The sequence below is a fragment of the Schistocerca gregaria genome, chromosome 3 (genome assembly GCF_023897955.1).
Source record: "Schistocerca gregaria isolate iqSchGreg1 chromosome 3, iqSchGreg1.2, whole genome shotgun sequence".
NCBI lineage: Eukaryota > Metazoa > Arthropoda > Insecta > Orthoptera > Acrididae > Schistocerca > Schistocerca gregaria.
In genome coordinates, this window is record NC_064922.1 from 298,031,730 (window position 1) to 298,175,908 (window position 144,179).

The window sequence follows — 144,179 nt, forward strand, 5'->3', positions numbered from 1 at the left end:
ACGCATTCTTCCTGCGGCCGCCGAGATGACCAAACGTGTACATCGGAGATAGTCGATTAAAGGATAGGTAAAACTGCTCCACTGCTCTATAAACTTCTGATTTCGTTTCCATGATCTTCATTTCAGTTTTGGTAGTATGTCGTGGTCACGAGAGTTGATTTTGTGTGTAAAATTTGTCGCTATACTGAGGGTCTGAAGAAGTGAGAAAACGCAAATCCAATGGACAAAATATGCCAGTCCTTACTTTATGGCGACATACAGTAAGTCAATTATAGCTATGATTTTTCTAAATTGTTTTCCCAATTAACTGACTTGCTATTAGTTGCAATATGCCATTATTCAGTTTATTCCCCAGAAGGTCCGATAACTCAAGTCCTTGACCCGTAATACTGTTAATTTATATGGAGAATGTATGTCATTATAGGTAGAATCTTGGAACGAATAAGATTTCTTTTAAGTGATTCGCAGGATGAGCATGTCTTTGCAATGGTGAAAATAAAGAAATGTGTAAGATCAAAACAACAATTTTACCTTAGGCATAACCCATAAATTATACTGTTTCTTCTTTGTGAGGATGAGAACCCATTGGTAACTGTGCAAGTTAGGAACAAGGGACTAATGGTCCTGGCTAAGAAGACTGCGATAGTACAATTATTTCATGGTTGGTTGCCTGATTTGCGGGAGGGGACCAAACAGACAGGTCATCGGTCCCATCGGATTAGGGAAGGATGAGGAAGGAAGTCGTCTGTGCCCTTTCAAAGGAATCATCCCAACATTTGCCTGCAGCGATTTAGGGAAATAATGAAAATCCTAAGTCAGGATGTCCGGGCGCGTGTTTGAACCGTCTTCCTCCCGAATGCGAGTCCAGTATTCTAGCCACTACGCCATCTCGGTCGGTATTATTTCACGATATGACAACCTGTGATACGGTTCAAACAAGTCATTTAACCCGGCTTGCGTTACCCGTTGGCGAGGCATAGATAGAGTAAATAGACAGATTGCACAAACGATTAAAAGGTCGATAACAACGATAAACAGGCTTCACTCTTAGCCGGATAGTTACAGAAAGACAGAAGGCTGAATTTCAACTTAACATACACAACGAGCTTGTTGTAAATGTTTGTAATTATAAGATCATGACATCAGTACGGAAACTGTGAACTCTCTTTATTAATAATCTTCAGACGGTACTGATAAGTTCCCTCCGTATAACTGATATTTGATCAGGCCAGAAGAAACGGAAATTGCGAACTCTCTTTATTAATAATCTTCAGACGGAACTGATAAGTTCCCTCCGTGTAATTGATATTTGATCAGGCCAGAGGAACCAATTCAGACCTATCTTATAAATAGAACAGCCAAATACGGTAATATCTTACGACAAGCGCCTTTTTACTAGCCTTGAAGTATACAGCGATCAGCCGGAACATTATGACCACCGACCCACTAACGATAGCCGGTCGGTGTGGCCGAACGGTACTAGGCGCTTCAGTCTGGAACCGCGCGGCGTCTACGGTCGCAGGTTCCAATTCTGCCTCGTGCATGGATGTGTGTGATGTCCTTAGGTTAGTTAGGTTCAAGTAGTTCTGTGTTCTAGGGGACTGATGACCTCAGACGTTAAGTCCCATAGTGCTCAGAGCCATTTGAACCACTATCGATATAAACCCGTGCTGGCGACAGCAGCGTCATTCGGCGAGGAACGACTGCTAGTGAGACACATGCACTGTGCATGAGCGAGCTCACACATGTGTGTGAATTCCTAAGGGACCAAACTTCTGAGGCCATCGGTCCCCAGACTTACACATTACTTAAACTAACTTACACTAACTTATGCCAAGAACAACACACACACACATGCCCGAGGGAGGACTCGAACCTCTGGCGGGAGGGGCCGCGCAATCCGTGACACGGCGCCTCAAATCACGCCGTCACTCAGCGCGGCGTGAGCGTGCTGCCCCTGTGTAGAATGGGGAAGAGGCAGATTGAGATGGTCCGGAGACTCGGCGCGAGCATTTCGGAAACTGCACGACTTGTTGGGCGTCGGAGGAATGCTGTTGTGAGTGTCTTCAACACGTGGCGAAAGCAAGGTTAAACCACATCCAGACGTTGTGGGGTTAGGCTGCCACCCCTCGTCACATATGTTGGGCGTCGCAGACTGGGCAGACTGGTAAAACAGAATAGGCAGCGAACTGTGGCGGAACTGACATCAGACTTTAATGCTGGCCAGAGTACAACTGTCATCATCATTGAACTCCTGCACTAGCTCCAGTTTGAATGATTTCATTGACACCTTCTGTAGCAGGACTTTCCACTATGTCATTGGAGCTACTTTGAGATCATGGGATGCATGACGCACAGATTTTCTCGGACTCCTTATAGATGTCTCTCGTATGCACTCCTCATTCACTTCACTCACACTTTGGTAGAAAATCCGAAGAAATTCTGGTCGTATGTAAAGTACACAAGCGGCAAGACGCAGTCAATACTTTCGCTGCGCAGTGCCGATGGTACTGTTATCGACGACTGTGCCCCTAAAGCGGAGTTATTGAACGCAGTTTTCCGAAATTCCTTCACCAGGGAAGACGAATGGAATATTCCAGAATTTGAAACACGAACATCTGCTAGCATGAGTTTCTTAGAAGTAGATACCTTAGGGGTTGCGAAGCAACTCAAATCGCTTGATACGGGCAAGTCTTCAGGTCCAGATTGTATACCGATTAGGTTCCTTTCAGATTACGCTGATACTATAGCTCCCTACTTAGCACTCATATACAACCGCTCGCTCACCGATAGATCTGTACCTACAGGTTGGAAAATTGCGCAGGTCGCACCAGTGTTCAAGAAGGGTAGTAGGAGTAATCCATTTAACTACAGACCTATATCATTGACGTCGGTTTGCAGAAGGGTTTTGGAGCATATACTGTATTCAAACATTACGAATCACCTCGAAGGGAACGATCTATTGACACGTAATCAGCATGGCTTCAGAAAACATCGCTCTTGTGCAACGCAGCTAGCTCTTTATTCGCACGAAGTAATGGCCGCTATCGACAGGGGATCTCAAGTTGATTCCGTATTTCTAGATTTCCGGAAAGCTTTTGACACCGTTCCTCACAAGCGACTTCTAATCAAGCTGCGGAGCTATGGGGTATCGTCTCAGTTGTGCGACTGGATTCGTGATTTCCTGTCAGGAAGGTCGCAGTTCGTAGTAATAGACGGCAAATCATCTAGTAAAACTGAAGTGATAACAGGTGTTCCCCAGGCAAGCGTCCTGGGACCTCTACTGTTCCTGATCTATATAAATGACCTGGGTGACAATCTGAGAAGTTCTCTTAGACTGTTCGCAGATGATGCTGTAATTTACCGTCTAGTAAGGTCATACGAAGACCAGTATCAGTTGCAAAGCGATTTAGAAAAGATTGCTGTATGGTGTGCCAGGTGGCAGTTGACGCTAAATAACGAAAATTGTGAGACGATCCACATGAGTTCCAAAAGAAATCCGTTTGAATTCGATTACTCGATAAATAGTACAATTCTCAAGGCTGTCAATTCAACTAAGTACCTGGGTGTTAAAATTACGAACAACTTCAGTTGGAAGGACCACATAGATAATATTGTCGGGAAGGCGAGCCAAAGGTTGCGTTTCATTGGCAGCACACTTAGCAGATGCAACAAGTCCACTAAAGGGACAGCTTACACTACACTCGTTCGTCCTCTGTTAGAATATAGCTGCGCGGTGTGGGATCCTTACCAGGTGGGATTGACGGAGGACATCGAAAGGGTGCAAAAAACGGCAGCTCGTTTTCATTGTCACGTTGTAGGGGAGAGAGTGTGGCAGGTATGATACACGAGTTGGGAAGGAAGTCATTACAACATAGACGTTTTTCGTCGCGGCGAGACCTTTTTACGAAATTTCAGTCACCAACTTTCTCTTCCGAATGCGAAAATATTTTGTTGAGCCCAACCTACATAGGTAGGAATGATCATCAAAATAAAATAAGAGAAATCAGAGCTCGAACAGAAAGGTTTAGGTGTTAGTTTTTCCCGCTCGCTGTTCGGGAGTGGAATAGTAGAGAAATAGTATGATTGTGGTTCGATGAACCCTCTGCCAAGCACTTAAATGTGAATTGCAGAGTAGTCATGTAGATGTCATGTAGATGTCTCTGAACAGACATTGCACCGAAAACTAACGACCGGCGCGCCGCAGCCGACGACCCACGCACCTGCCAATGTTAACACCTCAACATTCACGACTACGACTGAAATGGGCACACGATCATCGGAACTGGACTTTGGCGAAATGGCAGAGCGTTGCATGGACTGACGAAACCCGATACCTTCTTCAACATTCCGATGGGATGGACTGAATGTGTCCGTCTTCCAGGGGAAAAGCTCCTTGACGCCTGTACTGCGGAACGGAGACAGTGGCGGCGGCTCCATTATGCTCTGGTGAACATTCACATGAGCATCCATGCGTCCAGTGGAGCTCGTGCAAGGCACCATAACGACGAAGAGTGTCGTACACTGGTTGCAGACCACGTACAACCCTTCAAGATGATCGTGTTTCCCGGCGGCAGTGGCATTTTTGAAGAAGATAATGTGTCATTTCAAAAGGCCAGGAGCGTTCCCCACAGTCGTTCAATGAACAAAGTAAGAGCATATGGACTATCAGAGCAATGGTGTGATTGGATGGAAGAGTTCCCAGATAGCAGAACGGAGCATGTCGTTCTCAGTGGAGAGAAGTCTTCCGAAGTAAGAGTGATTTCAGGTCTGGCGAAGGCGAGTGTCGTAGGACCTATTCAAAATATATATAAATGACCTTGTGGATAACATCAGAAGCTCACTGAGGCTTTTTGCGGATGATGCTATAGTATGGGGTGACACACGGGAGACGGACGGCTTTTAATGAAATAACACTCAGCCAACTTTAAAATTAATGTATGTTTATTTACACAAAATCAAAGCTCATTATTCGCCACTTTACTTAACAAAGTTATTTGTGAAAAATAATGTCGTCAAGGTGATATACATCATTTCGAATGCAGGACTCAAGTCTCTTCTCAAAATCCTCCATCACATGGACTAAAATCTCTGCAGGGATGGCAGCAATTTCTTGAATGATTGCATTCTTCACCTCGTCCATATTTCGTAGTTTGTGGTTATAGACACAGTTCTTAAGATAACCCCACAGAAAAAGTCACATACTGACAAGTCGGGAGACCTGGGAGGCCAAGGAACATTGCCAAAGCGTGAGATAATCCGGCCAGGAAACATGCGTCCAAGAACTGTCATTGAAGTGTTTGTGGTCTGCGATGTTGCTACATCCTGCTGGAATCAAACGCGTTTTAAAGGGATTCGTCGTCTTCTTAGTTCTGGTTTCAAGAATGTTTCAAGAATACGAATGTAACGAAGCGAATTAACAGCAACTGTGGCCCCATTCTCTTCAACAAATAAGGTCCTATAATGCCATCAGAGCCAAGAGCACACCAGACTGTTACTTTTTCTGATTGTAGAGGACGCTGGTGGATAAGGTGTGGATGCTCTGGAGCCCAGTAACGTAGGTTTTGCTTATTCACGGCCCCGTTTAAATCAAAATGAGCTTCATCGCTCATAAATAAAACTTCATTTTCATTCGATCCAAAAATCACTTGCATTCTGTAAGCGAAGTCTTCTCGTACCGGAAAATAATTTTTCTTAAGTTGTTGGACAATGAGCACTTTGTAAGGAAGGAATTTTAATTCTTTATGCAAAAATTCGTCTAACCAATTCACGATTGATTCGTAACTCACTAGCATGACGTCTAGCTGACCGTCCTGTGCTTCTGACTGCCACTTGCCATACCCTTTCAACACTTTCTGATGTCGTTTGTGTCTCGGGACAGGATGCTTCTTATGCAGTATGTTTCCAGTTGATCTGAAGTTTTCTACCCATCTGAGGATTGTGTTACGGCTCGGAACAGCTACACGTCGACTGACATTAAACCGAGAACTAAACAACCGCTGCGTAGCAATAACAGACTCACCGCTTTTCACGAAACTGTCATTGACAAACACTCGACGTTGCAAGTCCCACAGCCCCATAGTGACTGAGTAAATGAAATGGCGTCTTGTGTGGGTCAGAACTATCGCTACCACGACCACCTCCCACCACCGCGCCCTCAGTACTACGCAGTTCAAAACCGTCCGTCTCTCGTGTGTCACCTAGTATTTCGAAAATTGGAAAATTCTACTGAAATGCTGGAGGATCTGCAACGAATTGACGCATGGTGCAGGGAATGGCAATTTAATCTTAATGTAGACAAGTGTAATGTGCTGCGAATACACAGAAAGAAAGATCGTTTATCATTTAGCTGTAATATGGCAAGTCAGCAACTGGAAGCAGTTAATTCCATAAATTATCTGTGAGTAGGCATTAGGAGTGATTTTAAATGGAATAACATATAAAATTAATCGTCGGTAAAGCAAATGCCAGACTGAGATTCATTGGAAGACTCCTAAGGAAATGCAGTCCGAAAATAAAGGAAGTAGGTTACAGTACACTTGTTCGCCCACTGCTTGAATACTGCTTACCGGTGTGGGATCCGTATCAGATAGGGTTGATAGAAGAGATAAAAAAAAGACCCTCAGTAACTAGGTAAGGGCTTTTGTTGAAGTTTCAAGAACATACCTTCACCGAGGAGTCAAGAAGTATATTGCTGCCTCCTATGTATATCTCGTGAAGAAACCATAAGGATAAAATCAGAGAGATTAGAACCCACACAGAGGCATACCGACAATGTCTCTTTCCACAAACAATACGAGACTGGAATAGAAGGGAGAACCGATAGAGGTACTCAAGGTACCCTCCGCCACACACCGTCAGGTGATTTGCGGAATATGGATGTAGATGTAGTGGCTCGAGGAACGCAGTGGCGATTTTCAGTTGATGTGGTGACACCATAACTCACCAGATCTAAATCCGGTCGAACACATCTGGGACGTGATTGGACGTGACATCAGATGTGATCGACCCCTCCTCAGAGTTTCCAATTATGTGACTCGTGTATCTGGATATGATGCCATCTCCCTCCACAGACCTACCAAGACCTCTTTGCTTCCATGCTACGACGCATCGCCATTGTTTTCCGCTCCAAATGTGGATATATGGGTTATTAGGTAGATTATCATAATATTTTTGCATGTCAGTGTATGTTCGTAACACATTGCGAGCGATAAGGGAATTAAGATTGTGGAACAGCAGCTGATTCGCAGCACCTTATGGCATCCTTTCAATATCGATTTTATGGTGAAAAGTCCAAATATAGAGACCTCCTCGATTTTACTGGAGAAAGAGCAAATATAGAGACAACCTGACAAATTACAAGTGCGTTACGGATCGGGAACGCAACCTAGGAACTTTGCTTTCCGCAGGTAACAATTATATCGACTGAGCTATCCGAAAGTGACTTACGACCTGCCCTTGTGACTTGGGACATTATCTCGTCTACTACCCTGCAAACTTGACAGAAGTCCTTTTGCATACCCTGCGACAGGGTCGCTTCTGGAAGAAAGAATACTACGGAATCGTAGCTTAGCCACAGCCTAGGGGATTGTTTCCAAAAAGAATTTTCATTCTTCATCAAAGTGTCACAGAGCTTTAATCTACAGGAAGTTTGAGAACGACACGCACTTCACTACAGGGTGAAAATTCAGTCTGGAATTAGAGACGCGTTCATAAAAATCAACTCTTGAAGGCGCGTGGGATTATCGTCTCGAGCAGCCATCCTCAAAGTCGGGGGTGCGTCCCAAAGGCAGCGGGGGGGGGGGGTGCAGAGAGTAATAGGCGAGGAAGCGGCTGCTACTTTCATTGAAAGATTTCCGGTGAACAAATATTACCAATGTCAGATTCTCATTTCCTGAGAAACTCGCCCATCATTAATGTCCTGTCTTATTTCACAATAACTGAGCAGGAACGTTGAGAAAAAGAAGTCGTGAGTAATATTTCATGACGTATTCCCTGTGACCAATCACTCACAGCGTTGTCTACTTACCAAACATTCAACAACCACTGGTTACAATAAACCACTCTAAAATGTGACCGCCTCTTCCTTGTGACTTTGTCTACCAGAATAGAATGTTAATAACAGCCATTGTGTCTCGATTTCCGCCAGGCTTCTGGAGTCAGTTGAACGTTAGTGAATTAGGTAGAAGTTGAATTAAAGTATGTGGTCAGTGGAAATAATTAAACGGATTTAAAATAAAGTGATCCAGGTTCTGCCATTCCCATGAATAACTACCTGATTAGCAGTGATAATAAGTGATCAAATGGAAGTGATTCGCCGAGTGTCTCTTCTCCTTCGAAGGTATACGATTTTAAAAAGAAGAAAATGAGATCCGAATTTTCGTATCTCCCTCTGTTCCTATCATCAATGTTAGTTCTAAACGCAGAACTGAAGTGTGTAAATACCAAGTTGATTATCTGACATCAGGCTTTACCAGCATTCTTTTGAATGGACCGACCACAATGTGTTCTTTGTTCTGAGATTTCCCCCAACGATAGTCTGAAGAGTATAAATACAGAGACAGCTGCAGACAAAACATCCAGACTGTGTAATTATTACGCATGGCATTTTTAGGCATGATCAGAAGTAACTAAAAGGAAATGCCAGATTCCTAAAAAAACTGATAGCTGTTTCCAAGAAAGCCCTAAGAGCGCAACTATAGGTATCTTATTTAAATTACAAAATCCACACACTATTAGTGGTGAGAAATAACTTCTTCCTCTCAAAATGGCGAAGTTGTATATGGAGAAAGATTTGTGACAGTCTGAAGTCGGTACCTCTCTCTGATGATATCGTGGTTCGTGGCACTGATGCAACAGCCGCTGATGTGAAAAATCAATTGCTACCACGTCTTCATGGTAATCCAAAATCCGCGCTGCGACTTGACACTATTTATATCCGAAATCTATTCGAGCTTCTTGTTTTTGTACACTACTGTTCTGAAAATAAATTCTGTGGAGGGGAGTATTGCAGGCGAAGTTATTTTCTTTCTTGCTAATTCCATTTTTCTTAACAACAAGCTGTCATGGACAAACTGTGTTAGTACCGGTTAGTTATTATTAAAGTGCAGCTATGACAGACGTTCAGCGCGGGCTGTAATTATCGTATGGTAGATATTCTAATGTGTAAATGTGGAGCCGATTTAAGCTGAAAAACATTAGTTCCAATTTTGGCCACCAGGTACATAACTAGTGTTGTGAATGCAAGAAAGACGTACAGAAATGTTTCTATTTCTAAGGGATTGAAAATGAAACATCGGCAGGAAAGCTCAGGCAATTGAAAAAGTCAAAACGTTGATTTTATAATTAACCACCGCTTATATATTTGTTCAGTATGAGTGCTGGAGACGTCGACGAGCCACATTTCCTCCTGATGGCCGAAATTGGAACTAATTTTTTTTCCAGTGTAAATCGGTTCCGCATTAACGCTTAAAGATACCTACCAAGTTTCGCTGCCATACTGGACCCCCGTGATTAGCTGCACATACATCATAAGTATCTGACATATGTAAATATTTGGGGTGGTAGCATTTACTGGTGCTAAAATCGGTTTCATGGGAACAGTGTGTGTTGTTTCTCCTTTTGCAAAATTTACACATTGCGTGGTACTGAGGGAGGTGTTCAATTACAAAGTAGTACACCTAGAAGCCAATAAACTGCTGAACGATGCAGTCAGTGCTGTAAATTTAGTGAAAACACGAGCATTAAACAGTAGACTATTTTCCGTTCTTTGCAAAGAGATTGGTACTCAAGATTTGTTTCTACTCCACGTGGAAGTACATTAGTTGCCTCGTGTTAAAGTTCTTTGTCGCACTGTTCAGCTGATTTCATATGTTGCTATTAAACGTCACTCCTACATTTGCGGCTCTGTTTCTGAATGATACTGGCTAGTAATATTGTGCTACATGGCCCACGTTTTTGAGAAACTGACTGATCTTAAAGTATAACTTCTAGGCCGAAAAAATGACACTGTATTTCTAAGAGAGAAAGTGCTTTTGTTTAAGAGAAAATTTAGGCCTTGAGAGCCCAAATAGAGAAGGGTAATTGCAAGATGTTTTCTTGCCTTAATTATTTCGTGAAGGAAGATGAGCTGGGTATAAGTAAAATTCGTAGAATTGGTGCAGTACATCTTGAAGACATTCGACAACAGTTACAGGGTAAATTTACAGAATCTTCATCTGAGCATGACTGCATCCACAAACTGTTCGATAAAGTCATAACGGACCACTTGTCAATAGTCGAGCAGAAGGAGCTAAAAGAACTAAATGATAGCCGGCCGCGGTGGCCGAGCGGTGCTAGGCGCTTCTGTCCGGAACCGCGCGACTGAACCGGTCGCAGGTTCGAATCCTGCCTCGGGCATGGATGTGTGTGATGTCCTTAGGATAGTTAGGTTTAAGTAGTTCTACGTTCTAGGCGACTAATGACCTCAGATGTTAAGTCCCATAGTGCTCAGAGCCAACTAAATGATAGTACATTTCCAAACGAATTTAAATCGATGTCTGTTAAAAACTATTAGATATAGATTAAGAATGAATACACCAATTTAACAAGAAGGGCTGTGGACGTTTTATTATCATTCGCTTCAACTTACGTGTATGAGTAAACACTTTCCGCAAAGACATTAATCAAGAGGAAATATCGACCTCGACTTTAGCTGGAAAAGACTCTGGGATTTGTTGTTTCAAAGATCCAGCCAAGACTGGATCCGTTTCTCCATAATTCAAGCATACACATCGCATTGAAGGTGCAAATGTATTGATTACTTCCCTTTTGGATGACCTGTTTGAATGTATCAGTTTTTTAAATGGGCATTGAAAGGTTGATTATCGTTTTGTCATCATTTGTATGTCGTGGTACTTGAAATATTACAACATTCTTAATGAATTATAAGCAATATAAATGGAAAAGGTTAGACCTTAACTAAAAAACTAATTCTTGAAGTAATTAAAAAAATGTAGCGACATAAACGTATTTGTTGAACCGTGGTTAAGTATGGACTGGTTGCAATTTATGAATGCATTGTCTCCCGGGGATATGAGTTAATAAAATGTTCTCGGGCTTCCAGCCGCGTCACGTGGTTGATTCTTAACCCTTTCTGCATCTGCGATTCCAAATGGCATCATTAAATATTCCTGCCTTTTTTAGGGTTCCCAGTGCTTCAATGATACCGTTTGGCATCGCTTGACGTAGTTCCAAGTTTGGCCAACAGATCACAGTGACGTTTGCTTTCATGATTCGCCGTTTGTTTGAAGGGCAGAACAGAGAAGTGTCGTGAGTTGTGCTACTGCATTTGTGAGTGAACAATAACTGTTGTGTTTAGTTTTCTTCTGTGCATACTGAAATTCTTGATTATGGAACCAACTTTACGTAGTTAATCAAGGGCAAGGGAAAGAAATACGGCAAGTTTACAATACAGTTATCTATGCATTTTTTTGAATAATTATTATGATGCCATTTGGAATCAATATATTATTTATTAAACAATAGCTTCAAAAGAACTCTTGCCATGGATATGGCATATGTGCAACATATACAGTAAATATTCATCACAAAAAAGTTTTACCCAATTTTTTTCTAAATGTGACGCACAGAAGGTTAACTTTCACCGCCTTTGAATAACACAAATGTATGATATACTTTTTAAAAATGTTTTGCTTTGATGTGGTCGAAGACAACTCTCTAATTATTATTAATTTATTGTTGTAACTGGAAGTTGCAACAATTAGACAGAAGTAGGTAGATATCGTGAGCCTTTTTTGTGCGAAATGCTTACGAGGAAAATAAAGATAAGGGCGGCGGAAGGGGGTGGCAACATAATTTATGTTTCAGAAGGGGGGCGCATCGGAAAAAAGTCTGAGAACCAGAGAGTTCGCCGACCGCTGGACTGAACCGCGTGGCGTGTGGTCCGCCGCCCATACAAAGGCGCCGCCCACCCACGCATTTCTCCCACATTAAGAAACTGCTTGCGGCCACGGGTGAGCGGTAATACTCGCCGTTCTGCGAAAAAGGTCCAGCTTCTCACCGAGAGGTGTTCCAAGGATAATTCTCAGCCTCTTCGAATTACCCCTGAGAACGCAACCTGATGTTACAAGCGTTTATAGGGGCCTCACGCAGCGCGTGCGTTCCTGTTTGAACTCCCAGCACACAACGAGACAATCTGCGGAACAAAGTTGCGTCCTGTCGGCAGATGCCCTTTTAATTCTGGGAACTGACGTAATGCAGTCAGAGGACTTGCGCAGTGCGACCGCTTGAGCTGACAAAGTTTTCTCTATTCCTGTGGCGGCCTCGTTATTTGCTGAGCGTCAAAAGCGAGGCGGTCAGTGCGAATAGGGGCGAAGCACAGTCTCAGGTGGAAACGGAATGCAACGGCAACCATTCTCACCTAACATAACAGTTTTCATTATATATATATATATTTCTCATCAGTCTACTGACTGGTTTGATGCGTCCCGCCACGAATTCCTTTCCTGTGCCAACCTCTTCATCTCAGAGTAGCACTTGCAACCTACGTCCTCAATCATTTGCTTGACGTATTCCAATATCTGTCTTCCTCTACAGTTTTTGCCCTCTACAGCTCCCTCTAGTACCATGGAAGTCATTCCCTCATGTCTTAGCAGATGTCCTATCATCCTGTCCCTTCTTCTTATCAGTGTGTTCCACATATTCCTTTCCTCTGCGATTCTGCGTAGAACCACCTCATCCCTTACCTTATCAGTCCACCTAATTTTCAACATTCGTCTGTAGCACCACATCTCAAATGCTTCGATTCTCTTCTGTTCCGGTTTTCCCACAGTCCATGTTTCACTACCATACAATGCTGTACTCCACACGTACATCCTCAGAAATATCTTCCTCAAATTAAGGCCGGTATTCGATATTAGTAGGCTTCTCTTGGCCAGAAATGCCTTTTTTGCCATAGCGAGTCTGCTTTTGATGTCTTCCTTGCTCCGTCCGTCATTGGTTATTTTACTGCCTAGGTAGCAGAATTCCTTAACTTCATTGACTTCGTATCCATCAATCCTGATGTTAAGTATCTCGCTGTTCTCATTTCTACTACTTCTCATTACCTTCGTCTTTCTTCGATTTACTCTCAAACCATACTGTGTACTCAATAGACTGTTCATTCCATTCAGCAGATCATTTAATTCTTCTTCACTTTCAATCAGGATAGCAATGTCATCAGCGAATCGTATCATTGATATCCTTTCACCTTGTATTTTAATTCCACTCCTGAACCTTTCTTTTACTTCCATCATTGCTACCTCGATGTACAGGTTGAAGTGTAGGGGCTGAAGGCTACAGCCTTGTCTTACACCCTTCTTAATACGAGCACTTCGTTCTTGATCGTCCACTCTTATTATTCCCTCTTGGTTGTTGTACATATTGTATATGACCCGTCTCTCCCTATAGCTTACCCCTACTTTTTTCAGAATCTCGAACAGCTTGCACCATTTTATATTGTCGAACGCTTTTTCCAGGTCGACAAATCCTATGAACGTGTCTTGATTTTTCTTTAGCCTTGCTTCCATTATTAGCCGTAACGTCTGAATTACCTCTCTCGTGCCTTTACTTTTCCTAAAGCCAAACTGATCGTCACCTAACGCATTCTCAATTTTCTTTTCCATTCTTCTGTATATTATTCTTGTAAGCAGCTTCGATGCATGAGCTGTTAAGCTGATTGTGCCATAATTCTCGCATTTGTCAGCTCTTGCCCCGTAATACTGCAATACAGGGTATTCCACAACGATCTCTACAACATCGACCGCATGAATTTCAGAAATCGGAATAGGTGCATAGGTGCAATTGGTGGCATAATGCTCACGCAGACGTATAGCCTGAGTATTCATTTAAGGGGCACCACCACTTTAACGGCGTAAAAAAAGCGTTTTGTTGCCAACTCATTTTTGGGTGGAAGGAAAGGATATGGAGAAATAATACTTGGAGCAGCTATTAGACATATATTTAAGTATATTATAAAAAATTGTGTAGAGAAATATTACAAAATTGCTATACTTCAGCAAAAATCATGAGTTATGTTGAATTTGAGGCGATCTGCAGCACGCACTGTTACTGGTATCAGTTTGAACCTGGAAAAAAAGAAAAAAAATCTGTGTAGTCTACATGAGAGTGGGGATTTTAGAATTTTTTTTGTGTAATTAAGCAGTTAAATTTTCACCATAAAAGGACCGTTATTTATTAGTAAATATTGTTTAAATTAGGTGTCTAACTATCGAATATCCCGTACGTGGCTCATTTTGAAATGGTATTTCAAAGTTGAGGTTAAATTTTCAAATAAAAACATTGAAAATAGTTGAACTTACGCTGCGTGCCATTTCGAAAAGTCATATTCCCAGACAAAAGCGTTTAGTTTTGAAATGTGCTACAGACATTAACAGTTGAAAAAATATACTGTTAGAAAACTCTTACAATTAATCTGCTACCCCAGGACTAGCCGTTGCGATCTAAATCATATCAAGTAGTTTATTATAGAACGATTGAAATATCGGTCTTAAAATTTCCATTAATGTATAAAACTTTACACTTCCTTTTAGCTCTACCGCAAGCAGGAGCACTGCTAGGATCATTCGACGGTTGATTTTATATGCATTCCATAAAGACTTACTAGTTGGTGTAACAACTTCTAGGAAGCAATAATTATTGTCAAACCTAAGCCTCGAGTATTTCGTTCTTGCGACGCGATATTTTACATTTCATGTGTTGAAAAAAAAATAGACAAAACGGCAAGAAAATTTATAATCCTTCAGTTCAATCCGTAAATCACATCAAAATCTTAGTCACTGTCTGTCAGTTTCTTAGCAGAGGTAGAGAGTCCGTTCACCTGCTCTCAGCGTCATACTCTGAATCGCCAAAGAAACTGGTACAGGCATGTGGATTCAAATACAGAGATATGTAAACAGGCAGAATACACTTGTTGTATAAGCCAAAAAGTGTCTGGTGCAGTTGCTAGATCGGTTACTGCTGCTACAATGGGAGGTTTTCAAGATTTAAGTGAGTTTGAACGCACGAGCGATAGAACACAGCATTTCCGAGGTAGCGATGAAGTGGGGGTTTTCCCGTATGACCATTTCACGAGTGTACCGTGAATATCAGGATCCCAGTAAAACATCGTATCTCCGACATCGCTGCAGTCGCAGGAACACACTGCAAGAACGGGACCGATGACGACTGAAGAGAATCATTCAATGTGACAGCAGTGGAATACTTTCGAAAATTTCAGATTTCAACGAAACATCATCGATATGGGCTTTCGGAGCCGAAGACCCACTCATGTACCCTTGGTGACTACACGACACAAAGCTTCACGCCTACCTGGAGCCGTCACACCGGCATTGGACTGTTGATGACTGGGAACATGTTGCCTGGTATGACGAATCTCGTTTCAAATTGTATAGAGCGGATGGACGTGTACGGCTATGGAGACAACCTCATGAATCCATGGACCCTGCATGTCAGCAGCGGACTGTTCAAACTGGTGGAGGCTCTGAAATGATGTGGGGTGTGTGCTCTTTGAGTGATATGGGACCGCTGATACGTCTAGATATGACTCGGACAGGTGATAAGGACGTAAGCCTCGTGTGTGATCATCTGCGACCATATATGTCCATTGTGCATTCCGACAGACTTGGGCATACTGGACATAAAAATCAAGACGCGAGCTCAAAGTTCCTGCAGATCTGGTAGACAACATCCTTCACAAAGCCCCAAAGAAAAAAAAGCTAGTGAGATTATGTCTGGAGATCTTCGGCTCCAGGAAATGTAGCATCCTTTCTCAGTCCATCGAACCGGGAATGTTATGTCCGAAGCCTTCCTAATGATCGAGGTTCAGTGAGGTGAGGTATCTACCTGCTGCACAGTGATGTCAGGTTGCAGTTCTCCGACAGCTTCATGTCAGGTTCCCGTTATTCGGCCAGAGGAAATGCAAACTGTTGCAACATGTCTAGATACAAAAAACGAGGTTATTGGCGCCACAGCACGGCCATGAAGCATACAACACCAGACTTTTACCTTTGGTCTGTCGCGCATAATTTCCATGCTGAAGTGGGTTTCTCAGAGCCCCAAATCCTTACATTGTGTCGTTCTAGCCGGCCGCGGTGGCCGAGCGGTTCTAGGAGCTTCACTCCCAGTCCCAGGTTCGGATCCTGTCTCGGGCATGGATTTGTGTGATGTCCTGAGGTTAGTTAGGTTTAAGTAGTTCTAAATATAGGGGACTGATGACCTCATATGTTAAGTCTCATAGTGCTTAGAGCCATTTTTTTTCATTTTACCTTCCATGTCACATGCGAGCATACTTCACCGGGAACAATATCCTTTTCAGATAGTCTGTGCCTTAGTCGATGCGCTCAAGGGTCTCAGTCGCATATGCTTTGAGTCTTGGCCTGCCATCAGGTTGAAGTGCATGCAGCTGCTGCTTCAGATTGTAGGTATAGAGCTTCAGTCTTTTGTGTACCATCCTGTGCACCATGGTTGCTGGTAGGTGCAACATTCGTAGCACTTGGCAGACTGATTTGGTTGGGCTCCGGATAAATGCCTGTTGCTCCTGTAACATATCTGCAGCACTCGTTCTCGGACGCCAATAACCGTCCTCTTCATGACATATCCGATTTCCTTGAAACACGTGTGTGACTGCCTGAGAATCGGACGGGATAGTGACGCACTTCTGTCACGTGTCAGACAGTTCTACTGGACTTGGGTGTTAGATTTGTCCTCTATCAACCATTCCATGTCATCAGCTGGAGAGGAGGCTATTTCCATCAATAACTAAGTTGAAAAAAAAAACTTAAGGTGCGTGTGTGAACATTACGCCACAGTCCGCAGCTTTCTACCTATCCTTATTTCTGAAATATATGAAGGCGTTCAATAAATAATGCAACACAGTTTTGTTTCTTACAGCAGGTTAGTTTTATTCAGGATTCCAAGGCGCCATATTATTCCCCACCATTTTGACTAGAAAACAGTATTTTTCAACATAATCTACGTTCAATGTGACATCCTTACGCCACTTTATTGAGAGCATTTATATGCCCGCATTGTACCACTGTACTGGTCGACGCCGGAGCCGCGTTGCTGCATCACTTCCCCATCATCCAAGTACTGCTTACCGTCGAGAGGACTGGGCGAAACAGATGGAAGTCGGAAATGTGAAATCGGGACTGCAGGGTGGATAAGGAGGAACAGTCCAATTAAGTTTTGTGATGAGCTCCTCTCGTGCGCGCAGACTTGTATGCGGCCTTGCGTTGTCATGGAGAAGCAGAAGTTCATTTGCTTTTATGTGGCGACGAACACGCTGTTTGTGGCCGGACGCCATGTGGGAGACAGGAGGTTCCCGCCACCCTGTTACGATGATGATAGCCGCCTCGTCCAATGACTCACCGTGCGTTTGTTCATTGACAGGTCTGAGTAGACGGTCTACAAGCGCCTGCAAATATTTGGAATGCTCTGGTTCTCCGCGATAAGAAACACAATGATAGCTCTCTGCTTGTAACGCACCTCTGTTACAGATGCAATTTTGAAGGTTACGTCTAGCACTAGAACCAATTGGATCTTCATGAAACTATTTGGTCTGAAGCAAGAAAATTTCACGCCGTCCCATAACAACTTCCACTTTTTTAAACTTCGTTGCATTAGTTATCGAACGCCCCTCGTACATGAACAAAGTTGTAATGATTTTAGAATACTCTGTACCACTGGAGAAAAAGAACGACGTTTTAGCCACGGATGCTGTGTCCTTGATCTAGGTCTATTGTTGTATAATGCTGCTGAGTGTGCAATAGCTAACACCTTGAGGCCCTAATGGCACTAGCGAGGATCTGCGCTGCGCTTCCAATCTCCTGCACTAAGAAAACAGCAATCTGCCACACGCCAGCGGATTATAGCGACAGGCCATATTTATGGCGGATTCTGCAAACCCCACATGTCTCTCCTGTTAGTGTAGCCACGATCTGCATGCTGTTACCTTCAATTCTCGGAATCCCTACTCTGGTGTCCTATAGCTGGGCACACATGAAGCAATTTCCGAGACGGGCCACTTTCAGAAAGTCCTTTCCCGCCTCCGCATCGACCATACTTGGCTGACTCAGGTCACCTTTGCGCCGCGAGGATCCACCTCAGTGTCGCTGTGGCTCACATTTGACAGCGGTCCACATCTTGTTGCACCGCACAGTTTTAGTCGCCCTGAGGTGGACTTTTAACGTTCCCATCACGCTGCTTACGGTGTTGGGGGACAATTCCTCAACTGCTGGTCTAGTTTTACGTTTTATTCGAGAGAGAGAGGGGGGGGGGGGGGGGAGGGCGGTTATCACTCAATCTTAGAGTAGTCGTCTAGCTTCCTCTCCTAGGCCTTCACCCTTCCTTCATTTTAAGACTTCCTTGCTCTTTCTTTACTGTTTGTTGAACTTGGTGTTCGTCTTTTCCCTATTTGAGTTTCTCTAGCCTTCTCTTTTTAGGCTGGAGATTTTAGTGTGCTTTTTTTCAATTCTTGCTACCACGCAGCCAAGGCCGCCTTCTATACTGATTTAATAACTTCAACTGTTTTTCCCCTGTTAGTGCTCTTTTACCCTTTTGGCTTGCTTCTTCCGCTTTTTCTGTCAGTGTGTGTCCCAGTTATTTTTACGCCTTTTTACTTTCCCCGTTTCCTCCTGGGAGTGGTTTTAAGCCAGGACTAGTTTGCTTGAGGACAAGGAGACAGATGATTCTACTGCAGAATGTCTTGCTTGTGGCCGGCCACTGTGGCCGAGCGGTTATAGGCGCTTGAGTCCGGAAAGGACTGCTTCTACGGTCTCAAGTTCGAATCCTGCCTCGGGCATGGATGTGTGTGATGTCCTTAGGTTAGTTAGAGTTAAGTAGTTCTAAGTTCTAGGGGACTGATGACCTCAGATGTTAAGTCCTATACTGCTTAGAGCCATTTCTCTTGCTTGTGAAAACTGACCCATGAACATTACAAGAGAAAGTATGCCAAAAATAGGCTGTACGAAGAGATGGCTGAACATGCTACATCCTACCTCTGGACTTAAGTGTAATAATATCTAAGTTACAAATTTTGAAATCGAGCTTCAGAAAAGAGCTTAGAAGGATGCGGGGTTCTGAAAGAAGCGAAAAATAGAGGAGAAAGAATTGTATAGTATACTATATTAATTACTGTATTACCCTTAACTTTTTACGTCCATTACTTTACAAGTATTATCAATTATTACCAATTACTGTAATTTAGAGACGCCGTCTTCCTAGCATGTCGAATCTTCAGTATTCTCAGAGCAATGCCCCTCGAGTCTAAATCGGATCTTTATGTCTAGAACGTTGCCTATTGCCAGTGTTTTTTGGTCCATTTAGTGTGATTTTTCTTCCGAGAAATATATGAATACATAGCCGCCCGTGGATCGAATGCGACCTGTCGGCCGGTGTGTTGGTCAGCCTGGGTTTGGTTTCTATGGCCGTTTCCAACATTCTACTAGATGAATACCGGGCTGGTACCCACGCGCGCCTCAGATAGACGATCCGCCAACATTTCCAAAATGTTGTCATACTTTCACCTCGATACCACGAAACGCAAACAGATTTGGGAAAGGGTGAGGGGGGGGCAGGTGTCGACAATAAGAGCAGTTGTCACCCTACACTGCTGAACTGCTAATTCCAAATCAGTCTGCAGCCCCCGTCAACATACGCGGGATAAAGACCGGGAAATAGAAAGTCCATACTAATTTGCTGCCCATTAGTTTCAAATTCCAAAAATGTTCTACAGTGCAACATTGTCTGAAAACGTTGAACTATACAACGTACTTCCTGCGAGTCACAGTTTCAACTACTGAAATCCGTCGCCTGTGGTCTTCATTTAAAAATTGGCAGAAATGAAATGCAACGTATAGATAATATGTATTAGTTCTTTCGAGCAGCGGAAGCCTGCCTGCTGAAGATCTGGACGTCTTTTGAGGAGGTCCATGAATTGATCCAATTTTCGTCTTGTTCATATGACCGGAAGTACTGGCCATCCAGGCCGTGCGCCATTGATCGAAAGAGATGGTAGTCAGGGGGAGCAATGTCTGAAGAACACAACGGATGGGATAGGCCTTCCAATTTCAAAGTTTCCGCGTTTCGACGGGTTTTTGCGACATGGGGTCGAGCTCTGTCAGCTTCAAAATCACTTTTCCATATACAAGGTGTTACAAAAAGGTACGGCCAAACTTCCAGGAAACATTCCTCACACACAAATAAAGAAAAGATGTTATGTGGACATGTGTCCGGAAACGCTTACTTTCCATGTTAGAGCTCATTTTATTACTTCTCTTCAAACCACATTAATCATGGAATGGAAACACACAGCAACAGAACGTACCAGCGTGACTTCAAACACTTTGTTACAGGAAATGTTCAAAATGTCCTCATTTAACGAGGATACATGCATCCACCCTCCGTCGCATGGAATCCCTGATGCGCTGATGCAGCTCTCGAGAATGGCGTATTGTATCACAGCCGTCCACAATACGAGCACGAAGAGTCTCTACATTTGGTACCGGGGTTGCGTAGACAAGAGCTTTCAAATGCCCCCATAAATGAAAGTCAAGAGGGTTGAGGTCAGGAGAGCGTGGAGGCCATGGAATTGGTCCGCCTCGACCAATCCATCGGTCACCGAATCTGTTGTTTAGAAGCGTACGAACACTTCGACTGAAATGTGCAGGAGCTCCATCGTGCATGAACCACATGTTGTGTCGTACGTGTAAAGGCACATGTTCTAGCAGCACAGGTAGAGTATCCTGTATGAAATCATGATAACGTGCTCCATTGAGCGTAGGTGGAAGAACATGGGGCCCAAACTAAAATGAGCTCTAACATGGAAATTAAGCGTTCCGGACACATGTTCACATAACATCTTTTCTTTATTTGTGTGTGAGGAATGTTTCCTGAAAGTTTGGCCGTACCTTTTTGTAACACCCTGTACATCGCTGTACTGTATCAGATTGTCTTTCACTTTTCACCTCAAACACTTCAGCTGCTTTCCATACCGATCTTCTGTGATTATTTCCGTCGGTTTCAGTTGCTTCGAAAATCTTCTCTCTTCCACCGCCATGCGGCTTTCGACGTCAAAATCAGCGTTCTTGAAGCATTGAAACCATTCTGTGCGCGTTCTTTCACTTACAGGTGCCTTACCCTAGGTGTTATCCAGCATTTTATGAGATTCAGCGGCAGACTTACTAATGTTAAACCAGAAATTAAAACGACCCGCAAAGGACGAAAACTGGGCTCATAAGTTGACGTACTCAGTGGAGAATATCTTTGTGATGCAATCACAAACGTTTTGTATCCCGCCTGGGAGGCGGCTCGTGGGTCTGCTCCCGCAATTTGGCACAGGTGAGCACGTAGGTGCGAAGCCTTAGACCCGTCGTAAGTAGTGGAAAATCTCTATACGAAGCGAAGCTGGAGTAACGTGCCCCGGCCGTATGCTCTTCATGAACTGGTGAGAAATTGGAGCGGCGCTCGTGGAGCTGCACAACGTCGGTTAGAGGGCGCTGTGGTCGGCGAAGATCTTCCGGTCGTAGTGCGAACCATAGAACGGACACCTACGCTGTGGCATCGTAGCTATCGATACCACACAAAACGAGTAAAGTTTTGGTGGTGCTATGTTTACAAATGCCTAAACACTTACGACCTACCATCTGCACTGCCAGTTGCAGCTGCTGCCACCTACTGCAAACGGTGGAAGCAAAGTTGGAGATCTAATAATTATGGGCTTTTGAATCGTAATAGCCAAAAGATGCTGTACATGAATGTGGAAAGGAATTCAGAAACGAAACACATTCCTTGAGATCTAAGACAACTGCTAGAGAAAAGTCACGGTACGGAAAGACATAAACAATTTACGAAACCGTTCAATGGAGTTGTTTTACCGTATGGCTGTGAAAGCCTTACGTTGGTAATGACAGACGCTTTGGAGGTGCAGCTCGGGAAAAAATGTAGACGAGCCGAACAGAGAGGAAATGCAACGAAGAAATTTAAGAAAAGGAGGAAGATGCATCATGGCCACTATAGTCAAGTAGAAAAAAAGTTTTTAGTGATTCTTACCACGCAATAATGTCAAGACATATACGTTTAAAGGAAATGCTTTAGGTAAGAAATTTTTTGGACTGCTGGGGAGAGGGAGGGACAAGATCGAAAATTACTCTGTATTGTTTCGAGAAAATAAAATGTCAAAGTTAAGAGAGAAATGAAAAGAGCGACACAAAACGATGAATATCGTATGCATCGACGTGGAATGGCTTTTAGAAGATGACGATTGCGTAACTTTAGAAGCAAAACACTTCCTGTGCTCCCTACGACACTCAAGGAAATAATGTCAGATACGCTCAACACAAGAGATGTTAGATGTTTAGTACACTGGTGCAATCTGTTTCGTGAGGTATCAACGGGGAAATCGACAGTTCGAATACGTACTGGGACACGCATGGCGGCAGAGCAACGTGATGCCGTCATTACTGGCGACCTATCACGACTGGGATGGCAACCGACACTTACCCTTCATGAACGGTGCAACGAGGAATGGACACCAGCCAGCACTGTCACCGTAATGGTACCTACGCAATTGGAAACTCTTGCCAAATAGTTATAGAGATTTATGCATTTATTTTATTTGACACGACGACGACGTTCAGACATTCTGTTACATCTAACCAGACATTATTACTGAGTTAATATTACAACTAGCGGAAAAATGCTTCTACAGGTGCACGAAAGAGGCGAGTAAGTTCCTGTAAGATTGACTGAAAAATGAGATATCAGTTGTCTCATTCTACCGTCCTCAGACTCTTCTAAAACTATCACAAAACGTTTGGCATGCGAACATATTCGCGTTCTTTTTTAGCATAGAGCTCACCTCTAACACCCACAATCTACCCTAACTCAGTCCATCACTGTAATCCGCTGATACCCACCCACTCACAATTGCCCTTACTTGCACACTCATCCAGTCCAACCCATTGTCATTATCTTTTTGTGTCTCTCTGTCATTGTCCCCTGTGTCAGAGACACAGTCTCTTTCTTTCCGTCCTAGTGCTATAGTCTGCTGTCACTGTCACTGTCTCCCTCTTCCTCTCTCTTGCTGCTAGTACGTCATTCCTTCCTTCATACAGCTGCTGCTGTCCCTTCTCACTTTCACTACCTCCCTCTTCCTCGTTCTCACTGTTATGTACTCTCTCTCATTGTCACTGGCTCTGACTGTCTTCCACTTTCTCCTTCTGTTTATTCCTCTCTCACTGACGCTTTCCTTCCTGTCCTAGCACTGTTCTGTTACTGATAGCTATGTTCCACTGTTTACTATCTACCAGTACTCATAACTCTACCGTATCTTTGCATCTGCCACGGTCTTTATGTCTCTCAGCACAAAAAAGCGCGAATACGTGAGCATTCCATAATTTTTGGGAAAGTTTTTGAAGGTACTGCGGAAGGTAGAATGAGTCAGCTGGTATCCCACTTTCTAGTCAAAGTCTTTTAAATAAACAGGAACTCTTTCTCATTTTTTGTGCTCCTATAGGAGCATTTTTCCTCTGGTTCCCTTCTTTCCCTTGATGAAGCAGCGCGTGTAACTCATATGAAAAGAAATGTGCTGGTCATCAAAATTTAGATAGTTTACTTGTGTGAAATTGAACTAACGCAGGATTAATTATACGCGCATAAATTTTGCATGTACTTCAGTACTACAATGTGGCCTTCCCAGAACCCTTCTGAAGATAATCGAGACTCTTTACATCATACTTCTCCGAGCTACTCAGTTTATAAACTACGTTTCCGTCTCACATCGGATTTTACGTGCGTATTTGAGGCGCACAAGTGGGGTGTATTCCGGGAACGGCTAAAGATATACAGAAAAATTTCAAGGCTGTTAGAGATAGGAATACATCGTAAAAGTTACATATATTTGCTGTGCATAGTCGTTTCCGCAGCTGGGTATGGGTCTGCTGGAGTCGGCGAAAATATAGTTAAAAACAGCCGTTTTTTGGTTTTCCGAGGAACAACGCATTAAATATGGTGCCTCCGTAAGTCACATCAAACGCACCGTAACCACATCAAATGCAAAAACAACCAACCGATTTGCTCCATTTGCCTAACCAGGAGGAAGCGTGTAATATTCATACCTTGACCCTGTACTGTGGGATAGTGACGCTATTGGGTATACAAATTCTCCCTTTCCCAAGGGCTATCCAAATCACTTGACCCATCGTCAATAGACCCAGAGGCATGAGATCCCGATTCTATGTCGCTTGCATACCGATATGCGTAGCACATGAGTACCACCTAACACTAAAAACAGTAACATTAATAATTAGAGTAATAAAACAATAATAATAATAATAATAATAATAATAGCAGGTGCCCTAACTTCTCAGTTCTCAAAGTAAAAGACCATTTTACAATAATATTATAAATAATAATGTTAATAATAGTGATAGTAATAACACTGCACTTGCTTGGATAGGCTCTCGCCTTATCTTACCGCTCCCAGGATTCGGGGAAGTGTGTCGTCCTCGGATCGACTACCCCGGAGGATTAACGACTAGGTCCGGCATGCCCGTCAGCTTGACTGTGGTTCTTAGGCGGTTTCCCACATCCTACTGCTTGAATATCGGGCTGGCATCCACGTCCAATCTCAGTTACACGATTCGCAAATATTTAGAAAACGTTCGCACGCATTTACATGGGCAAACAGTACATGCTGACAGCTGATGCTCACAGAAAGAGAGACTACGCCGTTGATGACTGCTAAAGCCTTAATTTTCTCTTGAATGCAGATTGCTTTTGGAAAAGAAGTAGGTTACCGCAGAGTAAGAAAGATTTTGTATTATGCATAGTCACTGCCAAGATGATGGACGTATTAGATTTGGTACTGTAGTTAATTAATGATAGTAGGGATTTGATATGTGAGGAGATGATACCATTGGCCAAGAACCCAATGAAGAAATCAGACTCTGAGAAAATCACGCGCAAGAATAACAGACATGACTGACCAGCCTTATGCTACACACGTGTCTTACGCAAGCGTTCATGGTTAGCTAGACTAGTGTAGTGTATTTTCGGTTTGGAACTAAGACGCTATGAGACACCAGCACTTTCAGCATTTTTCTTCTCATCGAGATTTTAGTTCATCTATTACGAATTCTCAGAATTTCACTAACAGTTTAATCAATGGATGAGCCCCAAACAAAGGACTAGTAAAGCAACTGACAGTTATCTTAACTTTGTGAGGATAAGATGAAAACTTAACGGTGTAACAGCGGCAGTGGTTTGCTTTTAAGTCAGCTCACGTTTTCCGATGTTTCAGCAGTGAGCACATACCCATCTATACCTCCCGTTGCTCCTTCATTGCACCCTACAGTTACACCTACGTCTGCGTATACACGCTACAAGCCAGTGTACTGTGCATGTAGAGGGTACTTTGAGCTGAGTTCGGCTATTTGCTGGCCTACTCCTTCCACGTAGTGAGTACGTGAAAAATGACTGAGTATAAATCTGAGCAGCTTTATCTTATTCTCATCATTCAGAATGTTTTCTATCTACAAGTTGTAACACCCCACCCGTCATTTATGTGGTTTTGGTGTGTGTTGACTCAAGGTACTTGACAAATAGATCAACATAGAGTGCAAAACTGCCGCAATGTCGGATAACTCCAAGAAAGTAATAAGGCCCTGTGACTCCTGATTGAACTGCGGTGACAGTGCTGACATTAATTGCTTAAGAATTGATCCCTTTTAATTAAAAAGAGGTGCACATTGATGTTATATTCAGCTATTGAACACCAGATGCAAATGTTGAACATAAAATTAGTTAAGAAAGTGAGTTGGGATTTCAACTACTTGATTGAAAACAGATGCAGTCGATTAGCACGAATTTATTTTAACTCATGACCTTCAATCATTACATTACATGACTCACCTAACAGGCAGTGCTAATAAGTTGCGTTTGCGTGGAGTAAAGCGCGATAAATCAAAAGTAATTGCTATCGATTGACCCAGGCGTAATGCGAAGTGCGACAAGAATTCTACAATACACGGCTCATGAAACCCTCGTGGAAACTTTGCCGCCATGATCCAACAAATTAATCAGTGGCCGGAGAGGGCGCGATATCACCGAATTCAGAGTGGCGGCGCGGCGTCGTTATGCGGACGTCGGCCGACCTCGTGGTGCTGCAAGGCTGCGCTCGTCTATTCACTATCTTGCTCAGTACATAGCTGAACCAAAACATTCTATCTCCAAGCTCAATCGTTCCGTTTGCTAAGTCCTAAACTGCAGAGATGCTCACTCTCTCTCAGGTAAGCTGAGTAAAGAACGCCACGTCCGCAATCTAGGCAAGCTGGGAACGGAAGAGCACCACAGAGACTTCTCCCAGTCCGCTCTTCGCCTCGGTTTCCCCTCCAGCAAAATCACTTACGCCAATTGCAGCGCAAGTCGCGTTAATTATGCGTCGCTTCCCAGCGCTGACCAATGCCTGCTCTGGGAAGTGAACAAATTCTCACAAAATTTCCCCTCTTCACAACTTCTGCTATTTAGCTCCTCCCAGGCCATCCATCAAGGTTAGTGTCTGCACGAAACACCAATTTTTCTGGAATTCGGACTCCCAGGAGAGTACTTCAGATTCCTTGGGCCTACATTCCCATCGGAGGTCGGCGTATTTCATTCTGTCGCTCTTCACCTGATTTACTTCAGACTCTGCGGCCCGTGAATTCAGCGTGAAGTTGCTATTGTCACGAACACGCATATTTTGGCCTCTGTTGACGGCTCCACCGTAGTTTTGCGTGGCTTTCTCACATGTTTCACTGAAAACTGGACGACAGACGTTTATCAATAGGCATATCAGTTCTTTGTCTGCTTCCTGGTACACCAGCATGGTGTCAACCACCCACTCACTGTCACTCATCTTAAGGCAGCTGGAGGACGCGCTCCGTTACCGCTTTCTCAGAGCTTGAGCTGCCCTAAGCTGCCTATTGTTGCTTCCCTACGCCGCTCCCCAGCTGGCCACGGTCAACTCGAATACTTCCCTAGGATAAACTAGCCTCCAGTAAATCGACGCGTTTCCACAAAGTTTTCATGTCGTGTGAATTACTTTAAAACCGTCACACGATATTAGTTATTCCAATACTTCCATACTATACCCTCTACAAGATGCATTGTGCCTTGTCAGTCATTTCTGTTCAGCCCTACTGTTCGCTCAACGTGAGTTTGGTGATCTTTAATGACTTCATGTAAGGGGCATAGTTCTTGCCATCTTACAGAATTACATACGTTTGCTGTGCACAGTCTTTTCCGCGGCTGGGTTTGGGTCTGCTGGTGACGGCGAAAATATAGTAAAAAAGCCTTTTTTTGGGTTTCCGAGGAATTATGGTGCCTCCATAATTCTGTCAATCGCATCGTAACCACATAAAATGCAAAAAGAACCAACCGATATGCTCCATTTGCCTAAGCAGGAGGAAGCGTATAATACTCATACTTTGGCCCTGTACTGTGGGATAGTGACACTAAGACGAACCTTCTATAGTGTATACAAATTCTCCCTTGCCCAAGGGCTATCCAAATCACTTGACCCGATCTTCCTATCGTCAACAGACCCCGAGGTATGAGCACCAGAAGGTCCCAATTCTATGTCTCTTGAATACCGATATGCATAGCACATGAATACCACCCAAAACTAAACACATTAAAATTAATAATTAGAGTAATAATAATAATAATAATAATAATAATAACAGATGCTCTAATTTTACAGTTCTCAAAGTAAATGTCCATTTTACAATTATATTATAAATAATGATATTAATATTAATAACAACAGTATTAATAATAATGATAATAATAACAATTAACCTCACTGTTATTTTTTAGCGTTGCTTAGCATTTGAACCAAATGTCTGAATTCTATTCGGTGGGAAGATTCTGGATCCTAGCAACGTTTCAAAGAAACAGATAGTGGAGCTTATCCTGCAGTAAAACTCAAATGGATGGCGTACTTATCGTATTAGACTAACAGAGGATTTTGACAAAAAGCGGTCTGTATAGTCACAGGCTTGGCTTACTGAGAAATCTGAGATGGTAAACACAAGAATAAAGTCAGTGTGCATACCACATACCTAACAGATGATTTCTGTTTTCAGGTTTGAACTGCCAATCATCATTAACCCTGTAGAAGCAGTTCCCTTTTGTTGAAGAAAGCTTTCTTCGCTCACAATACACTTCTCCTGACATCTTACTCCCTTCGGCCACCTTATGTTCCATGCTTTATAATCTTGCTACGAAGACAAAAGAAAACTTTCATCTGCTAGTAAATATTAACTTATTTTGGTATTTTTGAAGTCCCTACACACATTTATCCTACTCTTCACTCCGTTTGTAAGAACCTTGATATCAACTAAATGTTATTCCCTAGTCTTCTCCCTCTGTTTTCTTTTCTTTTCTGTTCTTTTCTTTTCTCTTCTTTTTTCTATTACTTTCATAACTTTCGTCTTAGGTCTTTATATCATACCGATCGCTATGCTACTGTCCGCCGGCCGTTGTGGCCGAGCGGTTCTAGACGCTTCAGCCCGGAACCGCGCGACCGCTACGGTCGCAGGTTCGAATCTAGCCTCGGGCATGGATGTGTGTGATGTCCTTAGGTTAGTTAGGTTTAAGTAGTTCTAAGTTCTAGGGGACTGATGACCTCAGCTGTTAAGTCCCATAGTGCTCAGAGCCATATGAACCATTTGATACTGTCCGTTCCACCCAATGTTTCATCCGAGTCTTTGTTACTTGCGGCCAAATAATCGTGCTGTCCGAGACACCGTCCTTGTCAGCTATTCCCCTTGCACTTTCACGTATCTTCTGTAATATTCTTTCGCGATCACAACGATTGTTACAGAAATTGGGACTACACGTGGAAGTTGTTTCAGACACTAGAGAAGACGCTCTAATTTCATAAGACGATTTCTATCCCGTTTCACTTCTACTGTTGACAGTTAATAATGATGTTATCGATGCTGTAATAAGCACAACAAACAAAAAATTAGTCTCACCCGTGGTGTAACTGCTTTGCTGAGACTAATAATTGTCGAAGAAACAAATAAATCAAAGTAAAAGTGTTTACGAATGTTAATCTGGAAGAAGGTAGTTGAAATAAAATATCTTGAAGATGAAAGGGTGTAGCTCATATTTTTGAAATAAAGAAAACAAGTTGACATGAACTTCTGTTCGTTCCTCCGGTGCACTTTATTCTTCGTGTAAATTTCTGAAGTGATGACGGGCCAGAGAAGAGCATGGTTTTCCAATAATATGAAAGGCCAAAAAGTGATTCAGGTGTACTCAGATTCGGAACTCTGAATGTGGTTAATTTCTTGGCTAGATGTTACGTCACACACGACAGCTCAGTATCTCCCATTGTTCTGGTCCCATCGCGCGATTTCTCGCGGGCCTTATGTACACTCGCCGATAGTCTGAACATTGTTACATATAGTAATTAGGTTAATTACACTCACAGAAGTTATTTAAAGTTACAGAAAATAGTATCACTCAGTGGTTATAACTCAAATACTTGAACAGGATACAAGATCAAATACGTATCTGCCTTTTTTATGTAAAAAATAGTGAAATGATTAAAATGAACAATGCCAGTCCCATTTTTGTCAAATGCACTGAAACTACGTTATCACAAGTATTCCTACCATGTTTCCTTCTTCAAATATGAGTACATTATTTTTTAGTGTTGACAGAAATTTAGTATATAGTCCCCTAACATAATTATGTTTATATTCTCAGTTTAGTTGTGTATTGTGAATTACAGTAAAAAAGAAGTAATTAGATGCCATTATGTTAAAGAATAAATTAGGAAGTTGACAGTATGATAAACAGAGTTCTAACATTATAAAATAAATATGTTTGGTTTTTCTTTGTTATCCAACTGTTCATAAACGAATAGTGCTAAGTGTTAATAAACGAATCGACAATACATATTTCTGCCAATGGCTAGGCGTACTACAGCTATTACCGAGTACCTTGACATGAAGCTCTTGAAAATCAAAGTTAAGAACACAAAAGGTGAAGTTACATGTATGGGCCCTACCTAAGGACGTAACGTTTAATCAAGCCATCCGAATTGGTTACGGAATCCTATGAAAAGTGGGCTGTTACGTTCCCCACACCAGGAGACATCGCGCTAATACCGTGCAACATCTCCTCTAGGCCTGATAATGGCTTGTATTCGAGGAAGAGAAGTCACGAAGTTCTTCAGGAAAGCCGTACCCGTTTCTCCAATGAATCCTAGAGTTCTTTGTCGACTAAAGATAGGGTGATAAAGAGGACCAGTTGAAGTGTCATAAGGTGTCCGTTCACCAGATCGGACTTGTGAACACGGCTAATATCATCGTGGAGGGTGGAAGTGTCCACAGCGCATAATCATCATAAAGATGTAGAAGGCAGTGCAACAGGTCACAGAGAATCTTGAAATTTTTGTGGATACCTGAATGAGTGGACTTAGATTACGGTACGAGAAATATCCCCGTATCACATTAAAACAACCCCCAGCCTGACCTACACGCTCCACACACTGTGGATTAAACACTTCAGTGGGCTGTCAGTACACTCGAAGGCTCGTGTCATTCGAAAAAGACGCAAAAGCGCGACTTGCCGGCATTGATGACGTGTAGCTTGGTACTGCTGTGAGCTGCTGCCTTTTGCAAGTAACCGACTCCAAATATCTATTTTATGCAGTTCCCTTCGCAATATTCGTTCGAAAATTGGTTGAGGTGGACCTGTACTCACTGGCTTCAGCAGTTCCTATTGGATTTGAAACATATTAACCTTGACAGGATGTGGCACTCTTCTTCTGATTCCACCATCGTATGCGTTCACTGGTAATAGGTTAGGTTAAATGCCTCCATGTAATATGCCACTCCTCATGTACGTATTTGACAGTCTGCATCATTACACTAAGAAACCGGACACCATCATCCACGGCGTGTTTATGGTCACACCCATTCTGACATTTCTCCATGTCGACGCATCTCGCTGCGTTGGTTACAGACGACCGACTGCCATGACTCACGCCAGAGATAACGTGTCATATGATCGCCTAGTACCAGGTCTGTACTACCTACGTCGCTTCAAAGCGACCAATGAGCTCTCACAAAATAATGAGTAATACAAGAGGCCCTCAATAAGTAACGCAACACATTTTTTTCTCGACCAATTTCGGTTGAAAAAATGAGGAATTTGTTATGGGGCACTGAGTAACATTCTCGCTTCAACCTCTATAGTTTCATGAAGTTCCAGTAGGTGGTGGCGCTATACGAGGTGCATTCAAGTTCTAAGGCCTCCGATTTTCTTTTCTAATTAACTACTCACCCGAAATCGATGAAACTGGCCTTACTTCTCGACGTAATCGCCCTGCAGACGTACACATTTTTTACAACGCTGACGCCACGACTCCATGGCAGCGGCGAAGCCTTCTTTAGGAGTCTGTTTTGTCCACTGGAAAATCGCTGAGGCAATAGCAGCACGGCTGGTGAATGTACGGCCACAGAGAGTGTCTTTTATTGTTGGAAAAAGCCAAAAGTCACTAGGAGCCAGGTCAGGTGAGTAGGGAGCATGAGGAATCACTTCAAAGTTGTTATCACGAAGAAACTGTTGCGTAATTCTCTCCACTTTCTCGATCATGTCGCCAGACCGGCTTGTGCGAGCCCGAGGTTGTTTCGGTTTGTTGTCACACGATGTTCTGCCTTCATTAAACTGTCGCACCCACGAACGCACTTTCGACACATCCATAACTCCATCACCACATGTCTCCTTCAACTGTCGATGAATTTCAATTGGTTTCACACCACGCAAATTTAGAAAACGAATAATTGCACGCTGTTCAAGTAAGGAAAACGTCGCCATTTTAAGTATTTAAAACAGTTCTCATTCTCGCCGCTGGCGGTAAAATTCCATCTGTCGTACTGTGCTGCCATCTCTGAGACGTATTGACAATGAACGCGGCCTCATTTTAAAACAATGCGCATGTTTCTATTTCTTTCCAGTCCGGAGAAAAAAAAAATCGGAGGCCTTAGAACTTGAATGCATCTCGTACACAGCCTTCAAAATGGCATCTGTAACGTAGGTGAGCTCCAAGCACAAAGCTGTCACTGAGTCTCTTGGGCGGAAAACTAGAGCACCTTACATATTCACAGGAGCTTGCAGAATGCCTACGCAGGCCGGATAGCGAATAGAAGCACTGTGAAGCGTTGGGCGAATCATCTGTCATCAGCGCAACAATGTATCGCAAACCTATCCGATCTCCCACGCGCACACCGGCCGCACAAGTCCTCGGGATATTGAAGAAACGACTCCAGAATGTTCGTCGCCACAAAAATTATAACGAACTTCTCGTTCTCCGAGACAGCACAAGTGAGTGCACCCCAGAGAAGCTCACAAAACGTCAGTGGACCGTTCTTCCTCACCCACTCTACAGCCCGGATCTCGCACATTCCGACTTCCATGTGCTGACCCTGATGAAGGAGGCACTCCATGGAATGCAGTACATGTATGATGGGGAGGTTATTGATGCAGCAAGACGTTGGCTCTGAAGTCGACCAGTGCAGTTCCTCCCAATAAGGTGGCGTAAGGCTCCCTCTCTGAGCGCAGATTATGTTCGAACATTGACTTCTGTAGCCAAAAGAGTGGGAAATAAAATGGTGTATTGAAATCCAGAGTAAAACGAAGCTACTTTCAGAAAAATTATTGCATTACTTATTCGACGCCCCTTGTGCTTCTATGTCTGGTGAGCTTACGGCATCTTCACACAACACCTTTTGTAACAGTGAACGTAGAGTCGACGTTAAACAAATGTTCACTGCATTAGCAAAGTAAAAAATAGCCACCAACAACGAAGAAAACAGAAGTTAAAAAATATTCAGTGCAAATATGAGACAACAAGTGGGTAACTCTATACTAACATTCTGTTCAAACGGCGCAATAAGGCGATCTATATCATCTTTACAGGAATGATTGTCTATTTTTAAAAAAAGCTATTCGCAATTGTTTGACGTGGGTTCGCTGGAGAGTATTTATTGATACTCTGTCAGGGAGTTAGTAATAGTGCATTGCGAGATTTTCCAGCACTCTTCTCAGATTTCCGAATACATATTTCATTTCCGGTTTTTGCATACATGATTACGGCATTGTTAACAGACTGACAAATTGTTTGACTTCGATGTATATTAAGTGCCCACGAAGACTGGATTTGTAACTTTCTGAAGTAGAACAAATTGTGACTGTCATCAACGCAGTGCCGGTGAGTGCAAAGGAACTTGTCGATACATTTCCTTCATTGGTTCTTCAAGAAAGTACTAAAAAAAAGCACTCCGTCTTCAGGCCACGAGTGGCCTACCGGGACCATCCGACCGCCGTGTCATCCTCAGTGTAGGATGTGGATAGGAGGGGCGTGGGGTCAGCACACCGCTCTCTCGGTCGTTTTGATGGTATTCTTTGCCCGAAGCCGCTATTATTCGGTCAAGTAGCTCCTCAATTGGCATCACGAGGCTGAGTGCACCCCGAAAAATGGCAACAGCGCATGGCTGCCTGGCTGGTCACCCACCAAAGCGCCGACCACACCCGACAGCGCTTAACTTCGGTGATCTCACGGGAACCGGTGTATAGACTGCGCCTAGGCAGTTGCCCTCTTCAACAAAATAATTAAATAAAAGCACAGAAAGGTGAATTCGTGTTAAAAGTCCCGTCGACGACAAGGTCACTACAGACAGTGCACAAGCTCCGAATGGCGAAGAATGTAGGAAATTTGCTGTTTCCATTTAGAGGGTTGGTTGGTTGGTTGGTTGGTTTGTGGGATTGAAGGGACCCGACTACTAGGGCTATCGGTCCCTTTTTCCACTACCTTGAAACACCTAGCAAAAGTAAGAACAAACAATGGAGGTGACAAGAGACGACACAGGACAAGAAAGACACAGACAGAGATCAGTAAAAAGGAATTAAAGTCACACCGAGTGTGACAGTGGTTGGTGGTCCACAGAAACAAAAAAGGAAAAGCCAACCACCAAGAAACGCACTAGAAACTCCAGTCTAGAGGGAACCACCCCAGGGTTTGATTGAAAGTCTTTAAGGAAACCGCGAAAAAAGTAAATCTTGACGTCCAGGTGGGGTATGATCCATCATCCTTCCCAGACGAAAGTCCAGTTTCGTACTACGGTGCTGCTTCGCTAGATGAAAGAAACAAGCAACGGTGCAAAAACATGCAGCCACGGCTTACACTGCTCTTTACTTGCACTTGCAAATATTTATTGCTTTCAATCGGTTATTGTATGTATTACTGGTAGTGTATGTGTTTCTGCACCTAAACGGCTAATATCGACGGATATTCTAGAAGAAAACTTACCCGCCGCATGCTATCTACAATCACAGCAGTTGCAGATTACAATAAATCTCAGAAATATGTTATCGTATGAGCAGTTTATTTATGTATCAAGTTTCATGGCAAAAAGCGCGCCAAAGCCTCGTGGTCATACTACGTGTCACTACGTTGTGTATAGAACATTTGTAAATAAGAGAACTGCAGACTTAAGAAAACACGGAAAAACTGTAAGAGAGTATATGATCGAATAAAGATTTACAGGAAAGTTCTCAACCACTGAGAGAAACTCCTGTACCACAAGGAAAGCTCATCACTCATTGTTTTCCAGATTTGCTGGAAACCCTCTGAATATGAAACTTTCTGAATAGTGCGCACCTTTCTGTACAGTGCTTGATGAAGATTTATCCAAGTGCATATCGTTTCTCCGTCTAGCGTTTTCTGAATGAGTGAAGCATTTTCTTTTGAATGAGTAAATAGTGTCAACAAAGAATCCTTACGAATGGAGGCTGGGTCTAAGCCACTTTCACATGGGCCACTTATTTTTGTTTAGAATAATTCCCCTTGTCTCACGGGATGAATCTTTCATAGTTAATCTGCCGACCCATAATAATTAGAATTGTCGATGTTGGAAGTATGGGTATTCTGAACTCCATCATTGGATTGCACCATTTTGTACCGGTTCGTCTCCATCATTGGATTGCACCATTTTGTACCGGCTCGACTTGCGGCGTGCAGAGGTGTACAACTCTCCTTCCAGCATACCTGCGCCTACCGCCGCCGCAACCATTAAAGCCACTCAAACTGTAGCAACGGAGACATAAGAATGCATGTGTGCTGAAGCACAGTGGTTACAACAGACTAATTTGGGTTCCCGCAAGCCTGGCAAGCTTCACGATACCCTTTCAGCTTGCTGCACATAACAGGCTGTGCTTTGAACCCAACGTGGCTAGCCAGTTATGCTTATGGTCGCGGAGATAGTTTCACTTGAACTCACGTATCATAACAGAGGGAGTAGAAAAGCCAGCCGGTGTGGCCGTGCGGTTCTAGGCGCTTCAGTCTGGAACCGCTTGACCGCTAAAGTCGCAGGTTCGAATCCTGCCTCGGGCAGGGATGTGTGTGATGTCCTTAGGTTAGTTAAGTTTGAGTAGTTCTAAGTTCTAGGGGACTGATGACCACAGACGTTAAGTCCTATAGTGCTCAGAGCAATTTTAACCATTTTTTGGAGTAGAAAAATGAGCAAAGTTAAGGGATACTGAGGAGAAATTAAGAATTGGGGAATATACACCAGTCGCAAAACAAAGCCTAGTTCAGCTGGGGAAAAGTTTTCGTGTTTTTGTGGGGCAGCTTCAAATTAATGTGTAAGTGTCTCGCAATGCAAATTGTGAAAAAAGTTACTAAACACTGATTCGGGAATCTCGAGTATGTTATGACACGTTTGTAAATTTGATCAGAAGTTTCCTCACTCCATAAATATTTTGAAAGGGGACTAAGCTTTTGTGGCAGATAAGTGTGTGGAAGTCTGTGCTAGACATTCTGCATTTAGGGCAAACATTGATTGAAACAGAAAGCAATTGTATATTAAAACCCTTAATCAGATAGATTAACATAATATGAAAAACGAACTCCGTGTTTGCTAAGATGCATTTTGGAATTTAAAATGAACTATTTCTGCCACTTAGAATGAATTCAGCGAATCCGTAATACGCATCCTGGAAAAGTAATTAAAATTGTTATAACTCTGGTCCCCTTTGGCCGAAACACGTTAAGGTTACAGAAACGAGACTTCCTAAACCTTACTTTACTTAGCGTTGCGGGATAATACACATCTGCAGGTTAATAAATGCAAAGGATCTCGACTTTCATACATGGTTCTGCTTACTATAGAAGACACGTATTAGTGGTGCGCTGATGATGGTTCAAATCGAGAATAGCCGAGAGAGGGTGATGTTGCAGAGACATTAGTTAATATCACAATAAACAAATAAACCCGAAAAACGTTGAAAAGGGAAGAAAATTACAAATATCATACACCCTTTCTGGCCTACAATGACCGTAAAGAATATATATTATATTTGGACTTGTATTGCGATAATCGGGTAAAAGATGATTTTTCATCAACTTTCGAATCCTACTCGTAACCCTACAATGGAAGCGTACAGTATAGACTGCTGCGTTGCGTAGCACATTGCGAAGACGGGAAAGGAAGCAAACAAGCAAGCAAGTCTCCTTTAGCCTGCTTGGGTTGGGCACAGCTTGGCTTAGATGGGAGTAGAGCAGTCTGCCCATTGTGCTGGTAGCGTGTGGCAGCTTGCCTGCCATGCTCACAGCCTAGCATGGGCAGGTTAAGAGCGGAATGTGTACACCTCTGGTACCGTGCTACGGTAGTGCACGCCAGGATTTCAGTGTGTACAACAACTGCAGACGTGTACATGCAAAATCAACACACAATTAATTACGCAACTTAATTTTTCAGAGCCTATAATTAAAGCATTAGAACTGCTCCTTGTACGTACAGGGATGGCAGACATTGAATTTAGAGATAGCTGAACGGAGGGCGGAATGCCAACGCAACTCTGTCAGACAGGCCTTTTCCGGGCTGTTAATATTCTTGGTGATGGTGAAGAGCTGCCCAAAAATGTGGTACCATGCCTTTTCTAGGTAATCACAGTGGCATTCATTTTGAGAGATTCTTAGAGTCAACATATGCATTTTTGGACATCAAATATAAAATGGTAAGAGCGGAAATGTAGGAAAGGACCATGCAACTACATCCCTTCATTCGGCCTCTAATAAATACATCTTTTTTAACATAGAAAACTTAAATCACACAAATGCAAAGGCTGCAAATTCAACCTCATGCTTAGGGATTAGAATCACTAATAACTTAAACTGAAGCGATCAGATAGATAATATAGTGAGTAAAGCAAACAAAAGACTGCGATTTATTGGCAGAACATCCAGAAAGTGCAACAGGTCTACTAAAGAGACTGCTTACGCCACGCTTGTCTGCTCTCTTCTGGAATACTCTGTGCGGTGTGAGATCCTCATGAGATGGGACAAACCGAGGACATAGAAAAAGTTCAAAGAAGGGCAGCTCGTTTTGTATTATAGTTATTTAGGGGAGAGACTGCCACGGACATGATACGTGAATTGGGGTGGCAACCATCAAATCTAAAGGGATTTTTCGTCGCATCAAGATCTTCTGTTGCAGTTGGAATCACCAACTTTCTCCAACGATTGGGAAAATATTCTGTTGGCACCTACCTACATAGGGAGAAATGATCATCATGATAAAACAAGGGAAATTAGAGCTCGCACAGAAAGATTTAAGCGCAATTTTTTCCCGCGCGCCGTTCGATAGTGGAACGGGAGAGAAATAGCTTGAAGGCCGTTCGCAGAGTAATGATCTAGGTGTAGATGTAGGTGTATCAAACATTATTTTATCCTTGTTGGATGTTAGAACTCCGTAACAGTCGATATAATGAGAAGTAATTTATGCAAAGTTGATGGTGTCCTTATAAATATATACATGCAACCGACATCTGGAGATGAGCAAACGAGCCTGAAACTGGTAGAAAGAGAGAGAGTGTCACAGGGATGTGGGGAGAGAGGGGCGGGGAGGGTGGGGGGAGGGTGGAGAGAGAGAGAGAGAGAGAGAGAGAGAGAGAGAGAGAGAGAGAGAGAGAGAGAGAGAGAGAGAGAGAGAGAGAGAGAGAGAGACAGAGAGAAACAAATCATAAAAAAATGACTGGCCGCATTTTTTCAACATTTCAACATATATTAAAACTAATTCCTGGTAATACGTATCGTCGACTAAAGCACACTGTGCAGCACTGCTAGACAGAGAGCAAATTCTTAATATGCCTGTATACTACCTGCTAAAGGCTTTTTATCCCAGCCAGATTCCCAGACTCCGCAGCAATGTCTCTCCGAATAATAGTCTATGTGTTCTGCATTGGAGCTCCGTTTTGGGCAATCTGCGGAGTGTGTGTTGGTGCAACTCCCTCGCTAATCTGTCGTACGGACACCTCTTGATGTCTGCACACTACTTCATCCGTACAAGCGTTTACTGCAGTCAGTACTTTGTTTCACTCTACAAATTTTAGTCCCCGCCCCCTACTCCCTCTCCGCGCCTCCCCCTCCACACTTCTTTCAATTTTCAACATGACGATTCTTTGGTGTTTAAGATAATTTGTCCAAAGGGTTGATCCCTTCTTTTAGTCAGGCAGTGCCATAATTTTATTTTCTCCATAGTACGGTTCAGTACCTCCTCTTCAGTATAAAATCTAGCCACCTATTCTTTAGCATTCTGTTGCGTTAGCACATTCCAAAACCTTCTATTCTCTTTATATCCACAATTCTTAACTTTCACTTTTTCTCTCCGCTAGGAGGGGACACTCGTGAGTAATACCTTCATAAAAATATTCCTAGCATTTAAATTTATGCACGATTTAACAAAAATTCTCTTTGAAAGAATGTTTTCCTTGCTATTGTCACTCTGTATGCTATAGCCTCCCTAATTCTGGTGGTGGCGGTGGTGGTTAGTGTTTAACGTCCCGTCGACAACGAGGTCATTTGAGACGGAGCGCAAGCCCGGGTTAGGGAAGGATTGGGAAGGAAATCAGCCGTGCCCTTTCAAAGGAACCATTCCGGCATTTGCCTGAAGTGATTTAGGGAAATCACGGAAAACCTAAATCGGGATGGTTGGAGACGGGATTGAACCGTTGTCCTCCCTAATTCTGCCTCCATCAGTTACAGACGTTGAACAATGACACAGAAGTACAGCGACAAATTCACGCTTTGACATAAATGCAGATCCTAGACAAGTCTGCAGCTTGCGCTGTTGTATTTTACACGAACTGTACCTGTGCAATGTGCTCGATGCGTTTAGACTGAACAGATTTCAAAAAGAAAAAAAAAAGCCTCCATATGTCATACTTATGTTTAGTCACTTACTAGTTACTTAAGTACAATTTGTTAATCCTAAAAACTAATAACTAATCCGATACAAACCGTACATTTCATACTAAAATTTAAGATTTCGGTTGACTGCAAGTTCTTAGGGCAAGCGTGCGTACATGCCAAACAATATTCAGTAACCATTCCCAAGACACGCAGCAACGTCAACATAATACACAATATTAACTTCCATATGGCTGCAGTCTCTTTAGGTGACATAGGTTAAATGATGCTCCTTTATACCTCATTTGAGTTTGGTATTAGTTCTCTCAAGGCCCATAATGTTGAAGGCCGGCAAGTGAAAGGTTGCGGTAGGTAATATCGGCTTTTCTTTTCAAAACATATCGTACTCTTACCTTACGCATAAGACGAGTTAAACCAAATGTGGGAGGCCTATAAACGCTATTGTGAAAATATATATTTCTATAACCTTCTACGTCTTTAAAACTAGTTTTTTAACAAATGAGAAATATCACTGCACGCAATTTGTTTCTCTATTAGAAGTTGGGACAATTAAGTGTCCCGAATGATTTTCTCGAAACAGTAGGACGTTTCCGTGAAAACCGGGACATCTGGTCAGCCTACAATACTTTGAAAGTGTCAGCCGTTGTCAGAATAGTGTAATTGTAATTATGTCGGAGCTAAGTGAATCTGAACGTGGAAATATTGTTTGTGTTTGTGTAGTGGCTCCTACAGTAACCAAAGTAAATGGTAACCGGAGTGTTTGGTGCTACATGAGGCACCGTATCGAAAATATCCGTCGCATGAGGGAATACGGAAAAATATAATCCACTAAGCCAGAGCTCGGACGAAAGTGTATGATGAGTGATCATGACGGACGGTCATTAAAGAGGATTATGACGAAAAACAAGGAGATAACAGCTGTGAGAGTCACTGGAGAACTGAGTGTCGCACTCGCGAAACCTGTCAGCACCAAAGCAACACGAAGGGAGCTCCAAAAGCAGCGAACTGCAGGGCGAGCTGGAATTTCAAAACCATACATCAGTGATGCAAACGCCAATAACAGGAAAACGTGGAGCCGAAGCCATAAAACGTGGGCTCTGGTGCAATGGAAGAAAGACATTTGATCAGGTGAGGCTCGTTTCACACGGTTCCCAACTTCGGACCGAGTTGACGACGTCCCATGGTGAAGCACGTGGGGAGTTTGGTCATGTTTTGAACAGCCATATCGTGGTATTCTATAGGCCGCATGATTACTCTGTAGGGTCACGTTATTGTCAAAGATAATTTGAACATTTTCCGGTTCGGTCCATCTAGTGGTACACTTTTTGTCCCCCAGTGGTAAAGCTGTGTTCCAAGACTACACGGTCCCGGTTCACACAGCTGGCATCCTCCAGGACCGGTTTCGTAAGCACCAGGATGAGGGCTGGCACCGTCGGTGGCCACCATACCCACCTGATCTCAACGCTATTGAGCCTTTGTTGTCTACTTTGGATAGAAGCGTGCATGATCGCTGTCCACCTCCACCATTGTTATCTAAACATGCCACTGTTTTGCAGCAAGAGTAGTATAAGATTCCCTTGAAAACCATACAGAGCCGATTGTAAGTTGGTTTAAATGCCAATGGCATTCCGGCACCGTGACAGGCATGGTAGTGTGTTGTGTTTGTGGTGTTCCGTTTTTTTATCCATCCTTTGAACTGTATTTTTCTGTCCAAATAACAAACCTCACCTAGTATTTTAATGTCTCATTTCCCTTAGCATAGCCTAATTTTATTCGACTAAATTACCTTTTTTTCACTTTTGTTGTTTCTTATCTTAAAATGGCTTTTCAGGATACTATACATTGCGTTCAGCTACTCTGATAAGTCACTTGCTGTGTATGACGGAATTAGTATGTCATAGGCGACCTTAACATATTTATTTATTAATTACTTTTGAATACATTATGGGAGTGGTAGTGATCAATGTGTTACAAATTTTTACTATTAAAAACAGTCTTGATCACTATTTACATTTATTAAGGTGACCGATTTCAACCACTGCTGTGGTCATCTTCAGACCATTGAGTATAACCTCAAGCTGGAGAATCTCCAGCTGAAAGAGGTTCTACTCAATGGCCTGAAGATGACCACAGCAGTGGTTAAAACCGGTCACCTTAATATAAATAGTGATCAAGACTGTTTTTAATAGTAAAAATTTATTTATTCTCCTTCACCTGTAATATTGTTTCCAAATTTCTCGTGGGATATCTGCACACCTTTCTTTAAGTACATATTGAATAACATTGAAGACAGGAATACGTCAGTGGAACGAGGTAAAAGAAGACGGCTGCTCTTCCGGCTCACACGAACTCTGTGACACCTGCTCAGTACCCCAATTCGGCAACTAACAGCAGACCTACTTTACTTGCCCAGCTCTTGCAAGATACCAGTAAACTGTATTGTAGAAGTACAAGAATGTTATGATAACGACTGCTATTAGATTTTGATTACTAATTTTAAAAAAAGAGTAAATTACTACCAAATGGCAAGCTTATGAAACGACGACGGAACGGAGTTTAAAGAAAAGCCTCAGCTGTGAGTGCTTTTAAGTATAACACATTTTTAAGCTAACGATAATGTTTGTGTTTGATACGAAGTACACTTCAGCAACCGCAGTTTGTCCATTCCAACATTTTACCAGTGCGCAAATTTATTCTCGATGAATACACGTTTTTTTTCTTTTCGCTTTCATGTCAGATTTTGCTACGAAACTAGATCCTACACTACTTAGCTGAATCTAAGAGACTGTTTGTACTCTTATGAATCCATCCACAAAAATGAAGGTGTTATGAAGAGGCAATTCAGAAATTTGGTTAAGACTGGAATGAAAACTCACATTCATTTATCGTTCTCTAAGATGCCAAAAAATTCATACATGCTCTGATTCGAAGCATTAGAAATGTTTTGTGAAAACCTACGACTGTAAAAACAATGGGTTTCTCTATAGATAACTTTTCTTCTACCACTTAATACTTTATTGTTTTAGGTTTGTGCGTAACTTCGTAGTATTTCTGTTTTGTTTGTTGGTATTCAGGTTGCTATGGGTTTATTTATCGAGTGTCTATTTTTGTTGTAATTCAGTGTTGCTACTTCAGTTTGCATATTGTCATTTTGTCATTTAGGGACAGTGGGTGGAGATGTGGACGCTAGAAAATGAAGTGCCAAGTGGAGAAATAGGACATTCCCGATGTATTCCTTTGTTTGAGTTCAATAGAGGGGTGACAGTAGCGAGGGCAGCCAAAAATTTTTGCGACATGTGTGGAGATAGTGCCACTAAGTGGAACCGTAATAATAGTAAAAATCAAACAAAATCCTTATGGCGACTGCCACTTTCAAACTACGAGAAATGTAAATAGGACACAAATCTTAACCACTTCAGGCGTTGACTTTCCGCGAACCTACTACTACTTAAATACTTAAACACATAAGTCGTTTTATATTTATACATTAGAGTGTCCTCGAAGAAATGATTCTTGCTTTGTCGTTCAGGGACCTTGTGAAAAGCTACTACATCGAGATCACGTATGCAGATCTTCGACAACTTCCGACTGGTTTTCATTACCACGTTAATTGCCAATATTCATTATAATAAACGACGCTCACGTTGCAGCCACAGAATACACTCTAACACAAAATCGCGAAGGTGCTATTCCTAAGTGCTTGTTGTGTATTGAACAACCATAATGGTTCAAATGGCCCTGAGCACTTTAGGACGTAACTTCTGAGGTCATCAGTCCCCTAGAACTTAGAACTACTTAGACCTAACTAACCTAAGGACATTACGCACATTCATGCCCGAGGCAGGATTCAAACCTGCTATCGTATCTGTCGCACAGTTCCAGAGTGTAGCGCCTAGAACCGCTCGGCCACTACGGCTGGCGTGCTATAATCGACTTTACATAAACAAATAATGATTTTTCGTGAGACCGTCTCTTCTTTTACACAAACCAAAAGAAAGTCTCCAACTAAATGGGACACGGCACGCCTACAAACGTTTGCCTGTCAAGTAACCCAACGTTCAGTCACTGCGTCCGCACAACATTAACATAAATTAATCGTTGCCTCAACTGCTACTACGAACAAATTTCTACGTTTCGTCACAAACTTAGTTCCTGATTTTCATCCACATGGTGAGTCTAAACCAAACCAAACCGGCGAAAAAATTACTTTCTCCAACAGATCGATAATATTTTCAGAGTATCTGCCTAAATGATTTAAAAGTTACTTTTAACTCTCTCGAGTTTAAGCCCCGCAACAGACTGACTTATTGCGACTCTCTCACTGCAACTAGTCGTCGAGACTAACTCTTGAGATCGTCTCTTTGAACTACCTCTTGAGAAACTAACTAAAATCCTTAACGGACGAGCCAAGAAGCCTTTACGGCGAACAAAAATATGATGCTAATTGTCTCTTTAGCAATACGTGCCTCTTCTTACCAGCCACTGAAGTGGTCTTGTAGAAGCCAGTTACTCCGTAGCTGTAAAATTTGGCGCTTGCCACGACTCTACAAACGGCTGGGTGTAGTAAACTAGCTGACTTGACTGGAATCTGCTTTTTGCATACATCAGACTACAAAATCCACAACATTTTAGCTCTTTTTATAAACTCATAAATAAACTCCCGATTCTTGAAAAAAAAATAAAAGCAACCAGCCAACATCAGTAAACAAGATGAGGCGATAACACCCGGTAATGCACTTTAATTTTGGCGCATTACAACCAGCAACGGTGTGCTGTACTGCGAATTGCTTCCCCGAGGTGTAATCATCACTGCTGACGTATATTGTCAAAAACTGAGACGTCTTGCAGACGCAATCCAAGAACAACGGCCAAGAAGACTGTGTGTGGTGATGCTATTGCACGTTAACGCTCGCCCGCATCTGCTATACTGACAAAAAACGTTATACAGCAGATTAGCATGGAAGTCATTCCGCACCCACCTTTCACCTACCCTTACGCCCTCAGATTTTCACCTTTCCCGATCTCTATCGAACAACCTTCAATGTGCTTCCTTTTAGGATGAAAATACGCCCCGAAAGTAGATTGACGAATTCTCGCGAAAAGTTACCCCAGTGTTGGCACATGGTTGTAAATAACGAAAGAGAAAATACACTGAACCGCCAAAGAAACTGGTATGACCATGCGCATTCAAATACAGAGATCTGTTAACAGGCTGAATATAAGACAGCAAGCATCTGTCGCAGTAGTTACATGGGTTACTACTTAAAATGTCAGGTTATCAAGATTTAAGTGATGTTGAAAGTGGTGTTACAGTCGGCGCATGAGCGATGGGAGGCAGCATCTCCGAGGTAGCGATGAAATGGGCATTTTCCCGTACGATCGTTTCGCGAGTATACCGTGAATATCAGGAATCCGGTAAAACTTCAAATGTAAAGATTCAAATGGTTCTCAGCACTATGGGACTTACCATCCGAGGTCATCAGTCCCCTAGAACTTAGAACTACTTGTACCTAACTAACCTAAAGACATCACATACACATCCATGCCCGAGGCAGGATTCGAACCTGCGACCGTAGCGGTCGCACGGTTTCAGACTGAAGCGCCTAGAACCGCTGGGGCCTCACGGGCGGTAAACTTCAAATATCCGAGATCGCTGCGGCCGAAAAAGATCCTGCAAGAAGAGGAACAACGAAGATTGAAGAGAATCGTTCAACGTGACAGAAGTGCAACTCTTCCGCAAATTTCTGCAGATTTCAACCCTGGGCCATCAACAAGAGTCAAATAATTCAGCGAATCATCACCGATATGGGCTTTCGAAGTCGAAGGCCCACTCGTTTACCCCTGATGACTGCAAGACACAAAGCTTTACGCTGGGCCCGTCAACACCGACATAGGACTGTTGATGACTGGAAACATGTTGCGCGGTCGGACGTGTCTCGTTTCAAATTGTAGCGTTGGATGGACGTGTACGGTTATGGAGACAACTTCATGAATCTATGGACCCTGCATGTCAGCAGGAGACTGTTGAAGGGGGTGGAGGCTCTGTAATGGTATAGGGCTTGTGAAGTTGGAGTGATATGGGCCTCCTGATACGTCTATATACTATTCTGACTGGTGACACGTACATAAGCATCCTGTCTGTTCACTTGCATCCATCCATGTCCATTGTGCATTCCGACAAACTTGGGGAATTCCAGCAGGACAATGCGACACCCTACTCGGCCAGAATTGCTACAGAGTGGCTCAAGGAACACTTTTCTGAATTTAAACACTTCCGCTGGCCACCATACTCCCGATACATGAATATTATTGAGCATATCTCGGATGCCTTGCAACGTGCTGGTCAGAAGTTCTCCATCCCTTCGTACTCTTACGGATTTATGGAGAGCTCTGCCGGATTCATAGTGTCAGTTCCCTCCAGCACTACTTCAGACATTAGTGGAGTCCATGCCACGAAGTGTTGCGGTACTTCTGCGTGCTCTCAGGGCCCTACATGATATTAGCCAGATGTACCAGTTTCCTTGGCTCTTCCGTGTATATTTTTCATTAATTTCTGTGAAACGTGAGAAGGCATCTCTTGATTTGGACCGCCACAAACAGAAGCGAGACTCATCGCAGAACACGACGGAATACCAATTAATAAGTCTGACTCTACATCATAGTAGCGCCTGTTGTCTGTGGCATGGAGGCAACGACAGCCGACGAACAGTATCTAGAAATGTCGAACCAGTTTCCAGTGATCCGCTCCTGACGGTTCGCTGTATCACTCTGCTTCATGTCATCGTCCGTCCGTCAGAGCCAATCGAACAGTCCTACGATATTATGGTGACGTAGTTCTTCTGGAAGCACCAATGCTTACCTTTCTCGGTGCTGTTTTTGTGAATCTATCTGTCACCTCTCATTATGCAGTCATTGCACTAGAGCCAGCTTTCTATGCAGTCTGTCAGTATAATGCTCCCATGTCTCTCATGGCAATGATCGAACTTTCTGAAAGCCTGAAATATGGCGACACGTTGTACGTGCGTGTTTCCTGGGCATGTTATGTTGCGACCTCCACCTGAGAAATTTCAGAAACGTTAGACACACTCAACAGCTGTCATGTACTCTCGCTCTCATTAATCGGTATTAATGATTTTTTTCTGAAGTGAAAATATTGAAAATGATCTCACATAAGGGCGAAATTTCAGTCAGCATATCGCAAAGACATGGGAATAATGGAGCATCCTTATGTTAGCGTTCGTTCAAGGTGTTCATAATGTAGTACAAGGGACCGTGAAATGAAAACGAGACAGGTGGAAAGAAGTAAATAAACTGTTCATTACCCCACACGTTCACAATTGCTATACAACGGCTCCAGGAACACTCTTCTAAGTTTAGACACTTCCACTGGGCACCATACTTCCCGACATGAACATTATTGAGCATATTTGGGATGCCTTGCATCGTGCTGTTCAGAAGAGATCTCCACGCCTTCGTGTTCTTACGGAATTATGGACAGCCCTACAGGGTTCATGGTGTCAGTCTCCTCCAGCGCTACTTCAGACTTTAGTCGCGACCATTCCACGTCTAGTTGCGGCACTTCTGCGTGCTCGCAGGGCCCCTTGTAATGCATCCATGCATTCGTTTCACGTGTTTATGCTAAATATTACGCACATGTATGCGACCGGGAATGCTCAGGACCAGCCAGGCTACATGTACATCTGACAATTATGCTTCAGGAAGGAGCTTTAACGATAATATCATAGGAGACAATGTCGTGCAACTTTAGTAGGGACAAGATCCGACTACACTCCTGGAAATGGAAAAAAGAACACATTGACACCGGTGTGTCAGACCCACCATACTTCCTCCGGACACTGCGAGAGGGCTGTACAAGCAATGATCACACGCACGGCACAGCGGACACACCAGGAACCGCGGTGTTGGCCGTCGAATGGCGCTAGCTGCGCACCATTTGTGCACCGCCGCCGTCAGTGTCAGCCAGTTTGCAGTCTTTAACACTGATAGCATGCCGCGACAGCGTGGACGTGAACCTTATGTGCAGTTGACGGACTTTGAGCGAGGGCGTATAGTGGGCATGCGGGAGGCCGGGTGGACGTACCGCCGAATTGCTCAACACGTGGGGCGTGAGGTCTCCACAGTACATCGATGTTATCGCCAGTGGTCTACGGAAGGTGCACGTGCCCGTCGACCTGGGACCGGACCGCAGCGACGCACGGATGCACGCCAAGACCGTAGGATCCTACGCAGTGCCGTAGGGGACCGCACCGCCACTTCCCAGCAAATTAGGGACACTGTTGCTCCTGGGGTATCGGCGAGGACCATTCGCAACCGTCTCCATGAAGCTGGGCTACGGTCCCGCACACCGTTAGGCCGTCTCCCGCTCACGCTCCAACATCGTGCAGCCCACCTCCAGTGGTGTCGCGACAGGCGTGAATGGATGGACGAATGGAGACGTGTCGTCTTCAGCGATGAGAGTCGCTTCTGCCTTGGTGCCAATGATGGTCGTATGCGTGTTTGGCGCCGTGCAGGTGAGCGCCACAATCAGGACTGCATACGACCGAGGCACACAGGGCCAACACCCTGCATCATGGTGTGGGGAGCGATCTCCTACGCTGGCCGTACACTTCTGGTGATCGTCGAGGGGACACTGAATAGTGCACGGTACATCCAAACCGTTATCGAACCTATCGTTCTACCATTCCTAGACCGGCAAGGGAACTTGCTGTTCCAACAGGACAATGCACGTCCGCATGTATCCCGTGCCACCCAACGTGCTCTAGAAGGTGTAAGTCAACTACCCTGGCCAGCAAGATCTCCGGATCTGTCCCCCATTGAGCATGATTGGGACTGGATGAAGCGTCGTCTCACGCGGTCTGCACGTCCAGCACGAACGCTGGTCCAACTAAGGCGCCAGGTGGAAATGGCATGGCAAGCCGTTCCACAGGACTACATCCAGCATCTCTACGATCGTCTCCATGGGAGAATAGCAGCCTGCATTGCTGCGAAAGGTGGATATACACTGTACTAGTGCCGACATTGTGCATGCTCTGTTGCCTGTGTCTATGTGCCTGTGGTTCTGTCAGTGTGATCATGTGATGTATCTGACCCCAGGAATGTGTCAATAAAGTTTTCCCTTCCTGGGACAATGAATTCACGGTGTTCTTATTTCAGTTTCCAGGAGTGTATTTGGGAGCAGGATCTTACAATCTCAGACAGTGTTCTGAGACAAACTTCCGTCATAATGTCCGCAAACGTGACGTCAGAGACACCTGACAAGAACGATCTAAACGTCCATTGGCTGAAAGTAATATATATACTGGGCGAGTGACCTAACATTACCGCTGGATATATTTCGTAAACCACATCAAATACTGACGAATCGATTCCACAAACCGAACGTGAGGAGAGGAGCTTGTGTAATTGGTTAATAGAAACCATAAAAAATGCACGGAAGTATGTTTTTTTAACACAAACCTTCGTTTTTTTAAATGGAACCCCGTTAGTTTTGTTAGCACACCTGAACATATAAACAAATACGTAATCAGTGCTGTTTGTTGCATTGTAAAATGTTAATTACATCCGGAGATATTGTAACCTAAAGTTGAAGCTTGAAACCTCCGATGTTCAGTTGCATGTTGTAACGAACACGGGCCACGGTCGGCGAGCAGCATCTGCAGGGACATGTTTACGATGATGACCGTGTTTACGAGTGTGGCTGTAGTGCACTGTTGTGGTTTGGTCTAGCTGTCGCAGTGTCCGCATGTAGCGCTTGCTGCTATTGTTATTCTGCATTCGTCTCCGCACGCAGACCAACTGTAGTACACCGTGTTACCAGACGTCTGTGATAGTGTAGTGTTGTAGGAACTGTGACCATGGTGTATTTGAACTCTGAAAAGGCGGAGATGATACTCATCTATATCGTCGACGAAATGCAGCTGAAGCCTGCAGGGTGTATGCAGGACGGTACCCGGACAGAGAGCATCCAACGTGCCGAACATTGCAAAACATCTACCGCCAACTGTATGCAACAGGTATGATGGTAGCACGCAAACGGGTCCGTAACAGGCCCGTCACAGGAGAAGCGGGTGCAGCTGGTGTGTTAGCTGCTGTTGCCATGAACCCACACATGAGTACACGGGACATTGCGAGAGCCGTGGACTGCGTCATAGTAGCGTCATGCGCATACTGCATCGTCACCGCTTTCACTTATTTAATGTGTCGCTACAACAGCAATTACATGGTGGTGACTTTAATCATCTAGTGCAATTCTGTCAATAGGCATTAACAGAGAATGCATTGCGGTTCTACCTGTTTACCGATGAAGCGGGTTTCACAAACCACGGGGCAGTGAATCTACGGAACACGCATTACTGGTCCGTAGACAATCCTCGCTGGCTCAGACAGGTAGAGCGACAACGACCGTGGACTGTAAATGTATGGTGCGGAATCATTGGCGACCACGTCATTGGTCCTCAATTCATTGTAGGGGCCCAAACAGCTGCAACATACATCGCGTTTCTACAGAATAATCTGCCAACGTTGCTCGAAAATGTCCCACTGGAAACGCGTCGGCGTATGTGGTGTCAGCATGATGGTGCACCTGCACATTCCGCAATTAACACTACGCTGACCCTTGACAGGATGTTCGACGGGCGTTTCATAGGACGTGGAGGACGCATAAATTGGCCAGCCCGTTCTCCTGATCTTACACCTCTGGACTTCTTTCTGTGGGGTACGTTAAAGGAGAATGTGTACCGTGATGTGCTTACAACCCCAGAGAATATGAAACAACGTATTGTGGCAGCCTGCGGTGACATTACACCAGATGTACTGCGGCGTCTACGACATTCACCACGCCAGAGATTGCAGTTGTGTCCACCACATTGAACATCTATTGGCATGACATGCCGGGACACACTCTATTCCACTCCGTAATTGAAAACGGAAACCAAGTGTGTACGTGTACCTCACCCTTCATGGTAATGCACATGTGCGTCAGAGAAAAAGACCAATAAAAAAGTGTTAGCATCTGGACGTAATGTGATGTTCCAGTCTCTTCTGTACCTAAGATCCATCACCGTTCCCTTTGGATCCCTACGTAATTCGGTGCTGTCCGATACTCACGATCGAACGTGGCTCCATTTAGAAAAACGTAGTTTTGTGTTAAAAAACATACTTCCGTGCATTTTTGTATGGTTTGTATTAAACAATTACACTAGCCCCTCTCCTCACGTTCGGTCTGTGGAATCGGTTCGTCAGTATTTGATGTGGTTTACGAAATACATCCAACGGTAACGTTAGGTGACTCACCCTGTATATACCTTTCTCCGTCAGGTTATAGGGACACTTCACTCGTCTCATACGCATATATATATATATATATATATATATATATATATATATATATATATATATATATATATATATATATATAAGGCTAGGTGAAAAGGTGGGTGCGGAATGACTTCCATACTAATCTGCTGTATAATTATTACAAATACATTTAGAATAAGGAATCATAAATTAATAAATTCTGTGTTACCTAACGGTTATATATATATGCGTAGGAGACGAGTAAAGTGTCCCTATAAGCTGAGGGAGAAAGGTGGGGTCTCTCTTGTGCTAGAGAAGACAGGGCGAGTTAGCAGCGAGTCGCCACTCAAAATGTACGGTCGAGTAACCGGGTGCGGCTCCAAAAGAACGGTCACGAGTAAATATTGCAGCTGTTAAACAAGATATAAAGTTAAAGTGAAGGTATTGGTTATCAGTGAACGGCACGCTTCGTGGGCAGTATCTGTCACGAGTGTGGAAAGTGATAAATGTGCTGAAAAGGTATTGAATATAACGGCCTAGCAAAGAGCCGCCATATTGGAAATTCTGTGACGTGTTTCAAAGTAGTCTTCATTAAAACGAGTAGATTGCAAGACCTTGTTGACATTTAACAACTGGCATCCCGACACACCCAACTTCAGCAGGATCAGAAACCCACATTGATCCTGGCGCCTGAGCGCTGCTACTGTGCGACGAGCAATTACCAAAACAGCAAGAGACCAGTTTATAATACAGAAACCAGAGAAGTAAGGCAGAGTCGCTTCTTTATCGCTACAGTGCCACAGAGGGCATTGTACCCTAAAGGATGTTAGGCAGGTGTACCAGTTTCTTTGGCTCTTCCGTGGATTATTCATGACTTAAGTCTCTGTTATGCATGTTGTTGACATTCTAATTCTGTCCGAGACAGCAAGGGACTTGGAAGAGCAGTTGAACAGAATAGACAGTGTCTTGAAAGGAGGGTATAAGATGAACATCAACAAAAGCAATCCGAGGGTAACGCAATATAGTAGAATTAAGTCGGGTGATGCTGAGAGAATTAGATTAGGAAATGAGACACTTAAAGTAGTAAAGGAGTTTTGCTATTTGGGGAGCAAAATAACTGATGATGGTCGAAGTAGAGAGGATATAAAATGTAGACTGGCAATGGCAAGGAAAGCGTTTCTGAAGAATAAAAATTTGTTAACATGGGGTATAGATTTAAATGTCAGGAAGTCATTTCTGAAAGTATTTGTATGGAGTGTAGCCATGTATGGAAGTGAAACGTGGACGATAAATAGTCTAGACTAGAAGAGAACAGAAGCTTTCGGAATGTGGTGCTACAGAAGAATGCTGAAGATTAGATGGGTAGATCACATAACTAATGAGGAGGTATTGAATAGAATTGGGGAGGAATTTGTGGCACAACTTGACTAGAAGAAGGGATCGGTTGGTAGGACATGTTCTGAGTCATCGAGGGATCACCAATTTAGTATTGGAGGACAGCGTGGAGGGTAAAAATCGTAGAGGGAGACCAAGAGATGAATACACTAAGCAGATTTAGAAGGATGTAGGTTGCAGTAGGTAGTGGGAGATGAAGAAGCTTGCACAGGATAGGGTAGCATGGAGAGCTGCATCAGACCAGTCTCAGGACTGAAGACCACAACAACGTGCATGTTCTGGAAAAACGCTACGACTTTTTGCACCGAGGTTACATTTATATTTTACCCGGCACGTTTCGGGAAATGGTTCCACTTTCAAGCGCATTTTTCTTTGTCTACTACACACCATTTTTCATACATGAAAAACGGTACGAGAAAATGGAATAGTGCACAGACAAAAATGCGCTTGAAAATGATATCATTTCCCGAAAGTAGCGCAAAATATAAATAAAAGGAAATCGTGACTAGTAGCAGAACCGTTATTTATAAACAAACCCATGCACATGCTCTGAAATCCGATAGTGGGATTAGTGAATCCTTCCTCTAAATTTCTGAGTTGCGGAGTTCCCGTCCGGCCCTGTCCTGAGCTTTTAGCCTCGGAACCGGAAGAACAGTTAGACAGCCACGACGGCACGTCCAGGTACGGAGGTGAGCGCACGGCGCCTTGTGACGGGCCGGATGTACCGCGGCCGTGGCGTGGCGTGGCGTGGCGTGGCGTGTGTGGTCCCTGCCTTCCTGCCCGTGGCTGTCCGCCCCCACTTGGCACGGGCTCCGAGCAGCGGCGGACAGCTTTTATTGCTCGCGGGGATCGGCCGGCTTTGAGGGAAACAGTGCTAATTGTTCTCTAAAGACGACACCGGGCCGGGCTGTTTGGGCGCTTCCCTGCCGGCTCTGCCCACCCGCTACCCTCCCGCCTCCGCCGTATTTTTTTCTTATTACGGCGGGGAATTGCCGGCGGCGCGCAGTATTTACGGGCGTAATGCGGCCGCCCGCAGACACCTGACGCCGGCCGGCGGCGCCTTTGAAGCTGGCTGCGCGTTCCCATACCGTGTACCCGGACGTGTCCGCCAGACCGCCGCCAGGTAGCTAGCTAGAGATAGCCAGCGCCAGCCGCCCGTACCTGCGCTGTCCAGCTAGCCGGCGCATTTCAGTCCGTGACGCGCGCCGTTTTGGCGCCTGCTGTCCGGATCTGTAACCGCCTACCCCCCCTCACCTTCCAGCACTTACTCGAAGTGGCATTTCCGCCTCCGGCCACTCCCAGAGGCGTTTCCTTCTTAAGCTTTGACTGAGACTTTGGGCAGGAAAAATGACGTCAACAACATGTTCCGACAGTTATCTCTCACGACTCTAAATCCACCGCTCCACTCTAGCGGCTCCTTCTTCTGTATCTGCTTTAAATACGACCAACAGTGGACAATATACACAGAATCGCCCAAACCCATGTACCTGTGCTGAATGAGATGTTATAGTGGTGTGCAAATAAGAATGCGGGTGTTCGGGCATTGCGCAGTGGCAAGCTATTACGTGACAATGCTATTTATACACTACTAGCCATTAAAATTGCTACACCACGAAGATGACGTGCTACAGACGCGCAATTTAACCGACAGGAAGAAGATGCTGTGAAATGCGAATGATTAGATTTTAGAGCATTCACATAAGGTTGCCGCCGGAGGCAACACCTACAACGTGCTGACGTGAGGAAAGTTTCCAACCGATTTCTCATACACAAACAGCAGTTGACAGGCGTTGCCTGGTGAAACGTTGTTGTGATGTTATCGTATCGCGACATTGCTGCTCGCGTTCGTTGAGATCCAATGCCTGTAAGCAGAATATGGGATCGGTGGGTTCAGGAGGGTAATACGGAACGCCCTGCTGGATCCCAATGGCCTCGTATCACTAGCAGTCGAGATGACAGGCATCTTACCCGCATGGCTGTAACGGATCGTGCAGACACGTCTCGATCCCTGAGTCAACAGATGGGGACGTTTGCAAGACAACAACCATCTGCACGAACAGTTCGACGACGTTTGCATCAACATGGACTATCAGCTCGGAGACCATGGCTGCGGTAACCTTTGACGGTGCATGACAGACAGGTGCGCCTGCGATGGTGTACTCAACGACGAACCTGGGTGCACGAATGGCAAAACGTCATTTTTTCCGATGAACCCAGGTTCTGTTTACAGCATCATGTTGTCGCATCCGTGTATGGCGACATCGCGGTAAACGCACATTGGAAGGGTGTATTCGTCATAGCCATACTGGCGTATCACCCGGCGTGATGGTATGGGGTGCCATTGGTTACACGTCTTGGTTACCTCTTGCTCGCACTGAGGCACTTTGAACAGTGGACGTTACGTTTCAGACGTGTTATGACCCGTGGCTCTACCCTTCATTCGATCCCTGCGAAACCCTACATTTTAGTAAGATAATGCACGACCACATGTTGGAAGTCCTGTACAGGCCTTTCTGGATACAGAAAATGTTCGACTGCTCCCCGGGCCAGCACATACTCCAGATCTCTCACCAACTGAAAACATCTGGTCAATGGTGGCTGGGCAACTGGCTCGTCACAATACGCCAGTCACTACTCTTGATGAACTTTGGTATCGTGTTGAAGCTGTACCTGTCCACGCCATCCAAGCTCTGTTTGACTCAATGCCCAGGCGTATGAAGGCCGTTATTACGGCCAGAGGTGGTTGTTCTGGGTACTGATTTCGCAGGATCTATGCACCCAAATTACGTGAAAATGTAATCACATGCCATTTCTAGCATAATATATTTGTCCAATGAATACGCGTTTATCATTTGCATTTCTTGTTGGTGTAGCAATTTCAATGGCCAGTAGTGTACACCGACTAATTATATAGCGCATGCTTAAATGTAATATATTTTCAAGGCGTCTGCTTTTGTAGACCAGAGGCGTTCAACGTGCAGCCCACGGGCTGCATATGGCCGAGAGCAAATATCAATACGTGCCAAAAAGTGAGCAAGCGCCACATGACTGGTAAAACAAAATATCCATAAAATTCCGTTTATGTAGAGTTATGATAAATTAAAACTTAATCCTAAAGACGGGGTGAAATATGCATCCATACTTCTTGATCATATACAAGAACTTGAATATCGATTTCAGGATTTTCTAAAAACAGACACATCTTTTGCATTCATACGATGCCTTTCACGAACAGTGCAATTATATTGCCAAACGATTATTAGATGGAATGAATAAAGTTGCACTCTGACATCCAACTGAAAGAAAAATTTGATCATGTTGTACTCTAACTAGGCAAACTCGCCAAGAGACAAATATTTCTTGCTGCACAGTCATGTTATACACTGAAGCCCCAAACAAACTGGTACAGGGGTGCGTATTCGAATACAAAGATTTGTCAACAGGCAGAATACGGTGGTGCAGCCGGCAACGCCTATATACGACAAGAAGTGTCTGGCGCAGTTGTTAAATCGGTTACTACTGCTACAACTGCGGGGTATCAAGATTTAAGTGAGTTTGAACATGGTGCTATAGTCACCGCACGAGCGATAGTACACAGCATCTCCGAGGCAGCGATGAAGTGCAGATTTTACCGTACGACCACTTCACGAGTGTGCCGTGAATATCAGGAATCCGGTAAAACATGAAATCTCCGACATCACTGCGGCCGGAAAAAGATCCTACAAGAATGGGACCAACGACGACTGCAGAGCATCGTTCGACATGACAGAAAGGCAACCCTTTCCGAGCCGAAGGTCCCCTCGTGTACTCTTGATGACTGCAAAACACAACGCTTTACGTCAACACCGGCTTGGACTGTTGATGACCGGAAACATATTGCCTGGTCGGACGAGACTCGTTCCAAATTTTATCTAGTGGATAGACTTGTACGGGTATGGAGACAACCTGATGAACCCATGGACCATGCATGAGCAGGGAACTATTCAAGCTGGTGGAGGCTCTGTAATGGTGTGGGGCGTGTGCAGTTGGAGTGATATGGGACCCCTGATCTGTCTAGATACGACTCTGACAAGTGACATGTACGTAAGGATTCTGTATGATCACCTGCATCCGTTCATGTCCATTGTGGACTCCAACGCACTTGGCAATCCCCGCAGGACTATGCGACTCCCCACATTTTCACAATTGCTACACAATGGCTCCAGGAACAATATTATAAGTTTAAACAGTTCCAATGGCCACCAAACTGCCCAGACACGATCATTATTGAACATATCTGGGATGCCTTAAGACGTGCTGTTCAGAGGAGACTTCCAACCCCTCGTACACTTACTAAATTGTGGACATCTCTGCAGGATTCATGTGTCAGTTCCCTCCAGCAGTATTTCAGACATTACTCGAGTCCATGCCACGTCGTGTTGCGGCAGTTCTGCGTGCCCGCGGGGGCCCTACATGATACTAGGATGTGTACCAGTTTCTTTGGCTCTTCAGTGTTTATGTCGTCTTTGTTCAAAAGTGCTTACGTTTGTCAACATTTATTTCAAGAGCGAAGTATACAGAGAATGAAAATACAATCAGAATCTCAGATGAACATCCTGAGAGTTGCAACCACTTCGATCCGAAGCATACAGACAATAAAAATACAATCACAGTCTCAGATGAACATCCTGAAAATTGCAACCACTTCTATCCAACCTGATATTGACAGCAATTGCTTCCCAAATTCAAAGTCAAATGCCACATCAATTCTTTGAGTTATGTACATATAAAATTCCTGAAGAAAACTCATGTATATAATCTCAAATTAAGACAAAATCATTTAGATTAAGGAATCATAAATTAATTAATTCTATATTACCTAACAGTGTGAACTACCCATTGTGCCTTCTTTTCTCAGCAGTTGATGTAAGTCGTAAGTATAGTGGGATATTAGGTACGGCCCAAAAAGAACTTGATCTCGCCGCCCACCATCCATATTCGTGGGTACCGTCCAGCCCACTTCTAGTTTTTTCATCACTATCCTAGTTGTTTCCCATTCTAATCCGTTCTCTAATCAATTTATTTACATCCTGTCTCTTCCAGTAATTTGTAACATGGACCCCCCATTAGTTGATGAGCAGCCTTGAAATTTTGAATGGTCTTGGTGTTAACAATTCACGTTCCACTGTCACGAGTCAAACCTGTTAACACGAACACTTTGTTAACGTCCAGTTTCATACTTATTAACAGCTTCCTTTCGAAAATTTATGTAGCTTGCCAGCAGCACATAGCACCAGCCAAGTTTTCTCACCTCCCGCCTAACTGTCATAGTACTTTTAGTGTATCCTGATGCCGTTTGGAATTCCTGTGTGATGGTCTGGATAGATGTCTGCCTATTACACATTACGACCCTCTTCAACCGTCGGCGGTCTCTGTCAGTCAACATACGAGGTCGGCCTGTACGCTTTTGTGCTGTAGTGTACCTTCATGTTTACACGTCATTATCACATCGCGAACAGTGGACCTAGGGATGTTTAGGAGTGTGGAAATCTCGCGTACAGACGTATGACTCAAGTGACACCCAGTCACCTGACCACGTTCGAAGTCCGTGAGTTTCGCGGAGCGCCCCATTCTACTCTCTCAGGATGTTCAACGACTATTGATGCCGCTTATATGGAGTACCTGGCAGTAGGTGGCAGCACAATGCACCTAATATGAAAAACACATGCTTTTGGGGGCGTCCAGATACTTTTGATTACATAGTGTACCTTTGGAGCACAGTATTGTGTGGTAGTGTAACGTGGACTGTGGGAAAACCTGAACAGAAGAGAATCGTACTATTTGAGATGTGGTGCTAAAGACGAATGTCGAAAATTAAGTGGACTGATAAGGTAAGGGATGAGGAGGATTTGCGCAGAAGGGATATATGTGTATAAATAAATAAACAAATATTATTTTCTGTTTACATGTTTTAACTTTTTATCTTTTTTTCCTCGCATATGGTTTGTGTATATACATGTGAACATAGTGCACACAAATAAATAAATATTTCCATCAGACACACACATACACACACACACACACACACACACACACACAAAATAACATACACTATGAAAAGATGGTCATTCTACTACTCTGCAGTCACTCGCGTCCACACACCACACACACACACACACACACACACACACACACACACATTCTCTCTCACTCATTCTCTCCCTCTTACTCAGAGTCCCCCACCAATTTTCTCACTGAAAGTGAGTAGTGTGAGCACAGGAGAGTTTCAGTTCCATCATCACAAATGACCCTTTTATCACCATGACGTGACAGGCTGATTTTAGACTGCAGCACAGTGTACACCTTGTGTTCTCTCGATCGAATACTGGTCTGCCGTGCCATTTGTGGCTGCTGTAGGCACCGCAAACAGTCTTCCATAGAGAGGGCTCTTGATGCCATATGACGCACACCCTTAGACCGCCTCTGGGTAGCACTTCGCAACGTGCGATATGCATACATTTTTGATCGCACACTTACAAACTCCACAATCAGTAATCCATTCGCCTCATCTTCCACAAGGCCAATAACCTTCTTGTCATGTGGAACAATACCATAAGGGTTATCGGCCGTGTATGAGGACGTGTCGAATACATTACTGTGTTTGTGGTACCTGATTACTTCATATGGATCATAGTTCTTAACGCAACAGACGAAGCTGTCTGTATCCTTATAAAGTAAATTAGGATCTGTGTAATGAGTTTTCGCAAACTTATAAAGAAAGGAGTACTCGTTGAGTTTGGATAGGTCTAGTGTGCAGATCCCCACATAAACAGGTTTCGTAAAATCTACTGCAGTCTACGCCATCTCCACAGGAACAAAGTTCTTATTGAATATGGTGATTCACTTAAAATTTGGTTTGGCAATGCATTTTCTTGCGCCATAACGCCTATCCCATTCGCTTCCAATCAAAATTTCACCTCGTTCCCTCAAATTCTCCATTTTTTTGCCGAAAATGCAGTTATTCATTCATTTACAAAAATCTTGGTCAAAGTCGCATGTCATTGAAGTTGACTGTCTCACATTCAAATCAATATTCTCCTTCAACCAGTGGAACTTCTTGAAGGAGACAGCCCAGTGATTCTAGCCATCCTCGGTGTCTGGTTCCCAATATTCTTGTGAGTCTGGAGAGGACTGTAGAAAGCACAGCAGCTAGCAAGCAGGATGAGGCCAGAAAAAGCATCTTAGCGGACGCCTTTGTTCCCAGCTGAGGCTTGCCCATCCTTTGTACAACATTTCAGAGAACCTGAGAAAGCTTCCGGTCTGCCACAACTTACGACAGCTTGTGGTTACCCCTGGACGGGTGAATTTCCGTTGAGTCGCTTTCGGGACTGCGTATGTCGCTTGTATACTACATGGAAATTTCAGAATAATCAATATAATGAGTGAAACTTCCTGACAGATTAAAACTGTGTGCACACAGTTCTGTCAGGAAGTTTCATATCAGCTGGGTAGCTCAGTTGGCAGAGCACTTACCCACGAAAGGCAAAGGTCCCGAGTTCGAGTCTCAGTCCGGCACACAGTTTTAATCTGCCAGGAAGTTTCATATCAGCGCACACTCCGCTGCAGAGTGAAAATCTCGTTCTGGAATATAATGAGTGTTTGCGCTTAGAGTATTGATAGCATTCAAACTTCTTCCACTCAGGTTTTCGTGGTTTCGGGACCCTCCAAAACCGGTAGGCCTCTCCCTGGCTGACATGCACTTCTGTAGCTGTGGCCATGTGCAGCGTATACAGTGGCAGTTTTCTCCGGTCCCTAAGCGTTGGTGATGTACTGTGGCGCGGTGCTCGTGTGTTTCCAGACAGTGACGATGTGGGGCGTAAGAGTGTTTTTAACGATCTCAGGCATTTAGCCGTGAATAGATCATGTTTCTCAATACATCGCAGCAGTATTTTTCGTCGTTACTATCCTATCATGCGGTGGACCCATCCCTCCCTCCTTCTTCATCCTGGTGTAGCTGAGAGAAACAGTGAATTTAGGAGTCCTGTTCTACTTCTAAAAAGAAAATACATTTGTGACATCTGCAAGATGTGATATTCCACACTCCGCACCATATTTAATAACTCCTGAAGCAGTTCTTGAAGAAAACTGCAAGAAATGTGAGCCAGAAATGCTGGAGCTGCTTAAAGCCCATGGCAGAATGAAATCTCAAATGCTAATTCCAATGTCACCTGCAAAGCAAACTACAGCTCCCTCTCCCTCTCTCTCCCTTTCCATCTCCCTCTTCCTATCCCTCTCTCTCTCTCTCTCTCTCTCTCTCTCTCTCTCTCTCTCTCTCTCTCTTTCTTTGTATGCAACAATCTTTTTTTGAAGTGTATTTTGGGTCAGCCTGCTACTAGCTATGTGACATCATCAATTTGTGTGTGTGAACTAGTTATCGCATCCGTCTAATATACCCTGCACCACTATCATGTGACCAGAAAGTTATTGTTTATTAACTTCAGCAGTATTTCTGGACTGATTCTCCGTCAGGTATTTGCGTTGGAAGCAACTTATGTTCACACCTCTTGGCACACAGAGAATTTGTTTATCACTAGCGAGACCCACAATAAGTATTTTGCTGCATTGTTCCAGGTTGGACTCACACATATGGCTGCTTGTACCTGTTAGACATCAGTCTTTCACAGGAAAATTCTGCACTGAGTTTTTCCTCGAAAATGCAGGGACAAAAACAGGGCACAACCACATCAAATCTGCACAGGACAGTGAACCTTTGTCAAATAGATGATAACTGCAGTAGACTAGTGTTGCACATACACTCCTGGAAATGGAAAAAAGAACACATTGACACCGGTGTGTCAGACCCACCATACTTGCTCCGGACACTGCGAGAGGGCTGTACAAGCAATGATCACACGCACGGCACAGCGGACACACCAGGACCCGCGGTGTTGGCCGTCGAATGGCGCTAGCTGCGCAGCATTTGTGCACCGCCGCCGTCAGTGTCAGCCAGTTTGCCGTGGCATACGGTGCTCCATCGCAGTCTTTAACACTGGTAGCATGCCGCGACAGCGTGGACGTGAACCGTATGTGCAGTTGACGTACTTTGAGAGAGGGCGTATAGTGGGCATGCGGGAGGCCGGGTGGACGTACCGCCGAATTGCTCAACACGTGGGGCGTGAGGAATCCACAGTACATCGATGTTGTCGCCAGTGGTCGGCGGAAGGTGCACGTGCCCGTCGACCTGGGACCGGACCGCAGCGACGTACGGATGCACACCAAGACCGTAGGATCCTACGCAGTGCCGTAGGGGACCGCACCGCCACTTCACAGCAAATTAGGGACACTGTTGCTCCTGGGGTATCGGCGAGGACCATTCGCAACCGTCTCCATGAAGCTGGGCTACGGTCCCGCACACCGCTAGGCCGTCTTCCGCTCACGCCCCAACATCGTGTAGCCCGCCTCCAGTGGTGTCGCGACAGGTGTGAATGGAGGGACGAATGGAGACGTGTCGTCTTCAGTGATGACAGTCACTTCTGCCTTGGTGCCAATGATGGTGGTATGCGTGTTTGGCGCCGTGCAGGTGAGCGCCACAATCAGGACTGCATACGACCGAGGCACACAGGGCCAACACCCGGAATCATGGTGTGGGGAGCGATCTCCTACACTGGCCGTACACCTCTGGTGATCGTCGAGGGGACACTGAAAAGTGCACGGTACATCCAAACCGTCATCGAACCCATCGTTCTACCATTCCTAGTCCGGCAAGGGAACTTGCTGTTCCAACAGGACAATGCACGTCCGCATGTATCCCGTGCCACCCAACGTGTTCTAGAAGGTGTAAGTCAACTACCCTGGCCAGCAAGATCTCCGGATCTGTCCCCCATTGAGCATGTTTGGGACTGGATGAAGCGTCGTCTCACGCGGTCTGCACGTCCAGCACGAACGCTGGTCCAACTGAGGCGCCAGGTGGAAATGGCATGGCAAGCCGTTCCACAGGACTACATCCAGCAACTCTACGATCGTCTCCATGGGAGAATAGCAGGTTTATTGCTGCGAAAGGTGGATATACACTGTACTAGTGCCGACATTGTGCATGCTCTGTTGCCTGTGTCTATGTGCCTGTGGTTCTGTCAGTGTGATCATGTGATTTATCCGACCCCAGGAATGTGTCAATAAAGTTTCGCCTTCCTGGGAAAATGAATTCACGGTGTTCTTATTTCAATTTCCAGGAGTGTATATAACAACTACAAGGAATGTAACTTGTCTCCCTGTGCCGTAATTCTACAGTACACGTTACCTACAAAAAAGAATGGTACAGTAAAACATGTGTATTCTGTAACTAGTATCATAAATCGTTCTCATTCTTACACATAGCATACCCGTTTCTTGTTGACACAACCTTGAAAAATAAAGCTATGCTGAACAATAAATTATATCACTACATATCATTGTGAAATATTTATTATAATACCAGACTCAACTTTCATCTCAATAGTTTGTTCACTTATAACACAGTTTCATATCGTGATATGGACACAACCCTTTTAATCTCCCTCAACCAGAAAAGTTGAGTTAACGTGATCATGGAAAGGATTTTCACTATTCCTTATCTTCTGTACTGTTGAACAGCAACTCACATGTTGTGTAATCTGTTGTTATCTTTGGCAGATCATTGCTATCTCTCGAATGGTTCCAAATATTCTAAGTGCTTTGTGTGTGCATGGTATCATGCTGTATACGTGCACATAAATTGATACAATCCACAGAAACATAATTTAACTGTATTACTTTCTGAATGGTATTGTTCTGGACAAAGTTTCTTCCCTTTGCACTTATGAGCTGAATTCCACTTCCTGAAAGCAATGACCGAGACTCGACATGTCTTGTAAAATAATCAGTTCATATGCAACTAATAAGAGACATATTCATCGCACTCCTGATTGCATATAGCTGCAAATATTTGCTGCCACATAACAAACTCCAGTCTTTGTTCATAGAAGAAGTTTATAAATGCATATAGTGACAGGCAGCAGTGGTTTGTTGGAATACTAGACCTTTTAAATGGTATAATGTGCAACATCTTGTTTATTTCTTTCGCTGGTAGGTTACAGCATGATTGCAGATTGAATAGTTGATGGGGTACAACTTCTAGTCTGCATTCATAACAGTTATTACTCAAAAACGTCACTGTCTTCGGTCAGACAACCGTGCAGATTGGCTTACTGATAGTCATTAACGTGACCTGCTTTGGATACTTTAGCCTCAGTTGTCATTTTGGTACCACTGAGATAGCAAGTTTTCCTCGGACATGTATGAGTTTGGTCCCTAAGATCTGTGGTCATACCAATGGACAGAACCAGCTATGGCCTTCAGTTGAAGGCCTCCTAATCATAAAATGAATGTTCCTCCTGAAAAGAAGATCACTGCATCCTTGTCTGCAAGGAAAGCAGCACCGAGTTTGCAATCAGTCACTAGGCTGTCGGCAAAAACAAAGGTATGAAATCATCAGTACGTTGGTGCTACGTTGCCTGGTGGGAATTAGTTCTCTAGTACAATGTGATCAGCGGCTTCATCCAAACCGTGGTTATGATTGCTAATCCTATTATTCTATCTAGGATGGTAACGTCCATTCCGTTTGTTTCTCCATCACTCATTATTTGATATATGTAAGTTTCATTCATCATCATTATTATTGTACATAATTATTATATTACTGTAGATGTTTTAATGCTGTAGTAGTGGCTTTCGTTGTCACGAATATCACATGATCACTGCCCATTCTGTTTATTTGTACACTTCCAATTTGCAAAACCTATTTCCATCCAGTAAATCGATTTATGATAGAAATTCGTTCATCTCGTGGTCATGAATGGTAAATAATTTTTTCTTGCTGATGTTCGGGAGTTTTCCTTTAATATTTTTAGTATAGCAATAGGTGCCAGTTCCTGATCCCAATACTTCGTTCTATTTAAATATTGTTTTAAGTAAGCATGCTGAGCCCCTTGCTTACTGTTGTATGTGGGAGAAGAGAAAACTACCTAACCGCTTTATGTAATCTGTCATGGTGTCCTTTTGATTAGTACTTGGTAAAAATGCTTTCTGGAAGAGTATTTCCCTCATGCCTTTGTAGCACATAATGCAGAGCCTTTCTGAATGTTTCCTGCTATGAATTTTATTCTTTGAATGTCGTTCAAGTTATTAGGAATGACATCTTGAAATGAATGTGTGAACACAACAGTTTGACTCTAATATCATCCCTATGAAAATTTCGTAAACAGCCGTTGTCAGGACATGATCTCCTCTATGAAGTATGCTGAAAAGATGCTACAGACTGTCCCAATTTTGCTTTGTTCGTTAGTGCTGCACGCTGTTATTTCTACGGACATTCGTCAAAAATAAATGCACAAGAATCCAACAATTACAAGTTACTTTTTAATTCTATTATCTCACGGCGCATGGGTTTCATTTCTTTACTAAGATTTTCTGTGTGATCGTTATGGGCATATCAGTTCTTCCTAACTTGTTTTCCATGTTCTCAGAAACAAATGTTTCGATATCTCTTAGAGGATTCTAAGCACTGTTCCAACATCACTGAGAATTTGTTTATTTTGACTACAGCACCAGTTGGACATAAGCTTTTTCTTTTCTTTGTGTTTTGTGTGGCCCAGTTCGATATTCATTCCCAGTTGGATATTCCTTCTTGTATCAAGCTTCTCTGCAACTTACTTTTCTGTCTGTCCAAAATGCCATCAGTTCGGTGAGACAGATTTTAAATGCTTTCATTAATTTTAGGTTAGTCACTAGCTAAGTGGCGCTGCTCAGTCATGAATAGGTCAGACTATTGTGTTTATTCACTTCGAAATGGAATCTGCTGTACTGACGTTTTATGCAGTGTGGGCTTGTCCAAGTGCAATTGAATCTATTGTATTGACATTTTCTACAATTGACTCTAAGGTATTTATTTTTTCTGATATTCGCTTTTGTTCTTTACTCATTCAGGACTGTTCGTTTCGAATGCTGGTAACAAGACCTACACTGTTTCTAATTTTGCTAACATATCTGGCATTTTCTTGGATAATTTGCACAGTTGTTCTTTCACGCCTGATTTTACGTTCTCTAGCTAATGATTCCTCATATCAGTATTTGCCTCAAATCACAAAAATTGAAAATGATCACTTTATCCTGCGTCACATAGTTAATTAGACTGAATAACTTACGTACGACTAAAATGCTAACTGCATATAACTATGACTGACTGCGTTACAGAAACAATCCTGAAGTGCTGTATCCAACAGGGGAACATGTACGTAACATACAGTATGAAATCTACCTAAATGTTCTAAAAAATAGAAATTACTACAGTTAACTGAATTATTGCACGTTACAGATATCGCTTATTGACAGTTTTACTGGAATAAAACTTCTACAGCTACGTCTCAACGCAGAATTTGCTAGGGCAAGAAAAAAATTTACAGTATGCTTTCTGAATCCTGCCCAGGTTATTTTTAATTTTTACGTGTGGATTTTGCCTCGTTTTCACATCATGAAACAAAGTGTACAAACTGGATTAGTTGTTTGAAAAATATTTCCATGATTCCCACTAGTTTGTACTCTCCCTTTCTGCCACGTTCTGTTTCATTTAACAGTTTCTTTAATATTTTATTTCCTTTGGTTGAATGTTCTTGACTTAAGTGCCAGCTGAAATTTTTTCTTACTTCATGTTACCAGGAATATTAAAAATATTTATTTGCTTCGTTGATGTTCTGTAGATGGGATTATGAGAACATAAAGATTCTTTTTGACTAATGAAGTGTAGAAGACACGAGTGCGTTAAATTTACCTTATTTTCTGGCGATTTATTTTAAACTGAGTTTTCATAAATGCTCCGAGTATGCACTCTTTTACATCTTCTTCATATACATTGTAGGTAAGTATGCCACACTCTTTTCATGCCGTTTACACTGTACATCACGGTGGATGTTAGTTAATGATGAAGTTAGATACAAAAGAGCATCTATTTCCTTGTACTTCTATAATATAACTGAATTTCTCTGGTTACATCTTCCGCTTCGAAAAGAGGGAGACAAAAGGACACGCAGAAAATAAATAAATTTTTACCATATTTCATTGTATGCGATAACATATATTTAATATTACTTATCGAAATGAATCTTGCTATGCTAGAGCAGTAAAATGAAACTGAGATACTAAAATTAGGGCAGCTTGCCAAAGTGTGTGCCAGACATGGTTTCAGCGAAAAGCTTTGCATTCAGTCCACTATCTCGAGAGACAGGGAGACGTGCCAGACTCGGGTCTAACCCGTGCGCCAGTTTTACGACTGTGGCTGGTACAACAGCAGTCTGAAGTACGATGTGACTTTCAGGTAATTTTCCACGTTCGTTTGGGAGAATCGGGGAATACTCTCCAATTTTTGCCTGAGAAAATAGATACACAAACACTTAAAATACGATAACACTCCGGACCAAATTTTCACGATTCATAGACAGATAGTGGTCATAGCTTCCCTCCCTTTAGGGTCCTCCCAACTTCAGCAGTATTGTCAAACACAAGAAATGTTTTAGCAGTTGCGAATATGAGCAACCAACGACTGTGAAACGACAGCGAAAATTTATGTCGTACAGGGACTCGAACCCAGATTTCTCGCTTGTCGCAAGCAGGCACCTCAAAATTCTTTTTTTTTTTTAATTTTGTGAGGGCATGGAGGGAAGGGTGGGGAGGGAACAGAGTGCAGGGGTCGAAACCTGAAGCCTGGCCACGGTATCCAACTCGCTGTCGAGGTATTAGGAGTGGTGAGGGGAAATCAATAGTGGAAATTTTTTCTAATTCTTTAATATAATTTTATTTTCTCTTTGTCATATCTAAAATAAGTGTAACTAATACCACATCGCGCACTGAATAAACAAAACCAATAGTCTCTGGTCTTTCCTACGCTGGGGAAACGGAAAATGTGCTTTGTACACGACGCAGAAGGGTGCGCCGCTACTCCCCTTATGCTTCATCATCCAGGTATGTCTTCACACATGTCGTAGGTTATTCCATCGATAATCGGACGTGTTCTCGTCAGCTCAGTCCATGGGTATCCTCTCCTACCTGTTGGTGATCCAGCTGCGTGGAGGGTCGCATAGGTCACTCCCTAAGTAATTAGAGAAATATTGCCTATACTTGGGGTTTGGTAGAATGTTACAATGACGTTCTTGTAAGTAGTTCCGAAAGTCCAATACATCTTTAGGTCCAATGTGAAATAAATACTGAACCTTGTTCCTACACGGACCGACGTGACTGTACTGGATTTGGTGCGTGGCAAATACAGTTCATCCGGAAAAAGTAGGAGCCGAGGTGATGTCTTCTGCCGTGCCACATCTGAGAGGGTGTTAATTCATGTCTGGTACTCCACATTCCACACACAGAGGCGAGTGCAACATACGTATCTTGCGGAGGCGTGATCTGTTTATCGTTGACTATGATGTACCATGTTGATCGGACGTCTGCATCCATTGTAGCCACGTGTATCATCCGGCATACTACATTCCAACTAACATGAGGATTCTTGGCCTCGACGACGTTTGGTGGATGCCTCTGTTGTAGGAGCGAAACATCTTCCGCGCTGTCTGCAGTTTCGTCGTTGGTACTGCGGTACAGACACAACTGAGTTCATTCTAAAAGTGACCAAAGTTGTAGAAATGTGGGAAAATGTCTTGCATCCTCAGCGGGGGCGTTAGGGAGGGCGGAGCTAAAGACTCCAGCAGCAAACCCGTCAACCCTTGTGGGCAGAGGCACCACAGCTTGATGTGCGAGCTGACAAACAGGGCCACTGCTCTGGGCTGGACGTGAAATAGGCCAAGACCTTGAAAGATTACAGTAGTTTCCGCTGTATAAGCAGCAGGTTTCGCTGTTCGCTCGCACCGAGAAATACAAACAGAGGCGGCTCAGCTGCCAATTTTATTGCACGACGCGGCCAGCCGCGGGTGCAACAGAACCCATGTGGACGGGTGCAAAGAGATGTGTCAGGCTTCATAATACGTATTTATATGTGACGTGTATTATGCATTTCTTGTACGTGAATGTGAATCTGCACATGAACTTTCATAATCCTCCTCACACCTTTCCGTAAAGCATGGCCAAAGCTTAGTTGGGAAGTAGTTCTGTAGAATAGTAGTGCCAACCTCACTCCTGGGTAGGCGATCAGAGAGACATCGCAGGCAGGTAAAAGTCAAAGACGTTCCAGTGTCACAAGATTTGGGGTGAAGAGGTAGGTCATGGCCAATTGGTTCGACCATCCCCTCCACCGGGGCCCAGGAAGACCTCCGGGTGCCCACCATATTTCGAGGAGTGTTACAGAAGACGGATAAGTGAGCAGACGTGCCCTCAGTGCGTCTGTCTCAATGTTCAAGCATGGAAATTAGGTATTTGAATATTTGAACTGTTTCTTTTATTTCCAGCTTCGGATTGCGTAAGGAAATGAATGTTCTCGTTTACTTTCGAAAATTTGACCCTTTGTGTCAATGTATCTGGTCCCCATTTTGCCCGTTATCCTCCTCACGTAGTGGATGTCCTATGTAAAATATTGGGAGACTTTGGTGGTATACATTTGGCCAACGCAATTCCGTCTTGCCCGTGCAGAAATGTGCGTGCAGATTAGTATATAATATATCCGAGCTATAAGTTGTAAAACTGTAATATCTGTAAACTGTAACAATTGCTGCAATCGCTGTAAAATCGAGTGATAATGTTTCAAATGAATAGATAATCAATTGTCATAAATCTTTAACATACCCTCAAAATCAGAAAGAAGTCAAGTTAAAGGAATTCATTTAAGCTAAAAGGTACAGAATGTAGGAAACCACACATCAGCGTGTGAGCCCTCCAGCCCCTGGCTCAGTATGATACAGAAAGGGTGAAACGTCCCCTTAGAAAAATTGTGCAAGACTGTGCTTAAACTGACACACAATATTTTTAGCGCAACGCAATCTGACTTCCAAAAATCCCTACAAGAGAATGGCCCTGACTAACATTAACCTATACGTTTCACAAATCACTTACCTCACAAAAATCTTCGTTACTCAAGCTACTGCAATACAGCGAGCGCCACTACTGCCAGCTAAATAAAAGATTCAAACTACGGAAGGCACTAACTACGCATAGGCATAGTTAGCGAATGAAAGATTTTAATAGAGAACAAAAACAATGTATTTACCTTAATAGTCATAATATATATATCAGTTCATGACATCCATTCTTACAAATTTCAAAACTCCGCCATATCTCTCCCCACGTCCACTGCTGCTTGCGGCTCACCTCCAACTGCGCAACGCTACACGCTGTTAACATCCAGCTGCCCAACACTACAATGGCGAGTATTACAACAATGCTAACCAGCCACTGACTGCACACAGCACAGCCAGTGATTTTTCATACAGAGCGCTATGTGGCGTCACCAATAAAAAAACCTAAACACCCTACTTACATAGCCCCCATGCTCCCCACAAAAAATTTTACAAATTGTTTTGGGCAGAGGCCAATACAGATTTGAAAAAAAAATTTTTCATGATTCAATAACAAATAAATGAAATGCATACACTTATCGATACAATGTTGGTCAAAAGCTAAAATTTTCTCACAGTCCATAAAGACAGTCCTGATGGTTCATCACAGTAAAATAACAGTGTTTTTGCTCAGTGTCTGAGCAGTAAAAGAAAATGCACACGGAAGTAGTGGATTTCCATGCAGTCTTGAAGAAGTAGTGCTGTCCTCCCAACGGAAAGACAGTGCTGACTCTTGACATGCAGACAGGTAATGGGCCACAACAGAGCAAACCCACAGCAGAGTCAGTCGAAGTTTTGAAGAATATTGGTAGGTAGATCAACACAGGGTAGACCCATTGTAGTCCTGGTAGAGATTATTTATGGTATTGGTGGGCCACCAGAGGTGCAGACCCACTGCAGTCCTTGTAGAAATAATGGTATTGGTGGGCCATCGAAGGTGCAGACCCACTTCAGTCCTTGTAGAGATGGCCAGCAGCCATCTGTTTGACTGTGCAGGGTCACAATCACCATTGAAGAGTCTTGCGGATAATATAGCAAGTCCATAACCCACCAATTGTCCACTCACAAAGTTTTTGGAATTGTCCTTAGAACCAGCAATGCTGTTAACCAGTCCCTTGCTGAATTATTAACACACGTGCAAACACTATCAGTCCCTACTTCTCACATATTGTCCATATACTATGACCAACAGAAATGTGTGTAGTGAAATGTAATTTAGAAGTTACTTAATTTGATGAACTGGTGTCAATTACAATTTGATAACATGAGAATACAATAACAAAGGTACAAAATACATCATTAAAGAACATAACAATACAAATAACATTTGCAGTAATACAGGGTTTAGAAAAGAATCGAAATAACAAATACATAAGTGTTACAAAAATTACGACATAAGTACATACATAAAAGATCAGAATAACTTTTGAAACATCAACTTCACACATGAGCATTAGAACAAAACAGAATAAATAACGTGTAAACATCTTTACAAAGTAAATAACATGTTATTAATGCAAATTATATTTGAGGATAACAGTATTCCTCATCATAGTGAATGTAGCTTAGTATTAGAAAAATTCTGCAACATAAGTCTTATCAGATAAACATACAAAGACCGGTAGAACATAAATACACAAGGGTACACAAACACATAGTGGGATAACAGAAGGAAAGGACAGGGTTTGTTTTCTGTGTAACATTTGGTACTGCAGTCCAACTCAAATCTTCATTCTTTCGTCATATCTCAACATTTGTTTCCACCAAAAATATCCTATCCAAGCATGCTTTCCATATTTTGTTCACATCCTCTTTCAAAAATAGTTTTTCTCCACTGTACACTACTTTTTTTTTGGCCAAACCATTTTCTTATAGCTTCTCAATGCTTTTCTTCCAATTCATTATATAGTCTACCCCCTCTTAAGCTAACTTAAATCTACTGAGCTCAGATGCTAAACTAAGGGACGACGCAGTGCAGCAGCACAAAACAATTAACACAAACAGCAATGACAAAAAAATGCAAGTAAGCAAAGCAAGCATCAATAATGTAATAACTTATACCTAAACATGACAAACCCACAAGCAGAAAAAATAGTACACTAAAGACAACAACGCAGATAAGGGAAATGTATATTCACATCTTAATGTCTATATAACTAAAGTGGTGCACCACAAAAAAAATTATTTTACAAAAGATATTACCAAGTAGTTGAAAAGAAAATTAAGTATGCATTAACTGTTATTAATCCCTTCTTATTGTTCTTTGCTTTCTAAGTGCTCCTTTTCCGAAGAACGTAGATCATAAAATGATTATTTAATAGATCTGTTGACAGAAAGTTTTCACATTAGCAAATGCATTTAATTTTATTTTGTAAACCAATGCTGTAACAGAGCTGGAAAATAGATATCAAATGAAATAAGCAATTATGCAAAGCAAAGAATAAAAACATCATTCAATAGCTATGTGGCATTTCATAAGTCAGTAGAAGTTCTCTCAACTCTCGTAGAAAGACACTTGTCATAATCAGGTGTGCAGATGTAAGAATGTTTCCAAGAAATGAGCGTCTCGTATTTGCGGTGCTTTCTACAAGGGAATGTCAATAGCGAGGATAATGGGCTCTTTTTTTTTCTCCACCTGTGCCTCTGAAAGGCACACACTAATGGCTTTTTCCCAGGCGGCTATCGCGCAGCTCGGTGCCCACGAAGCATTACGTGCAGGTGGTCACTTAACTGTCTTATCGAAATATTTACGACACCCGTTTCCGCTACAGTGGCAGTCTCATATAAAAAATTTCACAGGTCGAGAATTTGCGTTACACATCTGTAGAAACAAAATTCTATTAATATAACAGTATCCAAAAAGTTTTCGTCGGCATTGTAATACATTCAAGCATTTACATACATTTCATAACTCTTAAAGTACGATTCTTGGTTTTCAACAACCTTTTTCACAAACCAGAGTCCCTAACCGCTACTCATTATTCCTTATTTTATTCGTAGACACTTCTTCAATATTTCATCATAACAGATACGTAGCATAATCAAATAACTCATATAGCATCATGTTATTGATCATAAACATACCACAACAGCATAATACACATAGTCATCGTAATAATAACATCATAACACCTCAGTCAAATTCTCAAAATCGTCGTAGCTTCCTCCAATAATTTCAAAACCTAAAAAAATTCTCTGCTCATGTTAAAAGTGTCATCTACCTCAAACTTCTTTAAAATCATGATCCCATACCAAATATGTCATTCAAAGTTCTCATAGTATCACAATGGTTCCGAAAAAGTATGATCAGTTCATAAAGTACAGACAAATACAATTTCATAAGTGTGACGTTATCCAACGATGTAATTACGTAAACATGTGTCACTGACGTTGTAAAAGGATGTTTGTTCCTCTGTCAAATAACCAGATAGCTGTGTAATTTATGTGTTACAGAAATATGGTACCGATGTGTAAAATTGTATAAGCAAATACCATATTAGCTATGGCTCCTTGTGCTTGCCAAACACATGATACACAAAGTAAGCGTGTACCCCCCTGAGGATTAATGTAATTATATCCTCAGGTGCTACATATTACAGCAATGGAATGAAATGTATCACGGAAAACCTTTGTATCATTGTACTTCAAATATCTTTAAAAATAAATGTTTTAAGTACAAAATTAATCACTCAAATACGTGTACTGTAGCGCTTAACTGTGCGTCGTGTTGTAAGATAATCTCTGTGGAAGTGTCGTAGTTATCGTCCTCGGAAAGCTAAGTTTGCAGAAGTCAGTGTGCTTACCTCATGACAAACAAAAGTGAAATGCTTTGCGTATAGATATCGTAGTTATTACATACCTTATCGTGATCAAGAAAGTACTATAATGTAACGTATTGTTGTGCTACAGAAAAGACTGTCTCTTTGTAGCTGTACTACAAAAGTTACTACTACAACATGTTATACTTTCCAGAAGAATTCAGAAAAACTGTGCAGATATAAAACAGATACACCGCAAAAGCACAATGTAAATTGTGTCACACATTAGTAGCGTCGTGATATAATCGTGAAGCTGTCACATAAAATAACAACTGTGTCATTTGGTATCTCTCAGAAAGTACTTTAAATCCAGAACGTATTTTCAACTAAATCAAAATGTTGCATTAAAATCTCATTAACACTATATTTTCTAAGTATGTAAGCCTTATAGTCGTTGCGTAATCGTGCAACTAACAAGCAAGAATGTACAAATAACAACATTGTATCGTCTGTTCACTATAACAATGGATAGTTAACTTCAAAACATTGGTGCATGTTAAAAGTTCCTCAGTGTGACAAAGCATACTAGAAATGTGAAGTGACATGTTTTATGGCAAAGACAAAGTTAAAAATCAGATTGTATTTTAATAAACGGTTTTACATGTGAAATATGGTGCAATCTTTTACCCTTTGTAGTGCCCAGAGTTTCAACTTCGAAGCAATTACAATGTTGTATACGTCGGTAAAGAATACCGGAATTTGAGCAGACGTGACCTCAGTGCGTCTGTCTCAATGTTCAAGCATGGAAGAGAGATATTTGAATATTTGTACTAATTCTTTTATTTCCAGCTTCGGATTGTCTAAGGAAATGAATGTTCTCGTTTACATTCGGAAATTTGACCCTCTGTGTAAATGTATCTGGCCCCCAGTTTGCCCGTTATCCTCCTCACGTAGTGGATGTCCTATGTAAAATATTGGGAGACTTTGGTGATATACATTTGGCCAATGCAATTCCGTCTTGCCCGTGCAGAAATGTGCGTGCAGATTAGTATATAATATATCCGAGCTATAAGTTATAAAACTGTAATATCTGTAAACAGTAACAATTGTTGCAATCGCTGTAAAATCGAGTGATAATGTTTCAAATGAATAGGTAATCAGTTGTCATCAATCTTTAACATACCCTCAAAGTCACAAAGAAGTCAAGTTAAAGGAATTCATTTAAGCTAAAAGATACAGAATGTAGGAAACCACACATCAGCGTGTGAGCCCTCCAGCCCCTTGCCCAGTATGATACAGAAAGGGTGAAACGTCCCCTTAGAAAAATTATACAAGGCTGTGCTTAAACTGTCACACAATATTTTTAGCGCAACGCAATCTGACTTCCAAAAATCCCTACAAGAGAATGGCCCTGACTAACATTAACCTATACGTTTCACAAATCACTTACCTCACAAAAATCTTCGTTACTCAAGCTGCTGCAATACAGCGAGCGCCACTACTGCCAGCTAAATAAAAGATTCAAACTACGGAAGGCACTAACTACTGATAGGCATAGTTAGCGGATGAAAGATTTTAATAGAGAACAAACAATGTATTTACCTTAATAGTCATAGTATATATATCAGTTCATGACACCAATTCTTACAAATTTCAAAACTCCGCCATCTCTCTCCCCACGTCCACCGCTGCTGGCGGCTCACCTCCAAATGCGCAACGCTATGCGCTGTTAACATCCAGCTGCCCAACACTACAATGGCGAGTATTACAATAATGCCAACCAGCCACTGACTGCACACAGCACAGCCAGTGATTTTTCACACAGAGCGCTATGTATCGTTACCAATAAAAAACCTAAACAGCCTACGTACAAGGGCACGCTCTCTAGGTAGCGCCCTCAAGCTACCCTCCCCAGTTATCCGTTGCGCAATTTTCATTCAGGACTTGACATCAACTTTCATCTGGCGTTCTTAGGCTAGGAGGTTAGATGAGAAACTTTCAACATTTCCTGTCTGTTGGAAGAGTCAGTGATTCACAGCTGACTTTGAAGAGCATGCTTATACTTACGTAGGCTCCAAATGCCGCTAATAGACGTCAAACCATTAGTATCAGTATAGGAAGTACATGCGATATGTGTGGAATGGGCGATGCTGGGTAAACATTAACGAAGTGTGTCCTTTGGGGAGTATTGAGAATCCGCAGACGAAGGTTGGTGATTTGGACCCGAATTTGTTGTAACAAGCGGCGGTAGTTAAGGGCCGCAGTGTGATGACGTATGTCGTCGTGAAACGCTACCCCGAGGCATTTGATAGTACAACTAAGCTGTAGGGGGTGGACACAAGCTGGAGCGAACCTACCTCCTATGTTTATGGCGACCGATTTGGTGACATTGAGACAGCTGTCGGAAGACACAGTGTATATGTGGCAATCCATTCTGTTGCGTTGGTTACATGGTCAAAGTTGCGGAGCACGCAATCCAGGTCGTCTGCATATGCTGCACAGCGAAATGTGGCGCCACGTAACGTTAGTCCAGACAGGTGTTGTTGGGGGCCATGGTTGGAGGCCACAGTGGAGCGATTCCAGTGCCAGAGCATAGAGTAAGGTCGACAGAGGGCAGCCTTGACGCACCGCTGTGGAAATCGGGAGGGGCTGCGTGAGAAGCCCATTGAAAAGCATCTTAGTGGTCACCCCCAGGATAAGGCACATCAAGACGCCTCCGAATGTGTCGGGGAACGGACGTCAGGTACACGTGACACACCCGATCAAAAGCTTGGTTAAAATCTAATGATTGCAGCGCTCTCGGGATGCGGCGTGCCCTCGCTAGGGCTTTTATGTCGCAGTATCGACAGAGTGCTGTATGGATGTTATTAATATCCCCTAGGGAAGCCTGATGTGGTGAGATGATGTGAGGCAGTGTCGGTTGTCTACGGTTCGCTTCCCATCTGGTGAACATCTTCATGTCGTTGTTGAGGAGTTGCGGGCGGTAATCATGTACTCGAGCGCCACCTGTCGGTTTGTGAACCGCTAGTATCATTCCTTCGACAAAGGTTGCAGGGAGCGGCACCGCGAGGGGTATAAGTTGCCGACAGTTGTCCTTCAACTTGGGAGCCAGTAAATACTAAAAAGTTGTGTAGAGCTCCACAGAAGGTCCGTTGGGTCCTAGAGAATTGTCCGACGTTCCTTTACCTGTAGCGTGGATAACTTCAGTTTGTGAGTCCTGTGGAACAGTGCCATAAACCAGTCGTGAGACTCCCGTCACTGTCTTCGGATCGGAAGGTGGAGCAGAATGAAGCCGTGTGTAATGGTCCACGAAGGCTCCATCTAAACTGCAGTGCGTGTTGAGGCAATGGCCGTCTGCAGCGATGACGGCCCGTATGAGCGCCCTTCATCGTAGTTTATGTTCTAGAATGGCGTGGTACATTGTGGGTCGCTAAGTTGCTATTCTGTCATGTGTTCACGCACCGACTATCGCCCATTCGAGGTGTGGCAGCATGTGAGCTATGATCTCTGCTTTCGCATGGTATACTGTATGCGTTCTTTTGGCGTGGGTGGGAAGGTGGCACATTCACGAAGGGCAGTGAAATAAAAATGCATAATGCTCCGCATCCAAGCAGAGGTCTCCTGACTGTACGATACAAGGCTCCTCTTACGGTCCTCTTGGCACAATGTGACTACCAATTTATCAATGCAGAAAACATTGTATGTGGTGTCCTCGATGGCACGTCGACAATCCAGAGGAGCTACATGAACGAGGTTTAACTTCCAGGGATATCGAATGCGCCACACCCGTTGGCGACGGAAGGTGACGGCACATATATGGGCCTCGTGATCAAAAAGGCTACAACTCGCATCTCCGCGTCGCTCATTGTTGCTGCGAGAGAAGTGGAATGGTTCCAATGGCTCTGAGCACTATGGGACTTAACATCTGTGGTCATCAGTCCCCTAGAACTTAGAACTACTTAAACCTAACTAACCTAAGGACACCACACACATCCATGCCCGAGGCAGGATTCGAACCTGCGACCGTAGCGGTCACGCGGTTCCAGATTGAAGCGCCTAGAACCTCTCGAGCACCCCGGCCGACGAGAGGACTGGAGACTAAATCCTATTAACGCGAAATTAGTGAATCCTGACCGATATCCATGGATATGTTCCCATGTATCTACCAGATGGAGAACGCTGATGATTGCTCAAAGCCTGGAGCACGGTGAATGGCACAGTAGTTGATCCTTAGGTGCCTGGGCGCTATTGAAATTGCCCCTGAAGATCAAGTTCTCGCCCTACCTTCCGCAAAGAAGAGCCATCAGCCACAACAGCCATTCGTTCTGGAAGGGCTTTACACACTGATGAAATGGACGCCTAGCACCGGTATGGCCATTCATCTAGCATCTGGATGATATTGTACTTCGTCCATCTCGAAGCCCTTGCGAATCACTGTTAGTGGGACACTTGAACCGTGTAACCATATGCACTGAGGAAATCGTTGACGAAGACCTATCGGAGAAAGAAAACGTCGATATCTGCTGCATTGAGCTTGTCTTGGAACACCGACAACTTCGTACATGTCTGAATAGTGTTAACATTGATGGTCGCTAGCCGGCCGGTGTGGCCGAGCGGTTCTAGGCGCTTCAGTCTGGAACCGCGCGACCGCTACGGTCGCAGGTTCGAATCCTGCCTCGGGCATGGATGTGTGTGATGTCCTTAGGTTAGTTAGGTTCAAGTAGTTCTAAGTTCTAGCGGACTGATGACCTCAGATGTTAAGTCCCATAGTGCTCAGAGCCATTTGAACCATTTTTGATGGTCGCTAAGCGCTGGGTCTTCAGATGGTCTTCTGGAATGGGGGCCACCATCAGCGTCACCATAAATGTTGTGACTATGTGCAGGCCGATGGGGACGAAGGGCGACATCCTTCAATCTTGGTCTTGTCGATCAATCCTAAACATCTACAGGTGTGCAGTCTGACGCTCCCTGTCTACCAAATGGCCCTTCGTCTGCCTTGATGGTCGACCTTGCCACCCCAGTATAATGGAGGGAGAGGGATGTTCTCTCGCTGGGTGGCACCATTTAATGGGATTTGTGTAGGTCTCTTCTGCCGCTATTAAGGAGTGGTCCAGGTGTGTGAGGAGACAACCCTCTCTACATCCACCATAGCAGGGGCACAATTTTCTTCAACATGGTTCATCCAATGTCCGTAAGTTAACTGTGGCCGCGATAGGGCACTTGCGAGGTGGGTAACCAAAGTCGAATCCACAGTCAGTTCCGTGTACCGGTGACGGGCGCGTTCTTTGGATCTGTTTACCTGAGAGAGCGGTAATGGCTGTGTCACAGCAGGTGAGAGCGGCCGTGTGTCATCCATGTTTCATGTCTTGTCGGGCGTTCGGTTATCAAACAGAGAAGATGTCCACAGGGGAAAATCGTTGGAGGGTGAACTGCATCGCTTTTTATGTTTTCTCGTGACCTCGGTTTCTGGAGGTGGGTCTCTGTATCTGAATGAGTATACTGTTCGTGCACCGCATCCCCCTCAGGGAGAAAAGCAGTGGTCGGTACATCCCTAGCGTCGAGTTCCATTCTCTCGTCAAAATCTCCCTGCGGAGGCGATGGGAGACAGTCTTTGTCGAGTCTGTCACGATGTCGGTCAATCGTGGACGTGCTACGGGTGTGCAGTCTGACGTCCCCTTTCTTCTAAATGGCCCTCCGTCTCCATGACGGTCGACCGTGTCACCGTTGCGTAATGGAAGGGGAGGGACGTTATCGTAGGGGGTGGCGCCGTTTCTCGTTACGCGATTTGTATAAACCGACGTTGAATACACACTGAATGTACATGACCCTCCTGGCCGCAAACAGAACAAGAATGTGGCTATCCATCGTACATCACGATTGCTGGACATCCACCTATGACTAGGTAGAACGGCACGTGTTTTGTTGATTCAATTTTAACGTGTCACACGCCATTCAGGACCGGGTACATATCGAAGATGTTCCAAATTACCAATCCATACGGTCGGAAAGCTGCGGTAAGTAAGTCCGGCGGCACTTGAAACGGGAGTTTAAAGACTCGTAATGTGTTTGATCCTAGTCCTGTATGTGGCCAGCGGAGTGTTTGAATTTTGCTCACAACAGCGTTTCAAGCGTTACACATCTCTTCATCGACCATCTTGATGTAGATGACGCTAATTGTGATGGAGATGTGGGTACCAACGATTGCTTCGTCACGGACGAAGCGTTCGATTTCAGAGGCTCATATCTTGCTTGGTCGGGTTGGAAGCTAATGGTAACTTTTCTGTAGGAGTGAGCCATAGCGACTCATTGTCAACGGACTGGAGTACTAGCTGCGGCGAGTTAGTAAACAAACTGCGCGCGCTCGCGACTCTGCCGAAGGGGCGCAAGCAAGACGAAGTCCTCGCTGGTCGCCTGCTGACGGCAGTCTGCCGTTAGGTCATCCGGGCACGAGTCAAGGCCACACACAAATTTCCATTTGTCTACAACCTGCACTAGTACATTAATTATGTATGTTCCTGTACAGGGTTACATTTTAATTGAAAGTCGCTTGCGTGGCGTCAGCGGTTCGAAGTTCACGCATGCATGTTCTAAGGAACATTGCATCGTACTTCTGAACAGCACTGCAATATCGTATCATACTGTCAAACCATGAATATACTGACAGCCGGAGGGAGGATATTGACGTATTGTCAATACTGAAAATACTGGCGAGTAGTATTGACGGTCCCAAAACATTTTCGGTGTTATCAACACATACTGAGCGTGCGAGCTCTATTATTGACGGTCTGACATTTCACCTCAGATTTGACAGAGATTCATGAAATAGCCACATGGTGTTAGTGTGCTCTATCTTTTTAGTACATCTTTCTTCCTTTTGCTAGATGTTCATGGTTCACCACTTCCAAACATGAACAAAGAGTTAATAGTGAATTTATTGAGTGCTGCAGAAAAAAACCGTGTGGTTTCAATCTGCAGTGTAATATATGTAAAAAATAAAAGAGAATACCATTTTTGAAGACTTATTCAAAAATACAACACAGTGACGCTTCCATGACCTGTACTTATTCCGGTTCTGTTAGTCTATCTCCTTTCCCCTCTCTCTGTCCACGTCATCCATCCGCATACTCTGTGTATCTCCTTCTCCACTCTTTGTCCATTTTCTCACATCTCTACTTGTTCGTCCCTCTTCCCTTTGTCTCTCCATTTCCTCATCCCCATTTGTCCATCTCGCCCTCCTCCCCCCCCTCTCTCAGACCTCCTCCATACATACTGTTCACTTTCCCCATCCCAGTCTTCCTCCATCTTCTCATACCTCTCTCTCTCTCTCTATCTCCTCTTCCGTTCCCGCAACTCGTGGTCGTGCGGTAGCGTTCTCGCTTCCCACTCCTGGGTTCCCGGGTTCGATTCCCGTTGGGGTCAGGGTTTTTCTCTGCCTCGTGATGGCTGGGTGTTTTGTGATGTCCTTAGGTTAGTTACGTTTAAGTAGTTCTAAGTTCTACGGGACTGATGACCATAGATGTTAAGTCCCATAGTGCTCAGAGCCATTTGAACCATTTTTCCTCTTTTGTTTCTCTCTCCACTTACTCTTCCCCATCTGTCCATCTCCTCCTCCCTCTATCTCTGTCCACCTGCCCCCCGCCCCACTCTGCCTACCTCCTCCTCTCCCTCTCTTGTCCATTTTATCCCCTGTCCTTTTGTCCATCTCCTCGTCCCATTTTCTGTCCATTTCGCCCTCCCCAACTCTCTACCTTCTGCTGCCCTCTCTCTGTCTACCTCCTACTCATTCCTTGTTCAGTCTATTACCTCCTCTTCCCTTCCTCTGTACATTTCCCCCCTCTTTCTGTACATCTTGTCTCTCTCTCCCCCCCCCCCCCCCCTACATGTGTAGTACTTTATTCTGGAAAGCCTTCTAAAAAGTAGTCAATAGGTTTGAAATCTGACACGAGAGTGATCAATTTATTGATCCTAATCTTCGTCCCACAGTTACATAGAAATTCTTTAACATGATATATCCATAGTCTTTGTTATTCTTACCATTTGTTACAAAGAAATATAAATATTATTAATATTTTTGTTTTCAAAACACGTGAAAATGTAAAGGTTTCTCGTTCCAGAATAATATTTCACCATTGATATCATATTTACATACATAAACCTACTGTTAAGTGTGAATGCTGTCCGGAAAATGTGCTGCAGTCAGAGTTACAGTAGTACAAACTTAAAAGGTCATGCCTGCTAAAACATAGTGAGCGATAAACGTTTTTCTTTTCTTAAATTTGTGGGGTGTGTCAGCGCGGAAAAAAAGCTTCATAAGGGTCTGAAATTATATGTTAAGTTGGTGGCAAGACTTTTAGTATTCTCTTTCTAAAATACTAGATGAATATAGTCTTACTATTTGTGCGTCGTTAGTCACGCTTCTTTTTCATCGCCATCCCCAATTCTTTGAAGAGTAGGTGGTTCTTACCCCAACAGTAGTTCTTTCCAGATGGTAATTGACATATGTACCAAGTTTGGTTGACATCGAACCAGTGGTTCAGGAGGAGATGTGGGACATACATATATGCTCTCTAACTACCTGTACTTTCATATGTACGGATTTAACTCTGTGCCCGTTAGGCGTAGTGGTACGCTAGTAAACGATGTACTCGGAAACCGAGGCGCCTTGGCATCGAATCCCGCAAAGAGTACTGAAATTTTCAGTAGGCCTTCAATCTATCCTGCAAGTCCTAAAGGCGCCAGGAGTCTTCAGAAACTACACGTGGTTCGGATTCTACGTTAAACTACAGGTCTCCGTTCCCAATATTGATAACTGACATGTCTTAGGTATACGCAGGCGGTTGAGGCGGCTTATAGTCAAAACACTTGCACCCGACCAGCCACAAGGAAGTATACATTCAGGTGACGAAGGTCATGGGATACTAATATGCACATGTACGGATAACGGTAATGTCGTGTACACAAGCTATAAAAGGGCAGTGTATTGGTAAAGTTAACGTTTGCACTCATGTGATTCAATGTTTTAGGCGTGATTATGGCCGCACGACGGGATTGAGAGTTTGAGCGCAGAATGGCAGCTGGAGCTAGTTCTGAGATTAACAGTGTCAAGTGTGTGGCGAGAAAATCAAATTTCAGGGATTTCCTCGTACCACGCACTACGCCGTAGCCGACAGGGGGCAGCGAGTTTTGCTAATACAGTGCGTGAAATAACAGCAGTAATCAGTGTGGGACTTACGATGCATGCATCTCTTAGGACAGTGTGGCGAAATGTGGATTTAATGGACTATGGCAGCAGACGACCGACGCGAGTGCCTTAGCTAATAGTACGACATCGCTGCAGCGCCTCTCTTGTGCTCGTGACACATCGGTTGGCCATGGACGTGTCCTGGTCAGATGAGTCCCTATTTCAGTTGGTGAGAGCTGATGGTAGGGTTCGAGTGTGGCGCAGACCACCACGAAGCCATTGACCCAAGTTGTCAACAAGGCACTGTGCAAGCTCTGGTAGTGGCTCCATAATGGTTTTGGCCGTATTCAAACGGAATGGACTCGTTCCTCTGTTCCAGCTGTACTGGAAATGGTTATGTTCGGCTACTGGTAGTCCTTTTGCAGCCATTCACAGACTTTACGTTCCCAAACAGCGATGGTGTTTTTATGGTCGACAATGCACCATTCTCCGGGTCACAATTGTTCGTAATTGGTATGAAGAACATTCTGTACAACTCGAGCGAATGATTTGGCCACCCAGTCGTCCGACGTGAGTCACATCAATCATTTATGGGGCGGTGCTCAAGATCCTGCACCGGCAATACCTCAGCAATTACGGACGGCTGCAGAGGCAGCATGGCTCACTACTTCTGCAGGGAACTTCCAATGACTTGCTGAGTCCATGCCACGTCGAGTTACTGCACTACGCCGCGAAAATGAAGTCCAACACGATGTTAGGAGGTATCTCATGACCTTCGACACCTTGGCGTACTCTGTGACCGATTGCCATTCCTGGTGCCACCGTCGTCAAGGTAACCTAATTGAGTGAAATTGTCGGTCCGTGAACAGTGGAAAACTTGTTCTGCGAATTGTCGTATTTTAACTCTTTGTGTATTACAAGCTCCTACACGGAATTTGGAGGACAGCCCAGCATTGGCCTAAACAAACCTGAGGAACTTCCAGAAAACCACATTCAGTCTCATCATTCTAGCACCCCGTGGTTGTTACCTCGCAACGTTGATTTGATCCGCGCCCGGTTCACCTCGCTTCTCCACGGGCTGGCACGGTCCGCGTTCGTGTGAGCGGGATATCCGGGCTTCCGTAAGAATTTTGCTCATTTGTGTGTGCCGATATTGCAGCACTAAACTTCATCCGTTAGAATGACCTGACTGTCTCCAGAAATATCGAAGTTACAGAAGCTGTCTCTTTCATTAGTATTTTTCTTCTCTGTTTCATATAGTACCCAAAATTATATTTTGTACGATGCTGCATTCATCCCAAAATAATCTATGGGATCTTTTTAGATGCATGGTTCTGATCTCTTTCTAATCGCTCATTTTTTTCAGCCATTCTGCCATCCATTTCCTGTTAGGGTTGGTAAATCCGACCAGTTAAAACTGATACCGGTATTTTAGTTGTGAATAATCAGTATTTTTCGGTATTTGTTTGGTCTCGGTTATAACAAGTGCTTTTTATTTTTTACTAAGAACGTGCTTTTTATTTTTTACTAAGAACCCAGTAAAAAAAATCGAAATATCAGTTAGCTGCAGCAGCAGTGCCAAAATTTTTCATTCTTAAATGACGCTTTTTTTCTTTAAAAAAGGAGTGATTTTTATTTGTATTTACACTAGTCTGAAATATTACGTTATTACAGAAAATGGTAAAAACGATCAATGCTATTTTAATTACCATGCTGCCAGGAACGAACAACATACTTATTACATAAGAATTGGTACAGCATTGCTGAGACAGGTGTTTCCATGTGCCTTGCGTTTGGGCAGGTCTACGCATGTGTGTCCAGTGTGCAAGACTGGCTCTCACATCACCTGTATGGTAGTTTCTCACTGTCGTCACCAGACATCCGTTGTATTGGAGAACGTCACCAAACCTAGTCCGGCCAAACAAGTTAAAAATAAGATAAATTTGATGTATCAACAAAACGGAGGGGTAAGACAGAGAGCTGCAAAATCATTTGACACTGTCCGCGCAACTCGAACAACAATAAGACTGGGGAGACGAGCTCCGTACGAGCGCCCGCAGCGCCTCTGGTGGCGAGACGCCAGCCAGCGGCCGCGCCTGCGCAGGTGATCCCCGCCCGTCTCTGTAATGAGCCCACTTCAAAGGGCGCCGCCGCCGACACGGCGCGAGCTTGCCAGACACCGGCCGAAGCGCTGCAAGGCGCTCCAGGTCCCGCTAGTGTCGGCAGCCGCCGCCAGGGGCGCCACAGCAGCCGCGCGTGGACGCTCTCGGTACTTAATGCCCTGTCTGGGTGAATTTCTTGCTCTTCCAACTACGTGACCTGTGCGTGGAAGGTGAATCATTCCTCAGTCGTTCCCTTTGAAAATGAATTAATTACATTGTAGTGTGAGCGCTGCTGTGGAATAATGCGAATATTTACTGGAGTAGCTCAGATTATTTTCTCCGTAAGCGATGCCATTACGACAATGATTGATAATTAAACACAAATGAAAGATTTATCTGCCTCAAAAACATATTATGTGTTGTTGGTGACAATTATATTTATTTCAGAAACAGCCCTGCTTAAGTTAAAACAAGTTATGCAAAAGTAATGTGTACTTACAGGGAAAGTAGAATCAAATACATGCTTGTTACCCCGAGTTGTTACATTTGTTCTTCACTGTACATCAGGTGATACACTGTTTCTTCATTTTGTATATGGATGTTATACATACCAGAGATATGACTATATTTACATTAACAAGATAGACAACTCACAGGTTAAGATGCTGACGCTTGCCTATTTAATTTAGTGTACGTCACAATATTGCTTGGAGCACTTGAATATTTAGGGTGTCTTCTATGCTAGTATGTTGCAAGTCATGATTTACATATTAAGCAGTTTTACGTTTCGCAAGAATAGGTGCAAAATACAGAAACTGAAACGAATAAAGACACATGCATGTCCTTCATAAAAATGTGCTGCTGTTTACTTGAATGAGTACACCAACCAGACCTTTTTACAAAAATTTATTTATGCCCAGATTCATTTCGCTTTTTCGCCCAATTTAAATTGGCATAATACGGCTATGTATTCAGAATTATTATATTTATAGTCGATATAGGCATTATAACTACTAAATATAATAGTGTTACGCCAACTTAAGATAGGCGAAAACCAGAAACGGATCTGAGCATAAGTAAATTTGTGTAAAATGATTGATTGCTGTATTTATTCAAGTTATTTAATTGACAACCACAGAGCTAAATCACCAGTATCATGGATAAATTAATTTGTAGTGTTTATAGCTAACATATTCTAAATAGATTTAAATAATATGGTCAAATCCTTAAAATTAGTGTTAGATCTGGAATTATCCCTTAATCTACATCTATATTTTGCAAGCAACTGTGAAGCGCATGGAAGAGAACATTTCCCATCGTAATCAGCATATTAATATTGTATAAACATATCCATGTTTTGTTTTTGATGTTGAGTGAGTGCTATGGAAAACTATTGACATTCTTGTTGTTCATTTATTTTTCCGAAATAGTGTTTTGGAATTAGTCTTAATGCTTTGGTGGTTTGAAAAGTTCTCGGAACGGCATAGAAAAAAAGTACTTATATCACTGAAACTTTTTTTACTTTTCAGTATAGTCTCCTCGTAGATTAATGCACTTGATCCAACGTTGTCCCAGTGCAACGATCGCGTCTCGAAAATGAGCTACGTCCAGGCCAGCAAAATGGTAGTTAACAGCGGCTGTCAATTCTTCGTTTGAAGTGAATCTTCGTCCACAAAGAAAAACTTTCAGTTTCGAGAAAAGATGGAATTCTAACGGAGCCGTATCAGGTCAATAAGGCGGGTTGGCAACAATTCATACCTTACTTCGTCTAATTTTGCCATGGCGACTGCACGTGTGTGCGGCCGCGACTTCTCTTGATGGAAGATGACTTTCTTCCGTGCTAAACGTGGCCTTTTTTCGCATATATTTTGTTGAAATTTGTCCAGGAGGTTAGCATAGTATTCTCCAGTAATTGTTTGCCCAGTGGGGAGATGATCTATAAACATAATCCCCTTCGCATTCCAGAACACTGATACATTGTCTTTGCTTTCTTTGGTGCCGGAAAATGAGCATGTTTCCACTGATTTGACTGTTGTTTTGTCTCTTGGTACGGTAGTGCACCCAAGTTTCATCTGTGACCACAAACCGGCGCAAAAAATCTTGTTCGTTTCTCCTAAAACGAGCCAAACGTTGTTCCGGTATGTCGATACTCATGGGTTTTTGATCCAGCGTCTAGAGTCGCGGCACCCATCTTGCAGATATTTTTTTTTTCATTTCTAATTTACAGTTAAAATGTGATCTACCCTTTCAGATGACATCTGCCAAACGTGAGCAATTTCACGCATTTTCGCACTTTTGCAATCATTCCTGGAGTAGTGACATCTCGGCCGGCCACTGCGCGGATCAACATCCAAGCTCTTCCGACCAAATTTAAATTCATTTTTCCATTTGGCGACAGTTGAATATGAAGGAGCAGAGTCCCCCAGTGTATTCTGGAAATCGGCATGAATGTCCTTTGCTTTCATACCTTCCATTACGAAGTGCTTAATCAATGCTCAAATCCCGATTTTTTCCATCTTCGCAAATCACTACGCGGGAAGAACAACAGAGCCACGTCACCGCCATAGCTCTCTTCCAAGAACACTGACGTATTTATGGGCAAAGTGCAATGAATATCACGTGAATAACTCGTTGCGCTAGCTCTGACCTCTCGTGGTGACTCCGAGAACTTTTCAAACCAACCTCATATTACGTATCTGGTTTACTTTAACAAAAAAAATGTAAGACCACTTTGGCGTACCGTCGCATTTCTCTTTCTGACATCACTAGAACTACTAACGTCGATATTTGCATTCACGGTTGCAAACCGTAGTCTTTTAGAATTTTACTATCCTCTTAGTTCGTCAGTCGGGAACGGGACGTCAAAGTTGGTACGCGTAGTTCGAGTCTGCTAATGCGGTGTAAGGAAGCGATGACAGGTAGCAGATCTTGTTATAAAACTAAGTGCAAAAGTAATTAGTTTTTTCCCCTAAAGTTCCTGTCTCTAGAAAGCCGGCTGCATTACACACGCCCCTACTCGTCGGCTGTCTCGCCCAGCTTAAGTACTGTAAAATGGTTTGCACGTAATGTATTCATAAGTACTGATTAAACATCTTATAATGACAACGCATGGGGCCATCTAATGCTTCCTGTCGTTACAGCTAGTTTGTAAGGTTCACTTTCGTCAGAGTAGGGATAATTACGAGCGGCACAGTATAACGATGTCATCAATACACAATTACCTCAGTAGTAAATTTCATTTTAGTGGGAGTGATTAACGTCTCGATCGAAGGACCGCTGCTGCTACACTCATACTAGGTCGCATGTCGTTTTTACAGTCAGGGTAAAGAGAAGCGGAATATATCCCTCGAATTTCAACAGCAAGAGATACAAAGAAATTACAGGAGTAGTCATAGTGGCTTCAATTGGCAAACCGAGACAGCAAAATACACTCCTGGAATTTGAAATAAGAACACCGTGAATTCATTGTCCCAGGAAGGGGAAACTTTATTGACACATTCCTGGGGTCAGATACATCACATGATCACACTGACAGAACCACAGGCACATAGACACAGGCAACAGAGCATGCACAATGTCGGCACTAGTACAGTGTATATCCACCTTTCGCAGCAATGCAGGCTGCTATTCTCCCATGGAGACGATCGTAGAGATGCTGGATGTAGTCCTGTGGAACGGCTTGCCATGCCACTTCCACCTGGCGCCTCAGTTGGACCAGCGTTCGTGCTGGACGTGCATACCGCGTGAGACGACGCTTCATCCAGTCCCAAACATGCTCAATTGGGGACAGATCCGGAGATCTTGCTGGCCAGGGTAGTTGACTTACACCTTCTAGAGCACGTTGGGTGGCACGGGATACATGCGGACGTGCATTGTCCTGTTGGAACAGCAAGTTCCCTTGCCGGTCTAGGAATGGTAGAACGATAGGTTCGATAACGGTTTGGATGTACCGTGCACTATTCAGTGTCCCCTCGACGATCACCAGAAGTGTACGGCCAGTGTAGGAGATCGCTCCCCACACCATGATGCCGGGTGTTGGCCCTGTGTGCCTCGGTCGTATGCAGTCCTGATTGTGGCGCTCACCTGCACGGCGCCAAACACGCATACGACCATCATTGGCACCAAGTCAGAAGCGACTCTCATCGCTGAAGACGACACGTCTCCATTCGTCCCTCCATTCACGCCTGTCGCGACACCACTGGAGGCGGGCTGCACGATGTTGGGGCGTGAGCGGAAGACGGCCTAACGGTGTGCGGGACCGTAGCCCAGCTTCATGGAGACGGTTTCGAATGGTCCTCGCCGATACCCCAGGAGCAACAGTGTCCCTAATTTGCTGGGAAGTGGCGGTGCGGTCCCCTACGGCACTGCGTAGGATCCTACGGTCTTGGCGTGCATCCGTGCATCGCTGCGGTCCGGTCCCAGGTCGACGGGCACGTGCACCTTCCGCAGACCACTGGCGATAACATCGATGTACTGTGGAGACCTCACGCCCCACATGTTGAGCAATTCGGCGGTACGTCCACCGGCCTCCCGCATGCCCACTATACGCCCTCGCTCAAAGTCCGTCAACTGCACATACGGTTCACGTCCACGCTGTCGCGGCATGCTACCAGTGTTAAAGACTGCGATGGAGCTCCGTATGCCACGGCAAACTGGCTGACACTGACAGCGGCGGTACAGAAATGCTGCGCAGCTAGCGCCATTCGACGGCCAACACCGCGGTTCCTGGTGTGTCCGCTGTGCCGTGCGTGTGATCATTGCTTGTACAGCCCTCTCGCAGTGTCCGGAGCAAGTATGGTGGGTCTGACACACCGGTGTCAATGTGTTCTTTTTTCCATTTCCAAGAGTGTATATGGTAGACTTAATAATAAAATCTATCTATTGGCTTTATAATGTTTTTTACTTTTTCAATGTACATTCGAGAGTCACAGCTTCTGTTGTTATGTGGGGATCTTTGTCCTCATGTTTACAGGCCAGAAATGCAAACCTGTGAATTTTATTGGTTTCTTTTGTTCATGACATATCATTAAAGCAGCTCCCACATCATTGAATATATTGGACATGTGGCAGTTGTTTCATTGTAATTCCATATTGAGTAAAATAAATCATAACATCCTCAGGTACACATTTAAAAATTGATTGCTCCTGTTTCTTTAGCTGTTCTGATCAAAAACCGTATTGCTATAAATTGTGTTGTTTACGTCTCACTGTGAAAAGTAGTTTTTCGATTAAGTTTACAGGGGTAGCATGTATAATGTAGGAGGGGAAAACTTGAAGCGAGGCAAGATATTTTCGACTAATATGAAATAACATATTAATGTATGAGAAGGTATTACTAGTACGACACACAAATCATTTTTTTTTAAATTTCTGTTGTTAAGAAGAAGATACAGAATAAGCTGAAATTATAAATTACCTTTCGTTGTCAGCGCATCTGTCTCTCATCGACGAAATCACGTATTAAAGTTCTTGTACAAAACACAATTTAAGGCAGACTGGGATGGCAGTGATAATTCGTTTCGACGACGGAGGCGTCCCAGGGTAATCCTTGCAGCTGTTTGAACCACTGTGCGAAGATGGCTTCTAGTTAGCAGGAGACCCGGGTTCGATTCCGGTACAAATTTTCACTTGCCGCTTCGATCTCTACGCATAAAAACACGATTTGTTGGCTCAACACTCTTCGCTGCTAAGCGCAAACGGATCTGTCCACTAAGTGATTAGTATAAGTTTGTAAAAGATTTGTAACTCCTTCATAAATCAGATCTGTTTGACACAATGCCTATTTAGAGAAACATCACGCACGAAACGCATATGACTACTGCCGAGGAGTGCTTCGCTACTACTGAACACATCAGTGACAGCCTGCTGGACTGTACTGTATACTTCTGCGACAGTTTGTTTAGTAATTATTTGGGATATTTATGAATTATTTCACGACATGAGAACTCTTAACTTCAACTTGTCTTGAGATTTTGGGGGCATAGTGATAACCTGCAACCAGATCCTGAGGGAGTGGGTCCCTCTAAACCTGTTCACGTAGACAACATCTATGGCCGGCCGCTGTGGCCGAGCGGCTCTAGGCGTTTCAGTCCGGAACCACGCTGCTGCTACGGTCGCCAGTTCGAATCCAGCGTCGGGCATGGATGTGTGCGATGTCCTTAGGTTAGTTACGTTTAAGTAGTTGTAAGTTCTAGTGGACTGATGATCTCAGATGTTTAGTCCCATAGTGCTCAGAGCCATTTGAACAACACCTATGTGGTACTAAACTAGAAAACACTTGTGACTAATGGGGAATATTTCGGTAAGACGGATATTTCACAAAGTCACAGGCTTACTATCGATTACAGTCTTGACAGAGTAACTACGTAAACCCGAAACAATTACAACAGATCGGGCTCTTTATCTGACAGTACCAAAGACACCATTCACACACTGAGAGCGCGATGGAAGAATTTAGCAACTACGTGTTTCCTCAAATCTTTGTCGTGTCCTTAGAGAAGTTTAATGAATTTTATTATACACTATTGACCATTAAAACTGCTTCATCACGAAGATAACGTGCTACAGACGCGAAATTTAACCGAGAGGAAGAAGATGCTGTGATATGCAAATGATTAGCTTTTCAGGGCATTCACACAAGGTTGGCGCCGGTGGCGACACTTACAACGAACTGACACGAGGAAAGTTTCCAACCGATTTCTCGTGCACAAACAACAGTTGGTCGGCGCTGCCTGTTGAAATGTTGTTGTGACGCCTCGTGTAAGGAGGAGAAATGCATACCATCACGTTTCCGACTTTGATAAAGGTTGTTTGTAGCTTATCGCGATTGCGGTTTATTGTATCGCTGCTCGCGTTGGTCGAGATCCACTGACTGTTAGCAGAATATGGAAATGGTGGGTTCAGGAGGGTAATACGGAAGCCGTGCTGGATCCTAACGGTCTCGTATCACTAGCAGTCGAAATGACAGGCATCTTATCCGCATGGCTGTAACAGATCGTGCAGCCAAGTCTCGATCTCTCAGTCAACAGATGGGGACGTTTGAAAGACAACAACAATCTGCACGAACAGTTCGACGACCTTTTCAGCAGCATGGGCTATCAGCTCGGAGACCATGGCCGCGGCTACCCTTGACGCTGCATCATAGACAGGAGCGCCTGCGATGGTGCACTCAACGACGAACCTGGGAGCACGAATGGCAAAACGTCATTTTTTCGGATGAATCCAGGTTATGTTTACAACATCATGATGGTCGCATTCGTGTGTGGCGACATCGCGGTGAACGCACATTGGAAGCATGTATTCGTCGTCGACATACTGGCGTATCACCCGGCGTGATGGTGTGGGGTGCCATTGGTTACACTTCTAGGTCACCTCTTATTCGCATCGACGGCACTTTGAACAGTAGACTTTACATTTCAGATGTGTTACGACCCGTAGCTATACCCTTCATTCGATCCCTGCGAAACCCTACATTTCAGAAGGATAATGCACGACCGCATGTTGCAGGTCCTGTACGGGCCTTTCTGGATACAGACAATGTTCGACTTTTGCCCTGGCCAGCACATTCTCCCGATCTGTCACCAATTGAGGCGTCTGGTCAATGGTGGCCGAGCAACTGGCTCGTCACAATACGCCAGTCACTACTCTTGATGAACTGTGGTCTCGTGTTGAAGCTGCATGGGCAGCTGTATCTGTACACGCCAGCCAATCTCTGTTTGACACAATGCCCAGGCGTAACAAGGCCGTTATTACGGCCAAAGGTGGTTGTTCTGGGTACTGATTTCTCAGGCTCTATGCACCCAAATTGAGTGAAAATGTAATCACATATCAGTTCTAGTATAATATATTTGAGCAATGAATACCCGTTTATCATCTGCAGTTCTTGGTGTAGCAATTTTAATGGCCAGTAGTGTACAAGGCACCACAGCAGCTGTGTGCTGCATGGACACTGTTGGGGATCACCTGCGTGTCATCCTTAATCCCTCCTAGATAATGATGGTACCTTCCAGTAGGATGCTGTGCCGAACGAGATATGCAAGACGGTGCGCGTGGTTGGCAGAGAGAAACCATACAGGATGTCGGGGGCGGATAACGCTTCCCGGAACAGCTGGACACTAGTAGATTTTTTCTAGCCTATCACACACGCCAGCAAGTAGTACATTCGACACCTCGCTAGCGTCGCCAAGGATCGAGTCAATGGAATAACAGGTAACTTAAGGGGCGAGCAATGCAAGAATACCGAATAGGATTTAGAGAGGTAATCAAAGAATAAGGCGATCGTATGTCGAGGGAAAGGTCCAAGTGTATGTTCCAGAAAGGGACTGAAGAGGGTTGTGTGAAACCAGAGTCAATTAAGAACAATATCAAAGTGTCATGTAGCAGTGAATAGAGTCAGTATTGAGTTCCAGTGCCGGGCGATGTGGCCGAGAGGTTCTAGGCCTTTTAGTCTGGGACCGCGCGACCGCGACGGTCGCAGGTTCGAATCCTGCCTCAGATGTTAAGTCCCATAGTCCTCAGACCCATTTGAACCATTTTGGGTTCCAGTATCGAGCATCCAGAATGCAGCGACGCTGCACAGCAGCACCTGATGGAGATGTACCACGAGAAGAAGGTGACAAGATTCTGGTGGACACACAGTAACGGGGCGCTAAGTAACATTTTGCAGTATTCATTGGAATAGTGCTGAAAAGAACTGTCTATCTCCGTCTCAAAGAGTTTTGGAATTGCTGAATTTCAGTGAACAGTAGGAACAAGATATTGCTTGATACTTGTCTCTTGTACGCTGGGCAAAATGGCCTGTGACTACAGCACAGTGATAATGATTGAGTATTTAGGCGAAGTGGCCGATAGTTAGCAGACCAAGTGACAGCCAAGCACTCGTCTCTTATAGGGATTCTTTCTAGATGAAAGCGTCTCATATTCTGATAAGTGATTTTGGTCCGGCACCTCACTAATGAAAATGTTTGATAGAACAATAAAGTGATTGAAGAAAGAGTAATAACTGCCACTAATGCAAACCATTCGAGCCACCTCCACGAGAGTTACCAGCCTTCTGCAACCGAGTCCACTCCAACCAAGGAGATTTCCTCCCAAGGTTCGTAACAAAGCAAACTAACCGCACAATGTCGTTAACGTCTCGGCTGTGCCACTAAGAGATGGGAAACATTAATTTTTTTGGGGGTGAGTGGTGTAGCAAATTGTTGCGAAGCGGGTAATGAGGCTGGTAGTGAAGGAAGCATAAATAGCAGCAGAACAAATGATACCACTTGCGCCACCGAGTCTCGCCGCAAGAAGAAATGCGCTTATGAGTAGCAGTGTCCAAGATTACGAGCAGCAGCTCCTAAGATAGTGGAGAGCCCAGCGGACTGGGAACGGGCCGTGCAGCAGCGCCAAAGACTTAGTGGATCAGCAAAAGAATGGAAGCAGCAAAATACCAGAACAAGTAAGCAAGCGCGACAAACTGAAGATACGGTCCCTTGGATTGTAACAGAATCAGAAGCGATAGCGTTGGTGAAGAGTCTGACAGAGCACTGAAGGGCCTAAGTCGAAACAAGGCACCGGGAGTAGACAACATTCCATTATAACTACTGACAGCCTTGGCAGGACCAGTCCTGACAAAACTCTACCATACGGTGAATAAGATGTATGAGACAGGCGAAATACTCTTAGACTTCAAGAAGAATATAATATTTCCAATCCCAAAGAAAGTAGGTGTTGACAGGTGTCAAAATTACCAAACTATCAGTTTAATAAGTCACGGCTGCAAAATACTAACGCGAATTCTTTACAGACGTATGGAGAAACTGTTAGAAGCCGACCTCGGGGAAGATCAGTTTGGATTCAGTAGAAATATTGGAACACGTGAGGCAATACTGACCCTACGAATTATCTTAGAAGAAAGATTAAGGAAAGCAAACCTACGTTTCTAGCATTTGTAGACTTAGAGAAAGCTTTAGACAATGTTGACTGGAATAATCTCTTTCGAATTCTGAAGGTGATAGGGGTAAAATCCAGGGAGCGAAAGGCTATTTACAATTTGTATAGAAACCAAATGGCAATTATAAGACTCGAGGGACATGAAAGGGAAGCAGTGGTTGGGAAGGGAGTGAGACAGGGTTGTAACCTCTCCCCGATGTTATTTAGTCTGTATATTGAGCAAGCAATAAAGGAAACAAAAGAGAATTTCGGAGTAGATATTACAATCCATGGAGAAGAAATAAAAACTTTAAGGTTCGCCGATGACATTGTAATTCTGTCAGAGACAGCAAAGGACTTGGAAGAGCAGTTGAACGTAATGGACAGTGTCTTGAAAAGAGGATATAAGATGAACATCAACAAAAGCAAAACGAGGATAATGGAATGTAGTAAAGTTAACTCGGGTGATGCTGAGGGAATTAGATTAGGAAATGAGACACTTAAAGTAGGAAATGAGTTTTGCTGTCTGGGGAGCAAAATAACTGATGATGGTCGAAATAGAGAGGATATAAAATGTAGACTGGCAATGGCAAGGAAAGCGTTTCTGCAGAAGAGAAATTTGTTAACATCGAGTATGGATTTAAGTGTCAGGAAGTTGTTTCTGAGAGTATTTGTATGGAGTGTAGCCGTGCATGGAAGTGAAACATGGACGATAAATAGTTCGGACAAGAAGAGAATAGAATCTTTCGTAATGTGATGCTACAGAAGAACGCTGAAGATTAGATGGGTAGACCACATAACTAATGAGGAGGTATTGAGCAGAATTGGGAAGAAGAGGAGTTTGTGGCACAACTTGACAAGAAGAAGGGACCGGTCAGTAGAACATGTTCTGAGGCATCAAGGCATCACCAATTTAATGTTGGAGGGCTGCATGGGGGCAAAAATCGTAGAGGGAGACCATGAGACGAATACACTAAGTAGATTCAGAAGGTTGTAGACTGCAGTACTTACTGGGAGACGAAGCAGCTTGCACAAGATATACTAGCATGGAGAGCTGCATCAAACTAGTCTCAGGACTGAAGACCACAACAACAAGAACAGCGTTGGAATGACTGCTAAGGGTGAGTTTGTTTTAATTCCGGAGACATTTGATGGTAACCAACGAGAACTGTAAGAATTCATTGATAACATGAATGGTGATTTTTAACTAGTGAAGTCTGAGGATGCAAAAGTATTATTTCAGCATGTGAAATCTAAAATAAGCACTACTGCTAGAGCAAAATTGTTAGTAGGGAGCAAAACTAATAACTGGGGTGAAGGCAGACACACTTTGGAGCAGAACTATTCTGACAAAAGAACTATGTAGTTCCATGGTTGTAGGAAGTTTCAAGTCAGACAGTATTCTGGGGAATCCTTGCCTCCTAGAGAAAAAGGGATAGATGACCTATCCAAATCATTCAGAGTGTTGTGATGTGAGTAATGAATTGGGAACAGTTTAAAGGTGTCACAGAATTCGTTTATGCAAGAGGCTGTACATGTTTTATTCAAGGATTAGCCAGTGAGAGAATACAGACGAAAGTACTCAGTGCAGACGAAAACATTAACTTGGGTGAAGCCGTGGAAATAACCCAACAAGAAGAGAGTCTGATCGTGCTCAATAGAAGAGAAAAGCAGGCGTTAAGGGAATAATTTGACAGAACAGTAGTAAGCAACAACCATAACATGAGAAATGTTATAAATTCTGTAAAGAGGGGCATGTAGTTAAAAACTACTGCCGCAATACCAAAGTAATATAGGTACAGACATGCAACAAGGCATTGGAAGTAAGGACATTCCAGAATTATTGTTATCACTGTGATGAGCCAGAAGAAATGGATGCGAAGTGCGACGAAGTATTGGTTCAAATGGCTCTGAGCACTATGGGACTTAACTTCAGAGGTCATCAGTCCCCTAGAACTTAGAACTATTTAAACCTAACTAACCTAAGGACATCACACACATCCATGCCCGAGGTAGGATTCGAATCTGCGCTGAAGTGTTATATGTGAAAAATGCCAGAGGTGTGGACACAAGGAAAACAACTGTCGAACTACCAGCTGTTAGAAATGTACTAAATATGAGCATACAGCGCCCTAATGTAGAGAAAAAATAGGAAAAATTGCAGGGAAAAGGGATGGGAAAAGAACAAGACGGTACAGGCAACAGTAGCGGTAGACGGCCAAAGGTGAAAGTAGTAGGCTGCGAGGCAAAAAATAACGTAAGGAGGGTTTTTTTTAATCATGTTAGGGATCTAAAACCCGTAAAGTCAGGATCACTCATTGATCTTCTTTGTTTAGATGTATTACTAGCGTCAGCTAACAACTAGACATCTTTAGCCCTTAAAACGTTCTTGATTAATTGCTGGTACCGTTGCGGCTTCACACATCGTTCAAACCTTTCTTATAATGACAACATCCATACATGACGTAGTTAAAAACGGTTTTTCAGCGTTAGTGTCCAGTGTGATTGAACAATTTTCATAAAACTAGGCTTTACGCAGTTAAAACTTAGTAACTGACTGAGTCAGTTACTATTCGCCATTCCAGTCTACGTTCTGCTCCGGGTTCAGCTGAATGCTTATCGGTCGACCCGTGTTCGGAGAGAGGTCTGGTAGGGCTCAATGGTGTTGTGGGCATTCTACTTTGAATAAAGAATTGGGAGAGACCATTTCAGTTTATTTGCCTTGGTGTAACTTAGTCAAATTGATGAGGTTATACACTCCTGGAAATTGAAATAAGATCACCGTGAATTCATTGTCCCAGGAAGGGGAAACTTTATTGACACATTCCTGGGGTCAGATACATCACATGATCACACTGACAGAACCACAGGCACATAGACACAGGCAACAGAGCATGCACAATGTCGGCACTAGTACAGTGTATATCCACCTTTCGCAGCAATTCAGGCTGCTATTCCCCCATGGAGACGATCGTAGAGATGCTGGATGTAGTCCTGTGGAACGGCTTGCCATGCCATTTCCACCTGGCGCCTCAGTTGGACCAGCGTTCGTGCTGGACGTGCAGACCGCGTGAGACGACGTTTCATCCAGTCCCAAACATGCTCAATTGGGGACAGATCCGGAGATCTTGCTGGCCAGGGTAGTTGACTTACACCTTCTAGAACACGTTGGGTGGCACGGGATACATGCGGACGTGCATTGTCCTGTTGGAACAGAAAGTTCCCTTGCCGGTCTAGGAATGGTAGAACGAGGGGTTCGATGACGGTTTGGATGTACCGTGCACTATTCAGTGTCCTCTCGACGATCACCAGAGGTGTACGGCCAGTGTAGGAGATCGCTCCCCACACCATGATGCCGGGTGTTGGCCCTGTGTGCCTCGGTCGTATGCAGTCCTGATTGTGGCGCTCACCTGCACGGCGCCAAACACGCATACGACCATCATTGGCACCAAGGCAGAAGCGACTCTCATCGCTGAAGACGACACGTCTCCATTCGTCCCTCCATTCACGCCTGTCGCGACACCACTGGAGGCGGGCTGCACGATGTTGGGGCGTGAGCGGAAGACGGCCTAACGGTGTGCGGGACCGTAGCCCAGCTTCATGGAGACGGTTTCGAATGGTCCTCGCCGATACCCCAGGAGCAACAGTGTCCCTAATTTGCTGGGAAGTGGCGGTGCGGTCCCCTACGGCACTGCGTAGGATCCTACGGTCTTGGCGTGCATCCGTGCGTCGCTGCGGTCCGGTCCCAGGTCGACGGGCACGTGCACCTTCCGCCGACCACTGGCGACAACATCGATGTACTGTGGAGACCTCACGCCCCACGTGTTGAGCAATTCGGCGGTACGTCCACCCGGCCTCCCGCATGCCCACTATATGCCCTCGCTCAAAGTCCGTCAACTGCACATACGGTTCACGTCCACGCTGTCGCGGCATGCTACCAGTGTTAAAGACTGCGATGGAGCTCCGTATGCCACGGCAAACTGGCTGACACTGACGGCGGCGGTGCACAAATGCTGCGCAGCTAGCGCCATTCGACGGCCAACACCGCGGTTCCTGGTGTGTCCGCTGTGCCGTGCGTGTGATCATTGCTTGTACAGCCCTCTCGCAGTGTCCGGAGCAAGTATGGTGGGTCTGACACACCGGTGTCAATGTGTTCTTTTTTCCATATCCAGGAGTGTATTAGCATTGCTTTGTCACGAATATTTTACGTGCGGGACTGGGGCTATGTGCTTATTTGATCTTAAATGAAATGGGTAGCTCATACTTAGGTGATTCCTTCCCAACAGGCCATGAAGGCCCAACGGTACCTACCGGCCGCCGTGTCACTCTCAGCCCACAGGCGTCACTGGATGCGGATATGGAGCGGCATGTGGTCAGCACACAGCTGTCCCGACCGTATGTCAGTGTACGAGGCCGGAGCCGCTACTTCTCAGTCAAGTAGCTCCTGAGTTTAACTCACAAGAGCTGAGTGCACCCTGCACGCCAGCAGCGCTCGGCAGACCGAATGGGCACCCATCCTAGTGCTAGCCTAGCCCGACAGCGCTTAACTTTGGTGATCTGACGTGAACCGGTGTTACCACTGCGGCAAGGCCGTTGGCACTGAGGTGATTAAAAGCTCATTATAGTGCCGTACATCATATTTTCGCTTAGTTGTGCTGCAAATTCAAGGCTGTTACCAACTAGTTAAGTACATAACAGTTTTTGCTTTTTTCAAAATCGAGACTGACAATATGATGTTCCGACTGGTTGTCATGAATCTGAATAATGTACTTGTTGGTTTGAGAAGCCACATCTTGTAAAAACGTGTCTTTGTATTCATTTGCAACATAAATACTTATCAATCTTCTTCTTTCAGAGTTATTTTCATATATACCTTATCAATCTTTGTGTTAAGGCACTAGATCGTGCCATGTTGGGTGGCAGCGATCTTATGATACTTATGAGTTCGCCTCATTATTCATGTATTTTCTGACAAGCACACGAGATGTTAGTAACAAATGGTTCTTCTTTGAATGCTGGCAGGTTTCGGATACTGTTAAGATAGGCTGACGGATGCTGTTCCACCAACTGATGTTTATTGAAAATTGTGCGAAGTAGTCTCACACATTAATATGGTAATATGAAAAAATAATATTCTCCAATTACAGTTTGGCTCTGATTGTATAATAATCTGATGTAATCCAAATAAGCAATTATAAACTTGTGGAGTCATTCTCATCGCACACCTGTACACCTTAAACAGAAAGCAAACATTTGTCCAAATTTGAATTATTGTTTAACGAATCATTATTCACTACATAATATTCAAATGGTAGTTACACAAGCCGATTATTCTCAGTTGCGTCGTGTTATGAAAGTGGTTTCTAGGAGTTTTTTGCATACCTTGGAGGTATCATGGATTAATTATCAGTACATATGGAAGTAGTCATTGATTTGCATCAGCCGGCCGGAGTGGCCGAGCGGTTCTAGGCACTACAGTCTGGAAACGCGCGACCGCTACGGTCGCAGGTTCGAATCCAGCCTCGTGCATAGATGTGTGTGCTGTCATTAGGTTATTTAGTTTGTAGGCGTGCCGTGTCCCATTTAGTTGGAGACTTTCTTTTGGTTTGTGTAAAAGAAGAGACGGTCTCACGAAAAATCATTATTTGTTTCTGTAAAGTCGATTATAGCACGCCAGCCATGGTGGCCGAGCGGTTCTAGGCGCTACACTCTGGAACTGTGCGACAGATACGATCGCAGGTTTGAATCCTGCCTCGGGCATGAATGTGCGAAATGTCCCTAGGTTAGTTAGGTCTAAGTAGTTCTAAGTTCTAGGTGACTGATGACCTCAGAAGTTACGTCCCATAGTGCTCAGAGCCTTTGAACCATTTGATTTGCCTCACCATACACGTCTTTCAAAGTCAATTCACTCGTTGACGGTCTTAAGACATTTCACATTTGATGTTTGATGGAAACCTCTTCCATAGTTCTCCGCTTAATGTGATCCTCTCCTTTATACATCTGCATGTTTCCTGTTTTCTGTAGCTCTCTCTTCCCATCTTGCCTTTTATCATTAAATCATAAGGAATTCCTCATATCACATCTTGTTATTTCCAGTTTGATCCTTATATCAGAATATTTAATGGATTGGGTATTTAAATTCCACGGCGCATGATTACAAGTAAGAACTACAGTACATATTGCTTACATATTGATTACAGACGTCAGCTTTTAGACAAATTAAGAATTAAATATGATTATCCTGGCGAACCACAACGCGCAGTAATATATTCCTTCTTCATGCATGTTACGTAGTCTAAAAAAATATTCCTACGGCCAATGTAAATATATTACAGAGTATGTAATTCGGTTTCAATTTGTAGTTTGTTCGCTCTCTTGATGTAATGTAATTAAAGCTATTTCTTGCTTTTATACCTTTCTAGAAATCAATAAATCCAAGGTAGAGTGGTAACTCATATTTAGTACGTGTTCATATGATCCATTTCACAACTTAAAGACGCTTCACCTTGGTAAAATCAGTTTTCAACCCGTACTATACCTGTTATCAGTCTTGGTTTATTGTGCCTTGTAAGCAGTTCGAAATGTTATGTATTCCTGTGACAAAAGTCTGATAAGGATCTCGTTCAGTGAATCTTCTTTCTGCTCTGCGAATTAAAGCTGTTGTACTATTAGCGAGATTTCTCTTGATGTATGTGAGTTGGCATTTAACAACGTAGACACTCTGGACGAATCTGGAAGTTCACTTCCTTCTGATCGCTCCCTAATTTTATCGTCTCTGTTCTAACTTCATCATTCTCAGGTGTGTTAATTATAGATTGCAGCAATCAGTCGTCCTTTTTTAAATTTTATTGTGCAGATCTAAATAGTATTCAGTGAACTGTGGATGAAGCGGGACCAACAGGGAATTACATGCATTGAACGAAAATGATAGTGCATTGAGAATGGCTAGCTTCTAGCCGAAATCTACATCTGCACAATAAAATTTAAAAAGGGCGACTGATCGTTGCAATCTATAATTTACAAGTCAATATAACAGTCGCTGAGTGCAACAGCTTTCTGAATGGAAGGTAACCTGATTCTCAGATGTGTTTCCTCCTCCGACAATATTACTGAAAGAAACTGGTTCTCATAACCTGTGTCATTCTAATTTCATTGTGTACAGCTGAATACACACTGTTAATCCAAAACATTACGACCACCTGCTTAACGATGTGTTGCTCCACGTTTTAACCAAATACCGCACCAGTTCTGCGTGGCATGGAATCGTCATCTCGCTGATAGGTTTACAGGCGATGTGGCATCAGATGTTTATGCACAGGTTACCCAACACTGATGTGAGCTGACGCCTGATAGATTTATCCGTCAGGTTAAGAGCAGGTGAATTTAGTGGCCTAGACCACTACGTCATTTACTATCATGAGCCTCAAACCACTGTAGCAAGAATGTGGCAAGTAGTCTGCTTGAAGATACCAGTGCCTCTGGGGAGGATATCAGACAAAGAAAGGATGCAGATCATATATAGTAATATAGCATCTGTAGTGTTCCTTCTGTCACTACCAAACCTGCCATGATGGGAGCCCCGATGAGTGTCGCCTTAGCACAATAGTGCCACAACAGCCACCGTCGTGGCGGCGCGATAGAAGTTTCGAGCAGCCGTTCGCCCAGTTGATGGCGTATTTGAACCTGATCATCGACCTTGTGTCACACGAAACGTGATCCATCCGACCAGATGATAGGCTTTCATTGATTCATGTTTCAGTCTCGATGACCCATATTCGTTGCAATCGTAATTTGGTTACGTTAGTAGTGTAGCAAAAGATTTTCTGGCGCACTTTTCGGACGTATATACATTAACGTGCTGTGCTTACTACTGCACACATGAGTTTGCATTCGCGGGTTGCTTGCATGCAGGGGCAGGAGAGAGGCGAGACGCATTGCCAACAGGAACTTTACACAGTTTCGTTAGCGTATACCCTGCTGTGTTAGTAAATTTCATTTCTCTCTCTCACACACACAGACGTACACACACACACACACACATCGCAAACACATGCAAAGACACACACACACACGCGCGCGGGCGCTACAAACATGCACGATGTTTATGTCAAATGTCACAAAGTTATATTCATGTGTAAATTATCTGCGTTGTTTATCAGAAATACCAGAAGATACTTACGAAAGTAGTGTAACTTACAGTATTTCCACGTTTAAAATGTCTGTATTACTTACCAAATATATTTAAAGATATTGGCATTACTGGTGTAATGCTTCATCAACAAAACACACACTCATATAAGAACAAACATACTTCTCACTTGGTACAAGGCACAATGAATGCTACAATAAATATTTCTGCATGTAAATTGTCTGTATTACTCACCGAGATACACATGTCGATACTGATCTGTCTCACAGGCTAATCTGCACTTTGAAGATGAACAAACTGAGATCTTCGAACATATATATTTGTTCTACAAATGTACAAACCACATGTTAGCTAGAATAACAGGCTGAGCAGTGACAATTGATACGCCACGCAAAGAGGTAGTCTCTGTTTTTGTTCTACAACGGTATGAGACACATACCGTCAAATATAATATGCCAATAAGCAGTTCCTAACAAAGTAATAGACAGTGTCTACTATTGTTCTACAACTGTACAAAACAAATGTTGGCTACAATAATATGTTAATCAGGCAATGAACTAATAGATGACAGTTTCTCATGGGCCTAAATGAGGCTGTGTTGCTGGTAGTACAAACACGACCTCTTTTTACCTGACCAAACATCATTTCAAGGGAGAGAAAGAACATGCATCATGTTATACACTAGTAAAATGTAACTGACGTTACTGGCTAGCTAAAGGATCCTATTTTTACAAAGCATTACTTTTGTCTTGGACTTACCTGTGATTACGTTTTGTACAAAAACGAACTTTCGAAGGGGGCTGCGGCAATCTGGAACTATAGTGCCAAGGCCCTCTAAATAAATTTACGGGCTGTATCCCATAATTAACTACTAAATAATATCAGCATCTATGTTTGTCCACCAGTCAAACCTTTGGATAATTTAGAATTACAAAAGTTATTAAAAATTATGTGTTTTTGAGGGATCTTTAATGCAGTGTATCACTTGAATTAAATTCACAACTCCAAAAAGCGCCAAAAACAACACGTTACCTTCATGACCACTTGGATAAACATAGCAACTGCTCCACTTGTTTATGTCATAGACACTGGTGGACAAGTTTCCTTGTTAGGGAAACTGGATCTTTGCACCTCAATGAAATTGTCAAAGTGCATAAAGATTTCTTCTCTAAGAGTGCAAAACACATGTGGAAATGGTGATCTAACTTACAAATGCACTTGTCGACAACAATACGTCGATCTTGATACCACACCTTAAATCAAAAAATTTTTATCGATAAAACTTCAGCAAAAGCTTGTTTTGCCTTTCTGAAATCTTCTGCATTCTACTTAACTTCGTCTGTCTTCATTATGTGTTTTCTAGCCATCTTAATATCACAGTATAATATAAAAATGGTTCCTAATGGGGTAACGATAGTCAGCTGAAACGGTGATTGCTGTTACCCCTGTAATGGTGACTATTATTACCACAAACACGCGGACTTTTACAACAACTAAAAAAGTAATATGCTCAAAATTCTTGATAGCCAAATACGAGTGCAAGACGGCAATATTTTTCCTCCATGCATGTAACATTATACCAGTTCGTTGGCGTATTTTAATTGATATGAGACCGCGATTATGACGGATGACTGGATAACTGATCATTTCTTTAGTTGATACTGGATGGCACCACGCACTAACAATTTTCTTTAGTGTTGCATGCCAGGGAGTTGATTTGAGCTTAATGCAGACAGCTGGAGGTGGTGACGCCTACACGTTCCTGCGGAAGCAGCGACAGCGGAAGGGCAGTTAGCGAAAGAAGACATGTCGAGTCCGACGGGGATGGATGTTTTTACTGCTCTACAGAAAACTTTATTTTTTAGCACATTTCATTCCCTCCCCTTAGGGGGAAGAGCGGGCTATTCTAGTGCTTGCACTGCAGTTTTTAGCCAGGAATGGTTTCCACAACTTGATTTACTCGTTTTTTTTTTTCAATTTTAAATTGCTTGCATGAAAGGTGCTAGTTACATTTTGAGCACATTTGAGTTGATAATTCACAATATGTTCATTTGATGACAACAATGCAGGTCTTCTTTCCATATTGTATACGTATTAAGAATACATAGTAAGAATAAAAATAAAAGGATTAAAAATTAAAATTAAAATTAAAAACATAAAATATTTAATTTTTCATATTAAGATACATAATTTTTTTCATATTAAAATACATTATTTTCCTCATGGTTTCACTAATTGTTTTCAGTATAATTTCTAAATACTAAGGAAGTAGGGTGTATTATGCTGGGGTTTAGTAGGGATACACCGTAGGCTTGGAAGCTGGATTACCTGTTTGTATGAAACATATTGTTATGGTATGGTAAGGATAGGTAATAGGTCCTATGAGTAATGTGGTTGTGGGTTTTTCGATATAGGTGGCAGTGTGTCAAAGAGTTGTTGCAGCTTGAGAAATTTGATTGCTAAGTTATAAGATAGTAATATGCAATTATAGATTCACTGCAGTGGCAGCGCAGGAGTGGGTGACTGTAGAGCGTGCCGGCTTGTTTGTGTGTGTTTGTAGAGGTAGCAACTTTATAGCCCCACACGCTGTTTGCTTGTGCCGGCCGATATGACCGACCGGTTCTAGGCGCTTCAGTCCGCAACCGCGCTGCTGCTATGGCTGCAGATTTGAATCCTGCCTCGGGCATGGATGTGTGTGATGTCCTTACGTTAGTTACGTTTAAGTAGTTCTAAGTCTAGGGGACTGATGACCTCAGATGTTAAGTCCCATAGTACTTAGAGCCATTTGAACCATTTTGTCTGTCTGTGGTGGAGCCCGTGAATTGAGGTTAGACGCACTCCCGCTGCTAAAAACCAGCCAGGTGCTGGAAGGCGGGGAGAGCAATGACATCTTACAAGAGAAGATGCCATGCCTTAGTACGGAGGAATGTGCGGAGTTTATGAACGGCGGCCGCTAGTTGACCTTTCGCAGGTCATTTCACAAGAAACGGTGAGCGACGTCTCTGGCCCAAATGCAGAGTAGCGGTTTTGATTGGCACATTTCTTAGTCGAAGGAGGAGCTTTAGAATGTTCCAGAACAGTACTCTATATGGAGAATGAACTGCAGGTGACTGACTGGCAGCTTCACGGTCCGTGAAGTGGGATGCACTTCTATAACGGGCGCGAGGATTCATTGCAGAAGAGCACAGGGGGATGCCGCAAGCCTTGCTGGAAGCCAGCTTATGGCATGTAGGCTATGAGCAGAGGCTGCCCCAGTTCATTTTTGTCTTACTGGACCCTTCCTTCACTGGCGCCCAATAGGCGGGGCGAATTTAACTTGCAGTTTTTGTAGATGGTCACTGGTTCACAGACTGTTTCAAATAGGCAGGCAATGGGTTGAGAGGTGAGAAGGGCCAGGAGGGGCACAGCGTAAGGGCTTCACACGTGGGTTTTCATATCCAACGGTTCCTTGGGCTGTTAGTTCTGTTTGTGCCGAGGTCGAGTCGTCACTCCTTTGGGGAGCGGCAGTCACAACGCTGTATCGACGGTGTCCTCCTACGGCCTTCAGTGGATTTGCAGTTCACTGTTTATCCATGCTGTGCGGCCTTGGACGCTTGCAGTTTTGCCTTCGTCGTTCCAGCGCATGCAAGGACCATTCTGCGGCCAGTACTGCTCTCGCTCTGATATCTGTGCCTCTGCTGTTGGTATCTTATGGACCACTGGAATATTTTAATTTATTCTGATTGATCTTGGCCGCAGCCGTGTTGTACCTTTACATTTATTTCATTGGTGGAAATTTTGGGCCTAAATTAATGACTATCCATACCTTGGCGATGAAGTGTACGACTGAGACCATTACTTACTGTAGATTACTAAGGCCGTAAGCCGTGCAGCACTTACATATTGAGTGGGTTACTAGTGAAATTTAACTTTCACCTAGTGTGTATGATAGTTTTCTATTTCAGCTTTAGTGTTTAATGAAATTCTTTACTCAGTTATATTAACTTGGTCATGAGCAGTCTGTCATAATTCCTGTTCACTGAGTTTGAGATTTTTTTACGTTTTGTAATGTTCGTAATTTTACCTTTTAATTATATTAAGGGGAATTCCCTTTATTAATATGTGTATTCTGAAATTAGGTTCTGGATTACTCTGCGTGAACCGTTTATAGATGTTGACCACTGATGCATCGTGTATATTGATGGTGTTAAGCTCTCTAGAATCTGATTAGTCCTGAAGATGGTGCACTGACCCACCGAAACTGGTAATCATACAGTAAATGACATAATAGGAACGGCTGTAGGTGTTTAATTTTACTACATAAATGAAAGGCCGAAGTCCTCCAGACCTTCAGTCACAAAGATGAACATACAAACACTGTATCCTGTCGTCAGAACGACACATACCCTGCCCTACAGTGAAGACAAGTCTCTGACGTTCATGTTCTCTGATAAGTCTTGGTCATCCAGCACCTAGTTGCCCACTTGTGGTTTCACCAGTCCGTGATGTTCACGACTGTCGCTCCTGAACAGCTGCCCAGCTTTGCCGCTTCCGGGATGTTCGTTCCCAGGCCCCGGGCCATAACAAACTTCCTTTTGTCAAAGTCGCTTAAGTCAGAGGACTTCTCCATTTGCAGCCCGTATCTTCCCTAGAATTATTCCCGATTCGGCTCAGCTCCACTTAAACACCTTGGTGCAACATGTGTCCGGAACGCCACCGGCATTGAGTCTCACCGTGACCCACGATGGAATCGTTTTGGCTCGTCTACGTACATAAAGCATTAAGCAAATCTCAGAGGACGCTTGCTATCATTCCTCGTTTGTAACGAAGAAATGTTATATCGATATAGCTTTCTCTTTTGTCATCAATACTTCTACTATTCTTGATTGTATCTCTTAGTGCTTTGTCCACATCTTAGTGTGTATGTGTATGTGTACTGAACCGGGGACCTAGAAACGACAGAGAGGCTTCGTCCCCGATGTATTCTTCATTGGTACACAATCCCCCAACAGGCTACACAACCCACGGCCCACGGTTATTGTGTGGTTCGACCCCCCAATTTACCCAACTCGTCGCACCGCCAGCCAGACGCCTCGCAACAACTACGGAGTCAGGGTCCTCCGATGCACCCGTCGAAACCGTCTTCACATCTGCAGAAGTGGAGGCGCAACTACGAAAGCAGAGATCGCCGAAGAAGCGAAAGAAGCGGTGACTGTCAACAGAAAACCGGCAGCACAACTGAGGCGACAAACAATATACTGTGAATTATCACAATTCATCTCCATCGCCTGGCAAGGATGGTTTTCCAGCCACAACATCTTTGTTAGAAGCCGTAGAGGAGCCGCAACCTCAAGGAAAGGTGATAGAAAAAACTATGCGACAAGATAGCCTCCCACCTGTTAGTAGGAGAGACGAACACCCGTCAAGAGCCAGCGTCTCCATCAATCCACTGGGAGACTGGATACAAGAAATGAATCAAAATGACGAGAAGTAGGAGGTGGGCGTTAAGTCACTGGCTGCCATCTACAATAAGTCGTGAGGGAACCTTGTGCACTCCGGGCAGTAAGGCGGTGTTGTGTGGTCCCGGTTTAGAAAGAATGCTCCGTTGCCAGCCTTGGTGTGTACCATTCTAGCACCGCACAGCCGACAAGATGCCCCACGTCTACCGTAGTGGTACAGTTAACATCAATTGTATTAGCACCCCAGGGAAGACCCAAATGCTGCGAAATATGCTGCAGGCAGCGGACATCGACACAGTTTTTCTGCAGAAGGTACGAAACTATACCCCTATTGAGTTTTATGGTTATGACGTCTATCGTTTAACGGGCGACGGCAGTAGCGGTGGCATTGCCATACCGTTACGAAAATGAATAGTGGTGGAGGTGTGGAATACTTACCATCGACCCATGATGTTGCCCTTACCGTAGGGGGTGTCCTCTTGGCGAATGTTTACGAGCCATCTGGCATGACGGAGAGAGACATACGCACAGCCTTCTACGCAGAGAAGTGACACTACTCTTTCGAGGACGTCAGGAGAATTACATTGTCGGCGGCGACATTTACTGCGTTCTGATGCCCGAGAACGAATGTCTACACTTCGTCCTGTGCCCGACGTTACAAACGCCGATCTGGAATTTTGCACAGCATGACACGTGTGAAACGAAGCACGGTGACAGTCGGGGATATGCGTACCTTGAGAGGCATTCGGTCAGTCTACTAAATGGGTGTCTGTGTCGGGCGGCGACGATTTGCAATGATGTGTGACCTACTGCCTTTACAGACCACCAGGCTTGCGTGTGCACTGTTACTATGCCAAGACATGGCGCAGCGAGGGCCCATGGAAGCTAAAAGTTAGCCACCTATGGGAAGAGAACTGATCCCGAGGGGTTGGAGATCCTAGGCGTCATTGTCAACGGCGTCAACTTGCGGACGATTTAATGCTTCAGTGGTGCCCTGCTGTGTCAGACTAGCTTTACGCTGAACGTTCACACGACATGGCCGAGGTAAGTTACGTCGGCAACGGCTGACTCATGAATTTTAATTCTCAGCCCTACGTGATTTGACGAACGTCAGCGAGTTGTTCAACGTACCAAAGCACAAATTCTGCGTGTTACGAAGATGAAGATGGAAGGAGTTAAACTATGGGCGAAGGAACTCGACGGATTATGTAACGAACATCTGTCATTATCTATATAATGAGAGATAGGCGATAGCGGTGACGTACACTTATATGAGACGTCGAAATGGTCGCCAGATCGCGGGCCACGTTGCAGAAGGATATCGCAGTTCCTATACTGAGAACCAACTGGACAGAGCGAGACTCGCGGATGTGTTTCGAGAAATACCAGCTGCCTAACATTCCATTGCAATGGACGACCTTACGGTTGAAATTACCATAGACGATCTGGACGCAGCCCCAAAGTGTGGTTCCTTAAACAAACTTAATGGATGGGACGGACTTCGTCTTGAATTGTTTCTCACCGTTGTTCCTCTGATGGGACCGACGTGGATGCAGATGCATAACGCACTCTTGAACACCTACCTTACAGGTCCCTACCGAGTACACAGAGGCTATCGTGATACCCGTTCAAAAACCAAGTGGTGGTCGTGACTACAAGAACATCGCCATTTGACACTGTTGAATCCAGATTTTAATATCTTTGTACGTGTCCTTCGCGCCCGCCTTTTAGTGGCAGTAAAGTGCAGGACACATCTCTATCAAACGTGTCTAGGTAGGAAGAGCAACATGTACCCGGCGCTAGGGGCATACAGGGACGTCATAGCACAGATGTCGACATACACATTACGAGGAGCAGTGTTGGCAGTGTATTTCGATCACGCTTTCGACCGAGTGGCTGTGTGTTCCCATGTGCGGTCATGGAACGGACGGGAATCCCACTCATGTTTTGGGGGCGATCTTGCGTTTGATTCACTCTGCCCATGAGAACCTATACCGATCCAGCACTCAGTGCAGCAAGGTCGCTCCGTTACCGCCAGTTTATTTGCAAACGCTCTTGAGCCTGCGCTACATGGCTTTCTATGATGCCTTGAAGGTGTCCAACCACTGACCACAGCTCTCCGATGCTGCTTTTGGTCAAGTCACAAACGAAATTCAGGCGGAGCTGGGATGGCTTCAGCAGAGTGGGACTGTGGCGGACAGTGTCATTAACCTACGAAAGACTCAATGTATGGAAGTGGGCAGATATCTGCCACCAGGGCCAGCAGAGCCCATTACCAAGGTCCCCATTCTCAAGTGTTTGGTAATAGTGTTCCATGGAAACATAAGACGTACAGCGACGGATAGTTATCGGCGGATACTGCTGCAGAATTGGGAGAATCGCGCATTAGTACGACAAAAGGTACCGCGTGCAATAGATTTATTCCAGCGCACAGTATTTCAACGTCTCTTTGGCACCAAAAATAGGTCATTTGCGCATGTACTTCCGTTGTTACCACGACTGAGTGAAGGTTACATTCAACGTTGGACATTTAGTGAGTGATAACTTCCTCTTTAAAATCGGCTGTGATACCTTGAAGCTGCCACCGACAGGAGGAGGCTTCGGACTCGCAAACGTGAGGAACAGAGCACGTGCCATATTTCTTGGTACGATTCAACGGTTTTGGGGGACAGAACACGTTACCTTAACGGACACAGTGATTGGCGAAGTCCGCCCCATTCAGGCCGTCCACCAGTTAGCGTTGGCCACATTACGGGACCTCCGGACTCTTTCGTCGATTACCAGCTACATTCATGACGGTTCGCCGGAGACCAGGCTGCCCACAACGAATGATGTTTATCGTAGCTTCCTACATCTACATCCTCGCAGAATGGTTGAACAGAAGTACCCGGCAAAGCAGTGGAAAAGAACACGGAGAGCGTTTCATCTTCCCTCTATCCCTACGGAGGTAAGTACGTTGTGATATGTACTGGCGAATGGTAGATTTCCCAACCGTCAACGGTTGCACTCTATTCACCTGGTCAACATACTGATTTGCCCCCACTGCACGGTCGTCAACTCCGGCGAACATCGTTTGGTCTGTGACACAGCAATCGAGTGCTGACTGCTGACGAAGAAAATGTTGGCCCTCTTATTCTGTACGTTGTATATGGCTATCAGTGCTGACGATATACTCTTCCCCCGACGAAACAGACTTTGCGCCCCGCCCGGACAAACGCCGTGAATTGGATGAAGGGGACGGCGGCGTCTTATCTGTATCGCGCCGGTTAAAAGGATATCTTAGACTTCCGGTACATACTGCAAGAGCAACGTATGATCTTGCGGCAAAACATAAAATATAGGACATGTTTTGCCAATTACTTGCATTCGTTACTCACGGACCCACCAGCTAGCTGCGGTGTTCCAGCTGCAGGAAGTGAAGTGAGAAGACAGATCATGGTTCAGGACCTTACGTTCATCCGTGGTGTGTTCGGGCGAATATATATCACTTTTAATTTAGGGAGGATCCGACCTGGATACATGTCAACTGGGCTGTTGCAGGGTCGCGTCTTGTTTTGTTAGTGAATTCGTAACATCTGGGCTCCGTTGAGAATTGTTTTGCGTTTTGGTGTGTTGAATGGTACCTTTAGTTTCTGTATGTTTTCTTTTCATCTGTAAATGGCAAAATAGCGGTCAATAAATACAAGAATAAAATGCAAATAAAAAAAACATTTTATACCTTAGGAACACATTTCCAGAAACGGAATGGAGGAGAAATGGCGGCCAGGAACTGGGTTGCGACGTGTGCTCACCCTCCCTTTGTAACCCACGATTTGATCTCTTAAAATCCTAGTTAAAACAAAGCCCGGGACTTGGCACAAAAAAAGGCTACCGTATCTGCCTAGTAGGCAGGAGACTTGGGGTCGAATCCTGGAGGTGGTACAAATTTTAATCATTGCTTCAGCGTACATAATTATCGTAAATAAAGATGAGAATCAATATTTCTCAGGAATATCAACTATATATGATTAAGACTTATTTTTAAACTATTGTTGCTATTGGAAAAACTGCTGTATTAGTAAAGCGATGTCTGATATGCTTGTTACAATTTTGGCTTCTCTGGAATACGTTGTTTTGTATGTAGGCTGTCAGATTTATCTTTCTGCAACCTATCTTTTACCGATAACTTTTCAAAACTTTTTACTGTGGGGTGCGTAGTAGTGCGTGGTGACAGGTAATGAGTGGACTTTGGTATTCACTGCAAACTCTCGATACCGTGAATCGCGGAATATTGAATTCCCTATAGATTTCTGAAACAGAATGGCCCATGCGTATACCTCCAACCACTATTCCGTGTTAAAATCTGTTAATTCCCGTAGTGCAGCAGCCATATTTATGTCGGAAACCCTTTCACATGAATCACCCGAGTACTAATGACAAATGATAATAGCGTGTTGGTCCAGTTTTCAAACAGAATACAGCAGCGATTCTGCTTGGCATGGAGTCGGGTTTCCAGATGTGTGCGGCCGGCGGTGTAGCCGAGCGGTTCTAGGCGCTTCAGTCTGGAACCGCGCGACTGCTACGGTCGCAGGTTCAAATCCTGTCTCGGGCATGGATGTCTGTGACGTCCGTAGGTTAGTTAGGTTGAAGTAGTTCTAAGTTATAGGGGACTGATGACCTCAGAGGTTAAGTCCCATGGTGCTTAGAACCATTTGAACAATTTTTGAACCAGATGTGTGCGGCACCAGATGTCAACTCACAGGCCACAAAATTTCTGAAAATTACGGGATGGTGGTTTATGGGCACGCAGCTGGAGCATGATATGTGTTCCCGTGGGTACAGGTCAGGGGGATTTGCTGGCAAAGACATCGATGTGATTCCACCATTACGTCCCTCAAACCAGTGCAGCACGATTCTGGCCTTGTGCCGCGAGGAGTTATTCTGCTGAAAGATGTCACCGCCATCAGAGAAGACTTCAACCATGAAGGAATGCAAGTGGTCCTTAATAGTGTTCACGTCGTTCTCTGCTGCCATGAAGCCTTCGATTACCACCACAGATCCCATGGAAGCCCGATGCCATATACCCCATAGCATATTCTGCCCTCACCAGCCTGCATCAATGGCACCGTGCACATTTTGAAGCAGCTAGACGACGGCGTGTAACGACTCAACCATCGACCTGTCATAACAAGAAACTCGATTCATTCGACAGGCTACAAGTTTCCATTTATCCACGGTAAAATCTCAGTGATGCTGTGCCAATTGCAATCGTATCTGACGATGTCGTCGGGTTAACACAGGGATATGTAGGGGTCGTATTATGTGGAGCTCCATGATGAACAATGGCTTTTGAACGCTGTGCTCCAAAACACTTGTGCCTGCATCAGCAGTGTACTCTGTCGTCAGACCTGCCAAAGACCGCTGCCTGTGCTGGACTACACAGTGTGGGATGCTGCCATCGCTACGTTTTGTGATAAGACGTGGACCTCCAGTACAATACGGCCTAATCGTTGTTTCACTGTCTCCAACCACTTTCCATAGGCGCTCACTACAGTAATACCAAAACAACCGAACAGGCGACCAGATTCGCCGTTTCAGAGATTCTCGTTTCCAGCAGCAGCGCCACAGCAATGTGTCCTTCATCAAAAGCGCTTATATCAGTGGATTTCCAAACTCGCGGCCCATACCGTCGCTATAATTGCTGCCCATAACCTCTCTTCCGCTTTCATTCTTTCATTGCTGTGCCACGTATCGCAACACCACCAGGACGCATTCAGCAGTAGGCAGGGCAATAATGTTTTGGATCATGAGTGTATCTGCATATCGCTAGCCCATGACTTTTGTCACTTCAGTGAAGTGCATTCACTTTAGGTGGTTGACTTTAAGCGCAGAGCACATGATGTGAGAGAAGCAAAGTTGCTAGGGAGAGGAGTGGTGCGGAGGAAGCAAGTTTTGTAACAAGTGTCTACCCTCAAAGTGGATAGATAGCTTCCTTTTCTGAGTAGAAGTTGCAGCTAGCACTCGACACGCACTGAGAAATGCTTCAGCGGTTCGGTAGCGGCGCCACCATTCAAGATGGGAAAAGGTTAGTTTCGGTGCAATATTTTGGAGTGTATAAGTTACAGCCAGGCGCAGGCCTGTTGATAGTAAGTTATTCTACCAGCGGTTGCTAAGTAGAATAGAGGCCACAGGGCCGTAGACCCACTGTAAAGAGTAAACACAGTGGTTTGCATTGCGCAAGTTACAAATAGAAGGGCCCCACTCGTCCAATCCAGGTGTTATGAGTACATGACTCAGAGCGGCGCATTAGCAAAACAGAGGCGCACAGCCACGTATAAATAGGCATAGCTGCCGGTTCAGTAATGAGGCATTGAAGTGTAGCAGCTCTCCTGGATGGCGGGGTGTGTCACACCACCGGCTACACCCAGCAGCAGATGGGGTGCCAGTGTTCCAGTCCATGGCAGTTCACTGGTTCGACCCTCTAAGGCCAACGTGGAGGCCCGCGGCCAGCCAGCCGCGGGCCACGTCATGGCTCGCTACGGCGGGCAGGCTTGTTGGCTCCCAAAACATGCCGGAGGCATCCCAAGGCGAGGGCCGCAGATTCAGACGCCGGATTGCAGACACTTGTGACTGAGATCTTAGCCATACCGGCGAGGAACCTGACTGCGGGCCGCCTTATGGCACTCCAGCTCTCCTGGGCGGCAGGGACAGAGACCGCTGAGTTGACTGCCGGTGCAGCCTGACGTCGTCACAACTCCGCGGCCATACAAGGCCGACACACAGCAGAGCGCTGCACGGGTCACTGAGGCACCCATTCCGTGCCAAGCCATTTTGCAAACAGCGAAGTGGCGTCCTCAGCATTGAGGGACCTGGTGACACAGACCGAGAGAAACAGGGGCACTGTAGCTGGAAATAATAAATCACTTGGGAAACTTGGACGAGTCTTAATACGGCGCATCCTGACAGCCCATCCTCGTCCAACATCCATCGACAGTTGTTAGAAACAAGCAGTAACACTGCTTCATTGACTCATTACTTTGTGGATCAACAAAACACCTAAAACATGGATATCATTTATCTCTTACAATTTTAAAAATCTAAGTATTCAAAGAAAATTTTTTAACGTTTTGAAGTATAATTAAATGTGTCCTTTGAGACTCCCGTCTCGTTATTATCTCACGATAATGTTCAAATATGATCGAAGCAGACTAAATCAATTAAAATTTGTGCCGCGGCCGGGACTCGAACCCGGGTCTTCTTGCAGCTATGTCTGCCATAGTGCCTCGATGGTGTAGTGGTAGCATATCTGCCTAGTAAGCAAGAAGACCCGGATTCGAGTCCCGGCCGCGGCACAAATTTTAATTGATTTAGTCTGCTTCGATCATATTTGAACATTTTGAAGTATGGTTAGGCGCTGATGTTATTGTTGGTGGGGTGTGATTGTAGTTGGGTATGGGAATGGAGTATGTGACTGGGATAAGAAGAAGCTATCCAACGCAGGGTAACGAGTTAATAATAAAATATGAACTAATCTCTAATAGCACTCGGTGATAATGGTCTCAGAAAGATTGAGAACCACTGCTGTATAACAACGGAAGAGAATGTTATCTAGAAAAGAAACGAACTGCAGTGTACTATCTTACATATAATATAGACATAGTCTTTAATAAAATGTTGAAAAGTAGGGCCAGTTAACTTACTATGTTATTAGTCTGCATCTACACGGAAAATTTCCCATATGATCATATTTCACATATGATATGATGAGAGAATTAACTTGTGTGTAACACTCCTGCCTTTCTTTTTGTGGTGGTTTGGAAAGATGGTGAAGTGTAAGCGTAGCTCTGGAACTCCTGGAACAACCAAACATGATACATGCAGCAACTGTCTGGAAAAATATACTGTTGGGGGCAGTCAGCCTTTGCGTCATTAGAGGGGAATGTGGAAAGAACAGTGACATGCAAAGTACTCGAGAACTAATTATATCAGAGTCAAATCAACGATTTTCGGCGTTGCCGAGTTGATTGATGACAGTTGTGATGACGTTTGAGCATTATGAGTGGAAGTGGCGGTAGGAAGGGACTGCATGGAAACTACAGCTCTCAAGCAAAAAAATCGAATGCTCAAATGTGTGTGAAATCTTATGGGACTTAACTGCTAAGGTCATCAGTCCCTAAGCTTACACACTAGTTAACCTAAATTATCCTAAGGACAAACACACACACATGCCCGAGGGAGGACTCCAACCCCCGCCGGGACCAGCCGCACAGTCCATGACTGCAGCGCCATAGACCGCTCGAGCTCTCAAACGCTCAGAGCAACTCCGGTCATATTTGTTACACAAATGACTTGCTACCTCGAAATGAAATACTGTGATAGGAGGTGGGCATGGGATTGCAGTATGTGACTGGGATAAGAAGAAGCTATCCAACGCAGGGTAGCCAGTTAATAATAAAATACACTCCTGGAAATTGAAATAAGAACACCGTGAATTCATTGTCCCAGGAAGGGGAAACTTTATTGACACATTCCTGGGGTCAGATACATCACATGATCACACTGACAGAACCACAGGCACATAGATACAGGCAACAGAGCATGCACAATGTCGGCACTAGTACAGTGTATATCCACTTTTCGCAGCAATGCAGGCTGCTATTCTCCCATGGAGACGATCGTAGAGATGCTGGATGTAGTCCTGTGGAACGGCTTGCCACGCCATTTCCACCTGGCGCCTCAGTTGGACCAGCGTTCGTGCTGGACGTGCAGACCGCGTGAGACGACGCTTCATCCAGTCCCAAACATGCTCAATGGGGGACAGATCCGGAGATGTTGCTGGCCAGGGTAGTTGACTTACACCTTCTAGAGCACGTTGGGTGACACGGGATACATGCGGACTTGCATTGTCCTGTTGGAACAGCAAGTTCCCTTGCCGGTCTAGGAATGGTAGAACGATGGGTTCGATGACGGTTTGGATGAACCGTGCACTATTCAGTGTCCCCTCGACGATCACCAGAGGTGTACGGCCAGTGTAGGAGATCGCTCCCCACACCATGATGCCGGGTGTTGGCCCTGTGTGCCTCGGTCGTATGCAGTCCTGATTGTGGCGCTCACCTGCACGGCGCCAAACACGCATACGACCATCATTGGCACCAAGGCAGAAGCGACTCTCATCGCTGAAGACGACACGTCTCCATTCGTCCCTCCATTCACGCCTGTCGCGACACCACTGGAGGCGGGCTGCACGATGTTGGGGCGTGAGCGGAAGACGGCCTAACGGTGTGCTGGACCGTAGCCCAGCTTCATGGAGACGGTTGCGAATGGTCCTCGCCGATACCCCAGGAGCAACAGTGTCCCTAATTTGCTGGGAAGAGGCGGTGCGGTCCCCTACGGCACTGCGTAGGATCCTACGGTCTTGGCGTGCATCCGTGCGTCGCTGCGGTCCGGTCCCAGGTCGACGGGCACGTGCACCTTCCGCCGACCACTGGCGACAACATCGATGTACTGTGGAAACTTCACGCCCCACGTGTTGAGCAATTCGGCGGTACGTCCACCCGGCCTCCCGCATGCCCACTATACGCCCTCGCTCAAAGTCCGTCAACTGCACATACGGTTCACGTCCACGCTGTCGCGGCATGCTACCAGTGTTAAAGACTGCGATGGAGCTCCGTATGCCACGGCAAACTGGCTGACACTGACGGCGGCGGTGCACAAATGCTGCGCAGCTAGCGCCATTCGACGGCCAACACCGCGGTTCCTGGTGTGTCCGCTGTGCCGTGCGTGTGATCATTGCTTGTACAGCCCTCTCGCAGTGTCCGGAGCAAGTATGGTGGGTCTGACACACCGGTGTCAATGTGTTCTTTTTTCCATTTCCAGGAGTGTATGATCAGTGGTGATCCATTACAGTAATAACCGCTGCTGAAATAAGAGCGTAAGCTATGAGAAATAGACATTATGAATATGAAAACAGAGTCATACGATAGAGAAAACTTTCTTTCTGTATCGAGACTCCCTTACGATAAACCCTGTGCGACTCTGAGTACGACTACACAGTCAATAATCGTCCGGTCTGTGCCGTCCTCTAATAATACGCCGACTCACGACAGCATTTCTCAAAGGAGTGATTCATCTGCGCTCGAGCATTTTCTTCCTCCTACAGCGATATTCACCAGCTATAAAATATTGCCGTACGGCTCTTCATATAGCGGCCATCTGTCGCTACAGTCAACAAAAACTTTTTCATTCTCAATTTTGTTGCGTTTATGCGCTTAGCTTAATGTAGAGGCCTTCTCTCATCGTTGGGAGTAACCAATTTGTCTGCTCACTGTCTTTTTCCGTACACTTCTTCGCAGCGCACGCTTCGTTAGCTTCACCACAGCAGTGTCTTCTCAGTCTGCATTCCGCTTCTCACCTGGCGCACTCACTAAATCATCATGAAACCCAGGTATATAGATATAGCGAGGTGGCGAAGGGGTTGCCACATTGGATTCCTTTTCGCAACGTATTTCGCAGACGGTATCCACATATGTCGCTGAATGTAACTGTATAAATATACCATTGCACGACATACAGTTCAAGAGGTATGACGTCATGGACTCTGAGATGCGTCAAAAAAAAAAAAGCCTCATCATGCCTGAAGTCTTAAAACATTTACTCCTTACTACCCAGAAACTGCCACCGTCAAGTCAACTTAAGGAAATCTCTTACACGTGGCAGCGCTTTTGACAGCTTCAACTGCGAAGCGCAAATGGCTGTAGGCGAAAACAATAGAGTCGAGAGACCTGTGAAGAGACGTTGCCATAGAGAAGCTTAAAAATCTCGTTATAGATACGTGAAGAAACTGCGTCCAGCTTACCGAAACCTTTCGGGATCATCTCACATTGAACCATTCGTGTTTCTCTATTTTAGATACGTCGTACTGAACAAGTGATGTTTACGTGTTAGTGTGCACAAGCAAGAGTCACCTTTCGTGAATTCCGGTTTGACACATGCAGTATTGCCGAGAGGCACGACTGATCTCAACAGCTGAAGCAATGGTTGCACGGATGGAAACCGTCGATTAAAAAAATCGTGTCCTACAACAGCCCAAAGCAAAGGTACTGTAGTATATCCCTGTGTTTCGCAGCATGATTTGCTATTGTATGCGGGTTTCGGCTACACAACAAATTCAATGACAGCATGTATAGTGGCTGCAGTATTTCCAGAAGCAAATAATCATAAAACTTTTAGAATCTTAAGCCTCCTCACAACTTTTCGCGTCTAACAGATAGCTACATAAATTCATCTTGAAATGCCGAAGTTCCATCGAAAAGATATATTTTCGGTATTACAAACACAACTCATTTTTGTTTTCATTTCTAGTAGAAAATTGGCAAAAGAAATATCCGAGGAACGTCGCATAATACGAATAATGGGTTATGTGTATAAAAAATTTGATTGAAATTGCTTCAGACGTTCCTGAGTTATGCTTCTGTGTCATCCTCTTTCCACCAATACTCGTATCCCAATAGGTGGAAGGTGGTTCTTACTCCAACGGCGCTTCTTTCCAGATAGCAAACGATGTGTGTACCAAGTTTGGTTGAAGTCGATCCTGTGGTTTATGAGGAGATGTTGAACGTGCATTCATACACTTATATACGCATGTGAAATAAAGTTTCTACATCGCTATACATCTTCTGGACATTCGGCAGGCTAAATGAAAGACCAGAAAACGTTTATTGACAGTTAAATAGAATCAAATACTGTAAAACAAATCAGTGCCTTCATTACTGTACGGCAACTGTTCAATGTAACTTCGTTAGGTAGTGTGCAAAGACGAACAAGGTTTTTCTGATTCTCTGTAAGATCCAATCTGATGGTATCAAAGGCTGTAAAGATGCGCTCAGTAAGCTCAGGTACTGTTCCTACTGGTGTTGAACTGGTGTTGGGTAAACAAGGGGCTCTACATAATCCCAGAGGAAAAGGACAAGAGAGGTGAGGTCAGTGGAACTCACAGACTGGGCATCCCCTCTCCGTTACTCTCTGCCTGAAGTTGTCTGTGATGGCAACGTGTGGGTATCTGTAAAAGCTTTAGAGTTACGTAAATTAGTCCTGTAATCTGACATAAACAATCGTAACCCCTCCAAAATAATGCATAGGAAATTCGTTAGCTATGAAAAACCAATAATTACAATTAATTCACTTTTCTTCATTGAAATGCTCATTAAAACACCTGACCAACATTGAAAATATCGAACTATTACCTTGGCACAGATGGATAGAAGGTCTGAGGTCTAATCCTCATAACTACGTGCAGGTATAAAATAGTAATATTCGCGAAATCGTACCTTGCTTTCCGAAATATTTGTATTAACCGGTAGATAGCGCTATAGAAGAGTGTGCATTTGCATCTGTGTCCGGAGCTGAAAGCATACTGATCGTAAAAATCTGTGAGCAAGTCTTCAGAGTAAAGCCTGAAAATTACTGAACCTCAGTAGAAGTGATCTGACTGCCCCTACATTCACCTCACTGTCACTGCTAGAGCTCACCATGCTGATCTGCAGGTGAAAATCAGCCATTGGTTTCGCGTCAACAACATGCATCTGCAGGTATTTTCAACTCAGACAGTAATAGTGCTAAGTCCCCAGCTCGTCTGACGGTAAGATCCCTGACAGCGAAGTGATTTTGTTCCGTCAGCTTCCGAAATCGAGTATTTGCGTTTTCTTTTTTACGTCTTAAACTGGCTGAGCTACGGATATTTCGAGCGTCGACCAGTAAAACGATGTCTTACAAGAAGCTGGTCCTCTTTCTGACCCTGTCCCACTGCTAATAACCAGTTCCAACAGTTCGTGTTGACACATTTGGGCTTACAAGGACCCTTATGTGTGCTGTAGTAGCTGTATGATCTGCCACTATTGTCCTTACAGTACGACGATCTTGGCCGGCGTTTGTGTCACGGGGACGTCCAGAACCTCACCTACGGGTGTGAGAATGTTAACGTGACCCCTTTGACCCCTGATACGCGCACCGTTGCGCAACTGATGCAGCACGTCCAGCTTAGGTGGCAATTATCGGGAACGACCATTCCGTGACCCGGAAGGCCACAATTTGACCCCTTTGAAATTCGGTCAGGTGACTGTAGGAAGCACGAGTGCATCTCCGTGGCATGGTTTCCTGCTCGCTTCAGATGTTTCCACCAAACTGATCCGTACTCACAGACGGCGTCCTGGTAGCAATACCACTCCGCTGTCTGTTGGTGGACGACATTGCAACCACCATCACTACATCTACTACTACCTTCGTGGCATATGCTGTCATCGGATCAAAATCGACGTCGTCTTTAAAGGTGTACTCTCTTTCTCCGGCAATGTATTTTGATGAAGAACGACAGTATAAAATGACAAGAATCAAATCGAATAACCATAAATATGTGGTGACTACACAAAATAACGTATTGTATTCATGTAGGCACTTCAGTACTGAATTTAGTTACTTTCTATTTTTACTTGGAAAGAAAAGAGAAGGCGACTGATGCAGAGACTATTGCGTTGATTCAGTGCACTTGTAAAGACTGATATTTCATATTTCAGTTCATCGTTTTCAATACGACGTCATCTATGAGTTCAAAGATTCTAGGCGGGGAACCTAAAAATGACAATTTTCTTGTCAGACTATTTCATATTCCCCCAATACACCAATTTCTGACAGCGCATTTTTAGATCTGGGGGACCAGCTACGTAGTAACTGATAAGTTGCAGCCTTTCTGGGTGATTTATCTTACCATTCATAATATAGCTATGATGTGACAACATTGTTTACGTGACTGTGTTGGATACGGAAATTGAACGCTTTACCAGTGAGCAATATTTTTCTCTTTCTTACTCTCTTTTGACAGTTTTTAAACGAATGAAGATGGAAGATCATCGGACGTAAGACACAGACGGAACAGGTACATTCAAACATCCCCTGGAGGAAAGAAGTGCTCTTTCTGATTTGTTGATGGTCTAAAGTTCACCAAAGTAAGTTCTGAAGTAATTGCGTTGGAAATAATATCCAAAGGTGAACCTATACCATCTCTACGAGGGACCATCTTGGAGTGGTCCAGTATTAAAAGATATGGTAGGTGAGGGGACAATAAATGGAAACGTCTAATTTGACAGGAGTTCCTGGAAATATGAATGAAACCAGACTGACAGAAACAGTACGGGGATGGGAGCATTCCCATTGATCGAAAGTAAATACTTTCAGCGAAAAACAGCTGGAGACAGTTGTGATGCGTTGGTCGCAAGAGGAGTCCAAGAGATGACGGGTTTTGGGAGACGAGAGCTGTCAAACATTTGTAGAATCATTCATATATATATTTTTTCTCAAGTCAACATCCCTTTCTTTCAACGCATACTAATCATTCAGAGATGAATGAGGTATCCCTAGAAACGAAACTATTCCAAATGCTGTCATTATTTAAAACTACAAAAGTGCGAAAATTTCGTTCGAGTCCCCTGTTTTCATTGTAATAACCATAATAATATTAAGAACAATTTGTTGTCATTATGTATAATGATAATTTCGAATACAGTAATGTGCGAATAATTCTTCAGTCAGCAGTTAAAAAAAAATTAAAAAAAAAAAAAACTGTCGAACGTTTAGTCTGGAGCGAAAGAAATACAGTGGTGTGTGCAATGCTGCGAGAAGGAAGACAGTGAAAAATTCAAAGAAAATGAATCACCATTTTCTCAGTGTCTAGCACTGTACCGACCTTATCGGTGTATGTCTATCAGGGTACTCAGTACGAAGTCCTAGAAATCTTTTACGTGTTACTGAAACTCGGCAACTCCTTTAAATTGACAACAACAATATTCAGCGTGACTTTCAGTTACGGGCTCAGTATAGTACTTAAAGATTTACTTTTGTTTTTACTTGACTTAATCGCAAGTAAGCGTCTAACATTAGTTCGCTGGTTACATATGTAAAAGTAATCACTGTCTCCAACAATTACATTCGTTCTTTCATGAAGCAGATGAGAGAGAGTGAAATACAGTTTTATGTGTTTGTTACTGAAGCACTGAAACCGTTGTTAGTGACATGCCTATATACCCGGCGCTCCATAGCTTCTCCAAGTGTTCGTAAAGGAATTTATAAACATAATGGTTAATAGATGATCAGTTAGACAAGCTTTTAAAAGCCTGAACCACAGTTACACAACTCACTACAATTAATCATTTAAAAGATTCAATTTTGTCGTGAAGTCAAAGGCTATGTAATTCGGGCAAACCAGAAATTGACACTACAGTGTCAAAAACGTAGCTCTCGACTCCGTGGATAATACAGGAAACCGTATCGCTGTTGAGTGTACACATGTATGTGCAGAATTATGAAACGGCAGAAAACATCGCCATTAAAGTAACCGAAATGTAAGAAACTAGATGCTTCTATGTAATATACAAAATACGACGTTCCAAAATAAGAACGAATTCTCTTTGCCCCTGGATGAGAAACAGAATCAAATGATCACATAAATATGATGATAGCTTACAGCATGGGGCGTCAGATTCGTTGGTATACCTGATCAGCGACGAAAATTAAACTCATATCGGAGGAGAAAATGACTTCATGTAATTTCTGACTGTCATTTGACGTCGTTAAAAGTGTCCTGCATTTACTTATAGAAGCGAGATGCTCTCTAAGATGCGTGGTGGAAACAGTTCGCACCTTTGATATTCACTCCATTTCCTATGATCATCAGGAATAATCGTAGTCTATTTATGGCTAGTCTGCACTGATACCAACATAATTTTTTAATCGATTTGAACCGTAACGTCTGTATAGTTAAACGTGAATCCCTCATGTATCGAAAGTGCTCTCTTCTTCCTTTCCAACGATTGTTAAGTAGGTTCCCGAGCATTGTGGCACAGTCTCCAACAGAACCAACTGGTTACAATAGTAGCAGCATGCTTCTGAGATTTTTCAAATTGAGGGACTGAGAGTGCAAGTGGAACAAGAGTTGCTGAAGCAAAATGAGTAAATGACTGCCATAGTTAAATGTCATTTATAAATTATATCAGCTACTACTGAAACAAGATATTTTTTTCAAATGGTCACTTAGTCCGTGTATAGCTATAGCTATGGCTCGAGATTGTCGTCATGCTTTACTGTATTAAAAATTCATATACTCCTTGCACCTTAAAACTTTGTGGAGTAAAGCAGGTGAAAGGGCAAAAACATTTCCTTCGCGGTGCTTTATTCTGAACGACACTCACAGTGCAACACATTTTCGTTATAAAACAAGGATATGTGCATAGTTATTGCAAAGTTAATATAAAAAGCTGATAAACAGTAGGCAAACAGCAAATCAAGTAAAAATACCAAAATGAAAATATATTGGTGTGTTTCCGACACGTGTGAGAGATTATTCATTGTCACTCTCTGTAATCGTCTAAGTCAGTACCTTAATATGGAATCAGAACCTTTTTCTTCTGTGCAGTCTCTTGAAGAATGTCCTTCCCGGCGATCACTCATGCTATACCATTGTGCTGTGTATTTTTGAACTTTTCATGTTCGCTTCTTTGACCATGTCCTCTTCTTCCTCCTGTCCCTCTTCTTACACCCACTGTAACTGCTGCCAAGGAATTGGACGTATTGTTATGGGACTCATGATAAAGTGGAGGGATGTAGTTCTTTATTTCTTGAGGATTTTTATCACTTCTCAAATTTTATTTCATGCTCTTCATGATTCGAAGGCTGCAGAAGAGGTATTGATAGGTGACCTATATTGTGCCTCATAAAGTCCACTTCAATAAATATAAAGTCACGTTTAGTGAATACTTGAACTCCATTGTGAAATGATTTTCTTTGCTCATTCTGATCCTACAAATGTTGCACCGCAGTATTATGCTTCCTTGAATGTCTTTAGCAACTTTGTCCTCTGCTGTGAGATGCATGGCTTTTCGTTACTTGCTGGCAAAATACATCTATGGCAGAGGCTCATGCTGTAGAGAAGTGCTATTAGGATGAACCCAAAAATACCAACTCTTACATTTCAACTGCAGTTTCATAAGGAACGTTTGCCTGTCAGGCTTATTGTTAGTCATTGTTCTAGACGTAATTATTAACGTTACCGTTTTTAAGCAAAAAATTAAAAGACGCCTATGTCTTTCCAAAGACATTTAGTGTAAAAAAATTCCTGTTAATTATTGGACAAACGTAAAACTCTTCACATACTGGATAGTGTCCGTTTAGTTTCAGTGGATATTGCTAACTTGTGCTCATGTATAAAAGTTAATGAAGCTCTTGATATAATTAGGAAAAATATATTGACTCTTAACGTACTTTCCCATGGTCAGATGTGGAAGTAATGAGTTACTAAAATTGTCCTTGTCATTCAACGCCTTCACCTTCAATGACAAATTCTACTCACTGCCAAATGGCTTACCTATGGGTAATTCAGTGCGTCGCACCCTGGCAGAGACTTTTGTCAATCACTTGGAATGTACATTTTTTGAACCACATTCAAGTTCAAACCAAAAATAAATCATGTCATCACTATGTAGATGTCATGTTACTATTGTATGGAGGATGTGATCAGGACATTTCTAAATTATTTTCTCATTTTAGATCTATGCACCCTAATATTAAATTTACTTTGGATGTGTAAGTGAACGATTCACAAAATTATTTAAACCTCTCTTTTACTAGGAAAGACAATATTCCTATTTTCGGCATATTTCGTAAATCCACGTGCATCAGTGTTACAATTAATAAAGATTCAAGTCATCCGAACACCTAGAAATCGGCGTATTTTCACAACATGATACCCTGAGGTTGGATATAAATCAAGAAGCAAGGTATGAGGAATTCCAAATGATTGTTTAAGTAGGCGTAGCAAATGGATATAGACCTAAAGCTAAAGGTGTTAGTAAATTGTTTTATTCTGTACAGAAGAAGAAATCCAAGGTATTAAAAAAAGAGGATAAAAATGATCGTTTCGTTAATATAGCCTATAATGGCCATCATCGCGACAAAACTGCGAAAGTTCTGAAATAAGCTAACATAACATTTTCTTTTACAACAAGAGGTAATTTACACATGCGTTTGAGGCATGACGTAGGAGAAAGCCAAGAAATATGTAAGATACAATGTTGAGACTGCGATAGTTTCCATGTTGGTAAGACGGCGAAAGATTTCAGAAATAGATAGACGGAGCATTCTTTTTCCAGTAATTTCAGTACTTTGGGGTAGCGTTTGAAAACGAAGAAGCATAGCTTGTTGCCGATAGCCGAAGCTCTTGACGTTTTGCACGTTACCCCTCACAATCGTTAGTTAGACATTTTGAAATAATTTGAAAGTACACATCGAATCTGACAGTCACATCGGTTACTTAAAGAGCAGGAGTTTTTCGGTAGGAACTGCTTCTTAGATTTATTTGAAGACACTACACGAAATGTATCTCGAATTTGACGCAGCTGATCTAAGGTTGCTTAGATTAGCCATAATTATCTAGAATTCGTGAACTACATACGATGCAATCATTACAGCTGTAGGTACGTTAGTATCTTCCACCCTGTTAGATGGTGCTACCAATTTCACCGAGCGATATGATGTGGCTGTCTCGCCAGGTTTCCGTTGTAGATTCACTCGACCCCAAGGATATATGCCTACGTGAGATGACATCTGTATTATATTCAGTTTCGTGAGCTTTATACTAAAGTTTTCAACGGAGGTTTAATGTAACCAAAGGACCGAAAAGCAATACAATAAAGGATCTGTTTGAAAAATTTCAACGGACTGGGAACGTGACGGATGAACGTGCTGGAAAGGTAGGGCGACCGCGTCCGGCAGCCACAGAGGGCAATGCGCAGCTAGTGCAGCAGGTGATCCAACAGCGGCCTCGGGTTTCCGTCAGCCGTGTTGCAGCTGCGGTCCAAATGACGCCAACGTCCACGTATCGTCTCATGCGCCAGAGTTTACACCTCTATCCATACAAAATTCAAACGTGGCAACCTCTCAGCGCCGCTAGCATTGCTGCACGAGAGGGATTCGCTAACGATATAGTGCACAGGATTGATGATGACGATATGCATGTAGGCAGCATTTGGTTTACTGACGAAGCTTATTTTTACCTGGACGGCTTCGTCAATAAACAGAACTGGCGCATATGGGGAACCGAAAAGCCCCATGTTGTAGTCCCATCGTCCCTGCATCCTCAAAAAGTACTAGTCTGGGCCGCCATTTCTTCCAAAGGAATCATTGGTTCATTTTTCAGATCGGAAACGATTAATGCATCACGCTATCTGGACATTCTTCGTGAATTTGTGGCAGTACAAACTGCCTTAGACGACACTGCGAACACCTCGTGGTTTATGCAAGATGGTGCCTGGCCACATCGCACGGCCGACGTCTTTAATTTCCTGAATGAATATTTCGATGATCGTGTGATTGCTTTGGGCTATCCGAAACATACAGGAGGCGGTGTGGATTGGCCTCCCTATTCGCCAGACATGAACCCCTGTGACTTCTTTCTGTGGGGCCACTTGAAAGACCAGGTGTACCGCCAGAACACAGAAACAATTGAACAGCTGAAGCACTACATCTCATCTGCATGTGAAGCCATTCCGCCAGACACGTTGTCAAAGGTTTCGGGTAATTTCATTCAGAGACTACGCCATATTATTGCTACGCATGGTGGATATGTGGAAAATATCGTACTATAGAGTGTCCCAGACCGCAGCGCCATCTGTTGTTGAAAATTGTAACTACTGTAATTTCGAAAGTTTGTCTGCCTGAAAATGTACTGTTTTCCCAAGCATATTGCAACAAACGGTGTATTTCTATCACTGCTCGTTTAGTTTGTATTGCCGATTCAAATATACCGGTCATTTTTGAAACACCCTATATAATGTGTAATAACATTAAGCAATAGACATTTTGCATAAAAATTTGAAAACGTCCCCTATTATTACATCATAATATACTGTACATGTGCAGAGTTAAGAAAGTGTAGAGAAAATTGACAAATGCAAAAATTAAATTCAGGGATTGCACTGTAGGAAATACTGCAACCAGCCAAAAGCTTTTTATTGTCCTCTTACTAGCTTCGGGCGTTATGCCTGTCGTCAGACGATAACGCTGATTTCTTGTCAAATTTTACGTTAGTGTGTTCATGATAAGCTTTCCTTTACGTTTTACAAGAGAGAGGTTTGATTTTCGTGGTCGATCCATGCTCATCCATGAGCTAAACCAAAAACAAATATCTTGAATAAAATAGATAAAGTGGTTAAAATAAATAAAAGAATAAAAAAGAATAAGATACAGTAATCTGTTGTAGTCACAGCAGCATCATTTCACAATTTGTCTCGAGGTTGGTGCCTCTAAATTAAATGGTTTATGTGTGTCACTAGCGACAAGAAACCCATATTTCTTCCATCGACTGGCATGACACCATTGCAACCTCAGCACTATGCATGCGAATTCTTTCCAGGTATTCCTGCAGTCACACTTGTATTGGGTCTCAAGTCCTCAGCCACTTCACAAGAAATAATAACTTGCACGATAAATGTTGCGTCTGATTTCATTGCAGCATGTCGTATGCTTTACCAGAATATTTTCAACAAAAATGAATATTTGTTTCTCACCTGTTCTGCGTCACATCGCTTCATACCATTAAGTCAGGATGATGTAAAATTCAGAGATGTATTGATAGTGGAAGAGAATTTTGTTTCCGACTTTGAAGCGTATAAAATACATAATGGTAAAAAAAGCACAGAAATTTTGGGTGAAAAATACTCAAACGTGCCGCTCCCTTAGATTATAGGTTTCAGGTGTGACACACGATTATTGGTACGTCATCTCCCTTCCAGAAAGGGATGAGTATAAAGTCTGTGCAGAAAGAGAGGCTTAAAATTTATGTAGAACTAAATAATCTGAAATGCTGCTGCATTTCCATTGAAAACAACAGATATAATTTAGTTACTGTGAGCCCTTGGATGTTCATGAAGGGATGAGATCGTCGCTATTTAAAATACCTAAATATAGTGATGGCGAAGACTGTAATAGTTTTGTCCTGGTACTAGGTTATATTTTGTAGATATTATAAGCTTATCCTGCTGGAAATGAAACATACACGGCGTTTAGTTAGTATAATGATTGTCTGTACTGAGAAAATGTTCGAGAGTGGCGAACAATATGCGGATGACACAAACTGTACAAAACTCAGTAGTGAAAAGACACATTAAATTGAAAATGAAAGAAAAACTAGGATTGAAAATTGCTGCCAGATTATGATTTTTGGCAAGATCGGGTCTGGCACACAGTTTTATTCTGCCAAGAAGTTTCTTAACAGCGTAGAGTGAATGATATAATTTATAAAAAAATAATTAGATTATTAAGTGGTCACCAAATTCAAACGGTCATGTTAGAATGAGCGTATATAAACTTCAAAAGGGCGCGGAGAGACAGAATGAAGATATTGCGACCAATTCCTGCACGAATCCTAAGTCGAAATGGAATACGTTTGGAAGTTAAAATTGTAGCGTAGGTTAAGAACAATAGACCAAATAAAGTGAATGCATAAGCTTCAAAGCTAGCTGACACATAACGAAAGACAGCAAAGGCACCATAATTGAACCAATGACAACATTTTCTTATTTGTGGGTATATTTGATGGATCATTTAACGTTGGATAAATCACCGATAAAACATTAATATGCTTTTTCATGTCTACTTACGATAAAAAAAGAAAAATGTCAAAAGGTAAATAGGGATTTAAGAACATACAAATCTGTGTTACGAGATGCCTGTTCCTCGCATTAAAATGAAGTTTGCAAACAAAACAGCGAATAGGAGAGAAGAAAAGGTTTTTTCCTCTCCACCATTTGCCTGTATAAATATAACCTCCCCCCCCCCCCCCCCCCACACACACACACAGAGATATGATGCATCATCGATAACGGAAGTCATATGTAGAGCTACCAGAAATAAAACTATTGCGTAAGCAACGTCAGAACGGCATTACTAGGCTCTCTGAACCGGATAACTGCGGGAGTTTAAGAAAAAATGGCAATGTTTTACAATACTTCTGAAACAAAATGTTTTTTATTTCTACGATATTAGTGGAAGCAGTTTATTTCGTTATTCAGTTGGCATTCGGAAAGTTGTTAGCATAAACAAAGGTAGCAACATGGCTAACAGCATTAAGCGGGAACAAACGTTTCGCACGACACTCAAATTATAGCCCAATTTTTAATAAATTGTACTCTGTGTTCCAAAATAGCTACGTTGTTGTACTTTGTAGGCTGGAGAGATGCGTTTAATTGACTCGTAGGCTAGATGTTGAGCGAAAACCTGAAGTTAAGGTAAGAAGTAAAGGAAACATTACGGAGTAGTGTAGGCTTATCCAATCAACCTTTAGCTTGCATCTGGTTTGAGGGGACTGGCAAACCCTGTAAGAGATTCTTGGCATTTTGACTGACAATTCTGAAAACCACAGAAACGCTAACTTCGTTATTTCCCAACTGCCTCCATAGGTTAGTAATTCTTCAAATTCTTAGTAAGACTCCACAAAAAACAGTCCAACGGTGTTAAACAGGTGATATTTTTGGGTACTCAACAGATTACAGGCCATGGAAAAATGGCTGAATACCTCCGGAGCATGCAGTAGATTGTTTTGATGCGTTCATTTTCTATATTTTATAAAGCTACGTTCTACGGAACTTTTAGAAACACAGTTTTAAGATACTGTATAAATCATTAATGAAACACACAACACTAGTGTAATATTCTACAATATTTATAATTTGTTACGCGAACCAGTTTTCGGCTGTTACGCTATCATCAGATACGAAGGTAAGTATGTGGTACAGCAAAATTTTGTTGGATCAGAGATTTTGAACTAGTGCATTTACAGAGTATCTCAATTTCCAGAGATAAAAAATGTTAATCTTACAATCACGAATAAAACAAGAGCGATTATTTCAGTGGAAATGAGATGTGAGATTATTTAACTAAGATTTATTGTTGTTATTTCAGTGTAGATTGATGTTACATCCCATAACTAAGATAAATCTTAGTTAAATAATCTTTCATCGCATTTACACTGTTGTATTCCTTATTCTAACATTAAAATTTTCCATCTGTGGAAATGGAGATATTCTGTAGATACATGAGTTTTAAATCTTTGATGCAACGAAGTTTCACTGCACCACATGCTTCTCTTTGTACCTAATGATGGCGTAACAGCCGAAAACCGGTTCAAATAATAAATAATAAATAATGTGGAATATTACACCATTGCTGTGTGTGTTTCATTCATAATGTATAAAACATTCCACCAAGAACCGACGGAACAGTCAGTCAAAGCAATTAAAATGTAGATTCACTGCTATTGGGACGTAAGTATCAAAAGCCGTTTGGGTGAAGGTGGAAGGAAGAACTACGTCCTGCATAAGAAGGCGGAAGCCACGACTGCAGCTGTAAGCAGTTAATCACAGCAGCAATAAAGCACTTAGTCCGTGAAATGATTTAGGAGGAAAACGCTCGCTAGTGATGGCTTAAAGAGCGCCGGACGGGGCGCCGTTATGTGGCAGGGCTACGACACGCCGCCTCTCCGGCGCTGCGTGGTGCGTCGGCGCCCGGCGGCGGACGCGGCCGACCACCGCCGAGCAGCGCCGCGAGCGCCGCCGACATCAAAGGCGCCGCCGCTGCTAATGGCCGCCGGGTGGGCGGGGCGCTAGTGCGCCGGCGCGCCGCTAGATGGCTAATTGCCACTAACTAGCGAGACACGGTCGCGCTTTCAGCGCCTGCCGCCAGGGGCGTGATAGTGCCGTCCTGGGAAGAGCAGCTCCTCGCGCCGAGGACATGTCCAGCTATTATCCCGCCAAGGTCGCGTAGCACCTTCGACGATAATCGAGACGTGTCGTCGTGTGCCAGCGGGCGGATCTGAATTTTAGAAGCAAAATGTATTTTTTAAGGAGGTAATAACTAGATATTTCAGAAAATTACTAAATGGTTCCTTGTAAACGGACTCTCACTGAATTTTGATAAGACACAGTACATACACTTCCGTACAGTAAATGGTTTGGCACCATTAATAAATACAGATCTTAATCAGAAGCATATAGCTAAGGTATAATAACCAAAAATTTTAGGTGTGTCCATTGATAAGAGATTAAATTGGAAGAAACACATTGATGATCTGCTGAAACGTTTGAGTTCAGCTACTAATGCAGTAAGGGTCATTGCAAATTTTGGTGATAAACATCTTAGTAAATTAGCTTACTACGCCTATTATTGCTTGCATATGGCATCATATTTTGGGGTAATTCATCACTGAGGAATAAAGTATTTATTGCACAAAAGCGTGTAATCAGAATAATAGCTGGAGTCCACACAAGATCATCCTGCAGACATTTATTTAAGGATCTAGGGATATTCACAGTAGCTTCTCAGTATATATACTCTCTTACGAAAATTGTTAGTAACAATCAAACCCAATTCAAAAGTAATAGCAGTGTGCATAACTACAATACTAGGCGAAAGGATGATCTTCACTATTCAAGATTAAATCTAACTTTGGCACAGAAAGGGATGAATTATACTGCCACTAAAGTCTTTGGTCACTTACCAACTAGTATCAAAAGTCTGACAGATAACCAACAAGTATTTAAGAATAAATTAAAAGAATTTCAGAATGACAACTCCTTCTACTCCATAGAGAAATTTTTAGATCAAAATTAAGAAAAAAAGAAAAAAATCCAAACAAAAAATTATAGAACAAAATTTAATAAAACACCAAAAAATAAAAAAATTGTTATATTAAGTTAATTATGTTGTTAAATTAACTTAATTATGTCATGTATTGGAAAATTTGACACGTTCCACATCATTACGAAATATCGTATTTATGATCCATGGAACTAGTATTAATCTAATCTAATCTGATATGGCGGGTCATGGACCATGGAACATAGGCCGGTGTGAGGTGGAGCGTACACTATTAAGTCAAGTAGTGGTTTTCACTTTGTACATATGTACTGTTTGTGTTTTCCTTTCCTTTTTCGTTTATAAATGTATAGCTATTGTGTTCTTTTAATCATTGATAAAGGTCTTCTTAGGCACTTGTGGGTTTTATTGTCGTTCTGAAGAAGCTGTAGTTATCTACGCCAAAACCTGGGTTAACACCAGGTGCTTTTTCCGCAGTTGAGGTGGGGGTTTTTAGTTTTTTGATAGATATTAGACAATTTCTTAAATTGTCAGCTACTTCGGATTTGCAGTATTTCCGTTATACTATCGCGTTTGTCAAAAAGTTCCGTGAATCTTTCCATGCACTGTCCGCGAAGGGCACGGTTCCGGGTTCGAGTCTCAATTCGGTAACAATTTCAAACAGTGCGCAAGCTATTGGACAGCCATTTTTTTGTACAAACACTGGCTAGAAATGCTTCCTTAGTGGGACAATGTGACCTTATTGTAACCAAAAACCTTATATTACATTAGCTGACAAACCTGGCATGGCGCAGGTATTCACTTTGCCAATTTCCTCTTAGAAACGAGAACTATGTTCAAAAAGTTTTCGATGGTGCTGAGTCACCATCGTGCAATATTTTTTGAGAGAATAAGTTGCCATATGACTGTGTATTACTTTATTTATCTTCTGTACATCTAAATTTCGGCCTTTATACCGTTGTCAAGTACAGAGGTAAAAGCTGGAACATGCAAATAGTAAGAGACATAGTAAAAAAAAATTGAATAGTTTTAAAATATGTTATATTTTCACTGATATAAAATGATGACATATTCACTTATTTATAAGATCATTAACATGTCATATCTATAAAGTAGGTCCAAAGCAGGTAAACAAGACTAACACAAGCCCTTGAAATGCAGAAAGTAGACATAGAACACACAGTAAATATTGAAGTATCACAGATATTAGCTTACAAGTATTGTGTGTCTTTGCATTTACATTTATGTATTAGGTCGTTAATAATATGAACTGAACATACGTTAAGCAGCATGAAGGAACTGATGGCTCTAAGTAACAGAGGAAATAAACTACAGAAGCCAAGGAATAGCACTTAACGATATAGTAAGAGTAAGTAGTAATAACAAGCTAAATATAACCCAATATGAGTGAAAAACAGGGGAAGGGAAGGAAAGTGGGAGGGGGGGGGGGGAAATGAGACGGGGAGAAGAAATGGTAATAAATACCGTAGCCAAATAAGTATGCGTATCTCACAGATAGAACGCGTTTATATATGTCACACGTGACATACGTTCTGTCTTCACGGCTATCTATGAATGTTTTTGGATGATAGTATGCCATCGCCGACTTTTTACGGGTTAATATGGACATTGGTTCAGAATATGATCGCAATAATCCTTCCGACATCGAAAACATACACGAACTTCTATTGCCGGCCGAAGTGGCCGTGCGGTTCTGGCGCTGCAGTCTGGAACCGCGCAACCGCTACGGTCGCAGAATTGAATCCATCCTCGAGCGTGGATGTGTGTAAGGTCATTAGATTAGTTAGGTTTAACTAGTTCTAAGTTCTAGGGGACTAATGGCCTCAGAAGTTGAGTCCCATGGTGCTCAGAGCCATTTGAACCGTTTTGAACTCCTATTTGATGGATGTGACACGGGTCCTAATGACATTTAGAGTTTTTCGGGTTCCGTACCAGGTCCTTCAGGCCTGGTACCAAGCCTACGCCACACAGTGTGCGATGTACCAGAAGAAGACTGCGACACGGATGCTGAGGAAATAATCGACGAATGTCAGAACAGTTTCGAAACGGAGCAAAGCGACACGAATGTTTCATCTGAGGGCGAAGAGGACGATGAATTCTATGTTTCCCATAAAAAGAAGGACAAGCAAGTCACTGACTCCCTATTCGGGAGTACTGAGTTGCCAACACTGTTATTGAGTAGGAGATTTTACAATAGACAAAAACTTAGAGGCCTTCAGAGGCACGTGTAATTTCATCCAGTATATGTCTAAGCCCGCAAGATACGGGTTGAAGACCGAGGTGTATACTGTACATGGAACATGAAAATTTATGCAGGAAGGCAACCCTACGGTCCTTTCCAGGTTAGCAACAAACCCGTAGACGTGGTTGAACGTCTGGTTACTCCTCTAGCTAACTCTGGCCGAAATATCACTGCTGACAACTAGTTCAGCGATACCACTCTTCTTCACCACTTGGCCACGAAATACAACCTGTCCTATGTGGGGACACTCAAAAAGAACAAATGGCAAATTCCAAATGAATTGAAAGAGATAAAAAGGAGAGAATCGTTTTCTGGTATGTTTGCATTCCGCAATGAGGGCACTATGGTGTCGTATGTGCCCCAAAATAAAAATAACTAGAAAAACTTCATTGAGATTTGCAGCATTCATATGGATGGAGCGATTGACGAAGCAACTGGGGACAAAAAGGAACCGGATGTTATTACCTGTTATAATCGCCACAAAATAGTTGTGGACGTGGTCGATAAAATGTGTTCTGTGTACAATGTTCAAAGAGTAACAAGACTTTGGGCAATGGTTATTTTTTACGAGATGCTGAATGTTGCTGACGTAATCAGGTAGATCATATGTGTACGAAACGGAATCGTAGTGCCGGCCCGCCGAATCTTCCTCCGTAATCTGGTTTAAAGAAATAATAAGAGGCCAGATGCTAAAGCGTTCACTGCTGCCCCGCTTGCCTCAGACCATTTCATTCCGTCTTCAGGAACTTCTTCCCTAAAGTAAAACACCTGCGACACTTAGTAGCACAACTGCCGAGGACCCCAAAACGCGAAAGCGATGCCAAATATGTTGGCCGAACAAGAGTACAAGACGCACTCAGTACAAGTACAAAGGGTGTGGTCAATATTTACGCCTGCAACACTGTGGAATATTTTGTCCCCATGGTTGTGACGTTGATGAAGACACCGAAAACGATGGCTGATGATCCATCTTCCGTTTTTATTTTACTTTCTCTGAAAGGGACGTTATTTTGTATTAATTTCCTACCTGTTTCATTACTATATTCTAGATACAAACACTGTATACTGAGTAAAGCTTCTAAACGTTAATACATAACAGTTCTATTTCTAATTTTCACAAATTAATGGTCTGTTGCTAATATTTAATACGAGGGGCGTTTGAAAACTCCGTGCAAAGTCCTAGAGATGGCACCACCGGGGTGTATCGAGGTTATGTTTAATTAGTAGCATCTTTCAAAAGAACGCACACCAATTTTCAGCCATTTTGGTATATTTCTTTGTGTTTGGCGTTCGTGTGAATCAAGGAAGTCGAGTGATTGTCAAAAAAATGGACGAATAAGAATTTCGTGTGGTGATTAAACATTACTTTATGAAAAGAAAAACGCCTCACGGGACTAAAGAGAAGCTTGATAATCATTACGGTGAATCTGTACCTTCGATTACAACAGTTTATAAGTGGTTTCAAACTTATCGGAGTGGCCATATGAGCACAAGTGATGCTGAACGTTCTGGACGCCCTGTCCAGGTTACGACTCCAAAAATCATTGATAAAATATGTGATATGGTGATGGATGACGGAAGAGATAAGGTGCGTGAGATCGCTATTGCTCTGGCCATCTCGAATGAATGGGTACGTAATATTTTGCATAAACATTTGGACATGAGAATGCTGTCCGCAAAATGCGTTCTGCGATTGCTCATGCATGACCAAAAACGGAATCGAGTGAAGTGCTGCAAGGATGGTTTGCCGCTGTTCAGGAAGAATCCGCAGGACTTTAAGCGTCGTTTCGTCACTGTGGATGAAACATGGATACTTTACTAAACTCCTGAGACCAAACAACAATAAAAACAATGTGTTACCAAGGGAGAATCTGCACCAAGAAAGGCGAAGACCAGTCCTCTGGCCGGAAAGGTTATGGCGACTGTCTTTTGGGATTCGCAAGGGATAATCCTCATCGACTATCTGGAAAAGGGTAAAACTATTACAGGTGCATATTATTCATCGTTACTGGACCGTTTGAAAACCGAGCAACAAGAAAAACGCCGGCGATTGGACCGCAAAAAAGTCCTTTTCCATCACGACAATGCACCAGCACACACCTCAGCAGTTGTGGTCACAAAACTAATGGAAATAGGATTCTAGCTCGTTTCACATCCCCCCTATTCTCCAGACTTGGCTACCTTGGACTACTATGTGTCCTCCACTTTGAAGAAATGGCTGGCGGGACAAAGATTTCATTCAAACAAGGAGGTGATTGCAGCAACTAATAGCTGTTTAACAGACTTGGACAATTCCTATTATTCGGAAGAGATCAACAAATTAAAACAGCGTTAGACGAATTGTATAAGTCTAAAAGGAGAGTATGTCGAAAAATAAAAAAAGGTGTACCCCAAACACGTAAGTAGTTTTTATTTTTGCACGGACTTTTCAAATGCTCCTCGTACATACATGGTTTGTTCTGCGATTTGTTTACTTAATCTCTCCAACATCTGGGGTTAATTGAAGGTAATGGTGCAACGTTGGTCCTGTACCAACACCGACTCAAAGGAAGGCCTCGGCGCTTGTTCGTGACGTCACGTCAGCTAGGCACAGCGAACGCCAGGTCTGTTGCAGGCATACTCGTAATGGTGGTGTCTGCCCCTCTGACACAGGAAAATGTGAAAGTATTGGCGGTAGTTAAATTTCCACCTGTTTTAAAGATTGGCATACAAAAACAACTACATGGCCCAGCAGCAACAGAATTCGTGCTTCTTTACCTTATTCGTAAATCTGACGAAGTTACGTTTGTACTGGGTTGCTTTTACAAGAAACTGTGAACATATTGTTGCTCTTCTTTAGGTATCTTGGTTGACTATGGGGCGAGGAGCACTGAATGTTAATGAAATATCTTGCGATTGTACACGTTGGGGGCGGGGGGGGGGGGGGGGGGGGGGGGCAGAAGAAGAGGCAAAAGAGAGATACTTGTTTTATGAAATAAAATTTTCTCCTTTCAGTTGAAAGAGGGGAATATTTATCTTTTCTAATGTGCATGTTTAAAAACCTTTAAGCTCAGCAGTATTTTCGATGTATGAAGCTATTTTGTGTCCTGTTTATAATTCCTTTCGTTGAAAACGACTGTAATCTAATGACTGGCAATAGTTGGACATTTACACATGTAAATTAGTTCACATTTCTAGTGATGATCTCAAACGAAAATATATAAATAGATCAAAGATACGAGTTAATTGTAAGGGCGTTGGGGTAAGTTTCGATAGCAAAATGGATCAAGTAAATTTAGATACTTGAATGTAAAATTTCCGAAGCTTTCAATGGGCAAAGCCTCTTCTCATATTTATCTACGTTTGTTTCGACAGGATTAAGTAATACAGAACTGTGATCTTCATTTGTAGCTTTACGATAGTAAGATAATCTTTCATCTAAAAACAACTGCAGAACCCAAAACAATACCAAACATTTTGTCCAAAAATAAGAGATTTATAGTTATGAGCACGCCCAGGCGTTTCTGCCTGCAACAGACCTGGCGTTCACCGTGCCTAGCTGACGTGACGTCACTGACAAGCGTCGATGCCTTCCTTTGAGTTGGTGTTGCCTGTACTCGCAGATGCAACGCGACCTCCAATGTTCCTCCTAGTGAGGCGGCCAGTGGTGTGCTAAAAAGGCACCACAGTACTGTCGCATAGAGGTGACACAAAAGAACACAGGATGACCGTGACCTACCCTCGCGCTACCTGAGTTCCCTCTGTCGCTACCAGCCGTGACCGAAAGTCTCACTCGATGGCTCCTCTCAGCATTACACCTGGAGGAACACCGCCGCGCACCATCAAAACATTGGAAGAATGGGCCCTCTCCCAGGTTGCCGCCATAGTCGCCAATGGTTTTTTCTGCTGGTGGAGGATCGAAATGCCGCTCAACTGCTCTGTTTCCATGATCTCCTGAATAAGCTATTACTTTCAGTTTATAGCCAGCACCATATTAATACCTTTCATTACTTTCAATTACGTCACTAGCTACTAACAGTTATGGATGACACAAATCACTTTCGATTCAAGTTTACTGGTGCCGTAGACATACAATGGCACATCATAGTTTAGAATGGGTTCTCGGTTTGTGATGGCAGGGAGGGAGGGGGACAGTGTTAGCAAGCTTGTGTAGTTCTGCAGCTCATGTTCGTCGCATCGGTGCACTGATGCTGCCAGTTGAATCCAGTATTGCCAGATAGAGCATCGAATATATGGCTCTTTTTAAGACTAGCAGGAATTTTAAGTCGTACACTGGATATTTTTATATTAACTTCGGCTATAAGACGCACCTGAATTTTGAAGGCAAATTTTCAAAGAAAAAAGTGCGTCTTACAGTCCTTAAAATACGGCAGTACCTTTTTCACATCACAGTTACCTAAGAAATATCAGTTTCAATACGGCAAGTAGTATTAAAATAATATTAGTGTCTCAAATAGCAGTGTGAGCAAATAATGCAAACTATGAACTAATAAAATTATATGAACTAATAGAGTTAGTAGCCGTACTACAACAGTGGCTGGCACTAATAGTGACAATAGTAATAAGAATATTAATAATGACAATAATACAAATAATGATAGTGACAGATATAAAAAGAATTTATAGGTGTACAAAAGAGATTTATTCTCATACAGCGAGTTCTGGTAAAAGGGAATTTAAGGAAAGTGCATCGACGAAGAATGCTGGGAAATGAGGAAGATGCGGTTGGAAAGAGGGATGTCAGCGGTAACGAATGCATAAACGGATAATGGTAATCCTTATTGTTGTTTTAGTAGATACGTCATTAACTGTCCTCTGAACTTGGAGATGTTATTCAGTTCTCTAACATAATGGGGGCAGTTATTGCAGAGTTGGTCTCCTGCTACCGAGAAGACTTCGAGCAAGTGGCTGAATGATGGAGTCGGAAGGAAAGAATTTTGCTCTAGTGAGAGAGGTGTTTATGGCATGTTGTTCAGACAAAAGTGTTGAGGTCGTGGAGAGATAATAGAGACAGCGTTCGTTCATGAGACAGTAAAGAAGATAGAAGGTATGTAAATCTCTGCGCTTGTCTCAACGCAGCAGGATAGCTGTGCATATGGTGGTGAAATGTGATCGAAAAGTCGAACAGCACAGATAAAACTGTCACAGGCATTCATAACCATTTCCAGGCTCCTGGAACTTTCCTGACAAAGGCCTTGCAGGATAACATCGCTGTAATCAACAATATGAAGTATAAGTGTTTGTACAAGTTTTTTTTCCAGGTCAAAAGAGAAGTGCCTTTTATATTTTTGTAGGACATGGAGAAATGCTGATGCGTTCTAGCACATTGCAGTTACGTGCTGAGTCTAGTTTACATTTTCATCTGTTATTAGTTCTAAGCTCTTCGCTGAAGGAGAGAAGTGATATTTGTCCCATTTAGGGTTAGATATTGTTTACTTCTGGCTGAGTAGACTAGAGCGACCAACCAGTACCGCTTGTACTATGCGTGGGCTGAGTTTTAATCTTATATCCGGCCCCCCTTTTAATAGTGCAGACAGGTCGACAATGAGATTATCGATAGGTGTCTTCAGGTTTATTGGTTTTGTCCTTGGATACTAGTGGAGGTCACAAGCGTACATGTGCTATTTGCAGTACGACAAAACTGATGACGAATCATTTAGGTACTGTGAAAAGAGTATAGGACCTAACACTGAACCCTGCCGGACATCTGATAGTACCTCCCTCCATTGTGACTTTTTGGTGCCGGACATGAGACGTTGCTGGCGAAACGTCAGGTGCGGTCGAAACACCGGCGCAGCACTTGGCGAGGAATGCAGGCTGCTAAGTTTGGCAAGTAAAATGCCGAAGTCGACAGTGTCGAAGGATGTGGTGAAGCCTAAGAAGCACATGGTAGCTAGCTCTTATGCATCCATGGCAAGCTTTAGCTCATGTGCAGCAACATCGGGTCAGTGTTACATCTGAATGCTCAACAAATCTGGATTGCATCGCTCGATAAGCCGTCCGAGCGGATTCTCAGAGTCACCTTTCAAGGGCCGCTAAGTGCTGATAATGCTCTCCCTCAGGACACGTAGCATCTCCTTGTCCTTCACGGTGCTCACTCAACATCTGGTGCTGTTCGCGTCCATTATATACCTTACCAGGTTAGGTAACAACACTAAAAACGTACAACACTAACACACTCTGATAGCCGTCCTACATGTCACAGCAAATTGCAGTTGTTATCATTTACATACCAGCCAATGATGTGTAGGTGTACGAAGATATCTCCCTCGTCCGGCCATCCTGATTTACGTTTTCCGTGATTTCTCTAAATCGCTCCAGGCAACTGCCGGGATGGTTCCTCTGAAAGGGCACGGCCGACTTCCTTCCCCGTCCTTCCCTAATTCGATGAGACCGATGACCTCGCTGTTTGATCTCTTCCCCCAAACAACCAAACCAACCAACCTATCCAGTCAAGTCTTCTCGGTGCCTCAGATTTTTTTTTCAGGAAGTCTATTAGACAAGTGCAAGCAGGCGGAAGAAGAACCACAAGCAAGTATAAATCCCCGCGTTTGTTGCTTTGTAAGTATATCATCTGATAATGACTTGCTACGAAGGATATACGACTAATTAATCCATTTTTGTCATCTGAGGCTGAAAAATTTATTATAAGGCATTTGGTTTAGATATGACTATTATATCACCTCCTACGTGTTACTTTTACACCTGCAGACCTTCTTTTCAAACTTCTATATTATGTGTTACGTGTATACAGGGTGGTCCATTGATAGTGACCGGGCCAAATATCTCACGAAATACCAACTTATCTTGCCAAGGTAGTTTACCAAAGAAAGAAAGTTGAGAGGAGAGCCAAAGATGAACGCTGGGTTCAAATTTTTGTCATGTTGCAGTTGGTCTGAGTCCATGGATCTCTCCCCCCACTACTGCGGCTCGAAAGTGGGACCGTTTCAGCTGAGCACCAAGCTCGGTATTCTGACGCTGGTTGGGTAAGGGAACTGCCATGCTCTCGTCGGCTGGCTCGTTCCAGTGTGGACTCAGAGATTTGAATAATTCCATGACTAAGTTTGTAGAAGTGCGCAGTGTGTTCTGTTTCGATATTAGTTTCGATAGGGAGACGGTTTACCATTCCGTACTATGATCATTTTAGCTAATTTCGTGGGGGAGAGCAGTTTGGCAGTCCCGGCTTTTTGGGAACTTGAATTAACATACCAGATGTTCGGAGGCAGGTGTCTTAAGCACTGTAAGCTCTATTGCTTGCTAAATATGTTTGCTTAATAATGCCATTGTTGTGTGAGGAATTTTTCCTGAAGGTCGTGCCGTTTTCAGACGATTATCCTATGTTTTTGGCGTTGCGGCCTTAGTCTACCATGCCACCATGTGTTCGTGATGTCTTAATTTATGCATAGTGCTCACATGGCTTCTGCAGCCCATGAAATTCTGTGTCGAACGAACACCAGCATCCAAAGAAAATTACTGCTATTAAGTCCCCTTTTTTTTTTTAGATTACCGTTAGTGACACTTACTTTCGTTCTCTGCTTGTTGTAATAGTCGGTGGGGGTAAAATAAATCTTTACCAGCTTTACGGCGTGAATGTGCATGCTTGAAATGGTTTTTTGTGGTGACTCTGCTTGGAATCTTAACCTCTCAGACGTGAATTTCAATCCACTCAACGTGCAAACAGGAAGTGTTGGTATAATGGGACAGCAATTTTTTAACTTCACTGACACTTCTATCGACTTCAAATTTGTTGAGCACTATATGTCTTTCAGGATTTTTTTTGAGACATTATGCATGACATAAGCAAAGGTAATGTGTTTTTGGAACCTTATACAAAAAATTCAGTTTGTAATTCAGTTTGTAATCTATTTTGTATTCAAAACATTGAACAAAACATTACAAGAACGACACTTTCATTAAATCGAGGACACTTGTAAGATTGTACAGTGTATAATTCGTCTTCATGACGATTCCCACTTTTGTTGCGTTTCTTAGGCCGATTCTTCGTACTGCCATCACCAAGTGAGCACATAATACCAACACTGCCATCTATGTTAAAACATTCGTACTGCCATCACCAAGTGAGCACATAATACCAACACTGCCATCTATGTTAAAACATTCGTACTGCCATCATCAAGTGAGCACATAATACCAACACTGCCATCTATGTTAAAACATTCGTACTGCCATCACCAAGTGAGCACATAATACCAACACTGCCATCTATGTTAAAACATTCGTACTGCCATCATCAAGTGAGCACATAATACCAACACTGCCATCTATGTTAAAACATTCGTACTGCCATCACCAAGTGAGCACATAATACCAACACTGCCATCTATGTTAAAACATTCGTACTGCCATCATCAAGTGAGCACATAATACCAACACTGCCATCTATGTTAAAACATTCGTACTGCCATCACCAAGTGAGCACATAATACCAACACTGCCATCTATGTTAAAACATTCGTACTGCCATCATCAAGTGAGCACATAATACCAACACTGCCATCTATGTTAAAACATTCGTACTGCCATCACCAAGTGAGCACATAATACCAACACTGCCATCTATGTTAAAACATTCGTACTGCCATCATCAAGTGAGCACATAATACCAACACTGCCATCTATGTTAAAATATTCGTACTGCCATCACCAAGTGAGCACATAATACCAACACTGCCATCTATGTTAAAACATTCGTACTGCCATCATCAAGTGAGCACATAATACCAACACTGCCATCTATGTTAAAACATTCGTACTGCCATCACCAAGTGAGCACATAATACCAACACTGCCATCTATGTTAAAACATTCGTACTGCCATCATCAAGTGAGCACATAATACCAACACTGCCATCTATGTTAAAACAATTTATCATTGTCTAAAGTTAAACATAAAGTAAAATGTTAACAAGAGCCCCCCTGGTTCTAGAGGTGTTCCTGCTTCCGTGTTGGGTGACTAGTTTCTGCCTGTTTCCATCTCTTCGGCAGTGCCACGGGGGCCGCCTTGTTTTCCTTTACTGTTGTGAGAGCTCTTGTGTGCATCGCTTTATTGTTTGTCTCTCAGCGTCTCGCGTTTGTGAATCAATTTTGACGCGGCATTGCCTTGCACTGTGTTGTCATCCAGGGGACACAGGAATTTCTCAACGTACATGTACCGTCAGTTTCAGTTTTGGCAAGTCCATGTGACATGTGCAGCCAGGTTCGTTAGAAATGTATGACTGGCTTGTAGATACGATCAACGTATCTCCATAACAGGTTCACACCGCTTATGAATCGCATGTGTTTAATATCAACTTTCTGCATCCGCTTCAAGTTGACAGGACCTTAAAGCATGGATAAGTCCCTTTCACTCATCATGATGGTGCTAATAGTATGGTTATTTTGGCGAATGCGGAGGCGGAATGTAAGGATGCCAGGCTGTTTAACCTCCTCTCAGAAGTTGATGATATTTTTCCCAAGACCGTCCTGCTTCCATTTGGGGACATATGGAATTTAACGGTGGCCCGCTAAAGATTGTTTACGAGTTTATAGTGGAGTTCGATCCGCGGACACCGTGGTAAAACAAAATATCCCCTCTCGTTTGCAGGTGTGTGGATGCCGAGTACATA